At 45.3% G+C, this 144,179-nt stretch overlaps 1 protein-coding gene across 1 annotated transcript; it reads left to right on the top strand.

Moving 5' to 3' along the window:
* The first annotated feature begins 78,412 nt into the window (after positions 1–78,412).
* On the top strand, positions 78,413–137,095 carry LOC149360206 (tear acid lipase-like protein). Its single transcript, XM_089567804.1, has 11 exons — positions 78,413–78,490; positions 79,881–80,189; positions 103,931–104,047; positions 108,446–108,671; positions 109,493–109,607; positions 115,187–115,337; positions 118,881–118,973; positions 132,010–132,150; positions 134,322–134,393; positions 135,258–135,326; positions 136,832–137,095. The coding sequence occupies exons 1-11, from the start codon at positions 78,413–78,415 to the stop codon at positions 137,093–137,095; spliced, it is 1,635 nt and encodes a 544-aa protein (XP_089423930.1).
* Positions 137,096–144,179: the final 7,084 nt, after the last annotated feature.

Here is a 144,179-nt window from a genome sequence, read left to right as displayed (position 1 = left end):
CATGTGGCTTACAAAATCATGCGTCTGGGTAACTTGGATGCATTGCGTTTGCATGCGTTTCCGTGCCGTAAAACCGTAACTTGAAAGGGGTTTCTTCTTACCTCTTTCCTTACTCTCGAACGCGCGCTGGCATGCACGTGACACGATTACAGTAGCAAAACTCTACACAGCCGTAATCAAAAAGAGAAACTTCCCTTTTATTCTAGTCCCTCTACTCGACATCAACATGTGACGAAATCGCATGCAGTTCCTATAGGCCCTGAAAATCAGGAGCAGATCTCGGTCAACTGCCTCTTTCACAAAGCAGAACAGCGCAAGCTACACAATGACAAGAAAGTAAACGAGACACACACAGCGCTGTGTATGTCTCGTCTACTTTCTTGTCCTTGTGTAGCTTGCGCTGTTCTGCCTTGTGATCAACAAACTAGCCCGCGATGTGTTATTCAATGCGTCTTTCGAATGATGAAAAGTCTTGCGACAATTCTAAGCACCAGCATCAATCTCCCAGAGGGAAAACAGATGAACCAGTATACAGCAGCGCGACGCGGAGGGTTGTTTGATTAAATCGGGAGAGGCAGGAAGATTGTGTAACGCATTATTTTCACAATGTCGTAACGCCGGCGCTCCCACAGGATGAATGCCCCTGTGGCCTCGGCATCGGACGGCTTCGAAGAAATCGATACGGTTCTCGCGTTGACGCCTGGGGAAGAAAGAGAATCAGTTCTGAAAGACCGTCTTTGGAAGCGTTCCTCTCTTGCCGCTGTCTTGTACCTCGTTGCGCAGCTGAGCACGAAATGTTACCGACAACATCGATGTTCCCATTTAGTGTGCGCCCCGATTATTGTTGCTGAGCTTCCTGCCAACACTCTCTTGCGACAATGCGGACTTCTTGACGCGTCTACTCTCCGTCATGTCCTTCCTGACATTTCTGAGGAAATATCTCGAACAAATCTTGTCATTGAGGATGTCACGCTTCAAGTATTTCGGTGCACTTCCCTGCTCTCTAAAACAAAATTCACGTATTTTATTGCGCCGCGCGTTGAAGTAAATAGGCCCTTCTTTCTTCAATCCATAAAAACATAGACGCTTTTATGAGCCACCCTTCGGGTGCGGATACAGGTAGGTACTGTTTCTTTCTACGTCAGATTTGAAAAGCTTTTTCAGATTTGAAAAGGTTTCAGTTCGCAACTTTTGTGTGCAATCGATTACAGCCTCGAACCAGAGGTCAGGGTTCTGCCCATCATTAGTGTTTTGGAAAAACTGAATTAGTACATCTTTTCAGACCGCACTTGCAAACTTGAAAGCAGAAGAGCCATATCACATTTTCCGGTGGAATAAATTTCACGGAACAAGATGGAATAGGAACTGACATAGCTTTCGTGTCTCATTTTTTCATTTCAAATACCTGCTCGAGCAATGACTGAACACGATTTGACAGAACATTAACCAACATTATTTTTACCCTATCAAAAGGACATTAATTTCTACATTAATTTTCCTTCTGATCGTAAAGCTTGTACGACGTGAATACTTAGCGTTTTCTGCTATGCTCTCTTTTTGAGCACAATCCCTGTATATCTTAGATATTTCAACTTGAAATCCTCAAACACCAGTACTGATAAATATCTTTATTAATGGAATTAGTAGAAAAGAAATTACAAAGCGTGCAGCCTGCTTATGTATTATAAGCCATAATTCGAATGCAGTTCTATAATGATGAAAGAACAAGAACCAGCTCACTAGGGAAAGCATAGGTTCGGTGCAAATAACCCGGCCAGAAAAAATGTCGATACATTTCGAAAAGTGTCACTCGCGCGCAGCTATGGTAGCGTTATATTTTTCTGCGATTTCCTTAAGGGGGGTCGTTGCCTCCGTGAAAATATTACCAACAAATCAAGTATAATAAAAATCAAGATTTGATTGTTGCTCTTCTACAAGGAAGTCTGACCGCTAAATCGAGCGGTACATACTTCGGGCCCTGGATTGATAAGCAGCTGCCGAAGCTTTGCGTGGCCCCATTGGCGGACTGATTAGGACTGGTGATAGGACATAGAAGGGCCATTGAATGATGGCAAGAGAGTTGATATACGACTTAAAGCCTTAGCAGCCTTCTTCGGTGTTAGAAGTGCACACTATAACTGTTGGCTAGTAATCAACAAAGCCTCAAGTACCAACTACAATTGCGACTTTGATTTGATTTATTATTCCTCAAAGGTCCCTTTTGGGACATTACATGAGGGGTGGGGATAACACGGCAAAAAAAATATTATACATTAATAAGAAAATGAACAAAAATTACATTGATAAATGGGCTTCCTCGATAGTGGTCTTGAACAGCCGATGAACCATAATGGTGGCCACTTCAGCAGGCAGGTCATTCCAGTCACGGGCAGTCTTTAAGAAAAATGATTGCTGGAATGTGGTGGTATGTGCACGTTCAGGGTAAGCAGCGTTCAGGTGGCTATGGCGGGAAATGCGATGCACACGTGGAATGAATTGGTTGGCTTCTGTAAAGTTGTGGAAGAACTTGTGAAATAAGCAGAGACGTGCTGCGTTCCGACGGGTGATAGCGTAGGCAATTGCAATCGTGATTTCAGACCTCCTGGAACTGCAGGTGGGGTTCTAAGCTTAGGATGTGTCGCTCTCTCAGTTCGGAAGTTTTTGCGTCTAAATGGGTAGTGACTCCTCCTCCACCGAGAGAATGTGACGGGCTGCTTATCTGTTTTTTGATGCTGTATCCTGTCCTTATCGTATAATAAACAACTCAAATGCGCTTGTAGCATGGCAAAGCATTCTTTTTGCATTTTTCCTGTCACAGTGGCGATGATAGTAATAAAACGACAACGACACAAGCTTAAATTTATTCCCGCTGTTCAAGGCATGCACCATTGCTTGAACCGAAGTGCATATGGTATGCACTTTCAAGTTGCAAACAGAAGAGTAGCGATATGCCTGAAATTAATGCGGTAGAAAAGGGCAAGTGTTATATTCACTTCCTCGTCAAAGTGGAAGGATAAAAGTCTGCAGTTTCGCTTGAATGAAATGCTTTTCAAGCAGAATCATTACGCCGAACACTTTTATTGTTTTGCGCTGATGTTACCTGAGCGGAAAACATATTGCGAACAGCGAGTGGCCACACCTGACCAATGAAGACGATCAAGGCCTGTAATCCTCCCAATATGAATCTATAAAAGCGGCAGTCTTATATGGTCCTCTCAAAGTTAGCTATGGAGACCATGCAGTCAGCCTTCTACCATGGTACTGCGGTACAAATATCGCGATGCCATCTTTGCCCCAGAAAACGTCGAAACATGTGAAACCGTCCACCGTAAGTTCGCTTCCCTGCTGAAAAAAAGTTGTATGATGCAATAAACTCATACAGTTTGTCATACAAATATCATAGACTTATACATATCATAGGAATTTATCATTCAAATGTCACTCATTTCTGTAAAATTATGCAGTCATCGTAGAGATGTCATAGAATATCATACAAATTGTATTATATATCATAAAAATTGTGTGATATTCTATGATGAAGCCTCTATGAGTTTATTGCATCATAGAACTTTTTTTCAGTAGGGTTGAGTCGTACGAACGCAGCGGGCCAACTTTCACTCTTTCCACAGTACCTGCCTCTTGTTGAAGATGACTCAACCGGCCCAGGTAAGTGCTGCGAATTCGACGTAAATGGGCGGTCATTTTTGCGGGTGTATAATAAATATCATGTCCTGAAAAGAGGGATGAGCGCAGTTGAGCAGACTTTAGTAGGTCACCGTCAAGCATACAAGAAAGACGTATAAAGATATACCTCAGCTGGCCATATCCCAACAAGGGGAGCTTCTCCATCTATTTCCGACAAATAGTTCTTACTTCCTCTTTAGACGTTCAGACGGTCACTGGGAATGTATTTACCCTGATGCCACCGGAAAGGCCTAAGAATTTGATAGCAACGCCCAGTGTAGCGGGTGATACTCAAAGTGGATTCAATTTCCGAACAACGGTGCAATTCTGCTGCCCAGGAACGGCTTATAAATTATTAAATTTCTACATTCCGAAACGAAGCCTATGTGTGCCTACACGTGGCCACGTAAATGGAAACCTTCGCGGGGTGTTCTTACTTCCCTCTTTCCTGCGGCTGCGTGAGTAATCCGTTTTCCGTGAAACTTCGTCTCCACCGTTCCCATAACGAGTACTTATCGCAGGAACAAGGTGGCCTTGGAGCCGGAAGACACGATGTCGTGTGGTCCTTGCATAATTTCGCATCCACGCGCTCTTTCATAGAAGCTTTGAGGTGGCTTTCCCGCTGCCTTCGCTTCCTTTCATTAATGTGCAGAGCTCCCGAAAGGCGCTGTTTCGATCCCGGCCGCGGCGACCAAATTTCGGTGAAGGCGAAATTCTAGAGGCCCGTGTACTGTGCGATGTCAGTGCACGTTAAAGAACCCCAGGTGGTCGAAATTTCTGGAGCCCTTCACTACGGCGTCTCTCATAGCCTGAGTTGCTTTGGGACGTTAAAGCCCAGTAAACCAATCTGCACAGCCCGAATGGATCGCCGGATTTTCTTCCGTATTGGAAGCAGACACGGTTGGGGCTATCGCCTGCCCTTGAGTTGTCTTATCTGACAATCTCTGTTTCTGCAGGTATGTCTGGAAGAAGCAAGAGCAGCAACGCTGTTGCTGCAATGGCCGCCGCCTTATTATGTTGTCAAGTAGAGGTGACTGCAGTCCGGACAGCAGGAAGACGGCTGAAATGGCTTCTAAATAAACAGTTTATTTGGGCTGACTTTAGCTCGCAAATAACTGAATGAGATGGCGGCGGCGTAGCAACAAGCATGCTCGGTGGTCGTCGAACCGAATCGAATGCCCGCCGCTCTCGGCCGTGCTGAATTTAAAGCTGACAGAGAACTTTCCAGACAAAGCGTGCAAAGTTACTAGAACACTCTGGAACAACGTACAATCGGCTCCGCCTGGATGCGATCAGTCGATATAAATCTGGGCGCTTCTTGCATCACAAACAAAGTGATAAAGTGGCGTGCAGGCAGCTTTGAAGAATGTACAAAAAAACACTTCAAGGATTTGAGGCATTACTCCTCTATCAAAGAAGCATCGACCCGATGCTTTAAGACATAAAACGGCTACAAGCAAATAAAACGTGTAGTGCAAAAATACACGCCGAATGTGGAAACACAGCGTCCTTTAGCGCGCATAATAGGGCTTTAGACGGACGACATGGACAACTTCTGGTCGTACGCAGCGTCGCTAGGGTGCAGTCATTTGGTCAGGGACGACTTCATAGTCCAGCTCACCTAACCGACTAAGAATCTTGTACAGGCCGAAATAGCGACGGCAATGCTTTTCACTCAATCCGGGGCTGCGTATCGGCGTCCAAACCCAAAATCGGTTCCTGGCTTGTATTCCGCGTTGCGGCTTCCTAAGTTGTAGCGCCTGGCGTCGGTCCGCTGCTGGTCTTTGATCCTTAATTGGGCAAGTCTTCGGGCTTCTTCTGCACGTTGAAGGTAGGCGGCGACGTCGACGTTATCTCCCTCGGTAACGTTCGGCAGCATGACGTCCAGCGTGGTCGTGGCCTCCTTGCCATGGACGAGTCTAAAACGCGTCATCTGGGTACTCTCCTGCAGTACGGTGTTGTAGGCAAAGACTACGTAAGGAAGGATGACGTCCCAGCAAGGTCTTGTGTTTGGCATCGACATACGAGCCGAGCATATCGGCGATGGTTTTGTTCAGGCGCTCGGTCAGTCCGTTGGTCTGCGGGTGGTATACAGTTGTCCTCCGGTGGCTGGTTTGGCTGTAGCGCAGGATGGCTGGCGTCAGTTTATCCCTACACGTCACCACACAGCCGCAGCCTTTTGAGACAGAAGCCGTGGAATTCGACCCGGCTGAGACGACAGCGACGATCCAAGAACCCAATTCTATTTTACAAATGAGAAATACATACGTATGCAGCGCATAAAGTGCGAACTAAAAAAACTAACAAAAAAGTGCAAGAATCTCAGCTCTTGATTTGTTTTTTTTTTACTCTGCCCAAAGTTTCTAGTCCCTCAAAGATGCTGAGTGAAGCATCCGAAGTACTCGTATTTTAATACGTCATCGAAAAACAACCGCACTGCCATTACTTTTACAAGGTGGTAACAAATGACACCTTAAACAACCCCAGTTCACAAGTTTAAAACTGGGAGCTAATATCTCTTGCAGGACTTTGCAGCAGTAGTGCATTGGAATACCTGCTGCGATGGCTTAGCGGATAGGACTCACGACAGAAGAGGATAAAGTCGGATTCAGGCAGCACAACCACTTTTCGATGGAGTCGAAATCCAAGACACCCGAAGGCGCCGGAAATTATCGATTGCAGCGCCGTTTTTCTCCCAGAGTTTCGGTTTCCGAGGTCTGTGCAGAAATAACTATGTTCAACAGACACACGTCACTAAGTTGTAAAACAGGAACGTTTCGCTACCGCGTCGTTAACTACAAGAGAGGACGTCACTTTTGGCGATTCTGCGATACGCAGCAGACAACGCAGTAGCAGTCCCGTCGGTGCTGTGCGAACACTCTTTTGTAGATCCCTAGCCACGGTCCGTTGCAGAACCGGTTATCACCAGAAACCGGAAGCTCAAAATCTGGTGCTTACGCTTTCTTCAACCTGAGCTCACCACTTTACTTACATTAACTGACAATTTTCCTTGACCACTTTTCGATACTCTCATTTACAGCGCAGTGAACCTGTTCACCAAGAGTAAAACAGACTTTTAGCGCATTTCCTTTACTCATAACTCCCATTGCCCCTATACCCACAAGCTCTTTAAAACTAAATGCGAGGCTTTTCCAGTTTTTGATCTCTGGTGCCAAGTAACATTTAGATCAGAAACCTTCTTGCCTAGTCAATGCACTTTGCGCAGCTACAATACTTTACACCGAAGAGGTCAAATTAAGTTTCAATGCACAGCTTCTCCATGAAGCTCATTAGTCGAGAGTCCTTACAACACCGACGCCCAGCGGTATCTATCTGCCCCAGTAGAACATTCCGTTTTTTGGAATCCTACTGACGAGTGTGAAGTCCTCAATTTATTCCATGCTTTGAAGAGAAGCAAATGTTAGGATATAGATGGAGTAAAAATGCAGCCGATTGGCTTTGTGATTGGCCTTATTGTCCCATGCCTAACCCATATTTACAACCTAGTTTTGTATACCGGTGTATTTCCAGAGCAACTAAAGACTGCTAAAGTGACAGTAGTGTACAAAAGTGGAGAAAAAGATAACTTAGGAAATTATAGGCCAATATCAATATTACCAACATTTTTAAAAACACTCGAGAAAATCATGTTTTTAAGACTCATTGGTTTCTTTGATGCTAACTCTGTTATTGTATCATCGCAATATGGCTTCCGGACATGTAGATCTACTGAGACAGCTCTACTTCATCAAAAATCATTAATTTTAGATAATGTTGAAAGGAGGCAACTAACACTAGGTACCTTTTTGGATTTTTCCAAGGCGTTTGACAGAATCAATCATAATATCTTACAAGAGAAACTGTCTTGCTACGGTGTTCGTGGTATTTCTTTCAACTTGGTTCAAAGCTACTTGACAAATAGACATCAAGCAATATGTATTGGAAATGAAATATCCTCACTACAAAAAAAAATAAGCATGGCGTACCTCAGGGGAGCATTCTGGGACCACTGTTTCTCAATGCTTACATCAATGACCTTGTATCTCTAGATAACATCATAAATTAGGTTAAAATATGCTATGGGATTTTCACGCCGAAAACATACAAACTAAACTGTGCAAAGCATTAGGTATATTGAAAAAAGTACAGCATTTTTTACCTGTCCCCCAAAAACCAATGCTCTATAACACGCTTTTTGCACCTCATCTATTATATTGTCATCTGGTTTGGGGTAATGACACCCAGAAATCAGTGAATAGGTAGATTACTTTACAAAAAAAAATGCAGTTCGAGCCATTTCAAACTCTCCATATAATGGCTACGCTTCCGATCTATTCCTTAAATGCAATTACTAAACTTTCTAGCTTTATGAGCGCCAGTTGCTGGCATCCTTGAAATCCAAAATCCATAAAAATATAACAACATTACGAGTCGTTGCAAACTTGCAGATTAACATGTCATCTCGCTCCACCCGCCACCATGAATATTGGCACGTTCTGCGACCATGTATTAATTACGGCCTCCAGATGCTTCGAAACAGGTTGCCAAGTACACTAAACAAATATAAGCTAGCGAGCAGCTGCGGGTTCTAAGCAAGCAAAAATTATTCATTATTAACTAACCGTACAGTACGATTTGATTGTATTTTTAACTAATACTCTGATTCACTGTGTCTTGCACTTTTCTTGTTCTGTATATTTTTCTCAATATGAAATGATTGTTCCTTGTTATTCTTCTCATCGTATACATTTACTGTACTTCCGAACTGTCGTGCTTGCTGCCATGTCCGGGGAGACGGGGCCAGTCCAGCTGCACTTGACGCAGCTTTTACCCCGTCACCCTCGCCACACCTCGTAGATGCCCGGTACTTGTTGTGGGAAATAAACTGAAACTAAAATGTACGCCATCCTGTTCATGTCAACCGTGTAGCAAATGCATATACAGTGAAGATGCGCCGTTTAAGGCCTGAATGAGGTATCGCCTTTAGCTACGTAGCAGCGGAGGATGCTTTCTTTGGAAGTAACTGGGAGCGTTGCCGTAATTATCCGAAAGCCAAGATGAGGGACGAAAAACAGCCCAAACTTCTTTACAAGCTGACAAGCAGCATCAGTTAACACTATAGTTTCAATCACAGAAAAGCCTTTCCGCCATCTCTGCGCTACGAGCCGGCAAAGTCATTTTTCCGTTGGAGAAATGCCCAATTCCTACTTTTTGGCGCTCATTGCGGTTGCTTGCAGTTTATGACGACGCTATAAAAAGAGTCCTAACTCCGCACGCACAACAGCCACATATTTTGTCTCCTGACAAAATAACCCGGAATTGTACAATGGAAAGTCACACTCATAAATTTCTTTTACGGCGTCTCGTTGTATTGGTCACACTGTATGCCTCCCCTTCAAAAGGTTCGCTCTAGTGAGAATCGGCTGTAGCGGAGATATTGCCTTTAGAGAGCCAATGATCTGTTCCGTTCCGAGGGGTCTGTAACTGCCATCCATAAAAAACGACATCGTTTTATTCCGTCGCACCCATTGTTATTTATGATAAAGGCACCGCCGTTTCTTGCAGCTTCGGGACAATTTCGTGGCTTTTGAAAGTGCTTGCTGTGTGAGGCATTTGTGATTGAGGTATCATGCAGGATTGGCTGTTTTCTTTTTTAATGTTTACGAGTTCTTTGAAGCATGTATTTTAGAAGCGAAGAGCAGCGCCTGTGTAAAAACTGCCGTCGTCCTCGCAGGCTTTTTCTACAGATTGTATAAACATATACCGCACCATTCAAAATTCTTCTACAGAGAACAATTATGATCATAGAAGAGAGAGAACGTCGAGGCTTTAGCGTAAGTGGTGCGAAGTATCATTCAACCGAACAAAACTTCATGTCTAGGCGCATGCCTAAAAAAGCTTAGGCAGGACACCTGGCTTTCCTAGGGCGTCGGACAAGCGCAATGCAGCGATCCCTATGATAAGGCTTGCTAGCTTTCCTTTCAAGAATCCTTTTATTTTATATATATACGGTGCGCATGACTTCGCTTCTTATGCTCAGTTTGCACGCCTACTCTCGAGTCAAGGTTTGCAGTACATAATGTTTCGGCTTTTATATTTCCGGGCTTATTCTTTTTTTTCGTATTTAGCAACAATCAGTGTCTAGTGACATGCACTTAGTCCTAACTACTCACACAGCATTTTATTTTGCATTGCACCATGCGTAAAAAATGCGCTCGCGATCATACACTGGACCAGTCTTGGAGCAGCACAGGCCTAAGTTTCAGTTGAAGGCCAAACACAAAGACATTTAAAGCGCAGGTCACCCAGAATAAGTGAAATTTACTTCATTTCCGCCCCTGAGATATGCAAAGTGCTCATATGTTTCCGAGTATCTGGGAAATAAATTGACGAAAAGTCATACTGTGAGATGAGGCGTAGCTGCGGCAGCAGCGAATTTTGCCTTCCGATTTTGCTCTTTCGCTCTTGGTTCTTTCGCTTTACAAAAATTAGTGTTATAGTTTGCCTCCTCTCTGCTTAGGGCACCGATAACAGAAAACGACGATGTGGTGCGACAAATCTCCGTTAACAGTAGTTGTTCTATGTTTCGCTTTTGCAATCATTGCCTTCCCAATGCATCCATGAATGTAATTTTGCCTTGGGCTTCTTGTCGGTGGAGGCTTCAGAATTTTTTACGTGGGTGGGTGGGTGGGAAGTAGATGGAAGCTTATATGGGTGATATCTGTTTGCGCAGTCCCGGTTGGTGCCCAGAGGTGTGCCCACCGGATGATGTCCGGAACATACTTCAATCCAGTCCCATCCGCAGTGTGAGGCCGCCACGGCTGGGAAGTGGAGGTTTCACGCAGAGACACGGCTTTTTTGCCCAAAGAGGACTATACTGCTAGCGCAGAAAAAAAAAAAACTTACACTGTTAATGACCCTCAATGTTCCAGACGGCCGCAAGTAATAAGTTTCTTGGCTTGCAAGGCAGCCAAGAATGAATTTTGTGAACAGGGTTTCGCAGTTTTAAAACTAATTTCTTTAGAGTACGCAGGTGACGACAACATTTTTCAACATATCAATTTTATCGAAATAGGGCGCCGAGCCAAACAGTTTTTCCCGAACCGCGTATCTCATTCAGCGTTCTTTTCGTCGGGGCTGCTTGAATTACAAACTCAACCCTACAATCTGTATAAGCCTACTTGGCGTCGACATTTTCAAGCCCTTTAATTACTGTCCACAAAGGGATTAATGTTTCATTTTGCGTTGGTTCGCACCGTAGACCTGAACTATCTTCAAGAAATCCTGATGGACATAGTCTGGCATGCCCCTAAGCACAAATAGCATTTAAGGGCACTCTGAAGAGGTCACAAGGCTGAGAGGCATAAAACTGCAGCATTGTGAAACTTTTATGCCAAAGCAGAGGATGGAGCTAATTTGACGAGTGCAAATTGGTTTTGGACTTGGCTGATTGGGCTTTGCGGAGGAAATTGCCCGGAGCTTCTCGCTGTCCGCTAAAGTTGCTACATAACCTCTGAAACTTACGAGTGATTTCCGGACCACAGAGACAAAAAGCGAATACATTTAAATATCACCTATGATGCAGGAACTACGCGTTCAATTACTCAGTATGTAGCCTTAATATCAAGCTTCGACCAGTACCTTTGCGGGGGCAAGAACGCATTTCCAGTTCAAGTAAATCTTCTACATTAAGTCCATTTTCGACATCTTTTTCTTTTGTAGCGAAAGCTGCTTTGGCCACGAACTTGCGATTTCGCTGTGGCGGTGCTCCGAGGAGGCACAGAGACCGACCTTGAGCCGTTGCCTAGCAACTGCCGCAGCTGGTGTACGCCGCGCGCTCGCCGCGCCATCTGTCATGACGTCACACCACGCGCCTCACCGCGGAGCCGCCGCCGCAGTTTGGTATGACGTCAAACCGCTTGCCTCGTCGCTGCGCTCACTTTCGCTACGTATATCCTGGCACAGCCGAGCAAAGCCACTGCCAATTTTTTTCAAACCAGCGCACCTTTTCCTTTTTGCAGCGTCTGCTCGTCAACTTGTTCTGTGACTTCTTGCGGACTATCGCCTTCCATGTCTCCGCTACAAAAAAAAAAAACCATCGTTAACGCCTTTTCCGACTCTTAATTCGTCCTTGGTTTGTCTGCACCACTTCTATTGTTAAGGAAGGCTCATTCACCCACACTTGAACCGCTGCGGCCTTTTTTTCTTATCGCTCATCATCTTACTAAATGTAGACATGTAGATACTGATAACCACCGCACACCATCATTTAAGTGTTGAACGCAGAAAAAGAACGTTCTGATCACCTGACCATCAAAGTATCCGGATATACTATTTTCTCTCTCTGTGCCAGTCGGTGCCAGTTCGTGTCATTAAATAGCCTGCACATTACAATTGGGGGTGGCTGTAACATTAACCTATTGCAAAATAAAAATCAGTCACGAGAATTGCAAGTAATGTTGGATTCATTTCGCTGCAAAAACGTTTAAATGAGCCAACACGCATCAGCCACTCTTCTGAGAGCCTTTCTGAAAGCCTTTTGGATTTATTCATAACTAACAGCATTGAAAACACGGTACAATCGGCTGTTGTCTCAGCAGCCGTGAGTGACCACTTACCTATATATATATGTTTTGTAAACACGATGAAATTATGAAAAAAAGTGTGAATTATTCTGAGTCACTCATTGTTGTGTTCAAGAGATAAATGCGAGAACATTAAACACTGTTAGGGAATAAATCCACAAAATAAATTGGAACCCTCTCTTTGAATATGTAGGCGCTAACAAAGCCTACAACATTCTCATTTCTATCCTTACTGAAGCCTACAGAATCTGCTTTATGTTCAAAATGATAAAGAAATCTAGGAAAATACGTAAGCCCTGGCTTACAGATGAATGTTTCAGAAGGATAACAAAAAATATGCGTTGTATTCTGGATTTCGGCAGACAAAAAATTGTGCACACTTTCTTGCTTATAAAAAACACAAACTTCGTGAGAAAGTTTTTACGGAATGCTAAAAATAGCTGTTTTGAAAACCTCTTGGGAAAACCGGGAGCTCGTGGTAATGAAATCTGGCGCGAAATGAACAAACTATTACAAAGTGGTAGCCGCCAAAATAAAGAGCATGAAATAATAATTAATAATGAAGCATTTAAAGGACAAAATTTGGCGAAACAAGTTTAATGAATATTTCATAAATCTGTTTGATAGCGTCCACGATGAAATTGCAATGAGCTTCACGGACACGCAGACTACAGTGTTTTTTTGAGCCTGCATCTCCGGAGGAAATATTCTCACCAGTTTTATCACTAAAAAATAGCAAAGCACGTGATATAGAAGGACTTCAAATTGGACCTATTAAGTTTGTGCTCGATCTCCTGATACCAGTTTTCACCCATCTGTTTAATACTTGTTTGTCTACGGCTCTTTTTGCAGACAAAATGAAGCTTGTAAAGGTTTTGGTGTTGTACAAGTCTGGAGACAGAAATTATTTATTCAATTACCGACCAGCAGCAATATTACCTGTTATTTCAAAAGGTCTGTAAAAAGTTATTTGTAATAGAATGGCAACATTTTGCTCTAAGTTTTCTATTATAACGTCTCAGCAGTACGGTTTTCGAAAGCAGATGTCAACCGAAATGGCTCTACTGACGCAAAAAGAGTACATACTTAATGGATTCGAAGAAAGGAAGTTAACCCTTGGCAAATTTGTAGACTTTTCGAAGGCGTTCGACAGGATTAATCATACAAGATTATTATGCAAATTAGCACACTATGGATTTCGTGGAATACCTCTAGAATTACTAAAATAATATCTAGAACAAAGAAAACAGCGCGTCGCTATTAGACGTGAATATTCATATTTGCTTCCTGTGAAGGGAGGGGTTCCGCAGGGCAGTATACTGGGGCCGATCTTGTTCAGTCTCTGTGGTAATGATTGAATATGCATTAGTGTTCAAGCATATTTTGTTCTCTATGCAGATGACACCAGCATTTTCTTTCAGTCCAAGGAGATTAAGGAACTCGCAAGCTTAGCTAATACCACCCTTGATAGATTGTCTCAATGGAGCAGAGTAAATTTCTTAAATATAAACGCAGGGAAAACCATATGTATTTTATTTGCGCCGGTGCAAAAGTAAATAAATCATTCCTTGGATGTCTATTTTGACAATTCCAAAATAGAGCTTGCGAAGCAGGTGAAAACACTAACAGTCGTTTTTAGCGAAGATTTAACTTGCGATGCTCATGTTCACCTTGTAGCTAAAAAGTTGGCGAGGGCATGTGGAATGATTTGTAGATTGCGACAGGTGCTTCCACCGAAACTCAAGCTTCTTCTTAATAATGCCTTATTCCTTCCGCATATAAACTACTGTAACTCTATTTGTGGGACATCTCAAACAAACCTTCACAGATTACTTATAATACAGAAAAAAGCTATCCGCCATATTGCAAATGCCCCATATGATTCTCATACGCGGGATTTGTTACAATCATTTAAACTGCCAGGCATGCATACATATTTAACCTGTTCTTAAAATAAAAGAGCAGCTTAAAACACACAAATGAGCATTTTCTTCGAATGAGCCGCCTCAAATTGCAGCTGCCGTACAGCGTAAGGCAAAGAGAAATATGGGACAGTAGCTTGGTTTGGGCTAGTTGGTAACAGTTCTTAGAAAACATAGCGCAAAAAGGACACGGACGACACAGTAGTGGACAGGACAGGCGCTAGCGCCTGTCCTGTCCACTTCTGTGTCGTCCGTGTCCTTTTTGCGCTATGTTTTCTAAGAGAAATATGGGATTTGCCATTTTCCCGAAATAGTAATGGTTTTAACAGGTTGCACTATCGTCTACCATTCCTGCTAATAGCCTTGAAAAGAGACATATAGACCCGAGCACCATGACTAGAAAACAATGGAAAGAATTTCTAATGACGAACGACGGTCTCCTAATTTAAAAAAAAAATGTAAATGTTTTCTCTTAGTTTGCAGCATACTTGCTTTTGTATTAGGTTTGTATGATTCTTTTGTATGTCTGTACATCCGGAGTGAATGAGGTCAGTTGGACCAGAAATGCGTTCGTCTTTTTTTTTTGCTGTATATGTTTCCAAGCATGTTGGCCTGTACGTGGGATCCTATTGTACGCGAATACATTTGTCTCGCTTTTGTCTGTGGGATGCAACACATATGCAAACAAAATGTATTTACCGTCAGTCCACAACCTTCGCGCTGGCAATCAAAGAGGGGCGAGGGCCTCGTCAAGCTGCTTGTTGCAGGTTTTTTGCTCTTGTCCCAGCATTCCTTTGTTACACGCGGAAGAATGCTGAATAAAGATTTGATTCGATTTGATTTTATTTGATGCAGTGCGGTTTACTCTCATACTCAACACCAGCTTCAGCTTGCCGCACTTCACGTACCGGGTTTGGTACGGGGTGGACACACATCTACTCTATGGCCGAGGTGGAGGAGAGCTCTACATTTGCAGTCGTGGCCTGTACGCTCTGCAGCGGTATTCGCAGCCACGGCTGTAAATGTTACGGAGTACTCAAAGCCCTCTAAAAGTTACTTCAGGGTCTTGGTTTTGGCCATCATCCTGGCGTATAGGATACATGCGTCCCGAAAGCGCACATTTTCATTCATTTTTTTTTTTTCATTTATTTATTGGTCTTTGTTGCATTAAAAATGTACGCAAACACTGCCCGGACCCATCGCCAATGGCTAGTAACGGGTCCAATGGAAAAAAGGTATACAAACATGCAGGCAACAATATACCAAAATAAAGACAGTAAGTTAGTATAAAGAAGTCTAGACAACACTCTCAACACTTGTAAGAGCATCAACAAAAGAAATACATATATTACAGATTATATAAACTAAAAACTTACAGATCAAACAAAACGCGTAGAACTTATACAAAAATTAAGGCATCACAAAAAGCGAGGGGAAAATAGCTGTCATTGATTCCAGCGACGACTCAATTGTGCAAATTGTCTGGTATGGCACTGTATGAGGTAACTATACATATTGTTTGCCATCCAAACTTATGGATCGCTGCTTGCAGTCTGTTGGCCATTTCCAAAAGTGGCATGCTAACAAAAGTACGGTTCTGTTCCTTGCGTGTTTATAATTTGGGTTGGTGGCACTCATTGAATATCAGTTGTGCTGCGTACGCCATGGCCATGTTCTTCCCACACCGGGCTTCCACGTTGAGGCTGTCTCCGGGTCTGATGACTACTTTGTATTCTACGATCGGGAGGGGAGGCAGCGCAGGTCGTTTTCTGGGCCCCGTAGGTTTCGTGTAACGAACTTTCGGACGTTCTCCCTGGTTTCCCACTGCGTAGGTTTAGTTTTTTTTTTGTCGAAGTTTCTCTTTGAACCAGGCTCGTTTTACTACCTAGGTTAAGAGAATCTCACCCAGCTGGGTCCTGTGTTCCGGTGTGTGGGTTGGGAAGATCATTTCCAGCTTGCTTCCATTGCATGCCTCTGATTGCGGTTTAGGTGACTGCAACAGAGTCTATTTCGACCATTCAATGAAGGTTAGGTAGAACCTAGGCCACCGCTAGGCTTAGCCAGCGCCCGCTGTCAGGTCGATTGAGAAGCCTCAATAAATTAGGAAACACTAACTGTACCGGCAAAATCTTTTTGTCCACGGAAATCTCTATACAAGCTGCCGTACGACCCGCAGGTCCACTGCAGGGTACTGAGGAACACTGTGCCCAGAGAAGCCGCGTTCGATCGCACCTGCTACGTCAAGTTAAATTATCGGGCCTTGAGATAAACACGTAAGTGGAATTTTATCTCTTATATCTTGGTTGCCACATTCTGGTTGCACTCTGCGCTAAACAATAGGACGGCGCACCTTGCAGTCTGAGGAGTGTGGCCGAAATGCAACTTCTCCTTAACCGTCGCGGAAGCCAGACTATAACAATTTCAGGCCATTTATGCATGTCTTCGTGAGGACTCTTGCTTCTTACGGTTCCCAAGTTGTCCGTGTCCTTTGTTGCAGTGGAAAAACCTCTAAGCTTTTCTTAAGGAAGCTACGGCCTTAAGTTGGTGATAATTATGACAGAAGGCGCTACGCTAGTCGCTACCGCTTAACTAGGTGCACGGGGTAGCCTTACGATCCGCAACGACGTGTCTGATCTCTCGAGGATCAGTGCCGCATAACTCGCAATCACAGTCGTAAATTTCAATGGTACGTTTGTCCCAGTGTGTTTCTGCTTCCAACTCTTTCACAACATTTTCACAGCATGTTCACAGCATTTTGTGCTGTGTAATCAGCATTTTTTGCTGTGTATCAAGCTGTAATTGATACTGAATAGCCAATTTTTTCTCTTACATACCTGCCTGAAGTGCTGATGTTTTTCGGCAAAATGTAAATTTAAAAACTGAACTCGACGTTGTGTTTTACTTTTTTGTTGTTTTAAATGGAATATTCCAACCCATAATCATATCTCACGCCCTCTTGCTATTCTTGTGACGAATCAGAAGGAGGCGATGGCGGTTCATCTCTTGGCCACTAGGAGTGCTGCACACGTGACGTTGTGATACTGCATTTCCGTCCGTAGTACTGCGAATGAAAACGCGATGCACCATCTCCAGATCCCTCGGCGCCTGTACAACTGTGCTTCGGTGCGTGGTCGCGGAAGACGCATTCGCGCTCCGAGGAGCGCGGCCACACGTTCATGTGCGCACATTAAGAGTGGGGGGCCCAATTTAAATAGCTGCAACAAGGAAACGTATACAAGCCACAGATCTGCACGGTCATTATCAGTCTCAAAGAAGGCACTTTTCGTGTGTAGTATTGTTGATTTTAGCGGTATACACGCTGCAGTCACACAGGAAGTGCAATGTCGCAATTGCCTAAGATATACATTCCTCGTTCTGCAGCAACCTTCGACAGGATGAAACCTGTATTAGCGCAAGAGTGGCAAGCCTCTTGTTTAGCGGAGAGCCTGGCAGCACCGTTCATCCTTCCTGCGAGAAAATGCGTATGCGTCGAAAAGGTAGTCATGTCACCCGTGAGTACCTGTTTTGAAAAGTAATTAAATTACCACACAGGTAGTGACTGTAGTAATTAAAACACTACATGGATAGTGATTGTACGATCGCAACATGACCCTAACGTCACTAGAACGTGTAAAACTGCACTGAAAAGAAATTTCAGGTGAGATGAGAATCCAGCCCATATCCCTTAGATTCCGAGTATGACACGCTACTCCTATTTGAAGAGGTGATCAAAAAGGACGTGATCAAAAAGGAGGCATTGTGTGTGCTGGCCGACAGTGCCTATCTCCTTAATGATGCCCCCAGGGCTCTGAAGAGGTTCTTTAAAGCTATCGCGTTATGTCATTGATGCGGCGCTTGTGTCGCCCGAATATTTCTGTTGATGGCTGCAAAAAGGAATCCGGAAGAAAACAGTCATGCTGCCTATGCTGTGTGTACTCCTGAAGATGCACTACCATTAGCCATGTGTTGCTGGATAGGGTGAAGCTATCAACTGCTGTCATTCAACTGCTGTCATCAACTGCTATCATTCGTGTCACAGATAGAGCATTTGTCGTAATGCACAGTGGCGATGCAGCAACCGTGACCGCAAATCTAGGCAAGAAGACAACCCCTTCTAACTAGTCATGTATGCGATTTTGAGTGCATTCTGTAATTGTGCCTACCATTGTCGAAGATCTGTTCTGTATATCCTTTTGCTATGGCCAATTCACTTTTCCCTACCTTTGCTTTTATGCCATGTTTGCTGCCTTTGAATAATATGTTTATATTTGTTTTCTTTTTTGCACTGTACTAATTGCCCCTGCTATGGTATTGCAATAAGACCAGCAGTATTGTAAATAAATAAATAAAATTCGGCTTACCGCCGCTGTGAGCTGTGATCTGTTTATTTTTCTTAAGATAGCAATTATGGTCTAGCAGTCCTGAAGGCAAGATCCCGCCGGCCCCAAAGCTTGTAATGTCATGGTCTTTCTGCAAAAAAAGAAGAAATATAACAACTTCACTCACCGAGCACTAAGCAAATCTAAGTCCGCATCAACGTTTTAAAATCAATAGGCTTTATTTGCTACATAATAAGACGCTTCAATGCCTTCTGATCACGTTGACATCGCTAATGCAGGCATCAAACTCATCTACACACTTTGTCAGTACACGAAAAACCATCTACAATGTCCGCGAATGTGTTTTGCACATGACTTGTGTTCTTTTCGCGAATGAAAAATATGGTTTATGGTTTGCGGGGTTTAACCTCCCAAAGCGACTCAGGCTGTGAAGGACGCCGTAGCGAAGGACTCCGGAAATGTTGATCGCCTCGGGATCATTAACGGGCACTAACAGCGCACAGTTCACGAGCCTCTACAATTTCGCCTTCATTGAAATTCTACCGCCGGGACCGGGACCGAACGCGCATCTTTCCGGTCAGCAGCCGAGTCACCGCGGCCGCGCAGATGAAAAAAAAAAACATGTACAAGTAGTATCGTTTCTTGTCAACAAAAGGTAAGTTTTGCTGCATTCAGACTCTGTGATAAATACTAACGATGCGGCTAGCCCCTCAGGACAGCACTTTGCTTGATGTAAAAAAAAACCTACAGAGCCTCAAAAAGTGAATGCTATCTGCATCCATCCGCACTCACTGAATGCGTTCAGAAAAGCAAGGGCCAAGCATATTTATCTGGTTTTGTTTTTCTGTCCTCCCCAGGTTAGTTGAGAACACACGCTAGTCTCCAGGGCCACAAAACGGTAAGCGCACGGCCTGCGCAAACATGCTATGCGATGACTTATGGCACTACGCAGGCCCCGCGGCTCTGTCTGCAGTCACCAGCAGTAGCAATATAGACGCGGCGTTGCAAACCCGGAACTGCACTCGCCGGTGGTCCTCGGTGCCCGTAAATAACTACTGGCGAGGATAGCCCACGCCCCCGGCACGTGCGGGCTGCAAGGTGCAGGCGCTAGCAGCAGGCAGCCGTGGCTGGTCATACTAATGCCGCCATAAAGCAAACCTGGCAGCCCTAGCCCCTGAGGCCGGTGCTTCCGCTAGAGAATCTGGCGTGCGAAAGGAGCTTCACCATCGCAACGCGTAGGAATTAACGACAGGAGTGATGCCAGCCACGGCAAAAGACCGGGCTAGGTAAACATTGTCACACCTTATTCTCTGTAGCAATTGTCTTCACTTAACCGACGACGGCACGGCACTTACCCTCTTCCATTAGGAGACGATTCTACTATGAAATGCAATGCCTGGCAGCTTGCCTGAGGCTAATCGCTAGGATAGTTTTACTGTGTTCTTATCCCGTTGTTTGCAGAAGAATAAGCAACATGCAGGTGAAAGAGGTGTGGAAAAAAGCATGAATTGCACCACTGGTTGTCCCGGGGTTGAAGTGGGATCCCCAAAACAGATTAATCATTTTTTTGCGCCAATGCGGGAATTTAATTTGGGACCAAACAGCCCGCTGCGTTGAGAGACCTCCCGTTGAAGGGAATAATGACTATCCTTAACGCTTTACTTTCAGCACCTGCCTCAGAGCATTGCGGTAATAGTATCGCAAGCAAACTTGTGTGCAACCCGATTCTTACTTTATATTCTTAAGAAGGATTGATTGATTGATTGATTGATTGATTGATTGATTGATTGATTGATTGATTGATTGATTGATTGATTGATTGATTGATTGATTGATTGATTGATTGATTGATTGATTGATTGATTGATATCTAAGATTTCTAAGCGACTGTTTTAATGTTTATTGGTGCCAGTGTTTGGGCTAGCGCTGATTGGTATAGGTCCTAAGAACAAAAGGCTATGCTGTCGGTGGCACCGGAACACATTTAAAAGACCTCTGTGCTCTCCTGAAACTTGCAATACTCTACCAGCGCTCTAAAAGCGCTCCGTTATGCACTTTCACCTGGTAGACCACTAATACAATGTAGTCGCGAAGTGTGATTAAGTTCACAGGTCTTGAGGAGCACTGTAAACCAAAATCAAGCTCCTAACTCGTCGCATCGCATAAACCTAAGCTCAGTTTTCCATATCGGGTCTTCAGCGTGTTGCTGTGGTCATGCAGCAATCAACAGTCTTTCTCATTATCTACTGTACACTTTTCTAAGCATGAAAATCAACCAAACAGAACATTTACTTATTTTTCCAACCTTCAGTTTTCCACAACCGTACTTAATCGTAACTTGGCATGTGTTCTTTCAACATCATCGAAAATTTGGCATGAAAACGTTCTTCGCAAGGTCTGCAGGAATCATGTACTTTCGATGAGAAAGCTCCGCAACGTTCCGAGTACAAAGGGTATTTTGGTTTAAGGGGGACGTCCCAAAGCGGGTCAGGTTGTAATCAGCTTTTTTTTTTTCACAGGGGTACGGAGGGGGGCGGTGTAGGGAATTAACTAGCACAATCAGTACTCACTGTTTTGCGCGCGCTGTACAGATGACACCCTCGCCACTATTAGTTTGTCCCACTGTAACGTCTTTCGACTAACGAAGTGAAAAGGTGAAACCTCGAATCATTTTTGAGGGGACTTGGTGGGTGCCACGGGGCTGAACGAAGTCCCCTTTATATCAGTCTCCTTACCAATCTTTCAAATTTTAAAAGCCACTGTGCAGAAATTTATTGTCTTCAAATAAAACTTTTATTGACTCTTATGGTATCTGAAATGTATTCTGAAATTATATCTTTAAGTAAAAATGCTGTGAAAATACGTGTGAAAATGCTGGAAGATGTCTACAACCACTGCACAGATATCATAGTCTTCTATTAAGTCAGCAATAAAATACCAATAAGGAAGGGTGTCAGGCAGCGAGACACGATCTCGCCAACGCTATTCACTACCTGTTTACAGGAGGTATTCCGAGGCCTGAAATGGGAACAGTTGGGATACGAGTTTATGAGGAATACCTAAGTAATACGGAACAGTTTGGATAAGAGTTAAGGAAAAATACCTGAGTGATTGGGAACACCTGGGGTAAGAGATAATGAAGAATACCTAGTAATTGAGCACAGTTGGGATAAGTGTTAATGGAGAATACCTATGTAATCGATTCGCTAATGACATTCTCTTGCTGAGTGACTGAGGAGGTGAACTTGAAAGCATAATCAATGAGTCAGACTGGCAGAGGAGAACAGGGGTACAAAAATTAAGATGCAGAAAACAAAAGTAATGTTCAACAGTCCCGCAAGGGAACAGCAGTTCACAATTGGTAGCAAGGTGCTGGAAGTGGTAAGGGAATACGTCTATTTAGGGCAGGTAGTAACCGCTGATCCAGATCATAAGGAAATAACTAGCAAAATAAGAATGGGGTAGTGCGCATATGGCAGGTTCTCTCATATCATGAATGGCAGTTAACCAGTTTGTCTCAAGAGATAGGTATACAACAGTTGTATCTTGCCGGTACTTACCTATGGGGCAGAAACGTGAAGGCTAACGAAAAGAGTTCTGCTTAAGTTCAACGCAGCGAGCTATGGAAAGAAAAATGATAGGTTTAACGTTAAAAGACAGGAAGCGGGCACAGTGGGTGAGGGAACACTCGTGGGTTAATGACATCCTAGTTGAAATGAAGAGGACGAAATGGGCTTGGGTAGGGCATATCAAGCGAAAGCAAAACGACCGCTGGCCCTTAAAGGTAACTGAGTGAATTCCAAGTGAAGGCAAGCGCAGCAGGGGGCGGCAAGAAAGTTAGGTGGGCAGATGAGATTACGAAGTTTGCGTAGATACAATGACCACAACTGAAAAAGAACAGGGTTAATCAGAACGACATGGGAGAGGCATTTACCCTTCAGTGGGCGTAGTCAGGCTGATGATGATGATGGCATGGATATAGTGGACGTACTCGCTCAGGCACAATTAAATAACAATAACTGAAAGCACATCAACGCTAGACCGAAAAAAAAAAACTTCATCTCTGTTGCGAAATAAAATGGACAGCGCAATACTATGCTTTGTTTTTTCGACGTGGAAAACTTTAAAAATAAGAGAGAAAGGTTTAGTTTGGTTTGCTTTATTGGGGTTCAACGTCCCAAACCAACTCAGGCTATGAGTTGCCGACTTAGTAATTGTAATAGCAAAGTGCGAACTACTCCACTGAACAACCATCTCTAGCCATCGTGGCTAAAAGGAATGAAAGTCGAATGTAACTTGTAATTATTATGGGTCGCCGCCAACGCAATTTTGCTGTTATAAATGGCAACGGGAGGGTATGCCAGAAATAGAGAGAAAAAAAAACAAATGCTTCAAAATATGACTTCAGTACACAAAATTCTGGGCGTGAATTCAAATTTTGTAGTAAGCTTCAAAAGCTGAAAATTGCTTATAAGACTTGTTTACAGCAGAAATAATTAACTTCAATCGCGTGTTACCGTTTCCGCAGCAATACAACAGCCGCCGCGGTGGCTCAGCGGTTATGGTGCTCGGCTGCTGACCCGAAAGACGCGGGTTCGATCCCGGCCGCGGCGGCTAGAATTTCTTTGGAGGAGAAATTCTAGAGGCCCATGTACTGTGCGATGTCAGTGCACGTTAAAGAACCCCAGGTGGTCGAAATTTCCGGAGCCCTCCACTACGGCGTCTCTCATAGCCTTAGTCGCTTTGGGACGTTAAACCCCAATAAACCAAACCAAACCAAGCAATACAAGAGGTGATCGGCTCAAGCGTGACTTCTAAAGTAATAATCGAATTAAAACTGTAGGGGCATTTCAGCCACTCCTTAATGCCTTGACTCAATAGCGTTAATTGCTTATTGCCTATAAACATCATTCTCTACGTTACATTCACAAATCGCTGGAAGTCCTTACAGGATTCCTGGCGCAGTGTTACGGTGAATAAGCGGTGCGCCACTGCCTCGGAATATGATGTTTCAAACAAAGCCACCAATGGGACTTGCGAGGCAATATTTCCGCTTTTCGAGCAACCTCTCGCAGTAGCAACGAATCATTATTTTAGCTGTCGCATTTCCCGGTGGGCTCTTTGCTCACAATCCGGTCACCAAGTTACCACCTACCTACATTTTCTAGAGATGGCGACGACGACGCCTGGTTTTCAGCTGCACAGGAGCCTTAACTGCCATCTGCTACGGTGGGCAGTTCGTGTATAATCTGATGAGCATGTTGCCACTTGTCATGGTGGCGATATTGTGATGACGCCACAAGGTTACCTCTAGGAATCTTTCGCTCACGCCACTGCCATTGACGACGACGACGTCAGGATCTTCGCTAAACGGGAACCTTGAAGTTATCGCATTAATAAAATTTGTAAACTAGACGTTGAAGTTTTTATTACGTGATGTTCCTGCCGAAATTCATAGTCTGATTGTTTTGCAACAATACAGTGGTGGAAATAATAATATTTAGACTCCGCTTCACTCTCTCGTCTGTCCTAGCACTTTAAAATTTCAGCAATCTAAATTTTTGTTACCTTGAAGGAAGATCTGAGAGGCCGTGTTTTGTAGAGGATACTGTTGAAATTTATTTTTTTTTGTCGTATTTGCCTGCGTGTGGATTCGAGGGAACAACGGAGCCAGTGGCCGGCATTGCTGGATTGTTGTCACTCCTGAGATTAGATCCGTGTAGCCTTAGGGAAGAAAACTTAAAAGAAAAGAATAAGTCTATGTTAAAAAAATTTGCCACCAAATGTTTTCTTATCCCCACACTGATCCATCCCTGCGCCCTGTACTTTACCCCCTCACCCCCCCCCCCCCACTAAAAGAATAGGCGTAGGTAGGCCCTGTACAGGCCTAACGTAAGCTGTATAAATAGTACTTGCAAGGCAAGAATTGACGTGAAACGACGCGCAAAAGAAAACTGTATAAGAAGGTCTCGAATCTGAAAAACAAAAACTTGGTTGTTACAAATGACTAAGAAGGATAACAAAGATGCGAATCCACAAGCCGACGGAGAAACGACCTCCTTACATTCAGTTCATGCGCCCTCCTTGCTGCGAAAACCGTCAGCATATGGGAAGCGTAAGATTTTGACCTACAAACCTAAAGTCTTTCCCACTTTGTTTTCTCGTTTCAAAAGGCTGACCTCACGCACCACTGCTGATCTTTTATCAGAAACCAGACCTCCCTAAAACTCTTGTCTTGTTCAATTCATAATTTGTTTTCCATTGTTTCTTTCTCCCTCGTCGCAGCAGCCGCATTTCGCGGCCTTCAGAGTCGCACAAAGAACACTCCTGGAGAAGCTCCCGTTTCCTACGCTACTCTTTTTGCTGCCCCTAAAGTGGGGCTACCGCACTCTCGGTTCCGTAAGGAGCAAGCTTCTTGCCGGGAAGAGCACGTTTCCCATTATTCTCAGGTTTCCTTGATCCGCAAGGCTGCATCGTCCATTCTATTTTCTTGCAGTCTTTTCTTAGCCTCCACCTTGGGGCTCTTTCCTTAGCTGAATTCTTGTGCTTGCCTCCAGACAACTGGTAGCATTTCCCCTTTGACTTTTTGGACAATGATAAAATTTTTGAAATTGCGGCAGGCCGCAAAAAGGCGCTATAAGCACACATAGAATACATCCAGTACCGTAGTTAAACAATAAAAGTGCTATAAATGTATGGTTTACAAAGCTCAAATAAAATAAAAAACACACTACATAAGCCCTTTCTTGTCGAAGGAAAGGTCGTTTTGAATAAAAAAGCAGGTCGTTTACGCATCGATGCAAATACAAACAGAGCGTTCCATTTCGCTGTTGTCCGGAAAAAAAAAACAATACGTTACACACGTAGAAAAAATTGGAGTTTTCTGTTTACTCGGATTAAGGTGGTTAGTATGGACGACGATTGCCACAGGTATATTTCGAAAATAAGATTAAAATGGTATCCCCTGAAATAGGAAACAGTTTTATCCTTGCTAAATTTCGTGGCTTTCTTGTGCCGGCATGAAATATTTGATGATAAACTAATTTTTGGGCATGGCAGTATAATAAAGATCTCCGTTGAGCAGAAAACGAATAGGAAGTCTTCTAAATAGTTACACAATAACAACATCCTATTTGGTGAACAAGTCGTACGGGACAACAGAGTTCAACTCTAAGGCACTTTACCATACGACACCCCATGGCATCATTCCAACTTGCCCGCACTTGTCTCGTGTAAAATGCATTGCGTGACAGAAGCTATATCGGTGAGAGTGGGAAGTAAACCATTATGCAGCCAGAAATAGTTTAAGAGTGGAAGCAGCGGCAGCGTGATAGGCATGTTAAGACCAAATCAAGCAGCTTCTAATGGTCACACTTTATTACATGAAACTCGCAGCTGCATAGCAAAACAATTTTTCTTGATACTAATACGAATTTCACAAGGATTTGTCCTGATCAAGGTTCGTTTCCAAAATATTTCATATGCGAAACTTTTTGCAAGCCTGTTACTATCGGCTATATGAAAAAGTTTTGCAAGAGTGCCATTCTCTGCTATTTGGACATTCATACAATTACAACTGCTATAATTTTTGGTCGTTCGCAAATACTCTAGCATTCATGGTAGCCTTCTGTAACTCTAATCTTCGGCTAACTTCGGCTCGTGTTTCCTTCACAACTATGAGAAGGCTTTATGTAATTTGATGAAGGTGTTCAATTATTGCGGTGCGAGGGTGCATTCGGCCAAAAACTGGCAAGCACAAAATGACTTGACGAGGCGTAGGCTCCTACTCCTTGAAGCGCAGGCTACATCGAGTGAGGCGGGCGGGGAGGTCCTTCAAATTTCCAAGCTAGCACTGCGAGTGGTGACCGCAGCAACCTCGAACGACTCTCAGTAAAGGTAGGGGCTGAATTCTGTCGTATGCGAAATGATGGGGAGGCAGTTCTTCTCGGTCGCCGAATGGTTCGCCTTGGCCTTCGACTGGTAACGACAAAGCGTAAGCGATTGCAATATTCATCCGGTCCTTTATGAACGAACACGGCTCCAAAGCCTAGGTTTCTTGCGTCGGTATGATTTTCAGCGAGCTCGTTTTCGTTAATGTCCCAGCTGACCGGAGGAAACTGTGAACGTATCTGGAAGTTACTTGAACGCTCCCGCTTGCGGCGTTTCCCATTTGGACAGCACGTCTACCCTGTCAACTGGGTGGCAAGTTCGGTGATCCACGGAAAGTTCATACTAATCATCTGTAACACTCGGGCTGCCTAAGAAATCTGGGGCGCCTTTCTTATCGTCAGGCTGTGGAGAGTGGGCAAAAGCCCTGCCTTCTGATAATGAGGGCGTATGGCTTCCTTGATGATGTGGCATAGTAGGTGAAGCGACACTTCTTAGGCCTCAACGTAAGCCCCGAAAACTTTATTTCATACAGTACTGCAGCAAGCGTGTACAGATTTTCGTCGAAGCTGGTCGCTGAGAGTACTGCGTAGTCGAGATGCGCGAGAAAGGATTTACATTTCACGCCTGCTCACAATGTGTCCATAACTTGCTATAACATTGCTGGCGCAGTGCAAACAATGAAATCGCATGACCTTAAAGCTAAAAAACCCGCCCGCCGTAACGACGCCCGTTTTCTCTCGGTCTCTCTTGTCGAGGTTCTTCTTATTTTTATTTTTATTTATACAGAGTTTTGGCATAGCACGCCATTTCACAAAAACAACAAGCAATAGATAGCAAGGAGGAAAAACTAAAAGAACACGCAGAACAAAATGTATATATGCACAAAGCACATCTGATGCACCAACTGTTCTACTGTTCAGAGCCACTCGGGAAGGGTTAAGCCGCGATAGATATTAAGCTGATATTATCTGTTCACGCCTCATGTGGAAGTTGATCAAGACGACGATATGCAATGATAGCAGTAGTGTGTGTTGCAGGTTCAGACGAGGCGTGATCGGCGGCGGCAACGGCATAGTGCCCTGGTGCAGTGGCCACCGAAGCTGACCTGTTCGCGTCGTCGCGGGTTTGAATCCCAGTCGCGGCAATATTAGTTTTACATATTTATTTATCCGAGGACAAGGCCAAGGCTTCAGTGATGGCCCAGCTTTTACACATTTTGGCGCCAAGTAGAGCTCTCGCTCCAAAATGCAAGCCTGCAGAGGGAAGATCTGCTGATATATTGATAGCTATAGTGCAATTTACGATATAAGAAAAATTTGCGTTCATAAACAACTTCCCGTTGAAAAATGCGTCTGTCCAAAGTTTCTGAGTATGGAGATCTGAAACTCGAGTTCTTGAATGAACTGCGAATAAACAACATGGAGCAAAATATCATATAGCGAAGTAGCATTAGGAAAGTCTTAAATTTCGTGCACTACTAGTAGCACTTAAGCTCATTTCATCATCCCTACACAGCGCTGACCTCTATAGCTGGAAACTTTAAATGCGTTCATTACGAAGAGCGCCTCGCACGATCCACAATTTTAAAGGTTAGGAGGCTTAAAGTTTTAGCAACTGTTAGCTGACCAGAACCCGCTCGAGCAGGTTACTAAACTTTTTAATCCCTCGTGAACGTGAGGGTTAGACGAGACGCGACTGCCGCCTGCATCATCGATTACTCTCAGCTCGGTAGTCACGCGAAGACAGCCTACGAGACTCGGAATCGCCTCTTATTCTATGGGTAAAGAATAGGTTTTCCTGCCATTGATTATTTCATTTCGCTGAGGTCGTGCAGCACATCATTAATGCGCCCGCTGTTTATTTTGCAATTTCTTTTGGGCGAAGGAGAGCTTCAAAGGGAGAGGTCAGTGTTAATTTTGGTAAACATAAAACAGGCGGTTTGCAATACGAAGTTCCAAATTTCACAAACAGTTCGTTCTTATATTCTTCTTTGGATTGGTCACGAACATTTTTTTTTCTTTGTAGCTAAACAACGCGTGCCGGTGGCTGAGTCGTTGTGGCAGTAAGCTGCTGTTCGCAAGCCTGATGTTTCAATGCTGGCTGCAGCGGCTTCATTTCAATTTCGATTTCTTTTCCATACGCCTGCGCTGCGTTCCGTCGATCTTCTACTTTATATGTTTACGGTGCGCGTCAGAATTCCATTAAAATCGTGATAATCTCCACTTCATGCCCACAATCAGTCTTTGAATTTGTGCCTAGGTGGAGTTAGTGTTTTGAAACAGAAAATAACATTCCCTGGTGATGTTTCTACCTATGATGGCCTATCAGGAAAAACATTTCAACCAATCAAAGACCTCAACGTTTTAGTGTAGAGTACGAAGCAGTTGTTAAGGAAACTTATTTCCAACTTTTGAGGATGGCACTACAATAAATGCGTCGAAGACAAAAGCTCTGTTCTTCCGAGCAAAAACTTACAGAACACAGTTTCTGTGCACAAGCCTACTGTTGTGTCGCAATAAAGTTGATACAGTAAATGATGGAAAAGTGTAATGCGTTTATTTGAGTTAGCGCATATGCGCTCAAAAATGACATAAAATTATTGCGAACTAAATTGCAACAGCTGTGGGTCCAAATAAATGAACGAATAAGTAAAACTACAATAGAAATCTTTCTGTTAAAGACGAATTTGTCCCGTCTCGTGCTTTATTCGAATCACATGTGATATACAGCCATGCGCCTTTATAACGAACCTGAAAGTCATGCGGATTGCGTTTATTCTGTACAAAGTTCACAAGAAGCGGTCGCGCCCTATTTGAGACAAAACATAGTCAGCGAAAAGTGGTGGTCAATTTTGTTATGTTTGTTGTGGTCGTCTGTTCAAAGTAGGCAGTATCAAGCCGCTTTCTCAGCTCTCCAGCGCGCTCATGTGGTCCTCACAGAGATACCGATGGACTTGCCAAAAACCAGTAGTGATAGAGCCGTTCACAGCAAGTGCTGGCAAGTCGGCATCCTCGTCATCGATCCTTGACAAGGATACAGCACCGACACTACCCAAGCGTATGTGCGCACAGCACTTACAATTTGCATCAGACTTGTGCAAGAGTTGTAATAGCGCATCGGACTCCAAATAAAGTCACACGTCGCCTAAGCTACCAGGCTTTTCAAGCAAATCTTGCGCATAGTTAAACCCGCCTATACCGAAAGACCGGGTGGAAACAATCATTTTGCATGAGAACCATCGTTATTGTCTCATCTCCCGTTTCACTAATTTGTGTCCACTGACCGATCGCTAGTACAAAAGAGTGACGAAGGCTGTCTGCTGCTTGCGCGATGCCCACCCGCAGCAGCAGCGCGGAAGGCTGCTCAAATCACTCTCATTGGTTGATAACCTGCAGTGTCGAGTAGTTTTGTTTTAAACGCTGCCTTACCAACTCGCAAACTACGCTTGAGCTTCCAGCTTTGATACTTCACGCAACCAGCACACACGAACGCACTGACTGACCTCGTACCTGTCGGGGTGTGCTTGGTCAGCCGTTAACTGCACTGTATTGCAGATTTTGTATTTCTTGTGAGGTCGACAATTTTTTTCGGTATAGTCGGGATCGCGGGAGCTAGGAGGCAAAACGCAAGAGGCGCCCGTGTGCTGTGCGATGTCAGTGCACGATAAAGATCCCCATGTGGTCGAAGTTGTTGTTGTTGTTGTGACTGAGAGAAGGATGAAAGGAAAATGCACAGGCGTGCCTACCGGCTCAGCCGAGCCACCACCGCTGCCACGTGCAGATAGAAGAGAGTTAAAAGATCAGACGAAAGATAAAGAGAAAAGATAAGACGCACGTCGCAGCAACAACCGCGTTCGCCGGAGCGGACGGTGGCTGAAAAAACATAAGCGGCCGAAGCCGCGCTCGCTTCACCTCCTCGCCGGTCTTTTTTTTTTTGTCGAAACTGTTCAGGAGACCTCCACTACAGCACCTCTTTCTCTCTTTTTTCTTTCACTCCTTTCAGGTGTCCGCCGAGATATGTGAGACAGATACTGCGTCACTTCCTTTCCTCAAAAAACAATTTACCAATTTATACCTCTTTCTCCGGCAATCTGAAGGAAGGCAAAATCTCTAGCTTCTTTTCAATCAGTGTACTCCTCGCAGCGAGTGACAGAATTAAAAACCGGGAAGAACAAAACGACAAGATCCGACACAAAATTCAGGGGGCACTTTGACTGTCTAAAGTGGGTAGAGGCGGAAGCGTTTTCCGCACCACCTTCGCTGTTTCTGTGGCACTGGTGGCGTCACATATATTTGAGTACTAATTACTAAGTGATGACAAATCACTAATTAATTGTTAATTGCTGATTAATGCCTGAATACTAATTAACTGCTAATTAATGACGCTTAAGCTCCGCCTTTAGGAGTGGAACGCGGCAGCGCGTTGTGGCGCTGCCAGGGAGTCCACGGAACGCCAGCACCCGTTCGGTTCTACGCGTCGCTCGTCGGTAAATTGGTTTTTGAGGAAAGGAAATGTATCTGTCTCTCATTTGTCGGTGGACACCTAAACCTCGCCGGAAGGAAATGGAGGAGGATGAGAGTGAGTGAAGACACCGTATTCACTAGACGCGCCTTTGTTCATTCCAAGGGAACGCCGACTGCGCTCGGAGCGAGTGGACGCACCTTATATGCGGTCCGCGATTTTCCGACGATTTCATCATTTTCCGGCTATTTACAGCCACCAATTTTTCACAGGACGGCTCGCCACCCATCCGGCGTCACCTGTGGGACTTTTAACCACTTTCAGGCGAGTGCCTTCACCTTTACGGCCGATTTGCGGCCACGCCCGACCGCCGGAGCTAGGCCTAACGGCTCAGCACGCCTAGTGCGTGCTCTGCTCCCAGCTGCGGCGGCGACGCCCGCTTCGCCTCGACGGCGCTTCCCTGCATTTCAACATGCAGTACACAGTCACCGGCACGGATGTTACCGCCGCGGAGCTGGCCGATGGCACTTGGACGGCGCTCGAAATGCAACGCCGCTACAGACGCCCGCCACCACCGGCAACGCCGCCGGCCACCACCCAAACGCCCGCAGCCACCACTGGCCTGTCAGACCAACGACCCCGCGGCCGTCCACCTCCGCCGACTAAACGACGACCACTTCCTCGCCTGCCTTCAGAGGACTACAAAATCGTCTTCCGACCTCAAGGTACCGTCGACCTCAACGCAGTCGGCCCGGCCAAATTGGCGATGGCCATCTACAACGCCGCCAAGATCGACGGCCGCCTTACAATAACCGCCGACCAAGTCCGCGTCCATCCTACAAACAACACTGTTACCATCAGCACACCGGACAAAAAACGGGCGTTCCTGTATGTTAAAATACAAAGTTTAACCATTGACTCCAACGCCATCCTGGTAGCCACGTATGCTCCAGCCCCCGATGACTCCGTGCGAGGAATAATCTACAGAGCCTACAGTCACGAGACCGACGCTGAGATCCTCGCTGAGCTCCAAGCTCGAAACCCCGATCTCCCCGTAGTCGCCGCACGCCGCATGGGCCGCACACGACATTTCGTGGTGACTATCGCTAATGCCAAGCTACCCCGCTACGTGAGGTACCTCGGCTTCACTTTTGAGGTGTTCCCCTACAAAAGCCGTCCGGAGGCATGCTTCAACTGCCGGAAGCTAGGCCACAGGGCGGATGTGTGCCCCCACCCGCGACAACCAACCTGCCGACGCTGTGGCGCAGCCCATGACCCTCCTCCAGCTGGCCAACCGCCCACGTGCCAAGCCTCATGCATCGTCTGCAAAGGTGCCCACCCTACAGGCAGCAGAAGCTGCAAATACCGGTTCACGTCCTCCACTCGGCCCAAGTCTTCCCCATCGGCCACTGACGCCGATACCGGCTCCAACTCGACGAACCCCGGACGGCAGTCCCGGTCCCGAGACCGCAACCGCGGCGACCACAACCTACTGCGGGACGACTCCTTCCCCCCGCTCGGCAGCGACAGCCCTTCCAGCCGCACTCGCAGCCGTTCCACATCCGCCTCACGCAGCTCTCGGGCCAGCTCTCAAGGCCAGCCGGAGACCAAAGCAGTCAAACAAGTTGGATGGAAGACTCCTGCACAAGTCACCGCTTCTCCACCAGATTCACAGGTAAGGGAGCTGGCAGACATGGTCAAGGAACTACAGCTACAATTGGCCAAAGCAAATGCCAAAATTCTTAGCCTAGAATCAGCACAGGCAAACCCCAAATTGCAACCGCAGCAGGTGGCTCACGCTCCCACATCCGACCCCGTAGGTTATCCACGCATGGACACTGAACAGTCTAAACGCAACAAGCGCAAAGCACCTCCCCCCTCCTCACAAGCAGACATAGATGCCAAATTCGAGGCAGCTGATACGCGAATGGCCCAATTCGAGGGCGCCCTCCTTCGACTAGCCCCCACCATTGACCGTCTAGTAGAAAGCTGCGCCACAATGGCAGCCAACATCCAAACCCTTCATGCCAGGCTCGATACTCTCACGAATCCCCAGATATCCGCAACCCCTTTGAAGACGACGACCCCTCCTAACTACCCAGCACCCATTATTGTTGCCACATCGGAGAGTGCAACCGCGCGCTCACGTGCAGGCGGCATTCTTAAATCACCCGTCGCGCTATCACAGCGCCCCGAACCCTACGGGAAACGCGATGGCTAGCTCCCCCTTCACAGTTTGGCAATGGAACTGCAGGGGCTTCAAGGCGAAGCGGCGAGCCTTGGAGCACACCCTGCAGGCCCAGCCGCACACCCCCCACATCATCGCACTTCAGGAAACCTACATCGACACGAAACTTACCAGCTACGCCGCATATAACCAACAAACAACACCAGACCAACGGCCCAACACCGCCATCCTGGTCCACCGAAATTTAGCAGCTAATCATATAGACCTTAGTTACCCCGAGGTTCCGCACACTTTCGTACAGGTCCTACCGAACAGCCGCTCACAAGCCCCACTCCACATCCTCAACGTCTACAGTCCCCATAGCGACAAAAGTACAAGAGTGGCAACCCTCGTTCGTAAGGCCTGCGCGGCTGCACAAACAGGGATGCTACTCATCTTAGGTGACTTCAACGCGCCGCATACCGAGTGGGGCTACCCCCGCAAAGCATGCGGTCGTAAGGGAGCCAAAGTGTGGGAAACAGCCCAAACACTGGGCCTGACACTACTCCTAGACCCCGACAGGCCTACTCGCATTGGAAACAGTGTCACACAGGACAGCTGCCCCGATCTCACTTTCGCCCGCAACATCCCAGACGCACGCTGGGAAAACCTCGGCATGAACATAGGTAGCGACCACTATGTTCTCAGCACAACCTTCACGGCTACACACAGCAAAGCCCCCAACCGAACAATCAGGCACACTAACTGGGACGCCTTCAGATACGTGCGCGCCAAACGCACTTCGGCCCCCATAGACGACCTGAACACATGGACAAACTCGCTGCTCGAAGACACCGCCAATGCCACCTCCACGACTACCCAGGACGAGGATGGCCCCTCACCCGACGCCAAACTCATACACATGTGGGAGGCCCAGCGCAGTCTTAGCGCTCGCTGGCTGCGCCAAAAACACAATCGATCCCTCAAGCTCCGTCTCGTTCGCCTCGAGCGAGAGATCGAAGCTTACTCCATCAAACTGAGTCAGGAGCAATGGCATCAAACCTGCGACCGTCTTAACGGCCAGTTAGGATGCAAAACCTCGTGGTTCTTGCTCAGACATCTACTGGACCCAACTCACACCAAATCCACATCTCACAAGAACCTCACCCGTGTCATACACGCTTTTCAGGGCACAAATGAGGAACTCCTCGCTACCCTGAAAGACAAATACATCAATACTTCCACTGAAATTCCCATCCCTTCAGGGTACACGGGTGCTCAGAACACCAACATGGACGCCGACATCACGGCAGGAGAAGTCCGCGCCGCCCTCAACCAGATTAAAACCACCGCAGCCGCTGGCGACGACCACATAACCAACAAGATGCTTCGTAACCTCGAAGATCAGTCCGTCGAGGCACTCACGGACCTCTTCAACCAACACTGGCATGAGGGTCGCCTTCCAGACACTTGGAAGCATGCCAAAGTGATTTTCATACCTAAGCCAGGCAAACGACTCGAGCTGGGCAACCTTAGGCCCATCTCGCTCACGTCCTGCCTGGGAAAGGTCATGGAACACGTCATACTCAATAGACTACACACTCACGTAGACCAAGAGGACCTTTTTCCCCCCACTATGATCGGCTTCAGGACCGGCCTCTCCACTCAAGACATTATGTGGCAAATCCAACACGACATCCTCGATCCGAGACCCATCCGAGCTACACGAACTATCCTAAGCCTAGATGTCAGCAAGGCTTTCGACAACGTGTCACATGCTTCCATCCTGGCAAACCTCTCACAAATGAATGTAGGCACTCGCACTTACAACTACATCGCCAACTTTCTTCATAACCGTACAGCAGAACTTCACATTGCAGACCTCCACAGCGAGAAGATCACACTAGGCACCCGAGGAACACCACAAGGAGCAGTCCTATCTCCGTTCCTTTTCAACACTACAATGAGAGGCCTCCCTCCGCTCCTGGAAGAGATACCTCACATTAAACACTCAATATATGCCGACGACATTACCCTGTGGACCAACTCTGGCTCTGACGGGGAAATCCAAAACTCCCTCCAAACAGCAATCGATAAAGTACACTCCTTTGTACAGGCGAGCGGGCTCACATGCTCCTCCACGAAGTCAGAATTACTAGTCATCAGGGACAGACGAGTTCGCTTGCCAGTCCCCGACCCGCAAGAACCTATTGTGCTTGAAGTCGACACACATCCCATACCGCCGGTCCGCACCATCCGCGTTCTGGGTATGTTAATACAGAACAACACGCAAAACTCGGAGGCCATTCAGCGCCTCCGCACCACAGCCAATCAGATCAACGGCCTTATCCGCCGCATCAGCACCCGCCGCAGAGGTATGAAGGAGGATGACCTCTGTCGGCTCACGCAAGCTTTCCTCATTAGCAGGATAGTCTACTCCTACCCCTACTATCACCTCCGCCGGAAGGACGAGGAAGCTGTGAACAGCATTATACGTTCAGCGTACAAAGCGGCACTGGGGCTACCTCAGTACGCCAGCACACAGCACCTCCTCCAACTCGGCATCTACAACACGCTCACAGAACTCATAGAGGCACACAAGACCGCCCAAATCCACCGCCTCTCCCGCACTAAACACGGGCGGCTCATACTTGACCGTCTCAACATCAACCCCATAGGCGACGTCCACCCCACGACGCCCATTCCGATAGGGGTCTATAGCCGCCTAGTTATAAAACCAATCCCCAAAAACATGCTACCTGGCCGCCATGATACGCGCCGTCAGCTGAAAGCCCAAACACTAGATGCCACATACCTTGCCGACGAACACGCAATATATGTAGATGCTGCACGGCAAAGTGCAAACACATACGTGGCTTGTGCAACCACGCCGCAATCTACTCTCGTCACCGCCGCCACAGTAGTAGCTCACTCTCCGACAGCGGCAGAAGAAACCGCCATCGCGCTGGCCATCGCTGACCCACGTACGCGCACAGTCCTAAGCGACTCCAAAAGAGCGATACAAAATTACTCGGCAGGTTTTATCTGCCACCCCGCTGCACGCATCCTTCGCGGCTGCACTCTCGACCATAAAATCAACCTGGTCTGGGTACCCGCCCACGCGGGAAATTCTGGAAACGAAGGGGTCGACCGACTAGCCCGAGGACTAACCAACCGGGCGGCCGGCCCCACGGATCCAGACGCTCTTGCCGAGGCTCCCCAGACCTTTGCCGAAATTACCAACCTCTACAGAGAGATGAGACGCCAGTTCCCGCCTCCACACCCCGACTTGAATCGAGCGCAAGCCAGCTGGCTCCGCAGGTTGCAGACGCACTCCATCCTTAGCCATTCTAGACTTTCACTCATCACAGACGGGGAATATGACCCCGTCTGCCAAAATTGTTACCAGGGAGAAATCGCCACCCAGGCACACATCCTCTGGGGTTGCGCGGGAAATCCGCCCCCTCGAACCTTACTGCCAGCTCCCTCCGAAGAAGGATGGAACCAACTCCTCAAAAGGCCAGACAAGAGCATCCAACTGGCACTCATTTCGTGGGCCCAGGAAGTCGCCCCCACCTGGGGGCCACACCAAGCCCACCTGCCCTAAATCCCTCCAATCTATGGCAATAAAGTTGTTTCTCTCTCTCTCTCTCTCTCTGTTCATTCCAAACCATCGAGCTGGCATGGCGGAGTGGATAGCGTGCTCGTCTGTCACGCCGAAGACCGGGGTTCGATTCCTGAGCTCGACCAATTTCTTAATCGCTTTTAGTTATTTATATGGCCTGACTAGTAAAGCTAATTAGGCTAATTGGGTAATTAAGCAATTAACTAAGCTCAGTCCCACTTACTCGGAGCATCACTATACGATCCCTTCAATTGGTTGTATGGTTACTAGCCGAAGTGCAATTGGCCCCGTTTGAAATTCGCGCACTGTGACGTCACGACCGTTTCCACCAATTGAAAAGCGTGACATTTTCTGTCGACAACTGCTGCTTACAACGATGAGACATTAAAGGCTTCCGCCTTAAAATTGTGTGGGTACCGGGGCACACGGGGGTGGCAGGGAACCGAGAGGCCGACAGGATAGCTCGAGGATACATTACTTTCCGAGCTTCCGACGAGACCGCGGAACTCGCGCCAGCACCCAGAGAACACTCGGCCATACTACAAATCTATAGAGGCAGAAGAATGCGATATCCCCCACCGCACAAATCTCTCAGCAGAGAGGAAGCTGTCACTTGGAGACAATTACAAACAGGCTCTTTCCCAAACCTACATATACTAAACAAAATGCACCCTACGATATACACGAACAAATGTCCCTGGTGCGACGAAAAACCTACACTATACCACATCACATGGGCCTGCCAAAACATAGACGTGGTCCCCAAAATACAAAACCCGAGTGCGGAGCAGTGGGAGACTCTGCTGTCCAGCGACCGCTGCGAAGACCAACAAGGTCTGGTACAGCGAGCTCAACGGGTGGCAGTGGCCAGCGGAGCCCTGGACTGAGGGCAACCGACCACTGATTAGAGGCGGACGACTTCGACAGAGAAGGCTCCTGGGGGTAGAACCAAGACGTCTCTGAAGATGCCCCCAAACCGCAGGAAAAATCATTAGTGTAAATAAAGTTTTCCCTTCCTTCCTTCCTTCCTTCCTTCCTTCCTTCCTTCCTTCCTTCCTTCCTTCCTTCCTTCCTTCCTTCCTTCCTTCCTTCCTTCCTTCCTTCCTTCCTTCCTTTCAATCAGTGCGAACATCCGGTTTGAGAAAATCATCAGCCAATTCCTTACACATTGCACCGCATATGCATATATCCTCCTCTGACAGGAAGCACAATTTGAGCAAATTATTCTTACACGCTTAGGAGACGATAATTACTTTCCAGAACATGGCTGAAATATCCATTCCGGTGCTTCTAACTTAGGCTGCCAGCTCGGAAATGCCCAACGCACAAACAATTGCACATTTTCCCAAGGAGAGAACAAAATTTCAGCCCGCCTACACTCGAATACGGGCTTTGTGCGTCTGGAGCATTGTTGCGAGTGCTCATGAGTGCTTAGAAGTGCTCTTCCGCCGGTCGCAATGCACGTAAATTTGGTTAACATAGAATTTGGTTAGATTTCATTAAAGATAAACCGAAAAATACCGGAAGCCCGCCAGAGAGCAGCTCAGGCAGTCACCAATCTCATCACCCAAATGACGCTGCGCGAACCCATCCGGCCTCGCATCCTCTTTAGTGGGGGCTTGAAATGCAGGCTCTGTAATTTGACCCCATTCATGCGCACTGGGTCCTTCAAGCGTGAGAAAACGGGGACGTTTGTGGACGATTGCACGTCATTTTGATCTCGCCTAGCCTAATAATCTAACCCCGGTTCTCCTAATTACCGGGGCACAGTAGGCCTCCTGCGTTTAACGACACCACGAGGGGCAATTGTTGGCACTGCAGCGCTGGCGGCACGGCGAGAATAGCCGTCCTGAATGCGTATCGATCTTTTCACGAACTTCTTAGTGTTCTGGCTGCACTGCAATGGGGCTTCAACAAAACAATTTTCGCTTTGAAGTTGGCTGCACGTATGTATAAAGACATCTGTGTGGGCTCGTGTTAGCTGCAGAAAATTTATTGATCTCCGGCTTAGTTCTCTGGCTTGCTTTGGGGATATTCTGCAGGCTGAATTTGAAACCCGTGTTGTGTTCTTTCTCTGCGGAGCGCACAACCAACCGTGTTGGCCAGACGAAGAGAACCCTTCTTGTCGAAGCACTGGCTAGCGTACTGAGGCCCCCCTCATATTTGTTCCCTTTGTTTTATTTTTTTTTTATTAAGGAGCTGTTAGTGAGACATCTTTTCAACTTCGCTTTTTCACCTGCTTCAAACCACTCGCTCTGCGTTTCCGCATTAGTGCGATTCGGAAGACTTTTGCGACGCCGAGCTCAATATGGCGGAATCGTCGATTCTGCACTTCCTGGAGGTTCTAGGACTTTGCCAGGTTTGTTTTCCGTGCGGTCTGGTTTGCATATTTTGATATTCACTGGTACCCATCTCCGGCTGTGATTTGCAAACTTTCACTGCTACCCTTGCTCCGTAAATATTTTGGTGGCGGCTGACAAACTAAGCATTCTTGCCGAGCCATCTAAAGCATTAAGAAATGCGCGTAAAATGCAAGAAGAGAGCACATAGGTTCTTAGCAGATATATATGTGTGCTTTCTTGTTTTTCAGGTGTATTTTTCTTCTTCTAGAAATATTGTCGACACGAGACGCGTATAAGAGGCTCCTCGTCACTCTGCGGTCTTCCTTACTGAAGGAAGCCAATGTTTTTTCGCACTGGTTGTTCGAATGGGTTTTAAATTTAGTTCGCTCCCTTCAGTTCCCTCTTGAATTTAGGAAGAGGACAGTGTACATGCGGTCGGGAAACCGTATAAACTTAGCCGCGTTTTAAAACTTGTTCTTTTATGTTGAGTTTAACACTTAAACAAAAAAAAAAAACAAATTAAAGCCTAGCTTCTTAAAAATTAATCGTGTGTAGGAATTCCTCTTAACCATGCATGGATGCCTCAATTTCTCTCCTAATCGACAACGTGAATATACATCAATGCCGATGAAAATGTTTTTTTCCTCTATGACGTGAATATACAGCAATGCCGATGAAAATGTTGTTTTTTCTCTATGTAGATCTTTTCCTACTTGAAATAAAAACTTTCATTTCAAGTGATTCTCCTTGCTGAGGCAAATAAGCAGATGCAAGAGGAAACGGTACTTTCTGCAATAACAGAGGCAGCGCGCTGAGAAATGCGTAAAACTTAACAAAATTAATCGCTAGAAACTGAAACGTCATATCAAAAACACTGCCTGCTTTTTGATCACTTTCTGTTTCTCTGTTTCCACGCGAGTGCTGTCGGCGCAATGATTGTTAAATTCAAGGAACACGCTGGCGCTCCAATAACACAAAGTAATGAAGACGAAAAGAAGGGGAATTTAATTTCCGGGCTGTATCCGGACGTCGGCAATTATTCCAGCCGACCGTCAGCAAAAGAGCTTGTTTCTAATTTCAAAATATCGCAAATCCACGCGTGTTGGGTCGTGGAGAAAAGAATAAGTAATTAATGTGCAGAGTGGCAGAAAATATTAGAACAACAAAGAACTGAACGATATGGCTAGAAGGAAAATGAAAACCTCAAAGATAAAAACCGAAAACTTCCCTGAACTGAAGGCGTAGGGGGCGTATTGCAAATGGTAATAAGCACTTTTTGTGGGCTCCCAGATTACAATGTGTCACCAGAGAGTACAGTTCTTTCAATAGCTACAAGACGCAATCTTTCAGCGCAGAAAATTTACAGGACCTGGTATTTTTGTAATAACAGGTCTGAACACGACACGAGAAAAAACCACCTGCAAGCTGCCCGAATTTCACAGGCTCCATTATCCGACGATTTCATGCGGAAGTTTCTATAGATTTATGCTGCTTAGCTGAATGTACGTATCCGACTGTCGCTTCCTTGTACTTTCTATCCTCTCCCAAAGCAGAAATAGCGCCTAACCTCACCGTGTCATGCATTGCAGCGGTAGTAAAACAGGGCTCTTCTCTAGCGTAAGCGGCGCTAATGTACTTTTTTATCGTAACTGAATTTTCTCTTCATGCAACTGCTTTCGGAAGGCGACGTTGCCTTGATAGGTGAATCTGAGCCGTAACAGATATGTTCCCCGCGAGCGGGCGATTTTCATATGTGTGGCCTGTGGCTATGTCGTCCTGGTGCACGAAGGTCCATCTATGGCGTAGACTATGGATTGTTCCCGTACGGGTTTTAGTTTATTACTTTTATCCACATAAAAAGAGAGAGGTCTGGTAAACTTTTCGAGCGTGGTGATCGATATATCGTAGAATGGGCGGGATGGAAGCGCAGAAATTCTCCTGCGATGGGGCTTCAAATGAGAAGTGGCAGTTACAAATGATCGATGATTTGTCCATTGCAGCGCTTGAAGTGGTCATTGCTGCGATGGCTGAAAACAGTGGCGCGAAAGTCATTCCAAGTAACCGTCCTTGGACGGTTACACAAAATTGAAGAAAGATGCGCCGACCATTGAACGGACAGCTAGTATACGGTCTTGTCGTTAAAGGGACACTGAGGAGAAATTGAAGTTGACTTGCATCGACAGAATACCAGCTCCTGATTACAAAAACGCCATTCATACTGACAACAAAGCTCCTGTAACATAGAAAAGAGCAAGAACCAAAATACAGGTATCGCCGCCACAGGCCAAACTCGCAAGTACAAGCTTCATGGCGTCATAGAACAAAACAGTGTTGCTAGAACCAATAGTTCTAGCAACACTAGGACACGAGAAGTCGCGAATCACTGAGGCGCAGCAAATGCATGCGCAAATCTCCTTGACGTCGCCAGATGGCGCCACGTACCCGATAGCTACGCGCGCTCCTGCAGCGCCGGGACCAATCAGCGCTTGCTCTCAGCGGTATGGGGCTCCCGGTATTCCGCTAACGGTAACAAGGTACACGGTATGCTAAAGGCGTCTATTTGCGAGAACTTCGTTGATGACTTCGAGAACGGGATCCATTGTAACGCTGGCAAAACGCCGGTGCAAATGTAAACGAAGCGACGGCCGCAATAGCCGATAGATGCCTTCAACGTGCGGCCGGCGGTAGCTTTCTTTTCGGCTGCTGCTGGGCCGCACTGCTAGCCACCAGAAATCACGGAGTCTGCGTTACGTCATGTTAATGTCATGTTTCACGTCACTTAGTTCTGTGTCGTCATAGCATAATCCCAAGTTTGAATCAGAGCGGCGGGAAAAACTATTTCAACTTCGAATCCAAATTTCTTAGAAATAAATGCATCTTTCGCTGCCGGCCAAGTGGCAACAAAGGCATGAAATGCCGAACTATCGGATTTTGCTATAAAAAAAATATTAATAGAGCTCTCCTCAGTGTCCCTTTAAAGTCGGGTCAGAAAACTGATCTTAATAGAACAACAAACTCTTAACAAACAATCGCTACCTGCTAAAATGAAGGATTATTTCTCACCCTGCTGCACCGTGCTTTAAAGGATGTCTACGCCACCTACTCAACAAAAAGAAACCTCTTTTTCGTCGCGCCAATGCAACTGGCCTTCCTGAATGCTGGGCGGTATATCATCGCATTCACGGAGTGTAGAATTCCGCTGCAACGAATGCAAAGATAAAAAAATTCATAATTGCATTACCCTACTTTTGCAACCTGCCTCACGCAAGTTCTGCGATATCGTCGAGGGCAAGGAAAGCAAAAGAATAAAACTGGCCAGTCCTGAAAATGTTGAGATCTCTCTGAGCCACTGCTGTTGAGTTCAAAATAAACTTATGCTTACGTTTTTCACAAGTGTTCCTTCTCCACTAACGTCTGGTTCCAAATGCGTTTTTCTGAACTATGGATTCATTACCATAGATTGGGCTTGCATTCTAAAGTTGACTGAAAATCTGAAATGTCTTCTTCAGTAGTTCAATATTGATTAAATTACAAGACATGTACAATTACTAATACGCAATCCTCCAAAACGTGTTTTCGTTGTTTTTTTCCCAGTCTTTAGATTTCTTGATGCATGAAAGCAATTGCAAGGAAGGTAAGGCAATTCCAGTCCTCAAACCGTGTAACACTCATTCCCTTGAGAAATACCACACAATATCACTCGCAAGCATACAATGCGAGATACACTACCGTATCTTATTCTCATCTGATCCTTTCCTTGAGGCCCACACTTTTTTCTTGGCTAGGGGGTTTCAGGAAAATGTTTTCAGGAGAAACGCAAATTATATGTTTTACTAATGCCTCGTTTTCCCTCACTGACGAGTTCTTGGTAGACCGTGTTTTTGTAGACTCTGCGAAGGTATTAGATACTGTCTCATATGATCTCCTTATTCTTAAACTTAGCAAGATTGACTTGACCCCAATGTATTCAAATTAATTAAAAAATTTGTCTTATCTAGCATAGTACATTACTGCTAAAAACTGCTCATCCCCTTACTCCACCGTAGCATCGGATGTACCTAAGGGATCAAAACGGAGTCTTTTTCGCTTATATACATCATTGGTCCTCCGATGTCCAACTGACTTAGACAAAAATTTTGAATTTTGGAAAATTTCAGATACTCTAATCGAAATATTGAAGGCAATGTCTACTTCTTGCGGTGTGTAGCAAAATCTTTCTTTTAAACTTTGTCCATCGCTCGTATAGCGCAGTTAAGGGGTCCCTGAAAATTTTGCATGAGGTTGGGAATAATACTCTTGCATTATGCACAGTACAGTACACCCAGCATTTACGTCACGTACAAGACCTCAAAAGCGAGTCAGTGATTTCCAATACACTTTCTAAAAATTCGCGCTACCACGCCCCGCTGCGACCAGCGGTGCTGAGATTTCGCCCGAATCCACTCGCAACGTGTCATGCACCACTCAATACGTCAGCAGCGGAGAGCTATCATTGGTTTACCGTGCCAACTCTTTCTGACGTCACGCAGCTACCATGGCCGCGGCCGGAAGCTCTGCCCCCCCAAGGAATTCCCACGTGCTAGGCCAGCCGGCGTAAGCACGCCGATATTTCAGCATGCAAAAAAAGTGACAAGAGGAGAGGGAAATGTACGACGCGTAAGTTAAAATGTTGACTACAGATCACTCGGATTCCACAAAACGCATTAAAAAAATTTTTGCTGGAGGATATGCTGAAGCGGCGTCGTTTAACATCCTAAGAATTCTGTAACTTTACGAGAGCCCGTTTCTGAACACCTTTAAGAATGACGTAAAAAATCAATGGTGAACGCTTTTGACGATAGCAACGTTAATTGGGGAAAAATATAAACCTGTGCAACGGAGATCTTGGGATATATTGAGGGCATAGTGAAATTTTACAATATATGAAAAAATTGCGTTCATAAACTCTTTTCATTTCAAAAATGCTGTTGTCCATAATTGTTGGGTATGTAATTCCATAAGCTGTCCTCTATTAAGATCTTTCGCAAATTACTTTGTTTAACTGATTCTAGTGACTAAAAGGCAATAAAATATAAAAACATGCACGTATCACGTAGCGCTAACATCAGCCAGTAGCAACAAGCGTACTTACTTTCTTCTGAACACCACACTTTATTTCGTGAATTCGTACAAACACCTTAGTTCTTAGCTGTCACATCTCACGTAACATTTCATTACCCCTCAAGAGAAAAGTATACAACAGCTGTATCTTACTGGTATTCATCTACGGGGCCGAAGCGTGGAGGCTAACGAAAAGGGTTGAGCTTAAGCTAAGGACAACGCAGCGAGCTATGGAAAAAAAATGATAGGTGTAACGTTAAGAGATCGGAAGCGGGCCGAGTAGGTGAGAGAACAAACGTGGAATAATGACAGCGAAGTCGAAATCAAGAGGAAGAGATGGGCTTGGGCAGGTCATGCAATGCGAAGGCATGATAACCGCTGGCCCTTAAGGGTAACAGAGTGGTTTTGCAAGAGAAGGCAAGCGTAGCAGGGGATGGCAGAATGTTAGGTGCGCGGTTGAGATTAAGACGTTTGCGGTGAAAAGGTGGCCGCAACTGGCAAAGGATGACAGGGTTAATTGGACAGACCTGGGAGAGGCCTTTGCCCTGCAGTGGGCGTAGTCGGGCTGATGATCATGATGACGCCCACGGCATATGCAAGTTGAAGACGTCCCTAATAACTCTAATCGGGTTCTTAAGCAAACAAGGGAAGGGGAATGAGGGGCTTGTTATAAATATGACAGAAGCCAACCGCCACAGAAACCAAGGGGCACAGGGGATTTTTTAATTCCTTTATTTAATTTGTGCTGTTGATCAATTTATAATATTACTGAATATACTATCGTTTAAAGCTAATTGATTACAAAAGCAGAAGAAAAACCAACCACATGCCGCCGGTGGGATCCGAACCCACAACCTCCGAATTACGCGTCCGGTGCTCTACCATGAGCTACGGCGATGGCTGTCAGATCTTCTGCTTTCGGGGGTATTTATGTTTACAAGTAACCTAACCTAGAGAGTGTTCATCAGCGCCGCCCACGTTCATAAGCGGCGGACGTGGAACGTCCTGAGTTACCGCAGGTGTGACGTAGAACGTCATCGAACGAAGAGGGTGGAAGCTGCGTGAGAACCCTCTTATGCTTCCTATGGCGTCAAGGCTGCCAGAACCGAGGCCCTCGCTAAGCAATTAAGCAAACAAGGGAAGGGGAATGAGGGCCTCGTTATAAATATGACAGAAGCCAACAGCCACAGAAACCAAGGGGCACAAAGGATTTTTTAATTTATTTATTTGTGTTGTGATATTTGCGCCGAAACATTTCTGCTGCGCCTCTAATCTGATCTCTGCTTTCGAATCCATTCAAAGCAGAGCAGACTGTTTAATCCTATTTCACTAATATTTCTACGCCAATAATGTTTTTATGAAAAACACCTCTCCTCCTTTCTTCTCACTAAAATTTCCTTCTTTCTGTCTCTCATCGTCATGCTATCGGACCTTTCTTTCAAATGTTAATATTTTCGACTGTGTCTTTTTCACATAATTTATCTCCATAATCCTCTTCTAAAGGATCATCTTTTTCTGTCCCTTCGTTCATTTTATCCCGTTGTGATTACACGCTTAAAGTTGGTGTACCATTCGCGATAACTACATTGTACCGCTGTTCTTTAATTCCGAGAACTAGCCCTAACTTGAACCACCTTCCTCCCTTCATCGCTGTGGGTCTCCACCGTTACAAATCTCAAGACTGCTGTTTTATCTGCTGTTTTGTAAACATTGTTTTTTGTTTGTGCACCTGATTTTTATTTATTCATCACTCCTTTCTGTAATGCCTTCAAGCCGATACAGCGTGTGAAACAAACATAAATAAAATGGGCACAGAGTAGTGGTGTGCGGCTAAATTACCAAGGTTGCAATTGGATTCATAACAGAAATGATGGAATAGTTGGAGGCTCGCGACATTCGATAGATAGAGAAGTTTGAGGAGTTCGGCGTGCGCATAAAGTTGAATAATATTGTATGTACATATCGTAATGTCACCGACAAACGTAGCAAGAAACAGGACAGCACAGCCGTTTACTGGGGCGAGGACCGCCGAAAAACCGCGCTCATTCGAGACAAAGAAGGCGCTCGGCCACGCGCTAAGATATAAAGTTCGCCCACAAGGTGGCGCCGGTACCGGGTAAGCAGTGTGGCATTGCCCCATCCCTTCAAAGAGGCATGGACTCGATGCCGCACGTACGGGGTAAAGAATTGGTAAGACGGCAAACCCGCCACCGATATTTCAGGGCACGTGGGAAGGGCACAATGGCGCAAGGTTAGGTTAGAGCAGGCTGAAGGTGCCACTGGGTTTGCTGTATCTTCTGGCTACGTTCACGTGGCGTGCCAGCAGAATTAATAGAGGCTCAACGCACCAACCAATTAGTCCGCCTGAGTCGCACAGAAACAGGACAACGCCTACTGCGACAGCTACGTCTCAGTCCACCCATTCCCACCCCAACAAGTCCTACACCTTACATTATTTCTCTGCGCACTCAGGATCACATATATCAGAAGCCCCTACGCCGCAATATGAGCGCTAGTCTCCATCACGGTAGGCGGCAGGCACGAGCGAGCTATTACACGAAAACATACTGCAACCGCTCCGATATCCTTTATGTCGACGCGGCACAAAATTCTAAACCAGGATATTTCACGGCAGTCGCAGCCTATGAAGACGGCACAGTGGGGGCCGCCGCCACTATTCGAACTAATTCGCCTGCAGAGGCGGAAGGAGCCGCCATCGCACTTGCTCTGGCCCACTCCACCATTGACAAAAACGTAACCGAAATTTGCACAGATTCCCAGGCCGCGTACCGCCACTACCTAAAGTGCGTGGTGACGCCGGCAACACGTAGTATTCTTGCCACAGTCACCTCTCTCGACCGAATAGTTATTCTGTCGTGGGTCCCTGGGCATGCCTCGATCCCCGGTGATAAGCGCGTTCATGCGCTGGCCCGAGAACTCTCCTCCCGGACCCCGGATGATCAGGCACCCAACCCTGCTCAAGAGGCCCCATCGGTCCTCTCTACATATCATCAAATCACAACATTATACAAACTCAGCTGCATGGCACTGCCACCCGCGAACAGTACCTTGTCGCCCTCATCCAGCGCCACATGAGGACAATTACAGACGGGCTGTTTTATTTCTCCCCAACGTCTTTCATGCTTTCACCCCAACTTTCATATACAACAGTGTATGTCGACGCTGCCACATATGCCATGACTAGGGGACAAGGCACGAACAACGCAGTGGCAACTGTAGTCAACTCGGAATTACACGAGATTACCAGCGCCTCCCTGCAAGACTGCACGATAGCTGAGGCTGAAGAAACGGCCGTCGCTCTAGCGGCAGCGGAGGGCTATCGGACTGGGAGGTCACTGACATTTCTTACTGATTCACAAGCAGCCTGCCGCAACTATCTTTGCGGCAGAGTCGGTCACAGAGCGCTCCGCATACTCTGCTCTGTAGACTGCAAGACGCAACAAACACATGCAAAACCACACAAGCCGATCAAACATAAGATCATCTGGGTACCGGGGCACACGGGGGTGGCAGGAAACCAAGAGGCGGACAGGATAGCTCGAGGATATACTAACTACCGAGCATCCAACGTCAACGACCTTGAGGAATCCCTGCCACTACCTCAGGAATACTCGGCCATACTCAACAACTACAAAGGCAGCAGGATGCAGTACCCACCACCGCACAAATCTTTAAACAAAGAAGAGGCTGTCACATGGAGACAACTTCAAACGGGGTCGGTCATATCCAAATCTAAACACACTAAGTAAAATTCATCCCACACTTTACGCACACAATTGTCCGTGGTGCCATGAAAACCCTACACTGTATCACATCACATGGGCATGTCAAAAAGCCGACGTCGTCCCAGTTATACAAAACCCAAGTGTGGAGCAATGAGAGGGTCTGCTCTCCAGCGACTGCCGCGATGACCAGATCGGTTTGATACGGCGAGCTCAGCTGACCGCAGCATCCAGCGGAGCCCTGGAATAGGGGCAACCGACTGTTGCGGATGACTCATCTGACCACATAAAAAAACACTTGTGCTAGAGCCAAATAAAGTTATCCTATCCTATCCTGATTCTAACACCTGTGGCGTGCCCAGATTCACACTTTTCCACTACCTTTGGGAATGTCCTTCCCCAAAGGTAGTACCCCCCATCCCCAATACCACTCATTCTTCCTGGGAGGCTGCTTTACGGACCGCTCAGCCCACCGGCCAGAAACGGCAGGTGGATCGGGCCTTACGTGAAGCACAAGCCCGTGGACACCTGGAGCTGTAGGGGACCACCCTGGAAGATTTTTTTGTTGTGTGTGTAATAGAGTTGTTTCCATCTAACCCGCAACGGTTGCGTTTCTATGGTGGCGAAATCCAAAGGCGCCCGTGTGGTGTGCGATGTTATTGCACGTTAAACATCCCCAGGTGGTCGATATTATTTCTGAGACCTTCGATATAGCACCTCTTTCTTTTTTTCATTCACTCCCACTTTCCTCGCCTACCTCACGGCGCAGTTCGGGTGTCCACCTAAATGTGAGACAACTACTACGCCATTTCCTTTCCTCAAAAAACGAACCAGTTAGGATGGCAAGTGGTGGTGAAAATATGCTAATTAATTTGTTTAGGAGGTTGTAGCGGCGGTTGGAGCTCTCAGTCCGGAACTCCATTGGCTTAGGCTGCTTTCCGGGCTCTTTCGATGAGTTTCTTTTGACTCGTTTTGTCCGAGCTGGTCAGAGCTGCATCCCACCCCTGCTGCGTTGGCTGGTTATTAACAGTGATTGCCTGATTTCGTTGGCAGGCCCATACCATATGGTACAGGTCCGGGTTCTCCCCGCAGAATTTGCATTGTAAGTCAAATGGTTCCGGGTCTATTGCCTGGAGTTTTCGTGGGTTGTTGTAAGTGTTGGTCTGTTGCTTTCGGGGGTGTTTTTCCTCACGATCACTTATTTGCCGCTTATTTTGCCTGATCGCAGTGAAAATGAAAAGCATTTCTTCTATTTATTTTTTCACAAGAGCCAATTTGAACGCAATCTTTACTCTTAACTTTCTGCGCGCAGTGGCGGGAGAAGCACTAGTCATATAATGCACTGTGCAAAGGCTGGTACCATTGCATACACGCCAATGTAATGCCGCGTGCCGTCTGGGATTTAATCAGTGCAACCTAAATCGTGGAGGTATTTCTAAAGCAGTGGTCATTGCCAATGCGAGTGTGTTACAAGCACGTTTGATGAAAACGTAAATGGTGCTAATACTTCAGGACGCAATTCGCTGCGAGAAAACAAATGTAGGTTTCGTGCAGTGGCGAGTGCCACAATGGGGCCTGCCACACACGAGATCAGCGACCTGTGGTTGAATGGCTAGCGTTAGTTGTATAATTCATATGTTGTTTTCCATAATAGAGCATAATAATGTCTCTCTGAAAGGGCTAATGCATTCTTAAATATTTATCAACGCCACCTCTCCACGCTGTCGACTAAAATGGCAGTTTGGGCGTGTTGGTGGCACATGGCATCCAAAATAGCGCAACAGCAAGCAGGGGCAAGCAAGAACATACACGAGGGCTAACTTCCAACAGCGTATTTTGAACCGCGAGGTGGTAGATATACACAAAGTGGCGATACGTTGCGCAGGCACATGGGACCAACATATTAGTGGTTTCTTACATGCTGTAGTTCTTTGCGAAGTAGCCCAACCGATGATTTAGAGATGCACTTGACAGCTAAGCTATCTACGGTTTCTTACATGGTGTAGTTCTTTACAGAGTAGCCCAACCGATGCTTTAGAGATGCACTTCACAGCTAAGCTATCTAGGCTTCTGCTTCAATAATTTCGCGTGTATGATTCCAAGCATTCCTTGGGATGACACTGCAAGCTGCATAGATAGATTTTCACTTGGATTCATATTTCCTGCAATGCACATCAAGCAAACCACCTATTATCTTTGACATTGCAAAGATGCTCACGAAGGCTATCATTCAGGAAGCTTTCGCTTCGACCTATAAATTTTTTCCGCAAGCAAATCAAAGCTGGTTACTGCTCGTGTGTGTTCTTGCTTGTCCGTGTGCACTGTTGTTCTACTGTGTATGTCAGATACTCTAGAAGAAACGTTAAGTTCATTCTCTATTAAAAGTTTCGCTCTCGCGCGCACTCCAATCAGCCGACCAAGCGAAACTGCCAGCGGCGTGCTCCATTCCTAAAGGCTGAGCATTTTCGGCGCGAAAAAAAGAGAGAAAAGGTCAAGCCCACGCACGACAAGACCCCAATGCTCATTGTGTCAATGGAGGCGCAACTTCTATTTTTGCGGAGAACAAAGTGGCAGCAGTTGTGCGCTCCTTAGCAGGCATCGAATCCCGTCCGTACGTTTTCCTTCGGGTCTGATCCCCATCCCCGCTGTCTCTCCGACTTCAACTCGTAAACTTCGCTAATGAGTTCTAAACAGTTCGGAAACGCAGCCGAGCGTAATTTAATTAGGAACTAACTTTGAGTTTCACGCCAGCTTCCACTTTGATGGTGGGTTGGTCGATACATTTGATGGCTGTTTTGGTTTTCGCTCCCGAGCCGAACTGCCTGTGGTGGCCTAAATGTTTGCGTAGAAAAACGTGCGGTTCAGAGATCACTTTTGGAGGAACTATCAATGCGAGGACAAATTCGAGAAGAAAATGATTTAAGCGCGCTTCTCGTAGTCAATGACGAAGGTATTTAACTTTTTCTTAATTTTTCGAAAGGCAAAATGTCTTCTTCAACAAATAGGGTTCAGCTTAAGTTAAGGGCAACGCAGCCAGCTATGGAAAGAAAAATGATAGGTGTAACGTTAACAGATCGGAAGCGGGCGGAGTGGGTGAGAGAACAAACGCGCGTTAATGATATTCTAGTTGAAATCAAGAGTAAGAAGTGGGCTTGGGCAGGGCATGAATGCGCTCCACCCCATTCTTATTCTTCTTGTTATTTCCCTCTCATGATCCGGATCAGCTGTCACTACCTGCCCTAAATAGATAAATTCTCTTACTTCTTCCAGCACTTGGCTACCAATTGCGAACTGCTGTTCCCTAGCTTGGCTGTTGAACATTACTTTGGCTTTCTGCATGTTAATTTTTAGCTCCACCGTTCTGCTCTGCCTGTCTAATTCATTGATCATGCTTTTCAGTTCATGTCCTGAGTGACTTAGCAAGGCAATGTCATCAGCGAATCGCAAATTACTTAGGTATTCTCCATTAAGTCTTATCCCCAGCTGTTCCCATTTCAGGCTCAGGAGTACCTCCTGTAAACAGGCAGTGAATAGCATAGGCGAGATCGTGTCTCCCTGTCTGACACCTTTCCTTATTGGAATTTTATTGCTGACTTTATGGAGAACTATGGTAGCTGTGCAATCGTTATAAATATCTTCCAAAAATTCAGGGGGCACTTTGACTGTCTAAAGTGGGTAGAGGCGGAAGCGTTTTCCGCGCCACCTTCGCTGTTTCTGTGGCACTGGTGGCGTCACATATAATTGAGTACTAATTACTAAGTGATGACAAATCACTAATTAATGGTTAATTACTGATTAATTCCTGAATACTAATTAACTGCTAATTAATGACGCTTAAGCTTCGCCTTTAGGAGTGGAACGCGACAGCGCGTTGTAGCGCTGCCAGGGAGTCCACGGAACGCCACCACCCGTTCGGCGCGATGTCTTGCCCTTTGAACGCAACGCTTTTTGAGGAAAGGAAATTACGCAGTAACTGTCTCACAAAATTCAGGGGGGCACTTTTTTGACCTAAAGTGTGGTCACTGATGTGTGGTTAAGATGTTAAGCTTCGCCCCTAAGAGTGGAACGCGACAGCGTCTTGCAACGCTGCCAAGAAGTCCATAGAACGCCATCGCCCATTCGGTTCTACGCCTCGCTCGTCGGTAAATTGGTTTTTGAGGAAAGGAAATGTATCTGTCTCTCATTTGTCGGTGGACACCTAAACCTCGCCGGAAGGGAATGGAGGAGGATGAGGGTGAGTGAAGACACCGTATTCACTAGACGCGCCTTTGTTCATTCCAAACCATCGAGCTGGCATGGCGAAGTGGATAGCATGCTCGTCTCTCACGCCGAAGACCGGGGTTCGATTCCTGAGCTCGACCAATTTCTTAATCGGTTTTATTTATTTATATGGCCTGACAAGTAAAGCTAGTTAGGCTAATTGGATAATTAAGCAATTAACTAAGCTCAGTCCCACTTACTTGGAGCATCACTATACGATCCCTTCAATTGGTTGCAGGGTTACTAGCCAAAGTACAATTGGCCCCGTTTGAAATTCGCGCACTGTGACGTCACGACTGTTTCCACCAATTGAAAAGCGTGACATTATCTGTCGACAACTGCTGCTTACAACGATGAGACATTAAAGGCTTCCGCCTTAATATTTTCACATAACACTCTTCTACACGCTGATTCCGCAATGCCTGCATGACTGCTGAGGTTTCTACTGAGTCGAATGCTTTCTCGTAATCAATGAACGCTATACGAGGTCTGTTAGAAAAGTATCCGACCTTTGGCCGTAGAAAAAAAACTTGGATAACTGGAGCGTCGCAAACCTAGTCACCTTCAAAGTAGTCTACTTGGGACTCCACACATTTCTCCCAGCGGTGCTGCCATTGAGGGAAGTATTCCGAAAAGGCCCCTTTCGGAATGGAGTTTAGCTCAGCTGTCGTTGCAGCCATAATGTTCTTCCTTGTCTGAAATCGCGCTCCTTTCAATGGCCTTTTGATTTTGGGAACCAGCCAGAAATCGCAGGGGCCATATCAGGACAGTAAGGAGTCTGTTGAACTACAGGAGGCTGGTTTTTCGCCAAAAAATCTGAATCGAGTGCGAGGAATGTGCAGGAGCATTGTCGCGATGGGTGCGCCAATTTCCTGTTGACCTCAGCTCCGGGTTCTTGCGCCGCACAGCATCACGTAGGTAACGGAGGACATCCCTGTAGTACTCTTTGGTCATTGTTTTGCCCTGTAGAGTGCGTACTCGTGGTCTGCCACACAGAGGGTGTTAAAGAAAGCAGTCAGCATCACTTTCACATTGCTGCGCACTTGGCGGGCCTTCTTAAGTCTTCGCGACGTGGAATGCTTCCACTGTGACGACTGGGATCTGGTTTCCGGGTCGTACCTGTACACCCAAGACTCGTCACTAGTGATTATGATGTTGATGAAGTCGGGGTCACTGTTTGCGGAATCCAGCATGTCCTGTGAGACTTCAACAGGAAGCTGCTTTTGCTCCACCGTGAGCAGCTTCGGCACAAATTTCACCGCAACTCTCTCCATGGCCAAATCTTCGGTGATAATGGAATGTGCGGAGAAATTGCTCATGTCCACCTCTTCCTCAATTTCTCGGATAGTCACGGGACGGTCCCGCATCACCATAGCGTTCAGTTCGGTAATGACCTGGTTATTTTGGCATGTTGATGACCGATTGGAGCGTGGCTCGTTCTCCACCGATGTGCGGCCATCTTTAAACCAATTGTACCATTGCTTAATCTGTGTGCTGCTCATAGCATCGTCACCGAAAGCCGTCTGAATATTTCGAATGGTTTCCACTTGGCTGTCGCCCAGTTTATGGCAAAATTTGATGCAGTAGCGCTGCTCCTTTCACTCCGCCATTTTCCTTGCAATGAAAAACCGACGAGAGCACTGCGCACTGCCTCACTCAAATGCTGCGTCCCAGCGACTGACGCTATCGGCAGGCGGGAAAAAATTCGTGCATGCGCATGAAGGTTCAAGGTCGCCTGATGCAAGCGCTCTTGGTTCATATCCATCAGGTGTTCGCAAAAAAAAATAAAGTCGGATACTTTTCTAACAGACCTCATATATAGGGGCAGGTTATATTCTGCGCATTTCTCTATCACCTGATTGATTGCGTGAATATGGTTCATTGTCTAGTATTCTTTACGAAAGCATGCCTGGTCATTTGGTTGATTGAAGTCTAAGGTTGTCCTGACCCTATTAGCGATTACCTTAGTAAATACCTTGTAGGCAACAGACAGTAAGCTGATTGGTCTGTAATTCTTCAAGTCCTTGGCGTCTCCTTTCTTGTGAATTAAGATAATGTTAGCGTTTTTCCAAGTTCTAGGTACGCTCGAGGTCACAAAGTATTGCGTATATAGGGTGGCTACTTTTCGAGCACAATCTCTCCTCCATCCTTCAACAAATCTGCTGTTATCTGATCCTCACCAGCTGCTTTCCCCCTCTGCATTGCTCCCAAGGCTTTCTTTACTTCCTCCTTCGTTACTGGCGAGATGTCCCATTGCTGTGTTCCACTGCCTCTCTCAGTAACATAACACAGCGTTATCGTATCATATATACCATATCAGAGTTGCCGAGTTTCCTACCAGGCGCAAGTCTTTACGGTGCAACTAATCTGACGAGGTCTGTAAATGACAATTTTGTAAACAAATCAGTAAATTATTATAAACGATCGATTTCAACTACCTGTAATTTCTAAGAATAAGCCCAAGGCTGACTAAAAAATTTCCTCTCTTCGAAAATTCATAAAAATTCCTCCTCCGCTGCCAGCATCAAAGCCAGAACCGCAGCGGATAGGAGTTTTGAAGCAGACAAGCTGAAAATCATTGTATTTCTACAAGTCTGTCGGAAAAAACTAGAACACGACTTTCCTTTTCGCATTTTGGATGGAACGGGCGCAATTTTTTCGACATTTTTTTTCTGTAATGTATAGTGCGAAGTTTACCGTACAGAGAGCCTGTGCTGCTTCGGTTCACACGTCATTAAAAGGAGTACAGCTTTTAATTAAACATCGTTGAGCGTCCCAGTTGAGGAACAAAGCCAGTAAACAAATCACGAAACTTTCTGTCTGAGCAGAGGCCTCACAATTGTACTTAAATTAGCTAATTTGCTACTTAAATTTGTTGAAGTGTATAATGACTAGAAGTGTTGCGGAAATAATAAAAGCATACTGGTTCAGCAGGCATGGTCTATCATTTGCAATAGATTTGTAACAGTCATTCTCGAGATATATTATGCAAAAGATCTTCCTTTGGGGATAGTAGGGTCATTGCTAATTTTTTTTAGATGAATATTCGTGATTTTCTCTCAAGACAGCATATTTGATAACCTGCTTCTGAAAGCTATTTATTCTGATCAGACAAATGCTCGGAGTATCGCACTGGCTAAAGGTTTATAGATTTGTTAACAAAGTAAAGAGATGGAGTCCAGAAAACATGCTTTGCGATAAAAATCGTTTGTATCACATTGCTGCCTGTCTTGACCTCGGAAAAAAGGGGGTAGGTAACATTGGAAGTCAGAAAGCAGCTATATTCTCTAAGCACATGCCAAATAATGTGAAGCGCAAATGAAGTATAAGATATATTTGCCACTACTCTTCCACAATGAACCTGATCAAGTCCTAATAAAGTGAGATAAGTAAAATAGGACAAATCCTAAATAGTGTACATATCTATCATGGAATAAATCTCTTCAGAAATGTCTCCAGAGTTTCCCTTAAGGTGCCCTTTATTTAGGCTTTTCTATACAAAGATTTCTTTATTGGTTTATTGGGGTTTAACGTTCCAAGGCGACTCAGGCTATGAGGGACCGTGTATTAAAAAAAGAGAAAACTCATTGCCTCTCGCGATTTTTTCAGCCCCTCAGACGGCCTTCGTAGCGCTGCTTTTTGTAGCTGGTAAAAGAGGAGAATACGCTGCGCTTCTACTGCCGCTTCCTAACCAAAGAGCCGAAATCAAATTTCCCATAATGAAACGCGGCGGCGTTACTATGTGCACAGCCTTCCAAACTCTCTGCGACCGCCTTTATTGGTTTTGCTTACGCTTTTCTGTGCTGCTTTCTCACTTCCGGCACCCTCAGTACATAAAAAGCGCAGCCCGCTTACAAGGCGTATCGATTTTCTTGTGTAATGTCTACAGACACACTTAGGCGGCCATGCACGCTTCATACTAATGGACCACATGTGCCCGGCATAAGGAATCCTCCATGACATATTTTGATGGGATGTATCTCAGGTTCCTCCCAGGACATCCTCCCGTCCACATATGAACCGCAGCTGTAGCAAACAGAGTCGCTGCTGCTTTCTTGACTATATTTTGGTCGGAAAACACTTGGAGCATTACAATGTACCAAAACGAAGACAAGCCTCGATTTTGCTTGCCGCTTTTCGCTCTTCGCCTAACAACCTTCAGTTCCCCGTAGTCAGTATCTGGGTCAAACTTCTAGCTCCTATAAAAGCACTGACTTCATTTTGTATAGCGAACATCTCTCGATGTGGCCTCGTTAGAAAGTGACACCATTCATAATTGAGAAGATTTCTTTGACTTTAGGACCTACAAACAGTTTCAGTGATTATGTGTTTAATATATTTTATTTATTTATTTATTTATTTATCATCATACCCACAGCGCCATTGGCTGGCATTACAGTGGGGGGGTAGAAGAAAAAGTACACAAATGCCACCGCGTGCAGGTGGTTACAAAAAAAAAGATAACAATGAGATAGAAAGAACACGGAATTATTATACACAAAAAAAATGTCACAGCATGGAAGAAAATGAATCATTTGATAATATGGACACTACTTCCTCAGGCAGCTTGTTCCATTCAGAAACCGTTTTGGGGAAAAAAGACATTTTAAAAAGGTCAGTCCGGCACCTGTATTCTTTAACTTTAAGTGAATGATCTCTACGTAAAGACACGTAATCAGGGTTGGCTATATATTTGGTTCTGTCTATTCCAGTTCTAGAATGAAAAATATTATGAAATAATTTTAAACGCAGTACTTTCCTACGTTTTTGAAGTGAGTCCCAACCCAAAGATTTTTTCGCGCTCGTTACACTAAAATATCGCCCATAGTTATTGAAAACAAAACGAACGGCCAAATTCTGAACTCTTTCTAGCTTTTGAACGTCAAGCAAGGTTTTCGGATCCCAGACTGTGCAAGCATACTCAAGTATGCTTCTAACGTTTGTATTATACAGCAGTTCTTTAGTCTTTAAAGGGAAAAGTTTAGCGTTACGTCGCAGGAAACCTAAAACACGACAGGCTTTGGCAGTAACGAAATGCACGTGACGATGCCAAGACATTGAACTTGTTAAATATACACCAAGATATTTAAATTCCAACACTGAAAGCAGTCTGCTATTATTTATGTTATAAGTGAAAATATGGGGAACCTTCTTTTTAGTGAAACACATATGTACAGATTTTTGTAAGTTAATATGCATTCTCCAGTTCTCACACCACTGGGCCACTTTACACAAATCCTGTTGTAATGCATCGCAGTCACCTTGATCGTTAATAATTCTATACAATACACAATCGTCCGCAAAAAGACGCATGTATGAAGAAATACCTGAAAAGATGTCATTCATGTAAATTATGAACAGTAATGGGCCCAAGACGGATCCCTGAGGCACCCCTGATGTTACAGCCACCTCATGCGATTGTTTCCCGTTGACAACAACACATTGACGCCTAACGCTCAAATATTCCTTTATCCACCTAATAACTTTCTCATTTATGTTGTACCAGTATAATTTTTGTATTAATAAGGAATGTGATACAACGTCAAAGGCCTTCTTAAAATCTAGAAAAATACAGTCAACAGAATATCCCTTATCTAAAGCACTTGACAGGTCATGTACAAATTCGGTAAGCTGGGTGACACACGAGTAACCACTGCGAAAGCCATGTTGATTAGTATTTAATAATGAATGTATACTAAGATGATTCATAATACTAGTATAAAACACATGCTCTAAAACTTTGCATAATACACTGGTCAAGGACACTGGTCGATAATTTGAAACAACATTCCTAGGTCCCGATTTATGTATAGGTACAACATTAGCAAGCCTCCATTCATCAGGCAAGGAGCCTTCCTGTAATGACTTTGTGAAAAGAATTTGAAGGTACCTTGACAACGCAAAAGCGCAAGAAGAGAGCAGGATCGTGGGTAAGCCGTCCGGACCGGTGGCACTGTTATCTTTTAAGCGTTCTAAGAGCGACACAATTCCTCGCTGATCAAATTCAATGTTCTCCATGGGTTCCGTACAGTTCAAGGCAAGGCGAAAATCGGCATGGCTATTGCTGTCCTCAGCAGAAAAAACTGAGCTGAAAAACGTGTTAAAGCACTTGGCTTTCTCCAGATTATCATGAACGATACTTCCGTTGTGATCGAGTGGCGGGATAGACAATTCATCCTTTCTGTTTTTTTTTATGTACTGCCAAAATTCTTTAGGGCGATCCTGGATACGCATGTCGAAAGACTGAAAGTAGGTAAATTTAGCCTCTTTGACCGAAGCATTCATATCCTTTGTAATCTTTTTTAACTGATCCATGTTATCTTCCGACGGATTTCTTTTGAAGCGCGCATATAGTTGTTGCCTCTTTTCAACGACTCTGCGCAGCGCTTTTGTGAACCATGGCTTGCTTTTGCTGCGACGTTTCGTCATCACCCATGACGGCACATGCTGCTCACGCAAATCAAAAAGTTTGGCTGTCAGTGTGCGCCACAGCTCATCAACGCTGAGTGAATCAGACAATGTTTCGTACACATCGACATAGGATTCAAGTGCCCAGGCTATCTCGGGGAAATTTGCCTTTCGGTAACTGTAAATGCGCCGATTGCCACAGTCTTCAAGTTTAACATACTGAAAGTTCATTTCCGCTAAAACACAACTGTGATCACTGATACCGGGCACTACAAGGGTAGAACAAGCTGCCGATGGTTGGTTAGTGAATAATAAATCCAAAACATTGTTGCCACGGGTTGGCTGCAGCACTAATTGGGATAAGCTGAATGAATTGCACAGATTTAACAATTCTTTGCCTACTGCGGAATTGGCTCTAGACGGAAGACATCCTGAGCTCCAGTCTAATTCAGGAATGTTAAAGTCACCTCCAACAACTAAACAGTCAGTTTTAACAGTTTCAATCATATCAGTTAGGTCGCTGATGGGTTCAAGCTGATTTCCAGGTGGCCTGTAAAACGAGCAAACTGATAGTAATTTACCATTTAAAAGTCTAATTTGAGCCCATACTGCCTCACATGTCCCAACATCAATTTCCATCTTACGAGAACTAACTAAGACGTCCACCAGTATAAATACGCCTCCTCCGTGCCTGTCTCGATCTTTTCGATAGCTGATATAGTTACTCGGAAAAACTTCGCTATCGCTAACATCCCCATCCAGCCATGATTCACATCCGATCACAACGGAAGGTCTCGCCATGTCAATTAGACCATGTAGCTTGTCCACTTTATTCTTAACACTTCTGCAGTTTAGTACTAGAATCGACAAAACAGAGTGATCCGGCTTAACTTGTCAAGAGGCTCGAACTACCTGCCCCTGAGATTCGTCGTAAATGTACTTGACATTATTCAAGTAAAGGACATCGTATTTCAGATGTGCTTTGCCATTGGGTCCCTTGCGAGGTTTGGCGTAGTCCCATAGCATTTTCCTCTTGTTTCGTACTGGTTCAGAGAAGTCCTCTGAAATGCTAGTAGAACTTCCTTTCAATTTCTTCGCATTTGACAGAACAGCCTCTTTCTCTTTGAATGAACTAAAATTAACAATTATTGGGCGAGTTCCTTCTGAACGGAACCGTCCGAGGCGATGGGCTCTTTCGATTCTGGGGTCTATTCCCAGAGTAGATCTACACAAATCTAGGACAAGTTTTTCAGAAATTGGTTGTGACTCGCGTTCATCCTCGTCCTTAATTCCGTAAAAGAGCAGATTGCACCGTCGAGATCGATTTTCAAGATCGTCCACTTTCTTCATCAGAGTCTGCCACTCGGAACGCTGTCTTTCACTACTCGCCCTACAGTCCTCGACAGCGGCCCTCATTTCCTCAAGACCTGCAATCTTTGCTTCTAAATTGGCCATACGGGCATTCAGATCCGACATAGCTGTTTTGTTTTCATCCTGATAACTCTCGATAGTGGCAAGTTTTTCCTTAATTTCTGTCTGGCCTTGCAAAAGCTGCTGCAGGATTGCATCGCTAGGTCCTGGGTTAACTTCTATGTCGCCGCACAAAACCAGAAGCAAAAGGTAAAACGCAGCTCTTCGAAATAAAGAAAAACGACACCTTCTGCGTAACATGGGTCTGTGTGCTACAGAATGAGAAGAAACGCATGCATACAATACAGGGGGTGGAACCGGCAAAGCATACACTAAACATATATTGAAATATGTGTCACTAACCTGCGTGAAAAGCAGTAAATGCGTGAGCGGCAACGCCATTTCGGTATCGCCGGTTCCACGCCCCAACGATGAAGTGACGATTCCCGCCTTTTGTAGAGTGTAGTGGCACGGGCTGTAAAACCATGGTGGGTTGACTGGCACCGCACAATGTCCAAAATCGGCTGCGAGGCACACACAATCGTTGAAGTCGACCGTGGTTAGCACAGGTGAAAGCTTGGTGAAGGAACCAGTATCCAGCGTAGACGAATCATGCACAGCAGACAATTCCTCGGCATGAAAGCAGTGACTTGAATTACCAGCGATGAATACCTGCGTGAAAAGCAGTAAATGCGTGAGCGGCAACGCCATTTCGGTATCGCCGGTTCCACGCCCCAACGATGAAGTGACGATTCCCGCCTTTTGTAGAGTGTAGTGGCACGGGCTGTAAAACCATGGTGGGTTGACTGGCACCGCACAATGTCCAAAATCGGCTGCGAGGCACACACAATCGTTGAAGTCGACCGTGGTTAGCACAGGTGAAAGCTTGGTGAAGGAACCAGTATCCAGCGTAGACGAATCATGCACAGCAGACAATTCCTCGGCATGAAAGCAGTGACTTGAATTACCAGCGATGAATACCTGCGTGAAAAGCAGTAAATGCGTGAGCGGCAACGCCATTTCGGTATCGCCGGTTCCACGCCCCCCATGTACGTAGACTGTCAGTAAACACTGAGACACTACTGAGTATCAAAATGAGTTTTTGGGTCGGAATATATCATCTGTACCCGCCATCGAGGACGAAATTGTTGACGGGGAAACGGCAAGTGCAGTGCAGTCTTACACTGAGGTAAGTTTTCGTCGCCTCTCACTTACCAGAAATACACCTTCAAAACGGCAACCACGAACATTTATTATGTTTGCCTTCGTGGAAATGGCATGGCTGCGCATTAATTAGAGCCCAAGCGAAATATTGCTTTCAAATTAATGAAATATGTACAAGGTGCCGCAATTTTCATTAAAATAAGCGCTTTCAAATGTCGCCAGAAAGTTTAATCTTCACTATCGCTCTGCAACCGTGAAACGCTTCAGTGAAGGCATCGTTTTTCATCCGCATTAAACAGCGAGAACGCGGAGAATAGTTGTCACCAGTTCTGAAAGCTGTGACAATTTTTTATTGCCGCAAGCGCAGAACGAATGGTGAACAGGGACTGGCATATATTTAAAAAACAAAGAGTAAAAACATATACTGTTTTCAAGCCTGCCAAAGCCCTTTCCGTGTACAAACGTCCTCTATGCGCTGTCTCTTACAGAGCGGGTTCTTTGCAAGGGAAGTGATGCCCTGTCAAGTATCAATAAAACATGATCTGCATCTCTTAAAACTCTGAAGATAAGAACGCGAAAGACTGAGCTCTAGCAAAACGTTCAGTTGGGCGAGTTGGTAGATATTCATGATGTAAACAGCGCGAACTACAAGGGACAAGAAAAGAAGGGACACAGGACGAGCGCTGACTCGCAACTAAAAGGTTTATTCACTGAAACCTTCTTATATGAAGAAACAATCAAAGGGAAGAAACAACGCAAAAATTAAAAACCATGAAACGCAACATTCCTCAGGTGCTCCCGAGAAAATTCATCTCCCTATCGCAAAGGAAAACAGATGGTTTGCTGACGCAATTCAGTTGATCCCCTGCGATGTGAAAAGCCTCGACAACTTCTCGTGTCGTCTGATCACTGTGGGTGTATAGTACACATGTTTGATTAAATAATACGGTGCATTTTTTTCTTTTTCTTTTTCATGACTTTACATTCTAGACAATGTTTGACCAAATGTTTGCTGGAAGTATAACCCGAGGTCGTCAAAGACACTTCTTAATTCTCACTCCGGTCATTCCAAATTGGTAAAAAATAGCATAATCAGTTCCTGCTTGCGAAGTGCTTTGACCAAATCCTGTCATCACACCATTCAAGATAGCTTCCAGACCCAGTTGTCTAGGGTTAAGTTTGCTGGATATCAAGACCAGATGATAGCAGGGGCGTGTTCTCGGTTAATTCAGTCATTAAAGCGTCAGGCCACTCCGCTTACGACAGACGTCCAGTCTGAAAAGAAGAAATTTGCCGTTTTGCCATATGTACACCGCGTCTCCCACGGACTAAAGAACGTAGCAAGTAGGTACAAAGTTGGCGTGTTTCTTTCAGCCCCCGTCCAGCTCAAACAGATATGCCCTGCCATTGAAAGAAAGAAAGAGGCCAAGAAGAAAAAAGAAGGATGTGAGGTTGCGCACAGGGATAAGTTTGTGGCCTGTAAAACATGTGTTGTATACAGTGTACCCCTTTCCTGTGGAGCGCGTTACATTGGTCAGACCGGGCGTTGTCTTAACAAGCGCCTACAAGAGCACAGGAACAACTTAAACATTGGTGATGACCTTTCACATTTGGTCAAACATTGTCTAGAATGTAAAGTCATGAAAGAGAAAAAAAACAATGCACCGCATTATTTAATCAAACACGTGTACTATACACCCACAGTGATCAGACGACACGAGAAGTTGTCGAGGCTTTTCACATCGCAGGGGATCAACTGAATTGCGTAAGCAAACCATCTGTTTTCCTTTGCGATAGGGAGATGAATTTTCTCGGGAGCACCTGACGAATGTTGCGTTTCATGGTTTTTAATTTTTGTGTTGTTTCTTCCCTTTGATTGTTTCTTCATATAAGAAGGTTGCAGTGAATAAACCTTTTAGTTGCGAGTCAGCGCTCGTCCTGTGTCCCTTCTTTTCTTGTCCCTTGTAGTTCGCGCTGTTTACATCATGAAGACTGAGCTCTGTTTTCATCGCTGAGCGAAGGCAGCCGTAGATTTTTTCAAACTGTCCTTTATGAGCACGATGAATATGCTTGGAATAGATTCAAAATCCTTCTTTCTTGCTTCACTGGAACCCTGCTGCTTAAAGCGGTTCCTAATGGTAGTCAGGTTTACTTTGGGCTGAAGCACCTGGAGGGAGAGTAGGTTACTCCAACAAGTAACACTATCGCAACACAGAATTCTGCGTGACAACATTTAATTCTGCTAGGTTGTTGCACTTCACGGTGCTGACTAGAAAGAGGAAAATGCGGAATGGCGTGGAAAAGAAACTGAAAAGTTGTTCAATGCTATCTCGGCGCTCGGGCAATACGCACAATGCAGAGGAAGCTTGTGGCATAGTCACCACAGTGTTTCACGCAAACCTGCCCACCACAGGAAGCTGACAAGTGCTTGAGAAAATTCCATTCTCTAAAGAAACCGTCTTCAAAAAGCAGGCGGTTGGCAAGGAGGCCAGGTGCTGAAGTCAGCGCTTTTCACACAGCGCTGAAACCACATATTCGCGATCGTTTGGTCGCAGCTAATATCTTACCTTCCAAAACAACCCGCACTGAAATACATCTGTTGCAACATGTTTCTCTATGCACACCCAAATGCAGACCAAGAAGCTCGCTTTGTAGCTTCTGACTTCGACGGCCATATTTCAACGGAGGGCCGCCGCGGTGGCTAAGTGGTTATGGTGCTCGGCTGCTGACCCGAAAGACGCGGGTTCGATCCCGGCCGCGGCGGCTAAAATTTCTTTGGAGGAGAAACTCTAGAGGCCCGTGTACTGTGCGATGTCAGTGCACGTTAAAGAACCCCAGGTGGTCGAAATTTCCGGAGCCCTTCACTACGGCGTCTCTCATAGCCTTAGTCGCTTTGGGACGTTAAACCCCATAAACTAAAACTAAACTAAATTTCAACGGAGCGAAATGAAAAAAAAACGCTTGTCTGCTCGGCGGTGTTAGTTGTCGGTAAAAAAAAAGAAATGAAATTGACCGACCCTCAGATCGTCTGATGCGATGAACTCGGCAAGCAGACAGCTTTTATGCGTAGCATATTGCAATCACTCAGTTCAGCCCTTGGGCGCGGCCGGGTAGCCACCAAACCACGTGCCGTCACGTCACGTGGTTTGCTGACATGACGTCACCAAACCACGTAAAAAAATTAAAAACAAATAGAAAAAAAATAAAACAGAAAGAAAAAAAAAGACGGCTGAGCATGGTAGCGGTTGCCACCACCCCGCTTCAAAGGGGGCGCTCCTATCCATCCATCCATCCATCCATACGTCACGGAGGAAAAGCTGCTGAGAAAATCGAGTGCCGCCAAGCACCTCGCGCAAAAAGACCGCGCAATATGCAACGCATTCTTGGCTTAACCAAGCTAAGCCTGGGCATCTTTAGAAACATGATTTCAATTTGATCCTTTCATAATTTTCTTTTTGATGCTTTCCGACATGATGCGCTTCTACTCTGCTTGATCCCATTGCCTGAAATATGCGGCACGCCAATGACCCGCGCTTCTCGACGTATCCCCTGACCCGCGCTCACATTCGGCGTCGCTTTCCCTCTTCGTTTGGAGTGGTTGCGGCGCCCGCCTCTCCGCCGCCGCCGCTGCAGGTTTTCCATCACGCCTTTCATCGGATGGCTTTTCTCGCGCTCGGATCGCTACAGGCGCACCAGAGGCTTCACTCGGAGGCCACGCAGATACATCTCGGCATTTTCGCCTTACGACATTCATACGGATTACGCAGTAAAACCTCAGCGGTCAGAAACTGTCTGGAGCCTTCCGCTACGCCACCCTTATAGTCATTGTCATTTCACCACCGATGCAGCAGTTCCTTCCACAGTAGGAGAATGTAGCCGAATGCTGCCATAATCAGTAGCGTACTGGACTGCAGATTTTTCGCTGGATCGGAAGCGCGTATCCTCCAATGCTTCCTTGAAAATAGATTAATAAACAAACTTTGTGATGCGCTTACGTTTTCCTTCAAAAGAATAAAACTCATGTAATGCGCACTCAAAATTACACGGGTTTCAGTGGTGTCAAAAGCATAACCACAATGCGATATTACACGCAAAAGTGCCTGCTGACTATGTAAGTTTGGACATTTGAAGAAAACCGTGCTATAACTTTTTTTTTCTCATAATTTTGTCAGAAGTTAGAACTGAACCGCCAGTGGAAGCTCTGGCGCCATTTTTTGTTTCAGTTGATTGCTACAACAACCACAGCCTAAAAAGCGATGAGTAGTAATAGATTTGAACCAATAATCAGATAGTGAAATTGGAACCAGCAGGCCAGAGCCTAACGCACTCGAAAAAAGCAATACAACCTCATTTCAGTTAGGAGGCTCAAACTTCCCTTTTGTACAGAAAGTAGTCCGTTGCTACTACTGCTGGGCTCAGGAAAGAGCCTCAAGTAGATTTCTGCAAGGCTACCTCAACAACAATAGCGCCTCTGTGAGGTTATTGAGGCAAAAGTGAGCGAAAACGATGGTATCAAATGCAGCCCGCAGAAATGCAGCCCGTTATTCCGGTTATTCTTTTGTAATCTTCACTGGCGGTGCGGACTACAAAGGAATAACCTTCGCATTTACACGAGGTGCCGGCTATCAGCCGGTCGCACAGTATACACCACTTTCCTCCCTAATTTATGCACCCTTTCTAAGGCACTTGCTTTCGGGAGTTCAAGCGAGAAGCCTAATACGGAGTAGACAATTTTGCGAGCGGCTATGGAGAGTGTAAGCTGTAGATGTACATACAGGTGCGGCTAGAATAATAAAAGAATAAAAGAGGTAGATTTAAAAAAGAACGGCCAACATTCTCTCCCCGAGATCAACATATTCTTTAGCATAAACTGCCCATAAATATATTGCGTAAACAAGACAGCCTCCAGATGTGACCCTACCACACTCCTGCCAAGGGTTCTCCTTAAATACGACTATGAAAGTATAACTGAATAAGTATGAGGTTACCCATTGTTGCCTGGAAACAAGACGTCGAACACTGAGCAGAGAAGGACAATAGTAAGTACATAGGAATTGAGGAATGTTTTGTCTTCCTGGCCACAAAGTGCTTGATGTGAACTGCGAGCTGTTAACGAGGACTGAGATAAAATACGAAAAGGTAAAACTAAGCAACCATTGCTGTCGTCATAAATCATCATTAGCCGAACATCACCCACTGCAGGGCAAAGACCTCTCCCATATCCCTCCAATAAACCTGGTCGTCTGCCAGCTGCATTCATCTCTACCAACTTTCTAATCTCATCCTCCCACCTAAACTTCTGCCACCCACAGCTACGCTTTTCTTCCCTTGTAATCCAGCCAGTTAGCCCATCATAAATACCTTGCGTTCACTGGTCTCCACACCCGGCGATGCTGACCCCATTGCGAGCTGAACGTGCTCCCGTCGATGAAGATTACTTCGCCCCACTCGCTAATGCTCTCATCCGCATGAGCTCGCGAAAATTCCAGGCGTTGTCGTCGTTGTCTGTCCGTGAGATATAGCTTTTGAGCAGCCACACATGCCTGGAGGCCAGCTTCTTGTAGTCGCCACCGAATTTTTCTCACGTTGGCATCAATATCCAATGTGTCCCGAATTTCCTGGGAACTGAAAAACGGGTCCACGCCAGCTGCTGCTACGATTAGTCGATCTTCTTTAGATGCGCAACGGCTTCTGCGTTACTGTTTTCCTCCCGATAGGCTTGTTCACTGCTCTCATCTAACGCCCTGTTATTCAGAATATCTCTCGTTTAGAAGTTCCTCGTACCGACAAGGGAACTATTTGCCTCCGGACTGCTGACACTCGCGACGCCATCTTTTTTTCCCTGTCACTCCGAGATTTTCGCGTCTTTTATGCCTGCGCAACGTTCGAAGCGGCAAAAAAGTGGGCAATGGCTTTAGTATTCCCACATCGGCACCAATGATGACTCGATGCTTTTGGCTTTTATTAAAAACGTTACAAAAGTGGTCACTGGTCGTGCTCTGTCTTGGAATGACAGGGCGTTGCCGACTAAGCTGCAAAGCGGTGAACGCACGGCCTGAAGGGCCGAGATAACACGCGGGACGAAAACGGCTGTCTCGCGCCCGCTTCCAGCGCTAGCCGCTCCTCGATGCGAGGAAGGGAGCAATTAAGGGCAAGCTGCTGTCAGCAGGTAATCAGTCAAACTGTGATGCTAATGGGCCTGGGTAAAAAGTGCGTCCGTGCTGCCGGCGTCATCTCGCCGCGTCCAGATCAAAACAGTTTATACCGCCACTGCTAGGCAACGAGAATAAGCAGTTTTCTGCCCCTCCGCGGCCGTACCTGTGCTCTGTATTAATCTGGCCGCACCTGTACATATTTAGCTAATGAAATGTCACCCCTTGTTTTTTATAACAAGAAAATTCGGGGAACAGCCGATATGAGAATTTATAAATGTAGTAAAAAACATTCCGAAGCTTCATTGAACGGCATAAACTCAAAACAAAGTGTCATGAACAGCCTTTATGGCAGTGTTCAAGCATGTGTGGATCAGCCCACATTTTTGTGAGCTGGTACTTGCTGAAATGGCATACAAGGAAAAGTAAACATAACTTCAATTCGAATCTTTCTCAATTCATATGGAGGGAAGAATTCAGGGTTAGGGGTAGCACACTCTCAAAAAAGGCTGTGGCTTCGCAATGTACAAATTTTCGTACAAACCGCCTCGAACGATAAATTTTACGATAGAAGAAGTCAAGGAGCAAAGTCTGCGCCGTCATTCACATGATTTCCTTATCATTCCAAAAAGGCATTTCCAATACCGATTGACTTGAGAAACTGACCTTTCCAGTATTTTGCTTCCGGACATGGAACTTTAAAGCGACAGTGTTAAGGAGCTCGTGAGGAGCAAAAGCCGGCGTTGTCGTCGCCAGAGTTTAAGGCTGCCGCGGCTCCTTCATGTCATTAGTTGCCAAAAAATGTCAGGAGCACCAGAGGCGGAGGCCTTGCACCGTTTGAGAGAAGGGAAGATTTCTCACTTCTCGCGCAGGCCACCACGAGCGTCGTGAGTGAGTGTGACGTTATCCCTCGTCCTTGAGGATGCGTAGACATAAGTTTGCATTGCGCACAGGGGCCTCTAGGAGAAGAACAGGGGGATGCCGCCATGTGGGGATATAAAGAATCGGCGCTATTGCGTTTCACTCTGAAGGCGGAGCTTGAGTGTCTCCCAAGTTTCATCTTTTATGTTCTAGGTTTTGTACCACAGATCTCCGGATGTTGTTTTCTTACAAGTCGTCTTTCTTTTTCGCAGAGCTACACCTAACTCTTAGAGCCCTGAGAGCGCTTCTCGGCAAGTTGGCAGTGCTTCTTGTCCACTCCTAGTGAGAGTGGAAAGAGCACAGGAGGGGCTTCTTTCTAAATCGCTACTACGACATGTTCCGTTGTATGTCCTCGCGGCTCATGTAGAAGGCGCGTTATTGGTAAGTTCACTGAGAAGGGTCATCCTTTCGCCTCCGTCGTCTGGTTGTTGGGACCTTTTTTTTTCGTTTCACTTTTATTTGGCTTGCTTTTACGTCCGTCTATTCTTTTTTTTTTATCTCAGTCCTTCTTTCTACGATAATACGTTTTTGATCACTTCTGTTTTCATTTTGACTCACTCTTGTGGGAAAAAAATACATTCGCATGCGTCATCTGCACAAGGCTGCTTTGCTGTCATGCTCGTGGGTTTTAGTGTGTATTTTGGTCCCATTACACACTAAATGTTTCATGCCCGAGACAGTTCGCAGCATCGTTGGATGGGCAGGAGGTTGGTGGCAACGCCTCTTTCGAGTGAACTAATCTTATTCTAGGACTGCGAGCTCTCCACAAACGAATAGGCATTAAAAGAAGTGTAAGCAACTGCGCTGAACCGTAGCTGCTTCACTAACAGCGTCTGACATGTAAAGCGCGCAGACAGTCTTGTTACGTCCGTATAGTCACAAAACTGAATATGTCGGCCACGAGAGCTGTGTACCCTTTCGGACGTGCATAAACGACCATGCTGACTGCTGAATGCCACAGGGAACCCCACTAGGCCAGCCAGCAGAAGCGTGAAATCCCGCAGGCTTTAAGTATCAAAGGCTAATGAAGATTAACAGGTGAGATTACCGTCCCACGCGTCACTAGAACTCCGCGGGACGACGCTGCAGCTACAGTGGAGTCATCATCATCATCATCATCATCAGCCTGACTACACCCACTGCAGGGCAAAGGCCTCTCCCATGTCTCTCCAATTAACCCTGTCCTTTGCTAGTCGCCGCCACTGTATCCCCGCAAACTTCTTAATCTCATCCGCCCACCTAACTTTCTGCCGTCCCCTGCTACGTTTGCTTTCTCTTGGAATCCACTCCGTTACCCTTAAGGACCAGCGGTTATCTTGCCTTCGCATTACATGCCCTGACCAAGCCCACTTCTTCCTCTTGATTTCAAAAAGGATGTCATTAACCCGCGCTTGTTCCCTCACCCACTCCGCCCTCTTCCGATCTCTTAACGTTCCACCTATCATTTTCCTTTCCATAGCTCGCTGCGTTGTTCTTAACTTAAGCTGAACCCTCTTTGTTAGCCTCCACGTGTATGCACCATAGGTGAGTACCGGTAGGATACAGCTGTTATATACTTTTCTCTTCATGCATATTGGTAAGCTACCATTCATGACCTGAGAGAACCTGCCATACGCGCTCCACCCCATTCTTATTCTTCTAATTATTTCCCTCCCATGATCCGGATCTGCGGTCACTACCTGCCCTAAGTAGACATATTCTCTTACTACTTCTAGCACCTCGCTACCAACTGCGAACTGCTGCTCCCTTGCAAGGCTATTGAACATTACTTTGGTTTTCTGCATGTTAATTCTTAGCCCCACCGTTCTACTCTGCCTCTCTAGCTGATTGATCATGCTTTGCAGTTCTTGTCCTGAGTGGCTTAGCAAGGCAATGTCATCAGCGAATCGCAAATTACTCAGGTATTCGCCATTAACTTTTATCCCCAACTCTTCCCATTCCAGTCCCCGGAATACCTCCTGTAAGCAGGCAGTGAAGAGCATTGGCGAGATCGTGTCTCCCTGCCTGAGACCTTTCTGTATTGGAATTTTATTGCTGACTTTATGGAGAACTATAGTAGCTGTGCAATTGTTATAAATATCTTCCAATATGTTCACATAGCACTCTTCCACACCCTGATTCCGCAATGCCTGCATGGCAGCTGAGGTTTCCACTGAGTCGAATGCTTTCTCGTAACCAATGAAGGCTATATATAGGGGTTGGTTATATTCTGCGCATTTCTCTATCACCTGATTGATAGTGTGAATGTGGTCTATTGCCGAGTATCCGTTACGAAAGCCTGCCTGATCATTTGGTTGACTAAAGTCCAAGGTTGTCCTGATTCTATTAGCGATTACCTTAGTAAATACCTTGTAGGCAACGAACAATAAGCTGATCGGTCTGTAATTCTTCAAGTCCTTGACGTCTCCTTTGTTATGAATTAAGATAATGTTAGCGTTCTTCCAAGCTTCTGGTACTCTCGAGGTCACAAGGCATTGCGTATACAGGGTGGCTAGTTTTTGTAGCACAATCTCTCCTCCGTCCTTCAGCAAATCTGCTGTTACCTGATCCCCACCAGCTGCTTTCCCTCTTTGCATTGCTCCTAAGGCTTTCTTTACTTCCTCCTTCGCTACTGGCGGGATGTCCCATTGCTGTGCTCGACTGCCTCCCTCAGTAACTTGATGATTGCATTCGCTACTGTATAGATTTGTGTAGAACTCTTCGGCTAATTCAACTATCTTATCCATATTGCTGATGGCATTGCCCTGTTTGTCTTTTAGTGCATACATCTGGTTTTTACCTATGCCCAGTTTTCTCCTCACTGATTTTAGGCTACCTCCATTCCTTAGAGCATGCTCGATTTTCTCCATGTTAAACTTTCTTATGTCGGCTACCTTGCACTTATTTATTTAACTTAGATAGCTCTGCTAGTTCTATCCTGTCTGTGGAGTTAGACGTCCTCATGCTTTGACGTTTCTTAATCAGATCTTTAGTCTCCTGAGATAGCTTGTTGGTATCCTGTCGAACCATCCTACCACCTACTTCTGCGGCGCACTCTGTAACGATAGCTGTAAGATTATCATTCATTGTTTCAACACTACGGTCGTCTTCTTCAGTTAAAGCGGAAAATCTGTTTTGCAGCGACATTCTGAATTCCTCTACCTTCCCTCTTAATGGTAACTCGTTAATAGCCTTTCGAGTCACCAGTTTCCTCCGTTCCCTCTTCAAATCTAAGCTAATACGAGACCTTACCATTCTGTGGTCGCTGCAACGGACCTTACCGAGGACATCCACATCCTCTACGATGCCAGGGTGTGCACACAGTATGAAGTCTATTTCATTTTTAGTCTCACCATTGGGGCTCTTCCACGTCCACTTCCTGTTTGCTCGTTTGCGGAAGAAGGTATTCATAATCCGTAAATTATTTCTATCTGCGAACTCTACTAATAACTCTCCCCTACTGTTCTTAGAACCTATGCCATAGTCACCTACCGCCTTGTCTCCAGCCTGCTTTTTACCTACCTTTGCATTAAAGTCGCCCATCAGTACAGTGTACTGTGATTTTACTTTGGTCATTGCCGATTCCACATCCTCATAGAAGCTTTCAACTATCTGGTCATCATGGCTTGATGTAGGCGCGTAGGCCTGCACCACCTCCAGCTTGTACCTCTTATTAAGCCTAATTAGGATAGCTGCCGCTCTCTCGTTAATACTGTAAAACTCCTCGATGTTGCCAGCTATATCCTGATTTATGAGAAATCCCACACCTAGTTCTCGCCTATCTGCTAATCCACGATAGCACAGTACATGCCCGCCCTTTAGTACTGTATACGCCTCATCTGTCCTCCTAACCTCACTAAGCCCTATGACATCCCATTTAATACTGGCTAATTCCTCCAGCAGCACTGCTAAGCTAGCCTCACTTGATAAGGTTCTTGCGTTAAACGTTGCCAGGTTCAGGTTGAACCAGGTTAGGAATTATCATATTTTCTACCGCTCCAGTCGCAATCAATTCTATAGCGCTTATCAACTGCTACACTGCCCTGCAGCAAGGCTTATTCATTTTCTTTTAGTTTACGATGTGCAACCGGCTAATCTGCCGTATATCGCTATGTCACTCACTGGACGTCAACTATCCGATCTGCACAAAAGTACGCATATCCTTTCTCACTATTTATGGCATTATCAGGCTAGGACCCACGAAGAGAGCTCATAGTCAAGTCTCAACGCAATAAAAAGAACAACACGGATCATGAAATGAAACACAGATAAAGGGCGCACAAACTTCTCTTGTCACTGCTCGGTCGGCAACGAACTGTGGGCGCTGATGTACTACCTAAGGTAGTTATATCGCGCTGGCCTCAACAGCCTAGTGAATGACGCTCGTGATGGCTTCAGCTGTATCGACATGGGCTTGTTTTATCTCACTTTCGCGATCTGTGCCGCAATGCGACACGCTACCATGTTGGCCGGCCGACACTCGGACTACTATGGCCGGGTCTACGCTCCCAAGCTCTGATGCGTTGAAACGTAACTGGAAGCGAACGCTACCACGATTCTCCCGCTTCCGGATGCAATAAACGTGACAATAATATCTCACTACTTTGAGATTGCGAAAAAATATTTTGTGACAGTGCATTTTAGAAACAGCAAACATGATAATATGAGCAGAAATCGGCAACGCAACATTTTCCTTGATTCTTCCTAGGAGAATTCCTCCAGGATTTCTGTAGAATGACTCCATGGCCACTTGTCTGCCTTCCAAGATAAAAAAGATAAAACGGCGCAAAACAAGAAGAATGGTATCAGATTTTCTAAGCTTTTGTCGTTCCTAAGCGCTCACGAAATCAATGCCTTGAGTCTTCATCCTCCAAAAATGGAAGTACTGTTAAGGCAAGTACAAAAGAGCGCATCACAACATAATTTTGGAAGCTATAGGTGCTAGCGAAATATTGGAACCTTGACCTTCGTGCACAACAACGCTGTAGCCCTGTTTAGAAAAAAAAATTGTATTGTGAAATGAACCGTGCACTTATTTCGTTTCACGAGCCCCGAGTACATGGCAGACCGTTTCGAATGTACTACGGTCGCCTTTTTGAAATAGCTATATGCTCTTTTTCTTCCCCACCTTGGTGCAAACCGCTTCTCATGTATTTTACGAAAAACGTTTTACCTAGTCTACACTACCCGCCGCTGGCTCAGTGGTTAAGGCGCTCGTCTACTGAGCCGGAGTACACGGGTTCTAACCCGACCGCGGCGACCGCGTTTCGATGGAGGCGGAACGCAAAAAGCGCCCGTGCTGTGCGATGTCAGTGCACGTTAAACATCCCCAGGTGGTCGAAATTATTCCGGCGACCTGCCCTACGGCACCTCTTCCTTCTTTCACTCCCACCTTCCTTCCTTCCCTTACGGCGCGGTTCAGGCGTCCATCGAGATACATGAGACAGATACAGCGCCATTTCCTTTCCAAAAAAAAAAATGACCCGCCGCGGTGGCTCAGTGGTTACGGCGCTCGGCTGCTGACACGAAAGACGCGGGTTCGATCCCGGCCGCGGCGGCCGAATTTCGATGAAGGCGAAATTCTAGAGGCCCGTGTACTATGCGATGTCAGTGCACGTTAAAGAACCCCAGGTGGTCGAAATTTCCGGAGCCCTTCACTACGGCGTCCTTCATAGCCTCAACTGCTTCGGGACGTTAAACCCCAATAGACCTAAACCTTTCCTCAAAAACCAAATGACTAGTTCATACTGGGAGACGGAAATAATTTCAGAAGCATACCACAGTTGATGTTTTGCAATGCCAACTTTGAAAATTTTAAATTTATAGTTTTAATGGTGTTGATGGGATTTTAACGGCGCTATGGCATCTTGGCCAAACAGCACCTTGGCTAACGCTGGAAGTGATACCTAGATAGCTAGAAAAACTGGCTACATGTTGCCGATAACAAACAAGAGGGATGAGAATCAGTACTTTATGTAGGAAAAAGTAATGAAGAGAAAGTAATCATTATTCTCCACCTAGACGTGCTCATTTTTGTTATATTTAACCTTATTGTCAATAAATGTGCTACTCAGAATTAACTAAGCACGAGGAAAAAAAGAGCACCGAATAAAACATTATTAAGGCCATCTATTTTCATAAGTGCAGATTTCAAAAATTCTGCAGTTGCGTGATTTACAATTCTGTCCGTGTTCTGCATTTGAGAACTGCTACACGACGTGAAATTTTTCATCCTAACCTCAAATAAGGCTCCTCAAGCGAAGAAACGCTCTCCTTGAGTTTGAGTGTAGCATGAAAAGAAGCTTTCATGCTCATTACACTTCACCCGTGGAAAACCTGAAACAGCCGAAAAAAAAACCGTGTGTTCCCGGCATTCTAAATTCATTACTTGATCGTCGTTTGTTCATAATTTGTGTATGGCTATTGTACATATCTTTATCCTCTTTAAATGATAAAGCACACTGCGTAGTGCACCTAGCCGCGATCATGAGCAAGCGTTTGTGCCAAGTGTAGTACGTTCGAGAACACAGTGATTCAAATGCTAAACATGAACTCTTTCCCGCTGCGCTGCGACATCGTCCCCGAGATGTTACCGCATGTAATATGTAAATGCACAGCTCTTGTGCAGGTGTCTGAGAACTGCGCGCGCACACGCTGAGGAATCGGGATTTAACAGGGGGAAGGATAGCTTTGTGTACCCAGTAAACGGTAAGTACTGTAAGCCTAACAGGAGACTACCGAAAGTTAACTGAGTGGATGAGATTACGAAGTTTGCGGTGATGAGGTGACCGCGGCTGGAGCAGGACAGAGGTAAATGGCAAGATCTGGGAGATAACTTCGTCCTGCAGTGGGCGCTGTTGGGCTGATGGCGAAGATGAAGTAGAGTAAGTTAAACAATTCCGTTGAAATCGGTGCCTGATTCATTCATGACTAGAGACGACTTATTTAGAAGTTAGGGGTTTCTTGTACTAACTTCGTCACTCTCTGACAAATATTTCAGAATTCCGCAAGGTGTTTTCGAAGTGGACAGTGTACAGTCCAAAATGCGTAAAATGATACTCCCATATTCTTGTAGAACATCACCTAAGATGACAATAGAGAGGGAACAAAACTCGGTTTTCACCGCAGTTTATAAGCTAATGTGGCAAATGAAGACGTGCCAGAGACGACGGTTGCAGCGTGGTGGGGTAAGACTTCGCGGCCGTAAAATAGTCGGCCTGCGTCGGCCGGGATATACTTCACTTTATAAAGACGAATGAAGGCAATAGAGTGGCTTTTTTTGTTACTCAAATGCTCAGACACCGTAATTTTTCCTCTCTTCCAAACAGTCACCATTTCTCCCAAGGTGTAATGGTGCATTTTCATCATCCTTTAAGATGTCTTCAAGACGAAGATGGCTGCTGTCAAGACCACGTACAAGCACGCACGAACAAGAGCAAGAAAGATGAATAGATTCATTCATGAAAGAAAAGCACAAAATCACTCCCGCAGGCAAAACAAAAAAAAAGAGCGCTTGTGTTGTCTGCCTCTTTCTTGTCCTTTTTGGTGCACGCTCGTACGCGGTCTGCAATGAAGCACCATATCGCCCATCATTCAGTGCTTTTGTGCTCCTAATGTTCCCGCCCGCAATCGGCAGAACTGCTACTGGGAAAAAGCGGTTATCATTGTTTGCGACAGATATCAGCAGCCTTCCTTTACTGGTGATATTTTTAAAATCACTTTATTAGCCTGAGCTATGGTATAAAAAAAAGCGATGTATCTCTGCTGACATCACGATCATTACTGTCGCAGCACGCCACCTAGTTGGCGTAATGGCAATTGTATTCGTGATCTAAGTGTTCGCAGACGCTAACTACGAAGAGAAGGCAACATCCCTATATCAAAAAATTGTATTTAAAAGATCATGGTTTTGTTTCCATGAGGCGCTGGCGAGCAGCCGCAAAATCTTTATTCTTGATAAAAGTCAGTGCACTCTTCCTTTCTAACTTCACCAGATGTAAGGTTTTATGCTCAAGAACGGGTTCACCTTTTATTAATGAGCTCGGCGGAAGTTTTTTCAGTAAATTTTAACACCACACGCTGTAGTCGTTGACCTTTTATTTAGTTACAGAGAAGACAATCATGCTTCAGCGGCCTTGCGAAAAATATGTTTTAAGTCACGTTGTGAATACCATTCATGTCACATGGATGTATGGGCGCATTAGCATTTGTGCTGTAGCGAAAATACATACATCAGTAGAATTGTGGCGCCATCTTTTTAACGCCAATCGGAATGATGCTCAAAGGGCAGTGGGTGTGCGGTGTCACCTTCTCTGCAAAAATCAAAGTGATATCTATACATCCAACACCACTGAGCAAGACAAAAAGATGGAGAGACCGCCATAAAAGTCGGGAAGCGTGGTGAAGAAGTTTGTCATATATATGGGACATTCGATGAAAATCGCTATTTTTTGTGATAAACCCCTTCGCTATGCGTATGATTTCCCGCAACTGGACGTGTTGTATCCGATTAATTTGGCAAATGGCAGCAGAAATCTAAGTTCATTTTGATGTGAAGCTTGCAGCTATACAAAACCTTTGCTGCCAAGCAGAGGCTGTGCATAGATGAATTGTTAGATGGCAAAGAGTGGGCACATAGGTCTATTTATAGAAATTTTACAATGAAAGAACACTAAAAGAGCGCCCTTAGCGAAGCAGAAACACTTTATTACAAATTTTGATATTCTAAAGTTAATAATGCGATGACTTTAATGAAACGCAACAGAGCATACCGGTAGAGGGCGTACGTGACTGTCTGAAAAAAACATGACACAATCATTACTGAAGGAAAAACCCCAGAGCGGGCCTGCTACATGATGCCTGGTCATTCCAGCTGTGCATAGAGATGTAAAATTTCAAGAAATTTTGAATGGCATGAAAAAAACTATTCTTTTCAGGGTTTTTTTCATGAAAAATTGGAAATTTTGCAAAACGTGTCAAAAACAGATTTATTTGCAACAGCACGACGATCAATAATAATGCTCCGAAGTAAAGTCGAATATGCAGTTATAGATGACATATTGTGAAACGAACTTGTTCTATTGCACCGAGAAGATAAATAATGATTTGCACTTCAGGCGAATATGGAGATCTAAATATCATATTTGTGGAACGAACTTCTTGTTCTATTGCACCGAGAAAGCAAACATGAAAACTGATCTATAAGTCACTCCATATCGGACTCATAGTCACTGTCGCTGGATGCGGCACTACGCGCAGCAGCATGGATTGAAGTTGTGTCCACAGCTAGGTTCGACTGCACATACACGAGCTTTCGTACGCGTTCCCCTGAAAGCCTGTTGCGAGTCCTTGTTCGCACGTTTCCGAAACGTGACCAGTTTCGTTCGCAGCTGGCGGTTGATGGTGGCATCTGCAGCAGTCGGCAAGCCAATGAGTTAGCGGCTGGTTGGTGCAAAGGCCTTGCCACCAGGTAGATGGGGCCACGTGCTTCGCTGAGTCCCAGACCCCTGTCCTGGATCAAATTCCTGCGGATGTCCTGTACTCTGCTACGTTGGAAATCAAGAAGCTAGGCTTGTATTTGGCTAAAACCGCTTACGTGCACAGCAGCCTATGTTATTTATGCTGTGTGTGTCGCGCTGTAAAATTTGCAGCCATTTTGTTCTACTTCAGCCGTGAGTTCAAGTATTAGTGTGTTTTTAAATCAAGCCTGGATCTTACATGTGACCTGGCCTTCAACCCGCGTACTCGTAGCACGAACATTTTAAAAGCACTACCTGGCACCGGCGATGACGACTGCTCTCCAATCGTTCAACGATGCACACTGTAATGGTTATCAAAGGAAAAACAACAACCTAAACTGAAAGCAAGCAATCATAAGACCTTGAAATTGCATTGTGAAATTTTCGATGTTTCTTTCCATTTTTGCTCGTCTGAAAAAAACGAAAAAAACCGTTTTTTTTCCAAAATTGCAGTGTTTTTTTCAGGCCTTCACATCTCTAGCTGCGCATCATCAGTTCACTATTCCCTTAGAAACAGCAGTCCGCTGGACGTAAGCACCCGATTCCTAGAATTGTATTCCGTACAAAAGACACACGAGAAACACGCCCACTTCCCATTTCGCACGAAGTGCAGGCACAGCTTGTCTTGTTATCATCAAACCGGTTTTCTTGCCTGTACGAGGATCACATTGTGTTCCACGCAGCATTTTCCCTGTGTTCCAGCGCGGATCTCTAGAGGCAAGTACCTGCAGCAGTTCCGGAATGCAGCGCACTTCTCACGAGGACTTCCGCGTCCAGTCTGAAGAACGGCAGGTAGCAGTCTGTGGACGAGATAGGCAAGTGAGGCGAGTGGTTTGCATACAACTTGCGCTTTGAGTAATGGCGATCAGTTAACACCGACAGATGCGCGCCTGCTCAACATCTGCAAACAATCCGAGGAGGCAAACCAAAAAACTTTTGGGGCAATTAAGTTCACCGCTAGAGTATAAAAGGTCCCTTCGGTCGCTTGGGGATTCCCTGACGTACCCTTTTGCAGACATCGACACGATTGTCTGCGACACAACACATTCTCCTTTATTATTCATCATCGTCTATATTAATTGGTGACGCCAATTAGTGATCCTTCTTAACTAAATATTACAGCAATGTAATTCTCCTACTCTGCAATGTGAGGTACTTGTATAAGTTCTTCATTTATCCCACTAAATGAACGATTCTCCCTGGTGTACAGCTAGCATGCCCGTCTTCGTGACCAAAAGGATAGCGGTCCAATTTCTCCGATTTCATATGACTACACGCCGTTTTGCGTTTCAGCGAAAATGCTTTTCTAAGTCACTAGCCTCACGTCCAATCACGAATTTCCAGTCACGCCGACGGTGGGTTTTCTGCCGGAAGGGATCCTCAGCGCTATTGCCTTAACAATCCTTCCGGTATTCATATTCGTCAACCAATTGTTTTTTTTATTTCCCGCACAATATGGATGCTTTTTATTACATATATTTAAATGGCATAAAAGGTATATGCGTGAAAAAAGTGCTGGCACACGCGCTCTGTTAGTGCCAAGGGTTTTAGGATGGGGTTGTGTTGCGGACCACAAAAGCACAGGTCAGGTAATTGAAGCGGCAAATACTTCCAGAATGGGCACAAGTGAGAAGCGCATTGGAGGTAATTAAGAGGTATAAATTTAATGTATACAGGTTTCCGGCCACACAACGTGAAACACAGCAACAGATACAGACGTCCAAGGGGTCACGTTTAAGTAGGAGCTGTGTTTTCGAGTTATATAACATTAGCGCGCTCCTCACTTTCGCTCCGTCTGCCACTGTGTACGAGGACGTATCGCTCCTTCGTCATCGATGAACGCCCACGCACGAGACAAGGAAGAAAGTGAGGAAAGGTTTCGAGGAGAAAGAAAACCCTGTATCTTGCGCTTTGCTGAGTGTTTGTGATGCTCCACCAGCGCCCTTCAGCACTAGTGGTGGCCTGACGCTCTCTTAGGAAAGAGAAGGAAGAAGAAAAAAAGAAGAGAGACGCGGGGCGTGGCGCAAGCGGCGCGAGAAGACGAGCTCGGGCAACGGAGCAGGCGAGGTCACGGCTGAACGGCTTCTCTGAACCCGGGTGACCAGGCCTGGCGAAGCTGTCCTCGTCCCGTTCAGCGCAACCAGGAGCTGTATCCTGTCTTCCGCCTGCCTTTTGCTGCCTCGGAGTGCGGGCGCCGTGCTGGGCACAGGCAGGTGCTGCCCGCCCCGAGATCCTGCCGGCCCTGTTGGCGGTTCCTGCCTGCCGTCCCGTGGCTGGGACCTGCTGCCGTGAAAAGGTGCCCCCCGGGCCGTGCCCGGGTGTCCAGACCTGGGCGGCCGTCTCTTCCCTCTGGTGCGTCGTCAAGGCCACTGCTGCTAGTGCTTCGCGCCCGATTTCCGGCCGCAGGGAGAGCAGGCCTGCGGAGGTGCTTGGCCCCGGCGCCTTTCTTGCGACGGGCAGCGGATTCTCACGCCGGAACCACTCCTCGACCCTCAGCCGCGCAGTTACCTACCCATCAGTGACTGCTCGCTTTTTAAGTAAAACCATTCTTGTTCTCCATTCTGGCGTGCTTGGTCTGGGACAGTTTTCTGGATCCTCCGGGGTCCCACCTCGGAGGACGCTCGAACCTGCTTGCGGAACTTTTCCCCTCACAGTGTTCTCCCCTTTCTTGTCTGTCGTCGTTGCGAACTGTTCCGTAGCAAGGAATCTATACCAACGTGCCTAATTAGCCATTCTACCCTGTTTAGAACCCCTCATAATTGCTGATAAAATGTACAGGAGGCAACAAAACGTTCTGGCCCCTGAGCGATCCGGCGAGCTTGCTCAAACATTGATGCCATAAGTGCCGTGGAGACAGCAGTCTTAGCCTTGCGCTGTATATTCATCATGCAGAGCCAAATAGCCCGTCAACTCGCTCTTCAGCAAAACGAAGTAAGCAAGAACACACATCGGTGCGGGCTTCAGAAGAAGAACCACAGCGAAATAGACGCGAGGAGCCTATAGTTTGGGCGACAGAAGCAGAGGCATAGTGACACGGCCGTAAGTAGCCCTAGGTTCGAGCCACAAGATCACAAGGACGGGATCGCTGCATTTCAAAAATATAGCCACCAAAGCTCAAACGCTCAAACATTCCTGTTCCACATTGACGACTGTGCTCTCAGTCTTTTTTTTTATCCCCTGCTTTTCTAAATCATCTAAGAGGGCGAGCAGTGCGCAGCCTTGTTTAATCTGGAGTGTTGACCTTTCTACTGTGGGGTATTTATCACTTTAACAGTGAACAGAAAGGATCCAATCGCCGCGTGCGAGCCAGCACAATCTGGCACGATCTTGCACTTTCCGCACCACGAACGGCCGGTACGCGCTGACCATCTTTCACGCGTGCCTTGTACTCAGCTACGCTTGATGAGGACACCATCGCGATGAAAACCTTGCTGCTTCCACCTATAGCATCTGTTGCCACAAAAATGAAAGGCACGCCGCTCGGTGGACGATGTTTTAAACCTAATATTTCAGCCATCTAATAACTGGCGGTTCTATCGGCTGTAGCCGACATCTCCGGGCTAGTGCCGTAAGATGTCATAACGGCTTTTCTGGGGCCCTCATCGAGTCTTGAGCACTGCTTGTCACATACTTAACACATTACATGGCGTGGTTGTTGCGCCGGTAATAGGTTTCAAGTGCGAGTAGGTGAAACCTAATGGAAGGTCATTCCGATGACGTTGTAAGCTGTAATGCTATCCAGTGCTGGTGTATATACTTGTCCTAATAAATCATACCTGGATACGACAGCCTACTGCTCACTGTTAAGGCGTACAAGCAATGAGAATCGTTCCAACCCTCAGCAGTATAGAAGTTCCGAGGCATGAGTTATGGGTCGTAACCAAATTTAGGAGTTTGTTTTACCAACAGTAAGCATTTTCTCTTATGTAAGAGCAAAACTATGCTCTTTTAAAGTGTCCTGAGTAATTAAAGCGGCAGCATATTGCCGCGAATCTTTGTAGCGTAGTCCATGTCGTACGCCTAAAGCCCTATCATGCACGCTAAAGGACGCCGTGTTTCCACATTCGGTGTTTATTTTTGCACAATCTTTGCACAATTTTTGCACAATTTTTACAATTGCTCGATTCAAAAGAAAACATTCGACGGAAGTCTCTCTGGTTGGGAAATTTAATGTTAGGAGAAGGTAAGTGACGCCAACCAAGTAAAATCCATCCGCATCCGGACGGAGCCGATTCTAGTTTGCGCCAGAATGTTCTAGTAACTTCTAAAGCTTTATCTTGAAGGCTCGCTATCAGCTTTAAAAAGAGCACGGCCGACAGCGGCGCGCATTCAGTTAGACGACCGCCGAGCACGCTAGTTGCACGCCGCCGCCGAGTGATTCAGTTCTTTGCGGGCACAAGTCAGCCCGAATAAAAAGTTCCGTTTCGAAGACATCCTCGTTGTTTTACTGCTCTCCGAACTGCAGTCACCACTACGTGACAATATTTTAGGAGTGCTGGTGGAAACGTGTTCGCTTTTGAGAGTGAACGCTCTTGCGCTGTGCAAAGCACATCATCTTCATCAACTTCCACTTGCACCGCGAACAGATCAGATGAGCTTAACCTCAATAAGAGCTTAACTCAAGTTCAATATCGTCGCCAGACATACCAACGACCCAGCAAAGCAAAACCATAAGCCAACCAGGCTAAACACATGCTTTCACAGTTCTACCCGTTTTAACTAAGTTAAAACCCTACCACTTTCTTTCGGCACAGTTCATATCTGAATAGCGCAATCAATGGCCAAAAAGGGAGAATGGAATTATTGTGTTTTCATTGGGCACAAGGTCACCAAATTGTTCTGGTCGTGCTTCCATATTTGGTTTGCGGCTACTCCAGTGTGTGATGCGCGACTAGGAGGATTACAAAGCTATCATCCCAACCAGTTCCCTGCATCAGCTACCTCTTTATGAATGGCACGTTGGGTCAAGAAGGAAATTCAAGTGCCCTGAACTATTAAAAAATGTCTGTCTTCATTAAGGTTGTGCCTCCTCTCTTGCTCTCGAAAATAATTTGCGAAAGAAAGGCCAGACTTCAGAACATTGAGCATTCCACATAGTTATATCCATACGTCATAATTTATCCTGGTGACATACGTTTTACAATATTGGCTGAAGTTCCTTTGATACAGAGCCAAGCAAGCGCCCTTGATCTGCATTCACTGCATCGTTTGTATATAGACATTTCATGGGATCCCGTGATGCCGTCGCTGTGGAAGCAAATGCTCTCTTAATTGGAACAACAGAGAACATTAATCCATATTTTGTGCGATAGATAGCTATATTTAAGACAGTCGCAGTTTTTTGGGCATATATGCATATTGGTTAATTTTAAAAGCCCTTACCCCATCGCAATAAACCATGGTTTTAAAACTGCGCTCTGTGATGCAGATCTGATCAGAATGGACCAAAATGACCTCTACGGTGTAGGCAAAAGTGGTTTCGTTAGAGCCTTCATACAGAAGTGTACTTTGTTGGCAGTTTATTGCACCTGTAGCAGCTGTCACCTTAGAGCCGAGGGTAGCGACCTAGCTTCGCAGAGAAGGAAGTTCGCTGTTGTTGTTTTTTTTACCGACGCTGTTCACAGTCCGAAGTTCAGTTCACAGTTCACAGTGCGAAACTGGTTCTTACGGAAACTGCAACACCAGCAAATTACGAGCCTATCAGTGGCCCAAACAGAGCTTTTGGGCCTTCGACCTCCAATAAAGGCAGGTTTTAAGGCCGGACAACCTTTTGAACCGGGATGTATTTCAAGAGGCCGTGTTGGGGCATGCGATCAAGCACATTAAGCGCTCTCTCTAGCGACGGCCGTCATTTACAAGAGGCCAAATATGGCATCATCTGCAGTTAGTTACCGCAGCAAATAAGAAAGTCTCAGTTATGGACTACGTCATAACTGACCAAACATTCCGTTTGAGATTAATCCCAAGCGTACGGTTTCAAGGCATGCAGATTTATTCTATGTTCTGCTTTCCTAACCTACTCTTCGCAGTCACAAGGAAGTGAAAAATAGAAATCATGACTCGATAGCACTGAGCGTACATGTCAGCACAATAAGACAAGCACTGCAGGAAGAAAGATAACAGCAGGGGTACAATATAGCGCCTTTGTTTTCATTCTTCCTGCGCGTGTTGTCTTTTTGAGCTCACAATATTTACAAAAGCACGTAAGTCTACTTGCGAGCGGAAATTGCGAAAGCTGCGAGCGGTCCGCCGCCCCATCTGCTGGGCCAGCGTTGTATGTTGCAAGGGGGTTTTCAGTGGGCACCGCATGATGGAGCTACAACTGCACGCCAGGAACGGAAGAAATTTGCCATAAACGGAGGAAATTTGGTGCTCGCTTGATTGCAACCTGTGTAATTAGCACGCTCATAATTACTCATGTAGGCCTTACTGCATATTTCGAAGATTCGTTTTTCAGAACTGTGCATTCACTAGACGCGCGGATATTTAGCTTCAAATGTCGAGGTACCGTGGCGGAGTCTTATTTTTTTGACGCCGCATTCTGTACGACATCTCACTGCACTGCGATTTGTTGATGAACCCTTTAGATGCGTTATCTTAATTGGATTACACAGCCTGTGGAAAACCACATCGTGGACCGACATTGTGACTCTGTTGTTTATGGTAAATACCATATCAGTAGAATTATTGTACACCTAAAGGAATTATATGCCAAGACCGAGTTTGAACCGGAGTGGCACTCACTCTTAGTGCTGTCCTGTTCATTTCCTTTTTCTAGTTTTTTGTTGCTTACATATGTCGTATTATGATGTTATAGCTATGTGCTCTGCGTTGACTTGTCGTGCTTCATTGCTTAGGCGTATTCATTTGTCACTATTTTTCGTAATGTTTGTAAATCGCTCATATGCGTAAAATATTGTATCATTGTAATAATTCCGTATTGAGGAAAAAAAAGGAACAGCATCCCTGTCTCGCACACCGGCGGCCCGTGTTCTATTTCCACCTGAACCACGATTTTCTTTCTTTTATTTTTATTCTCATGTCTCATTACTTACATGTCTCCTGACGTGATCTGATCGATGACGTCACAGGGAACCGACTTCCGGCGACAAATTTTGCGTACACATAGCTGTCTATCCAATTCTTTCGCATTAATAAGTGCACATAGCTTATTTGTCTTTTCCGAGCGCGTCCGTGCAGCCGCCGTTGTGCTCTGAATTTTGCCTAAATATTCGTCCAGGTGCATAACTCTCTGCTTCAGCGCAAGTAACGGATAGTATTCCTTGCCAAGACGCCACACCTTTAACTTGGAAGCTTGCCCTTTGTCACATCGGTAAAGCGGAGTAAAAGTTGCTAACTGCCTCAGAGGCATACCTTTATGTGAAGGAAACTAGCTCTCTTCCCTGCGTTTTTCAAACTACCAAATACTTCCACATTTTCCGCCGCCGCGGTGGCTCAGTGGCTATGGTGCTTGGCTGCTGACCCAAAAGACGCGGGTTCGATCCCGGCCGCGGCGGCTAGAATTTCTTTGGAGGAGAAATTCTAGAGGCCCGTGTACTGTGCGATGTCATTGCACGTTAAAGAACCCCAGGTGGTCGAAATTTCCGGAGCCCTTCACTACGGCGTCTCTCATAGCCTTAGTCGCTTTGGGACGTTAAACCCCATAAACCAAACCATAAAACAAACTTCCACATTTTCAATCATGCCCCACACGGAAAAAGCCAAAACAAAAGCTCTTAATTGATTCTAAACATTACGATTCTCTCCTTGACCTAGCGCAAAAGAATAGTTAGCGCTAGCCGTATATCACGCTATCGATGTGTTTAGACCACTAGATATGAAACTGCTTTCAGTATTAGACTTAACGCTCGATAGCTTCCGGTTTACTGTTCCTCATTCGAAACTTGCTTTGAATCAAACGAAGAATGCATGTGCTTCGAACGCATGTCAGTGCGAGAAATAACGAACGTTAAAAAATGCAGTTTACATGCACCCGCTGTCAAAGGCTTATGGGAAGCAACTTCGGCGAATAAAAGGTACTTTCTTTGCATCGAAGGTGCACATTGCTTGAGATTCAATACATAAGAATGTAATTCGAAAAATGACAATACGGCTCCATATATCCATTCCACTATACATGGAGAGGCACCGACGGAAGTAGATTTTTTTTTTCGCCAGTACCATCTTCCACAAGCTTTCGGATACGGATGTAAAATGTCCATCTATATTAGAAAGCGTGGTTGCAAGGAAGAACACTGAAGCACATGCCTCGAAAGCAACACTCCTCACGATCACCGAGGCAGGCATCTAGGCTCACGAACTGCCAGTGGCAGACGTAAGTGCGACAGTCGAGAACTTCGAGTCCCGCATCAGTGACGGCTTTCCTCTCCAGCCCCCTTGCATCCTCTTCTCGTACGTGTGTGTTGAAACGGAATCGCTCAGCGAACGTCCTCCTCGGGTCCTGCGCAAACAACAATGCTTTCAGCGTTCGGCCAAGAATGCATTAAAGTGCATCGCCCGCGGCTTTTCCTCCTGTACATGTGCGTGTCCGTCCGTTCAAACGGAAGCGTCGAACCTACACCATTTGGATTTTTTTTTGTTTAACCGCTCACGAAAAGCCACAGCTCTCAGATACACTAAGGCAGACCAGAAAGACGCATGTTCCGAGCTTTCCGTTGCACTATATTTTCTCCTTTAACAGTCATCGGAGTCTGTAGTTAAAAGCTATTCAGTACTACCGAGTGTATGGACACATGAAAACGCTCCCCGAGAAGGAGTGCTGCACTAAAGTGATCACTCGATATTTTTTGCTTCAGAGGGGGTGACCCACACTTCGTGTAGTCATTTTTTTTTATTTGTAAGGTGCAATCACCCGATGAGTGGGTTCAGCGCCTATCTTGGTGTTGTGCGGCAACTCCACCGCTGTTTCACTGTCCAAAGACCACTATAATTAGCCCTTGATGCTTTCCTGACCGCTGTATATGATGACGCGTGTACCCTGTTTGCACCTAGAATACCCGCATATGCCTGTACCCTGTTTACACCTAGAATACGGCAGGTAAATTAATGAAGAAAAATCATCCCTAACAGAACGACAGACACCACAATCATCCCGCATGCTCCTAAGATGCCTTATCCTTAATGGTAAAAACGGCGCTAACAGGACTAGGCGCAAAAAAAAAGATGAAGGTGGAACCAAATTTGCTTATCACTTATGACCACAAAAACAGTGCAGAAGTTTACTTCAACAAAACTTCATGCGGGGCTTTTACGACGTGCACATTGTTACCTCGGCAAATAGCAGTCTGTGAAGGCCTCTGTGAAGAAGCAAAAGATAAGTATAGAAGGCAAACAGGAAGACGTCTGATGTAACATGGTTGTAGATTGTTTCTTCCTTACTAGCGAGAAGTCTTTTCTACAGCGCTTTTTTTGGGGGGCCGTTCATCTTTCCGGAGTTGAGTAGCAGGTGATTAGTGCGATGTTCCATTCCAAAACTTTCTCCACATCTTTTTACACAATTTTCGGAATTAGCAAGAAAACTTGCATAATTGTTGCGGGTAAATAAAATTTTGGATATTATAAAATTATAGCTTGGGCAATGCGCAAACCCGGCAGCAAGCGAATTTGTGATACCAGAATTTAATACCATAAGCCTGTATTGCGTGGTAGAGGTTCCAGATATTTTCAAATAGTTCAGCCAGCGCAGTGATGGCGACAATGAATAGGCGCGGGAATAAAACTGATCCTTGTGGAGTGCCGTGGTTGGGTAGTTATATGGTGGCTGATGTAAGGCAGCCAACGTCATAGTCGCCGGCGCTGGGAGGGGAATGCTTGTAGGTATTTCTACGTACGCGTGCCGTAGTTTGTTTCGCTAGTGTTGATAAAATATGGTCGTCGTTCACATTGTCGCAGGCTTTGTGTATGTCTAGTATTGCTCGAGTGGCGTGTTTGCGCCTGATTGTTTAGCACAGTTTCTTTGAGTTGGAGGAGTTTGTCGTGTGTTGAAATGTGAGGTCGAAAGCCGGACCTTATGTGTGAGAAAGAGTTACTGGTTTCCAAATGTGGGGGTAGCCTTCAAAGCAAGATATGCTCAAATAATTTACCTACGCAGCTAGTTAGGGATGTAGGACGGAGGTAGTCTAGTGATATCGGTTTTTCAGGTTTAGGTATAAAAATGACGTTGGCGTGTTTCCTCTGCTGCTGCATGGTACATGCTTTCCAGTATTAGTTGTAGTACCGCATGGGCTGCTCCTTAGACGTGTCATCAGCGCAGAAGTTGATGGGTTGTTTGGTCAGGTCCGGGGGTTGTGATGCTGGTAATGTGGGACAGGGAAGCCTTTACCTCGGCAACGGTGATATCTTGGTCAAGCTAAGGATGGGCTGGTGGTGGGGTTGCCGGTGTTGCCGTAGCTTGGAAGGAAGATGCTATGTATTTCTGTTGTAGGCATTGTAATGTATCTGTTCTTTGCTTGGTGGCAGTGTATATTAGTTTGGGAAGGCGGTCAGCCGTTTGTCGTTTGGTCGTTATGGGGTCGAGGACGCTGTGGAGGATGTTCATGTTTTTGCTTAATACGTTTTGTAGTGTGACCCAGAACCCTCTCCAGTTGGTATTGGTTAAAATTTCTACGTATGCAGCTGTTTGTGTTGTGACCTGTTCTATGCGCTTCCGCAGCTTTTTATTGTGTCGGTGACGTTTCCACACTTTGATTAAACTCTTTCTGGCTTCCTAGAGGCGCAGGAGGTCAGAGTCTACTTGTGGGGCTTGAGCTGTAGTTTGTACATGTTTAGAGTTGTGCTTTAGTGCACCGTGGGCTTGGTTAATCCACGCGTCCAGAGGGCACTCTTATGTGCTGGATGCGTTTTGGGCTAGGTGTTCTCGGAATGCGTCCCACTTGATGAGGTGTTGCTTTCTGGGTTTGTAGCGCTTTGTGTTATGTTGTATTGGTGCCTGTATGATGTACTGATCACTGCCGAGGGTGTCTGGTAAACTTCGTGGCAGATGAATTTGTGAGTGCTGGTAAATCCGAGATCCGGCGTGGTGTCTCTTATTACGCTATTGCCCATCCTCGTAGGCGCATCGGGTCAGCAGGAGTGTGAGAGACTGCTGCATGCATCCATCGTGTAAGCGAGTGCCTTTCGATGTGTTTTGGGGATACCCCCATGCAGTGTCCTGAATGGAAGTCTCCTACAAGTACGAGGTGGGCTCCCGCGGTGTGTTTGAAATCTGCGAGTACCTGTTGGAACCCGTGGCTGGTAGCTCTGGGGGGCGGTAAATATTAGCGATGAAGAGGCTGGGTGTGTGTGGTGTTAGGGGAACGATCTCTATGAATATGTGTTCGGTTGTTTGACCACTGAGCGTATGTTGAATAGTTGTAAGAGTATTTTTCACATGGATTGCCGTGCGTGTCGAGTGTGTGACTGTAGCGTAACCTGTTAGGGTAGGCGTAGTACCTGTGTCCTTTAGGGCAATAATGTGTGGTGGGATTGAGTGGTTGTGGATGAATGCTTACAAGGATGCTCTTTTTCATTTATAGCTATGGCTATACCACCACCATATTGTGATAGCTGGCGTATTTCTTTTCTGTTCTTAGCTCGGCCCATTGTGATTTTTGAGACCCGGTCGTGTTATTTGGGGGGGGGGGGGGGGGGGGTTATGGGTTACGGGCAGGCTCCGCGGGATCCCCTCGGCGTATCTGTAGTCACGATGGCTGGTGGAGCAGTGATTACGTTCGTGAGGCTACTCATTGTTTCAGCTATTTCTATTGGACTTGATATCTGTCGCTGCATTTCCCGCCTTCATTTTTGAAGTTCCTGCTGTGACTGTTCTTTGATTTTCTGAAGTGCTGCTTCTACGTGTTCTTACCTTATTAAGGATTTACGTTCGGAATTGTTCAAATTGGTTCTAAGTTTTCTCTGAAACTCCTCGAGGGTAAGAAATTCCTGTCCTTGAGGGTGTGTGTTGACCTCGTTTGTTTGGTGTTTCGTCTGTTTTTGTGGTGTGTTTTGAATTCGGGGTAATACTAGGAGGGGAAGATGGGTGTTGTGTTGGTAGACCGCAGAGTGATGGGCGGGGAAAATGTTGAGGGGAAGCCATGGGGCCTCCAGCTGTTTTCAGGTTGTCGTTAGCGGCCCTTGGTAATGCGCCGCCGGGAGTGATCCGTGGGGGGAGGGGGGGGGGGGGGGGGGGCTCCACACTGTTGGTTTAGCTGTTGGCAGTAGCGAGTCTTCGTGGTTGGAGGTGATGACTTATTATCGGTCGCTGAGCGATGGGCGGAGCTTGTTCTTGCGGCGACCGTAGTATCTTTTGTTTTATGGTTTGCGTTGTCGCATTAGGCATTTTTGGTGAGTCGTGGCGTGATCTCCTCCACATTGTCGGCATGCTGGCTCGCATGGGTGGTCGGTAGAAGGATTGAGGGTTCCGCAGTCTGTAGTACATCTCCGGAGCTGCGGTTGCGGGCAAACGTCTGCCCTGTGGCCCGATTCCACGCAGGTGGGGCATATCTGTTGCCGGGCATGGTAGGGGCGCCAACGGAGTTTAACCCTCGTAGTACACGTGAAATCCAACGTGTGCTCCTTCGTATGTCAGTAAAGCGTCGTTTGACTTGCCAAGCAAGAGGGCTTGAAGTACGACTGGACCGTTGGTTCGGATGTTGTCCATAAGCTGCTTTGGAGTTGGGGCCGGGTAGAGGCCGCTCACGACCCCCTTGCGGGAGAAATCTGGGCCTGCCGCGTAAGCAGCTATTTTTTTTTATTTCCCTTTGATGGTTATGGTTTCCAGTTTGCAGAGAGCTGAAGCAAGGTTTTCGCCGCAAGTGCTGCTTACTGCTATGTTTTCTTCGGCCTTGATACGGATGATGACCAGGTTACGGGCCGGTTGACAGCAGTCTGGATGGGCACTTGGATGTCAAGGGCTCGTATTTGATGAAGGACCAGGTGTTCTTTTGGTCTAAAGATGAACTTGTAGTCGTCGCGAGGGAGAGCGAAAGACGGGCAGCGGATGTGTTCCGTGCCGGTGTGAGTCTCGCTCGGGCTTGGTTCACTTGACCTTCACGGACCGCCGTCTCCCGTTTGTTGTTGATAATCACGAACCAGGGTCGTAATTCGTCTTTCAGATGCAGTGGCGGTGAATCTTGGCATTCATCGGCCCGTGTGCTGTCAATGTCAGTGCACGTTAAAGTTCCCCAGGAGGTCGAAATTATTCCGGAACTTTCCACTGTGGCACCTCGTTATACCTTTCTTCTTACAATCCCTCCTTTCTCCCGTATCTTACGGCACGCATCAGATGTCCACCAATATGTGAGACAGATACTGCGCCATTTCCTTTCCCCCAAAACCAATTTTCAACCAGCATCCACACATATAGAGTGCGATTTGGAAGGCTATTTACAATCGTGTGCTGCCATCTTGTGAGGAGCGTCAACACCTTGTTCCTCCTCGCTTTTATTACGAGCGGGAGTTTTCAAAGCGCTGACCCGCTCAAGAGGACCCGGATCAGCAAAGACTCATCAACCGTCAGGCGGAGACAGCTTGCTTCAAGACTCTCTCCGCGGTCTCCGGTGCTGAGAGGCGGCTGAGAGGCACCCCCTCCTAATTGCTGCACCTAGAACGTGACGCCCAATGATGACGAAAATAAAGTTCATTCTTTCAATCATTCATTCATTTATTCATTAATTCATTCATCAAAGGAACTACATTTGATAAAACGCACCAAGGACAACAGCGATACCATCTTTGCGCATATCTGTGGAAGCATAATAAGTGACTATATGTCCGCCGAGGTGGCTCATTTAATGTTGCTGCGCATTCACAGCGTATGGCGCACGAGAATAGATGTCAGACTTGAACACATTGTTGCACATCCTGGTCAACAGTATTTCCATGAGAGTGTCATCTATACATGTAGATAGGAGGTGTTCGGAGAGCAAGCTGCTCTACTTCAGTGGCTACCTCTCCTGTACAAATTGAAATGATTTAATCCATTTTACCACTGGGCACTGGCCAGAGAGTGACTAGGGGTTTGAGTTTCATGTCCCTGTATCTTTTTTGTGTTTTTGTTCATGATGCCAAGTCGGTAGTAAAGAAAAAAAAAGCTGCGCTAGAGATTAAAATATACAAAAAAGATATATTGAACAGACAAAGAATATACATAATCATCACCATCGTGAACAGCCCGGCTACGCCCACTGCGGGACAAAGGCCTCACCCATGTCACCCCAATTAACCATGTCCTTTGCCAGTTGCCGAACAGAATTTCTGATGGTAACTTGCGTTAGGCATCGGCCAAGAGCCGAACTCAAATACATAGCCGTCTATGGGAGCCGATCGGCCTTGAGTGTCGGCGACCTTTTCGCGAGCATGTTCGGGCACATAGGTGCCCAAGGCGCCCTTTCCGCTAGAATGCTATCATGTTCTCCACACGTGATGTAAATAAGTGGAGATTGTATTCCTGCTAGAAGTTACCATAAGCGAAAACACGACAGAAAAGGGATAGCTTTCACTGTTCCCCGAAACGTGATTTCGAATACTAGATTGTTCCACGGCAGCTTGAAGCCTGCTGTCAAATTGTTAGAATTAAAGTATACTTTGGACGAATTAATTTCGTATTTAAGAAAGCACACTTTAAGTTCTACATGGCCAACATGCAAACGCGATTTCCCGAAGCTCGATTTCTAGAGCTATACGGAGGCTTGCATGTGCTGCAAATATCTTTATGTGGACTGCCCATTTGTTAAAATGGAAACATACTTTGGATGAATTAATTTCGTATTTACGAAAGTACACTTTAAACACACTGCCAACATGAGAACGCAATTCTGAAGACTAGATTGTTCTACGGCAGCTTGAAGTTTGCTGCAGATATGTTTATGCGGACTGCCTATTTGTTAGAATTTAAGAATATTTTCGAAGAATTAATTTCGTTTCCAGAAAATGGTTGTAGCGCCGAAACAGACAACACACAGAAAGCTAGATGGGCCAGGCGCAACTTCCAACTGATTTATTCACCGCGAACGCGAATGAATATAAGACAAACAATCAAGAAGTATCGCAAGAACCACACATGCGCGGGAGGGTTGTACAAAAATTGAAAAAATTGAAACAAATTTTCAAACGAAGATAGCCGAGTTACACAGGTGTCTCAACCCCGTGTATATAAAAAAGCAGTTTAATTCTTTTATATTGCAATTGAGGGGGTACTAACACAGTCGCTACAGTTGCTTTTGATATAGAAAGCCTCTAACAGTTCACGGGCTCTCTGGTCCTGACTTCTGCTTAAAACCTTCGTTTCTTTCAGCCTTGCTGTACACTTAATCTTTCTTTCTTCACTGCAGGCTTTACAGTAATGGGGCAGATGTGAGACTGTGCCATTTTTAAATCCCGATTGTGCTCTGCTAATGCTGCAAAATGCTGCTGCAAAATGCTGCAGGTGTTTCTGTTGAGAATTTCATGGCAATGTTAGAGTTTTACCTGTCTTGCACTGTGGTATCATTTGCAGACTAACTGTTTGTTCAAAAAATGGGAATTTGTATTGGTTCCTGCGTCGCTCCTGTGCTGTGTAACATCTTTCTTGCGGAGCTGGACAGGTCATTGGTAGCTACTTTTGACGAAGCCAAAGTGCTGAAAACTTTTAGATATGTTGACGATTTTTTAATTATTTTTAAAAAAACAGGTTTCCTCATTTTACTCACAAACAGTGGAAAAATTTTATCTGCTTTTAAATTACTTGGAAAAGGTTTGGACTTCACCCATGAGTTGCCCAAGGCAATAGGTTGCAGTTTTTAGACAATAACATCACCCTTAACGACGAAAGCTTTTGCTGGATGTATTGCCCTCGCGCACGAAAGGAATTAATGCCCTATGATTCTGCCCATTCAAAGACTGTAAAGCGCGCCATTGCCCAGATGTGCCTGGAAGCATCGCTGAAGAAATCATGTTGCCATAAAGCGAGCGAAAGCTTCCAAACCCAGGTTCGGAAGTTGGAACAAGCAGGGTTTCCAACGTCGATTGTAAGCACAGTAGCAGAAACTTTGTTGAGAAAACTAAAGAAAGAATGTAGTAACGAAGGCAATGAACATGTGGTCACGAAAACCAAAATTATACCGGTTGTGATCCCGTACACCCATAAGGTGGCGCACAATTAGAAGCATGTGGCAACAAAATACAAGGTACCTGTGGTTTTTTCCGCCCCCAAGAAACTGGCTGCCCTGTGCGTTAAAACTGATACCAACAAGGCAAAGAAAACTGAATGTAAGAAAATACATGCAGCTCCGTTTGTTAAATGTGCCGTGGGAGTCGTCTACCAGATTCCTCTGACGTGCGGAAAGAAGTACGTCGGCCAAACCGCCGCTGTATTAACGACCGATTAGCAGAGCACAATCCGGATTTAAAAAATGGCACAGGCTCACATCTGCCACACCACTGTAAAGCCTGCAGTGAAGAAAGAAAGACTAACTGTACAGCAAGGCTGAAAGAAACGAAGGTTTTAAGCAGAAGTCAGGACCAGACAGCCCGTGAACTGTTAGAGGCTTTCTATATCAAAAGCAACTGTAGCGACTGTGTTAGTACCCCCTCAATTGCAATATATAAGGATGAAACTCCTTTTTTATATACACGGGGGTGAGACACCTGTGTGACTCGGCTATGTTCTTTTTTTCAAATTTCTTTCAATTTTTTCAAATTTTGTACAACCCTCCCGCGCATGTGTGGTTCTTGCGATCCTTCTTGATTGTTAGTCTTATATTCATCGCGTTCGCGGTGAATAAATCAGTTGGAAGTTGCGCCTGGCCCGTCTAGCTTTCTGTGTGTTGTCTGTTTCGGCGCAACAACCATTTTCTGGAAACATGCACCAACTAGCCCCCCCCCCCCCCCCCCAACAAGTATTACTATATTAATTTCGTATTTACGAAAGTACACTTTAAATAAATTGCCCACAGGCAAGAGCAATTTCCCGAAACACAATTTCGAGCACTAGACTGTTCTACGGCAGTTATAAGTGTGCTGGAGATATTCATACAGAGACTGCCAGACTGTTAAAATGGAAGTACACTTCCAACGAATTGGTTTCATATTTACGAAAGTAGACTTTTAATACACTGACAAGATGCTGCCAAATTCAGCACGGCCAAATGCAGAGGTGAGCCAAAGCCAGTCCGCTTTCACCAAAAAGTTCTAAAAGATAAACTGGAACGAATTCAAAGAATGGCTGCTCGGTTTATTTCGTCAAGATACAGAAGAAGGGACTCAGTGACGGAAATGCTGAACGCATGTGGGCTCGAGTCACTTCAAAATCGAAGAAAAAAATCAATACTAAAGCTTTTCTTTCAAATAATTCAATGGCACTTCAAGATAAAATCAGATAGGTATGTTCAGCCTCTGGGAAGACGCAGCGCGAGAACAAGCCACATTCGATCAATCAAGCCTTACGACTCACGTGTTGATGTTTTTAGGTACTCTTTTTTTCCTGATGTCATCGAAATGTGGAATGCTTTGCCAGTTGAAGTTGTTGAGCAATCGGACGTACACAAGTTCGAACGTTCTATCGATATTTTGTGTCGGGGCCACCAACTTGATGTTATGAGACATGAATTTTTTCTGTTGTACATTGCATTTGTATTCCCTCCCTGTAACGACCCTCAAGCGAGGGTCAACAGTATCAATAAAATAAATAAATAAATAAAAACAAACGTGAATAGTTTTACGTGTAGCCTCGATTCATATATGGATGGCAGTATAGCGTCTCCATTTGTTAGCCGAAAGATTTCATGTAATGCCTAGTGCAGTGGCGGATACGCTGTACGTAACAGGCTATAGGCCTGGAATCGACCAACGCTGCGAGGCGAAGCCGAACAAAGTCCGAGCATAACGCTAAAAGGGCGGAAATTAGTCCCACCGATAATGCGCACTAGGTTGAATCCCTGAATATGAACGCCAAGTTTGGGGACGCACAAGATTAATATATTCCAGCATAACAGAGTAAAGTTGTGCCAGGCCTGCGCACGATATTTCAAGAAAGTATTTCGATACCGATGCCCGATACCCTCAAAAATTGTATTTCCGGTACCGATAAAAGATACAAAACTGAAATTGATTTCAAATCAAATCGTCTTTATTTTCTTTCTCAAGGAGAAAAGGGGGTGACGAGTAAAAGCCGCATGACTGCGGCTTGACAAAGCCCGGCCCCCTCTATGTACAGTTCGGCAGTAGTGCTTGTACAGATTATACAGGATTCAATTTCACACTTCATCTCACAGAACTAAAATTTGCACCGTACAGAACAAAAACACTCCAAATGAAAGCACACGCAGTTTTAAATGCTTTCGAAACACACATTCTAGAAGACATCAGGTTTAAACATAAAAATTTCAAACACACTCAGATTAAAACACGTACAGTTTAATAATTTTCAATTTTTTAAAATTCTGGAAAAGACGTTGCCTTTAGTGGTAGCAGAAATTAAAAGACATTTTACAGCAAAAAAAGCACCAATAAAAAATAAAAGGCACCAAGAAAAACACAAAACGCAATCATACAAGAGAATCATGTGATGTTGGCTGCAAGGGAATGTGCATGTAGCGCTCGTAGTGACAATTTTTCCGGGAAGGTATCGATAAGAGCAAGGCTATTTAGAAGAAATAATCGATACTGTACCGTAGAGACTCGAATACATCACTGAAATCGGCAGTATTAATAAAGGTGGCAGTATGTTTAGCTGAGCTAAAAAATTTTCCTCAGTTTGTGGATCCCTTAATGTTTTTGCTACAGCGCGCTGTTCTTAGAAGGGTTTTACGAATCCGGCAGCAGGGATTTTTTAAAGCTCCAATTTGGTTAAGCTCGGCTGCCGGCGCAGCGGGTTTCGTTAGAACTTTATCAATGGACTGAAGCTATATATGGTGACGTGAAAAGATCAATTCGATAAGCAGCCTAACAAAATTTTTTTTGAGGTAACGTTCTACAAATAAAACATGCCTGTGAGCATTCGATTCCATACGAAAAAATTTTAAACTTTTCCTGATGCCTTTCTTTGTTTTAATGCAGTATTTACCGACTTGTCTGTGCCTTAATTTGCGCTGCGCTAAAAGGTGCAAGCACCGTGCGCTTGGGAAAACTGAACATTCATTTTCGCAGCGATGTTTGAATTTTAGAATTCAACACTTTGCGTTTAATGTTCGAAAGAAAATAAGAAAAAATTAAAGGGCTGCAAGCTTTTATTAGATAGAATATATCTTGCTAACCTCAGTTATTCAGATGTTACTTTTACTTAACAGCGTTAAGTGACAGCATTTGCCCAAACCACCGGTCCGAAAGACCTCCGCGATGCAGCCGGGCAATTCGCGAAGCAAATCGCATAACCTTCTCTACAGAAGCAGACGAGCACGTTGCTGTGTTGTATTTTATGAAGGTGCCTTTTATCAACGCATAAGAGCAAAACATGAAAAGAAGGATACTTGGGGTATAGTTAAGAAACCAAAGATTTACTAGCACCTCTTGAGAACTGTGGCTTGTTGTAGCACTTGTTTCTCAATACGAAAGGAATCCTCCCGCTGATGTTTTTGACGCTGTCGACACTGATAACCCATTGAGCCATGCAGGGCATTTATCGGGCAGACGAAGTAAACAACAAATGTTCTGTAAGCTCGTAAGTATCATAGAGAAAGTCCTTCATTTCTACTGGCAACACTGCAACCTGATATAGGGATGAAATGGTCGTGTTTCTCCCTCAACGATGAGCCTGTCTGCCTGGCCGTCTCTTCTGTCACGAAGCGTACAGAAGCGAAAGGTATGCGTCGTCTGTCTGCCAGATAACGAACGTAGGAAGAAACAAAAGAGGAGTATCCGGGCCAGTTGGTACTTGACGCGAAATTAGTATCCCAGCAGACAGAACATAGAAGATAGAAGAAAGAATAATGATCAGGCTAACAGTATAGGAATCGTCTCTTTGTAATAGCACTCCATCCCTTTTTTCAATGTGCTACAGCTTGCCTGATCGAGCAACGCTGGCCCTAAGTGTGACGGACAGCAGTCTCAAAATCTGCAGTACATTTTGTTTAGGTGCATCGAGTAACGTTAAAAGACACGACGCATTCAAATTCATCACTATTCGAATTTAGACTTCTGACCGCGGCAATAATCCCACTGGGTTATATCAGCAGCATTCTGAATGGCGAATTTTTCACATGCCGCTTACTGAGAATGAACGTTATAGTCCGGAAACTACTTGCCCAAAGACAAGTTGAAAGCAGCATGTGAACAGGCATAAAAATATAAACAAGCACCTTCAAAGGTGGCTTAAATTCATTTGGGACAGCAAATGCGGCCAGAGGTAGCTACACCCTTGTGGACTGAACGGGCTTTCCTATATTGCATTCCGAAGACAGCATACCTCATTTGGCGCCACGATGGACAATGAGCGGTACGTAGTGGGTTTATTAACCTGGAATGCAGGCGTCCCTGCCAGCGAGAGATGATAAATCAAAGTGTGTCCAGCGTAGTGTGCGTCACTTCGTTCAGAAAGCCCCTGGTGTGCTTGCAGCGTCGGGAGCGCTGGTAAAGCTGCATACACTTGCGATGGGCCTTGCTTACTGCTTCGCTGCCAGCAGCGTCATGTTTTTCATGCTGAAGATGCATTACTTTGTGTTAGCTCACGATGAAGCGGAACTTCAAGGCCACCAGACTGCCGTAAGCAAACTATAAAAAATTCTTTGCTGCGAATTTAGCTGCAACTCAAGCGGTTCTTTATGAAATTGTAAATACACAATACGTCCTAATATGCACGGATGAAGTTGTGACTACCGGCTCAGATCCGATGAGCTTCTTCTTCGTTTATTGTATATCGCATATTGCCGGCTACAGTTAACGCCGGTCAGCGGCACGTGGGTCATGCGGTTAGAGAAATAATAATTTCTGAAGCTGCACTAACATTGCCCAACATACGGGCGTTTTTGTGTTTTGCCCCAATTGACGTGGAGCTCTCGCGGCTGGGGTTCGACCTTGCGGGCTGCCATTCAGCGTTAGAACGCCTTAACCATTGCATCCCGGAACCAGTCCGTTGTTAAAAGGTAAGAAGTGCTAAATTTTTTTAAGTAGCTAAAGGGCCTTGAAAGCGTTAAAAAAGGCTGTTGTACAAACAAAAATTCCACAACTGCGGAGCAAGGCGAAGCAGTAATAACAATGAAACGGGGGCAGAATGAAGAGGTTATGATCGCAGGAAATTGTTTTCCCTGGCATGCAATACAATATAAAGTAATAGAAGGCAGATGATATAGACATGAGCGGCTTGCTAATTGCACCTCTTTTCAATCACGCATTGGAATGATGCTGCAAAAGCATTTTTGGCTCAGGAGTCGGGACTAATTCATACTTTTGGGAAGTTATTTATCGATATTCACAGATATTTTCGAACAGTTTTAGTTCGTCAGAACATTCACGAACGCACTAAAACTGAACAAAAGAATCCAAGAAATGTTCGTTACTTTTTGGGTTAAAAAAAAACAAACCTCAATACAACTGTTACGACTCTTTATGCAGCGACAGTTTTGAGGTATTCCCATTTGACGATATACTGACGTAAAAAATTCGCGAGCAATATATGCATGCTTGGTTTGGTTTGGTTTTATGGGGTTTAACGTCCCAAAGCGACTAAGGCTATGAGAGACGCCGTAGTGGAGGGCTCCGGAAATTTCGACCACCTGGGGTTCTTTAACGTGCACTGACATCGCACAGTACACGGGCCTCTAGAATTTCTCCTCCAAAGAAATTCTAGCCGCCGCGGCCCTGATCGAACCCGCGTCTTTCGAATATATGCATGTATGTATAGCTATACAACGCTCTTTTTAGTTTTCCACTAGCACTTGAACTTCAGCTAACACTCCTCTTCAGTCCGCCGCTCCAGGCACGCGTCGGCAACGCCGCTTAGCCTCCCCTAAGGTGGCGCGTCTCGCAGTGGCCATCGCCGACGGAGCGTGCCGGATTTCTCTGACTCTGCCATACTTCAGTTCCTCACCGATGGTAACTACCCTCTGGGATCTTTCCGCTGCAACCACTCTCCGCTTCCATATTCTTCCACCCTCGCCATAACCTCCGACGTCCATAGTAACCGCCATCCGGATATTTCCCGTCGTAGCCACCCTCCGGTTGCGAATTCCTTCTCTCTCGCCGTACGTTCCTCTCTACACGGTAATCGCTCTCCAGTCGCTCATTCGTCACCATATTAGACACCTTCAGCATACCGTGTACCGTGTTACCGTCACCGGTACCGGAGTACCGGGATCCTGCACGCAGGCAATGCGCATGTGCAAATTGCCTTGACGGCGCCAGATGGCGCCACGTACCCGGCAGCTGTGCTCGCGCCCGCAGCGTCGGAACCAATCAGCGCGTACACACCGCCGGTGGGCGGGCTCCCGGTACTCCGGTAACGGTAGCGGTAACACGGTACACGGTATGCTAAAGGTGTCTATTATCCTCCATACACGGAATCGCTCTCCGGTCGCTCATTCGTCAACTATTGCCGTATCATCCCCCTATATGGAGCGACCGCCCGGTTAAGAATTCCATCTCTCTCGCCATACCCGCCTCCTAACACGGTAATCGCTCTCCGGTCGCTATTTCGCCCACTCTCGCCACACCGTCCTCCTTGCATGGTTGCCACCTTCCTCTTGCGATTTCCTCCATTCCACTTCCTCCTCTGCTCTGTCGTAAACGCGCTCTGACATGTGGCCCACAAAACAGTTTAAATCCCGGCCACGGGCGCTTTTTCTTAGTCTATGCGACTTGTACGTTTGGTTTGGTATGCTCTAGGAACGCAACTAATGTGAGGACGTCATTTTTGGTTGTATTTTACTGCTGATGCCGATTGGATGATTCGTTCCTAAAGGGGTTGTTATGGGTTGCCTGTGGAGATATTAAACGAACAACCAACAAAGAGTAAGCGGCTGCGGTAAGCGGCTCCTGTAGCTTTATCCACCCGTGCTTTCCTTCCTACGTCGGAGGAAAACGAAGAATAATTGAGAGCACCCTACCACTTGCGCCTGTTTCACCAACGGATGAAATACAAACAGGAACATTATATATATTACCTATCTAATTATGTTCACTCCCGAATAAACAAGACTCCCATCTATCTGCACATAATCCTCTCCTGTGCCAGCTTTGGAAACCTTAGCTCCGCAAACCTTCTCATCTCATCTGTACACCGGACCCTCTCCCGCCCCCTGCTACACTTGCCCTCATTTTGTAAACAATTCGTTACCTTGAGGTACCATCGTTTACTTTGCCTTCGCATACAATCCCTGCCCATGGCCACTTCTTGATTTCGACTGGGTTATCATTAGCTCGATTTTGTTCTCTTACCCATTCCGCTCCCTTCTAGTCTCTTAACGTTAGCCTATCATTTTCCCTCCCACAACTCACTGGCTGTCTTCAATTTGCGCTCAACTCCTTTAATTTGCCTCCACGTTCCTGCCCCATACGTTACTGCCGCTGGCATATAGATGCTATATATTTTTCTCTTGAAGGATATTGTTAAACTCCCTACTGAAAGTTTCCATGTGCGAGTTCCCTAATTGCATACGTTTCAATAAGAAATTTCATGCAGTCAGTATGGAGCATGTGGGGTCGGTATGGGCAATAAGGAAGCACGTATGGAAACTTGGGAACTGCATATGACGGCACGTATACATACACTGTATAGAAATCGCACATAAGTTATGTGGAATGCTTATGGACTCCGTACAGACATTACATAGATTTCTATATACTTTTCATACCTTATGGACTCCATATTTCTATAATTTCATACGAGCGGCTCGTATGGATCGTTTCAATAGGGCTGTTATTCATCCCTTCAGAATTCCTTCGAAATGCAGACCACCTTAATTTAATTTGCTTAATACTTTATTCTCGCGCTTTGGATCTACCTCGCTGCCTATCGTAAACTGTTGCTCCTTTCTGAAACTGTTCGATATTGTTTTAGATTTCTTCATATTGATTTTTGGGCCAACCCTTCTGCTTTGCCGCTCTAGGTCCCTGATCATGTTTTGGTATGGCATCAATAATCAGGTGCTAAAGTGTTCTCCATTAACTCTTATCGCCAACTGTTCTGAATCTAGGCCTCCGAACAGCTGCTCTAAACACGCGGTAAATAGTATGGAAGAGATCTCTCCCTACCTGATAACTCTTTCGATTGGTATTGTATCACATTACCTGTGAATTACTACTTCTTGTGCAGCTGCTATAGATATTTTCCAGCACCCTTGAGAGGTGAGAATTCAGAGGTGAGAATTCAGCCGCGCCATTCAACAAGAAAGCCTGACCAGCAACGTACACTTCCTGTGTCAAGTGCCACTAAAGTCTGGTTGCAGATCTGGGTGCACTTCATGCTTTTGTTTGTTTGTTTGGCCGCCGCGGTGGCTCAGTGGTTATGGTGCTCAGCTGCTGACCCAAAAGACGCAGGTTCTATCCCGGCCGCGGCGGCTAGAATTTCTTTGGAGGAGAAATTCTAGAGGCCCGTGTACTGTGCGATGTCAGTGCACGTTAAAGAACCCCAGGTGGTCGAAATTTCCGGAGCCCTCCACTACGGCGTCTCCCATAGCCTTAGTCGCTTTGGGACGTTAAACCCCATAAACCAAACCAAACATTTAAGTTGACTGTAATTGGCGCATTTTTCCATCCTCCGCGTGATGGTGTGAATATGGTTACTGCCAAGTAGCCTTACCGAAAGCCAGCCTTGTACGTTGCTTGAGTGAAATCTAAGTTTTCTTTAATTCGATTACCAATTACCTAAGTAAGTATATTCAAAGATCTTCATGTCACACTTTCTACGGATCTAGTTGATAGCAGCGTTGCTTCTAGGTTCCGGTACTCTCGAGGTGGTGAAGCATTCTGTACAAAGGTTCTACAGTTATTCTGAAGCAACTTTCTCACCGCCGTTCCACAAATTTGCAGGTACGCGTACCCCACCAGCCGCTTTTAACCTTTGTACTTGCTTGTAAAGCTACCGTTACGTTAGGAACTCCTAAACCACAGCCTTTCATTCATCATCCATTGTAATAAAGCCGCTCCGCTGAAAATGGTTGCTATTTAAAAGACTCTTGTTCGGCTGAAATCGTTGTAATCATTGACCTCTTGAGAAGTTTTTTCAGTCAGATGCGTCTGTTTTAGAAATTCTGGGCAACCGCTTGAGCAATGTGGCAAAAAAATGTGACTGATGTTTCGTCCTATCAAAATAGATCCGCCACCAATGTTCTATCCACATCTCAAGCGTTCATATAACGCAGAAAAAAGAAAACCTTAATCCATAGAACAAGGCAAGAACGGTCCTGTTCACTAATTTGAACCGCGGTCTGAAAAAACAGTCATTCTTGAAAAGTTACTTCTGCCACGATAATCATGCAATTCAGAATAGTTTTGAAAAATTGTCACGCTAGCTTCAGCACAGTAATAAAGAAATTTAAAAAAAGCGATGCCATAATCACAGATCTCTAGAACATCCGAGATATAAAAGCAAATTTACATGGTGTTTTTAAGTCACGATATACGCAATTCCTACTTTTTTATAATGTTATATTTAACAGAAAGAGATTCTAATGACCATTAGAGAAACTTCAAATTTTCTCATTCCCGGCCCCTTTCTGCCACAGCGAACGCCTCCTAACGTCCGAGGTTCCTGATGCCTTATGTTTCGCCCTTTGTTTCCATACCCTTGGGGTCCGCTTTCGCATTAGATCCATTGCAATACTGTTATGAAAAATTAAGACGTTATCGTTATTGCAGATCGGTATGTAGCGATGCTTAATTACCGAACGCCTTTGGCTAAACATATCCCTGAGTAACTACACAGAATAGATACCTGCACAGGATTATAAATGCTTTCACAAAATTTAGAAGTCATTTTGAATTACAGTACATGTTGGAGTACAGTTGAAAACAGCGTAAGGGGTCAGCTGTAATTCGTTCAACGAAACCACGGTAACGTCATTGCAGCGGGTGCACCACTGGACTGCAGAGGTGTTGTTAGTCGGAAATTCCTCTTGCAGCGAATAGTGCAGACGTGCGATAATTCCTTGAGTTCGTTGCGGAGCCACTCAGGATCACTTACAGAGCAACTGTACAAGTCGTTTCAGAAGAAACGCCACTTGGGATACTAACCACGCGTCGCAGGACGTCCCTCTTCCACTCCGTCAAGCACGCGCCTGGCACGTGTACGAAGAAATGCAGTGCGCATGTGTCAAGCGCTTATCCCCACCCCTCTGGCCTTCGTCTTTGCAGGTGGCGACGATCCGATTAGGCATGAGCCCACTATTTGGACAAGCTACGATCACCAACATCACGGGCGAGGCGCCAACCTCGCGGAGCGGCAGTTTTTTCACATTACCCCTGGTTGCTGTGAGTCCCGGCTCAATGGTAGACAGTATGAACCCATCTTGGCCAAAAGGTCCCGGAATGGTCTTCGAAACATCGCCCTGGCTCCTCCGGCTTTTCCTTGGCTTCAACGCCTCGTTGTTCTACGTCTTTTATATTGTCCAAATTTATTCCATAAGATGGAAGTGTACTTAGAGGTTGGGGCACTCATCTGAGGGTGGTATCCCTAGCCCTAGTATCCCTTTGGTTCTTGCTGCCTCTTCGATCCGCTCAAGCAGCACCAGCTGTTCTCGCGGGTTGGAGTTGAACTGAGCCCCTCCCAGTGCTTTACTGGCGGATTCTGAATTTTCTGCTCGGGCGAGCACGCCCGACAGCCCCATGTGGAGGGCTAGAGGGTAGCTATATCACCGCACCACAAGCATTCTACAGTGCATTGCGTAGGCCCATGTCTTACTGTATATCTAGCCACTTGCCTATGAGTTTGCTGCTGTCTCCACGTTGTTGCTTGTGGTCGTGTGAGTATCAGGTTGGGAAGCGGGTATCTAGAGCGTCCTAACTTCCAAAACTTGGTGAGCTTTTTGTAGCTGTTCGCAGAAGTGTTGGCTTACCCATTGTCGTTGTCGTTCAGTTCGTGTGACCTCGATTTAGCGCGTCCATTCTAAAGTTTCCCGTTACTCCTTCGTGCTCGGTAGCCCATACCGCATTGCGCTTGTTTCTGTGTTTTGCCGCCTCCCTAAGGACAGTGTTGGCTTGCCTCCTTATACTTCCTTTTAAGAAGCCTCTGAAAGCGGCCAGTGAGTCTCTTACCATTCTATAACTGAAGCTATTGCCCCCTCTTCTGCCGTGTATATGTCCCCGGTCCTAATTTACATGGGATAATTCTTTCCACTGGTTTTTGACGATGGCAGCGACCGCCACCTTCTATATGCGTTGAAGCATCCACGTAGAGGACGTTGTGCCGGGGAAAAATGTTTTTTTTTTTGTAGAGGGCTAACCACGAATGTTTCCACAATCTTGTGGTGTGCCCTTCGAATTATCGATCTCCCTTATTGAGTCTTGAGGCCAAGACATGTAAGTGCTTGCCTTCCTACCTTGAACCGGCATAGCCAGACATTCTGAAAGAATGTAACTATTTCGCAGTGTTCGTTAACTGTTTTGAAAGCTCCTGGTTCTGATAGCTTTTGCTTCGATGTTCGGGGGAGGGTGGAACACTAGAGCGATCTTATGTGCTTCCGTAATTTGGTAGCCAATGTGGTATGTGTCCTCCCGATTCAGAATGTGGTACTACACGCTGTACATCAATATTGATACCACCAAGACAGTGACTATCCTACTTGCCTCAGCGTCCTTTAGCCTTCTCTTTTATTTGTTATCCTACGGATCATTCGGCATATTTGGTTCGTCGTTTTACTCAGTGTTTCAATGTCAGTGCCTCTGTGTGGCGAACACTCTGGGGTCTTGATACTGAAGCTCCCGACCTAAACTCCGGCGGCATGCATCACAGGTTCTTCATTCCGAATCCCTTTTTCTGAAGCATCGGCGGCCTGCACCGCTCTGCCTTGATGCCTATTGTCTTCCCTTTCGCTGGGTGATATTCGTGGGTGATATTCGTGGGTGATATTCGTGGGCTCACCGCCGTCTTTCCCAGTCTGAAGACCGTCGTACAGCTGGTGCTGTAGCATGATCTGCTATTGAAGGCGTCCCCGTTGTATCTGAGAGAAAGCTGCACAGCCGCACGGCCAGCAAGCTAGCACGCGCTGGCACGAGCGTTCCTCAACGTTAAAAGCGGGGACGCGCTGAGCCCATTTCAAGTGTGGGCCTTTTCTTCCAGCTCCGCGTTACGCGGTCATCGCCAAGTCTCGGATGTCGGAGTACGAAACACTCAAGTGCTCTCTGTAAAAAGGCTTATTTCCTTTAAGACGCCGTCCGCTACGTGGAAGCGTTCAAAGCTGCGTACATCCCTTCTTGACATCCAAGAAACCAGTCGACGAAATAACGTTCGAGAACAGAAACTGCGGTCGACTGCTGAAAAAAGCCGCGTTTACCTCTTGTTTACTCTTCCTCTCCGTATGCCGCACTTCATTTGCCGTGCTCCCACATGCCTGGTTTTACTGAATGAAATATTTGTTGCCGCAACTTCTATCTTGCGCTCCATCTTTTTTACGACCCTCACCTCTTTGAATGGTGACCTCTTCCAAGCGGTGTGCTCTGGGAAGTCGATGCACTATCCGTGTCCGCTGTTAACACCTCTTGTGCGTTGTTTTTGCGACTGAACAGCAATAGTGCACTAGAAGTGGAATAGATCAAGGACATTAGAACTTCAGCTTTCGAGTAATCTAATCTGGTGAAGGCTTTCAGAGCTATTCTGGGGACCTTCTTAAGCTGAGGTCGTGTAAAAACAGACAAAGCAGTGCTTGTTACACTACGGTGTCAACATATAACTGCGTTAGGGTTGCGCATGTATTAGCTGCGTAACTAATGAATCCGCTGATGAACACACTATTCAGCTGCGCTGCGTTCAAAGAGCAGCACTGTGGTTCATTCCCGCAAAAATTTGGAACGAGGCTTCAGCCTCTTCCGGTAGCATGATATTGTTAGCTCAGTACGCCTCTAAAGCATATCACTGCGAGATGTTGGCCTCTAAACTTTAACTGAAGATAGGCATCCAATGCGTAAATTTAATGAAATGGACTAAGAATAAGATGACCTCTATGGTTTTATATATCTGCCAAGGTAATTGAGGTCACTAAAGCCTACGGATTATTTTCGTTAATTCATAAATTCCCGAACGATAATTTTCCTCTTCCATGTGGTATATCGATCATGCCTTGTCTCTCATGTACTGCTCATCGTTTGTTTAAAAAATTACGATATAAATATTTGGAACACCCTGTGTGCGCTGCTGTTAACAAGAAGATTCCAAGTGGCAAGGGCAGCTGAGTTTCCAAATCGTACACCTAAGAAAATATTTCGCGGCATATGCTGGATGTGTAATGACACCAAATTCAACGTCGCTTCGTTATGACGATTGAGAGGTCCAAGAAAGATGAAGGTTTCTCAAGCCGTTAGGTGTTTCTCGTAAGTGCAGAAGCAATGTGAACAAAGTACACAACAAGAGGTAGAGAATGTTATGCCCTTCCAAGTTTTTGAGCTTTCAGGGCCACTAATCAAATTTAGAGCCCAGGTGCCAGTCTTCAATTCAGCACGAAAGTCTTACTGTTTTTTTCAGTAATTCGAACATTTAGCCGTTCATCAAGATATGCTTGCGCCCCTTCACCTGTACGACATAAACTGGCAGGCAGGAAATGAATACGGACTCTGCATACGCTTTGCTGTCGCCATCAACTGGCGCCAGTTCTTTCCTTGGACAACGTAGAAGAAAGAGAGCTTTTTTTTGTTTTCCTCTGATAAGATGGAACGGTCCAAGTAGCCCGCCCGTTAATCCTTTAAAATACATTCCTTCGGCAAAGCACAATTAGACGCACTCAAATTTGTCGCAAAGAATACTGACTCCATATAGAATTACTGGCACCTGGAAGCCCTAATAAACAATACATAGCGCGGTTGTATTTGAGTTACTTGTGACTGCTTGTGCCGTGTAAATATCTCTCCTTGCGTAGCCAGTATGTAAAGTCTTTTTAGAGGACTGTGGGAGTGTCCTCTATTGTGCTGTCGACGTAGTTGGGCTGATAATGCTGAAAAGTTTGTCCTAGGCAGACTCAAGTACAGACAAGTTTCCTTCCCAACATGAGCACTTCCAGCGACATAGAGCGATAGATAACTCGTTGATCTTTGTCGCCAAGTCAAGAACGCACAATATCGTCATAAACATGTGCTGGTCGTTAAAAACAGAGTGCATCAATCGGGACTACAAGACCAAAAAGTTGTCAAAAGAAACATTAGTAGGAACGTGGTTTTCAAAACACGTGCCTCGTAGACTTAGGTCTGAATTTCGCAATTTTTACCATTCCGGTCTGGTCCGAGTTTACCAGGGCCAGAGTTATGTTTCATGCTCTCTTCACAAAAAAAGAACTCTCGCTGCTTTCACCTAACACAGTGTGGCAGGACTTCGGTCACTTCGCGAACTCTTCGTCCGCTCCTGAAGCAGAAGCCGTTTCATTCCGAGCACGCGCAGTGCTGCTGAGCTTCCAGAGGCTTGACAAAGGCATCGACCATAACTGGTAGAACCCACTGCTTTCCCTGCCGAAAATCATTATAGAGCAATGTCCACAGCCTTGTAGAACTCTGAAGTCGGTAGTATTCTCGACCTCCCGAATAAGCTGTTTCACTTTCCTGTCCTGAAGCAGACATGCAGAAGAGGCGGGAAATGCTAAGGTATTCACAATTTCTAGATAGCGGACGAAATATGTTGCACGGCACAGCTAAGTCGCTGTAATTTATCGCCTGATTTTCTCAGCGCAGTGTGGACTGGTCACGCACTACGGCTACCACTGTGAGATCAGCTACGCGACGACTGACGACGGCTACGTGCTCGAAGTGGACAGGATTCCGCACGAATGTTGCCAGTGCGATTGTTCCCCGCAAGAAAGCCGAAGAGAGAAGCAGCGCCCTTATCCAGTGTTGCTGCTTCCTGGTATGCTAGGAGCCTCGAACATGTGGTTCCTCAACAAACCTTCGCAGAGCCCAGGCAAGCGACAGTATAACGTAGAGTAGATCGAGTATAACGTAACAATTCTTGAAGTGCAGGTGGCAAATAAATGTTTACATACCATGTCTTTCACTTAATAAATTCTGCAATTTTTAAAATAGGCTTTCTGAGTTATAAAAGCGTGTGAATTGCGTCAGAATACAGCTAAAGTGTGTTAACTGGTATCCTGGGCGAATGTTTATGAATTGAGAGGCGTGCTAATCACCGCTAATATTATCCATACCAGTTCTTACACTTTTGAATACTCACTTACTCTCGGCGCTGTGGCCTAGCACAATTTGGTTATTTCGACGGTTTACATGAACTAGATGGGTTTTTTTGCCTGCAAGAAGACATAATTAAAAATTAAATAATCTTTATTACTTAACCAGTCTACAAGGTGGCACGTATTCGCTGTATTCTGATGCGTTACAAAATATTATGCCAATGTGATGCCAGCAATATTGTCCGAAAAGAGAGCTCTTCTGCTTAAAAAGTCGATTTGTGAAAAATTGCACATCTCATGCGAAACACCGGATATAGTAAGACAGCAACTGGCATTGAAAGCATGTAACGTCCGTAGTTTTAAACTTATAGGATTCTTTAGTTCCACTGAAACTGGAATTCTTTTCACTAATAGTAAGTACTTCACGTCTTCAAGTATAGGTAGTGAATGGACTGTGTGTAAACCACCTTTCCAGATTTATTCTGGCCTTCCAATTTCTATTGTTACATTGAGGGGTACCAGTAAGCCGGAGCAAAAGATCAACATGAAGTGCTAAGACCTGATGGCACCATAAAACATCTGGCTTCCATCGCAGGATTTTTACTTGTTGACAGCGACTTCGACGTCTGGACCATGAACTCGAGAGAGTCGGAACATTACTCTCATCACAAGACGCTGGCGAAAGATGACCCCCAGTACTGGCAGTGGAGGCAAGCCATCCAATTACTTCTTGAGCTGGTGAAACTCCTTTAGCAATTCTGCCTGGCACTGCAGTGGTAGCAGGGTGAGCGACGCTGTTACCGTGATAGCTGAGCCGGCATCGCTGGCATAGGCCGTACCTGAAGGCTCCTGCCTGCTCAAGTGATCCATGCGAATCTATCTGGTTTTTGCATCCGGGTAAGCGTTCTCATGATGTGTGGAGAAATGGGTGCTCTTTTTATAACAGGACCGGTCAATCCAGGTAACCGATCCCGGCAATCGTCCATAAGGGGTGACCTGTAGTGCCGGGGTACTCCCCTGGATATGTCCTATATCATCGTGTACCCTCGGGGCAGAACAAGGTAACGGAGCTTATTCTAAAAGCCGCTCAACGTAGCAACGGGCGGCAAAGAGTACGCGACACTGCGAGGCAGCGGGGACACGCTAGCCAACACTGGTGCCGGACAAGATTAACCGGAGGTCAGTGGCAGATGCCTTTGTTCTGGAGTGGACATAAGTGACCTGGTAATATGATGGTTAGTAGAGGAGCTGCTGATAGATGACACCTTTGTAGGAGTTAGCGACTGCACTAGCTCATCAGAGTTATTTCGTTCTATTTTTGGCCACCTCAAGTCGTTTCTATGAGACACAAGCTCCTGCAGCACCAAGGGATTTGCCACTTTAGTGATTACGTAATTCTTGCTTAGTTCCGATACTATATAATAGAATGCGATTTCTGTGAATGAAGACATTTGTGTCTACTAGCGTTTTAATGCTGGACTGCACACCCTGTGCCCGTCATTAATAATATAGCGATGAATACCCTGCCGTTTTTCTGAAAACGCAACCAATGGATCATATTCGTAACACAAACGTGGCAACAACCCACCAAATCTAAATATTAATGAGAGGTTAAATCTACTTAAATAATATCACATATTAGATCGTTTAAAAAATTGAAGTTAAAGCAAAGCACCACTCCTAAATGCCGAAACATCTAAAGAAGTTATTTTGCTTGAAATACAGTCTGTATCTATCCTGAATTTGCACATAAAGTTGTAAACTTCACAATGAAATTCTAAAATACAATGAAAACAGGTGGAATGCTTTTTCATAAGCATATTAGATGGGACGCTCAAATAGAATAAGTTGGCAGATCATCTGTGGGGGTACGTTGGCATTTTTGCAAAATTCCAGTATTTTCTGTCTCCATCAATGAAGCAAATATATACGGTGCCCCTTTACCTCACCTAACCAAGTTTTTAGCATGCGTTCCCAAAGCAGGAACAAAGGTTCTTAAAATCTTTAAGCAGTACAAATGTTCTGATTACCGCTGCTTACTACCAAATTCCTACCAATGCCCAATAACAGATTATACTCGTTGATAGCTGATACTTAGCAACGAGATATCAAAATACTATGCAATATGATCATCCCTTTTGTAGGCGTACCTTATCTCACGCCACTGTTACCCACATTACTCTCCACCATACAGGAAAATGATGCAGTCATTTTTAGCCGTAGCTACCGAAATCGGATGCTGCAAGTTTCAATACGCCACATCTCTTAAACGATCGAGTCTATAAAAACATCAATGTCCAAAAAACAGTTTCCCAGCAATTTATACCGCTTCGCTGTGGGAACCGTTGAAAGATGAATGGCACCTACCGGTGCTTATATTATCCGTATGCGTAAAAGGTGCTGTGCGTATGAAAAATGTATGACATTATTTTTTATAGCATAAAAGATGCTCTGCGAGTGAAAAATGTTTTATTTGTTTATTGAGGTAATACAAAATTCTTGCCCTTAGGAGGGAGCATTTCCTCCTGACTAGGCCCCGGCCTCAGAGGGCGCTGACGGTGCAACAACAGTGACGCGTCAGCAGTCGCCCTCCGCAATAACAGCAACAGAATAACAAGTGTAGCTATTTCCAGAGCAATGTACTATAGCTAAAGGTATATATGAAAACATAATGTGCCCCGCCGCGGTGGCTCAGTGGTTACGGCGCTCAGCTGCTGGCCCGAAAGACGCGGGTTCGATCCCGGCCACGGCGGCCGAATTTTGATGAAGGCGAAATTCTAGAGGCCCGTGTACTGTGCGATGTCAGTGCACGATAAAGAACTCCAGGTGGTCGAAATTTCTGGAGCCCTTCACTACGGCGTCCCTCATAGCCTGAGTTGCTTTGGGACGTTAAACCCCAATAAACCAAACCAAACATAATGTAACAGTTCTGTGCGGGAAGCAAAGGAAAGTACAAAAAAGGTGGTCAATAAATTTAAAGGCAAGCACTGAAGAGAAGCAACACGAACATGCTCTGTTCAAGATGGGAGCAAGAAAAAGAGGGAGAAAAAAAAACAGAAATAAGGCCGCAAGGCCGCACGTACCAAAATCATAGACAGTGATATGAAATTCCAGGATTCATGCTTAAATTTGCGAGCCGTTTTACTTTTCTTTGCACTATCAATTAATTCAAGGTGAGCATTACAGATGAGCATGATTTCATATTCCAAAGTTTCCTTTCCATAATTGGTACGAGGACGCTGTACTGCAACTGAGGTTTTCCGCAAAAAAACTCATATCTCTGCTAAGGTATTGATTATAGAAGGTATTGTAGTTCTATGTTATTTCTGTGTGTACCAGAAGGCATAAATCGATGCTGTAGGAGCTTGCAACAAGTTGTATAGCGAGCTGCTTCATTAGTTCGCCTGCGCTGATCTAGCTTCTGGAGGGCATCAGTAATCGAACCGCGTTACGTTGGAGCGCTAGCAATTTGTCCACGTGAGTTCGACCACACTAGCCCCAAAGTAATAAAGAGTAACTGAAATATGAATGAACAAGTGAAAAATACATTTTTTATTGAATCAGGTGGGTAGAAGCTAACGAAGTCTATATATAATGCCAATATACTGTGCTGCTTTAACACGAACATTGTTTATGTGATCACACCAGCTTAAATTTCTGTGAAAATTAGCACGAAGAAATGGATGACTGTCCACTCGTTTTAGTGTAGCCAAAGCGTAGTGCAGAGTTATATCATAGTTAGTCGGCTTATTTTTGGCACAGAAAAAAAAAACAAATTTTGTTTTCATTGTATTTAGCTGAAGTTTGTTTAATACAACCAGGTACTCAGTTCTTGTAGCCAAGCGTTTGACTTCTATTTCTTTAAGCTTAGCGCCAAGGAAAAAAACATTAGACTCCTTGGTATATACCACAATTTGTTGAATCATTGTAATGTTAACTACGTCATTCATACACTGTATAAACAAGGAACCTGTTATTGATCCTTGTGGTAGCCCTATTTAATTAGCTGCATGTCAGATTGAGAACCATCTAATACACAAAACTGAAATATCGAGCTAAGGTAATTACGAATAAGGTCTTGGGCTACTCGCCTAATACCACAGACATCTAGCTCCTTCATCACTATGTGATGCTGAATAGAGTCGAACGCTTTACAGAACTGTAGGAAAATCTGAACTGTGTAAAGTTTCTATCCGATATTTTTATAATTTTATTTTTTGTTTCTAATAGCGCCTTTTCCGTCGATTTTGCTTTCTGAAACCCGTACTGTTGCTCTGAAATTACATGATTCAAGAGAAGGAAGTCATTTAAACGTTTGTATATGATTGGCTCCGCTACATTAGAGGGAAGTGGAAGTACCGAAATGGGCCTATAGTTGTTTTAGATCATTATATATACCTGCCTTGTGAACTAGAACTACACGAGCTATTTTCATCTTGTCAGGAAAGATACCGGATACAATCATCTGGTTGCAGATATATGTGAAGGGCTCAGATAAGATATCCGAAGTTTCCTTTACCGTTGCGGCTTTTATTCCATTATAGCCAGCTGCTGATATATTTTCAAGTAAGCATAGTATAGAATTTGCTTCTTCGGGAGATCTAGGGGCAAGAAAAATTGAATCAGGAATATGCACGCTCATATACTTTTCTAAAGCGCTACCGAGACACGAGAGAGGAGCAAAGGTTCCTGTGCCTGCTTCCACAAAATAAGTATTGAATATATTTGCTAATGGTTTAATGCAATAGCGTGTGCCCTCTATTGCTAACTCAGGTGGTATAGCTGTAGTATTATTTTTTGTCACCTCAGAGTATGTATGTCATTATTTTTTATAATTTGAATCTACTGGCTTGCTGTCTAATGCAATATGCAATATATTCTTATTCCGTGCTGTGTGCCTTGTAAACGTGGTGCGGGGTCCCTCAACTCACTTCTTTTCAAATTTACTCGGGCCAGCCGACCTCGATGATGTAAATAAACAGCCTGATACCTGAACATTCATGTGCCTCGAAGAAAGAGGACTTTAAAGTTTCATACTTGTTAACAAATTACTCACGATTAATAATGGCGCTTCTCAAAAGCTCATAAGAAAATATCGAAAAACCTTCATTCTTGACGTGCTCCTGTGAAAATAAACTCAGTTTAGCTACTTTGGACGTTGCTGAAAATGCACTTGAGCTACAATTGCTGATGGCTCAAAAATAAGCTCCTTGATAATACCTTTCATACGTCCTATTACTGTGGGGTCATATTTGAGTAGCTGGTAAGTGAAACTTCGGATAGCAAGCCGGCCTGGCTGGTAATTAGAATAGTGCCATAATTACTACCGTCGTATAACATGGACTAAGAAAGTACAGCGACATGACAAATGTTTTGTCATTCGTGAACTAATTATGCTTGCAATGGCTCTAGCACTCACAAACATGTCTCAATCGTAAATGAAATTCGCAAAAAAAAAGGAGAAGAGAACTTCCCGCGCATACAGTCCGCAGGCATGTCGCCTGCTTAGTTTGACCGCAGCATCTTTCACGCGTGCTTTCTATACCATTCGTAACTAAATTCGTGACCTTCGTTGCACGCGCAAATTTAAAGCCAACTCGATTTCAGGCCACCTGATGGCCTTGAAAGTTTTTTTTTTTTTTTAATTTTCAGCTTTTCAAGCATTTGACATTCCGACGAGGTGCCTGCAAAGTTGAAGCTGTTTCGTAATTCATTAAGCTTTTTCTCTTGAACAATGCCTAGAGATAAGGCTAAAATATATGATGAGAAAAATTTTACAGAACGCGCATATACTTAATTGGACTCGTAGCCTGAAGAAAATTCTTTCAGTGCAGTGCTATCTCATCATTTCAAAGATACAGCCGTTCATAATTTTCTGCAGGATCTCTTTTACGTAAATGAAAGCCATTTGCAAAAGCAATCATTTAGCGTTACTGTTGCGCCTCAAATCTATAATATCTACAGTGATGTTGGGGAACGTGAGCCAGTGATATATATAGCAATACTGCTCCTTTCGGTAGCATCTACGACATACTGCGTGATGCGTACTGAACTAGACTAACAGCTCGACTAAGGAGAAGTTAACGAGTCTTCAATTACAAGATACCAACTTAAAAGACATTTATGAACTAAAGTTTCAGACTTCTTGTAGTCTGAGAACTGTACCTCAAGTTAGAAAGAGGCGGTTTTTATGTAGATCCGTGGTTCGCCTCGAATTGGCGAAATCAACTCATTAACTCCTTTCTGATGGAGAGTGCTAGAGCTGATGCTGTCTCCCCTTCATACGCAGTTTCGACGAGATCGGGCGCTACGATGTCGCAGCTGGCATTGACCACGTGCTTAATGCCACTGGTGCACCAAGGCTGACGCTCTTTTCTGTGTCCCAGGGAGTAACCGCTGCTTTGGTGCTCCTCTCCACCAGGCCGGAATACAACGACAAAGTAAGTGAGGATGGCGGGATCTCTTTTAATTCTTAGGCCCGGAAACGAACATTTGACAATGATATCGTGTCTTTATATTCACTTATTTGTGTTGATTACCCTCATGACAACGCGGGAATTAGTGAGTTCATTGGAACAAAAAGTACAATAAAGGGAACACATGACGGGGGGGGGGGGGGGGGGGGGGGGGGGGGGGTGTTAAAGAGTAACGCATTACAACAGGACATTTGGCTTACTTTGGTGAAAAGAAGGCAGATTACATAAATTGTACATTGGCGCAGCAGAACTAGCAGAGAAAAAACAATAAAACGAACTATAAAAAATCCAAAAGGAAGCACTTATGTAAACGAGAAAAGGAACACAAGTCATCGACAAAAAATATAGACGCTTAGGTCTTTCTTAAACTTTCCGTACTCGTAGGTGTGTGCTTGATTTCATGGCAAATGATTCCACTCGCGTGATGTCGTTGGAATTAAGGAATTCTCACGAGCTGTAATCTAAGAAAATGGAACGCCCAGTTTGCATGGGTGTTTAGGGCGTGAATAAACATAATTTTCCGGACTGACCATTCCCATTTTCGAACAATTATTGAGACTGCGGATATTTAAAATTCGGCGGTGTGATAACGAAAGCGCGGTTAGTGAATGTATTTTTTATTACTGTGGCACTTCATGTGCTGTCGTAGATGTGAATAATAAGAGGAGCTACGCGGTTTTTAATAACTTCCGGAGCGGATATGAGCAACTTCGTTTTACCAATGTGTCCGTTTAAGCGCAGGGTTATTCTAGACGCTTCTTATAAACCGCACGACATAGATTGCGAGGCCAAATTGACCCGCGTAAACTCATGAAAGCTCTGCCTGGTAAAGTGAAGAATGAAAAAGGACCACAAGGTCAAAGGGAGTTCTCAAAGTCATGTAATAATGCACAGACACGCAATTCTTGACATGTGACTGCGCTTGAGTAGGAAGCATTGGACGCAGATCCCACGAACGGCTGAGGGGAGCTATCCCTACACTTTTTATATAAGGACGGTATGAATATAGCGAACGCATTGAATTTTAAATGCATGCAGATCAAGTTGGTATTGGCGAAGTACTGTGTGGAAGCTAGAATTGACAAAGCATTTACGAAGTGCACCACTCACTGCGCCCATACCGCCGCAAGAGTGTTATGCAAAAATATTATTTAAATACGAACTTAAGTCACTGCAGGAATGTAAAGGATAAATTAGGTAAGATTTGAAACCAGGAAGGAGCGGTAGCAAGAAATAGTAGTTTTGAGGATCGCTTACCAGCTAAGAATATTCAAAAATAACAAATACCATCTGAGCCTAGGAAGATAAGCATAGCAAAGTGGTAGTAAACGCCAACCTGACAAATTATTCACTGGTAAGGCAGAGAAATATGGCAACGACAAACAAACAAGCAAGAATTGCTGCGAAAAGAAAACAAAAATCTCCTTGTAAAAGACATTACATAAAGCTCTACAGCACCTAACACGGTGCATAACTAGCAGCATCACGAAGATTAGGAGATAAGCGCAACTTCCCATACACCCAAAAGAATGACACGGAGAAAACTTATACAGACAAGATGGCCGAAGCAAGCCGGAAACATGCAAAGAACTTAGTGGATTCTAGCAGACGCTAAAGGCGTCCGGTACGTGGAAGAAACGCATATATAGAATCATTTTTAGCAGTATAGAATGCTAAATGCACCATAGATATCTAATCTTGAAAATACTAGCATGTAAGGCATAGACGCTCCGTTCACAATTTACACTTGCGTTAATAGTATGGGGTACAAGGAGGACAACCCTGAATTAGTTGATATTGACCTCTCTGTTACTAACGATGCCGGCGGCGAGGTACCGTATTTTCCGGTGTATAAGACGCTGTTTTATTTTTTTCAAAAATCTTGCTGGTGCGTCTTATACAAGGGTGCGTCTTATATGCTAATTTTCCGGGTTTTTTTTTGCGAGTTCAGAAATTACTCAGGTTCATGTTCAAGCTATTTTCACCGAAAAAATATTACTACCAATAACGCGGTTGTAACATGGTTAATACTTCAATACGTGCGCAACTTTTTTAGGTGAACTTTATCATGAAACGGCGGGGTTGACCACTTCCGGGATCTTAAACACGCGGCCGTTTCGGAGGCCCCAAGCAAAGGTAATGTGAAATGCCAAAAGATGGCGACAGTCGAGCTTCTCGCCATTGTCAAGACAAGCCAAGAGAAGCCGATATTTTTTTTTTAGTCACCCTTTGCAAGTACGAAGTGCGAAGAGAATGCTTCAGACGTGTTGCCTTTTCGATAGCGCATCCGAAGATGAAGGCTTTGAAGGTTTTATGTAAAAATAAATTGTTATGGACATAAAGATAGTTATTTCGCTTTTTTTTCTTTTGTGCTAAAACGTGGGCTGGTATGGCGTGAGTATTGCCTTTTTCGATCACTTAGCGTTGCTTAAGAATTTCTCGCAGGTACGGTGCATTTTGCGACGGTCGCATAAGCATGCTTAATTAAGCCTCACTAGCCTAACTGGGTAAATTGGGGTTCGTTATACACGGGCGCGTCTTATATACCAATTTTTTCAATGACAGCCTGCATATATGGCGGGTGCGTCTTATACAAGGGTGCGTCTTGTACACCAGAAAATACGGTATGTAGCCAAAGAGCCATTTTGAAGAAGGCAGTGTAGAGATTGCGTTCAACGAGTATGTGTGAAAACCATCTTAGCCACGCTTGACCATACACAATGTTTTGTGAGTAGCTATAAAAACGCAGTCTGGAGTATTTAACGCGTTATTGCTGTGACCATGTGCGAAATGGATGCACGACGTGGTTTGGTTTTATTGAGTTCTTTTTACCGCTTGCGGTGCCAAATCGACATACGTTCGTTATCCATGGGCTGCTCTTATTTTCAAAATAGGTTTTTTGGGGGGAGGTACTGGGATCGATACCCAGCACCTCCACCAGATGTGACGTTGTAGTGACGGCAGTCCAGCGGTCAGGAAGACACCAACAAATCTTGTAAACGAAGCTCTTTATTTGGGCTGACTTGCGCCCGCAAAAGAACTTAATCACTCGGTGGCGGCGTAAGCAACAAACAAACGTTGAACTATAAATGCCCGCCACTCGCGGCATCGTTCAATTTAAAGCCGGCAAGGAAACTTCGAGATAACAGGTCGAGATCACTAGAGTAATCTGGAAACACGTAGATGCAGCTCCGCATGGCTGTGATCAATCGAGATTAGTCCGGTCGCTTCTCGCGTCACGAACACAAATGATAACACCCCTTTCCTGCGGCCTTGCGCGGACACTACAAGGATACGTGGCAATATAGGCATAATAGCCAAGTATGTCAGCTTCATAGGCTGATCTATTTATTGAGCCGGCTTCTTCGTCCAAGCATGCCCCTGACTATAACCCGTACTTCAACTAATCCGTTCGAACAAACTCTGCGTGCATGGAGTAAACGGCGCAACCTGTTTAATTTAGTCTAAGTGGACTTTCATTTTCATTACACCTACGTTTTTCTGCAGGTCGATCTTGTCGTGGCCTACGGCCCTGTCGCGAATGTGAGCAATGTGCAACATCCTTTGGATTTGTTGCTGCACGCATTTCAGAAGGCGATTGTAAGTTCATTTTGATTTCGTCTTTGAAAACACATCGGACCTATATGTCTTCACGGCGGTCTCAAAAACTACCAGTGCCACTTGGGCTTAACGGATGGGTCACTGTACCGCGGAATTGATGGTCAGGAGCAAAGATCTAAGTTAAAAAGATACACCCTTTTAACCTTCCACAGGTACATGAGTGTCAGGAAGGCAAAATGAAGCTCAGTGCACAGCACGTCAATTCTTCTGGTAACGTCGAAACCTACCTCAGAATTTGTGCAGAGAACCATGAACGTTATTATTATAGGGTGTCCCAGCTAAAAGTAACCAAGCTTTTAAAAAAGACGAAGTGTCATAGCCCCGTGAGACCAACTGAGGGTTGTTGCAAGTCGCGTGTCCTAGTCTGCGGTATTTTTTTTATTATGCAAACGTAATTAATTAACAGAGACTGATTAGCTAACTTTTTAATCATTGCCTTTAGGAAGAAAGTGTCAATGCAGGACTTGTAGATCCCATAGAAAAATAACCGGTAGCGGTGTTTCCAACCAAATACCACTGATACAGCTTCTTTTATTTGCATTAAAAGGAAGCCCGCGAAATACAAAAAGAACCACGTGATAGGGAAGCAGTTTCAGCGCCCCCAGACGACCGATCAAGCAACGACATTCGCTTGCAACGCTGTCCCGAACGGGGTTCGGCGTTTTGCGATGGTTGCGAGATATACGCCAGCAACTCTCGCATGGGCGCTACGGCGACCGCTCCTTCAGCGCGTGACGGTGCAAGTTCGGCGGCACGGCCACATGCTTATCACTCGAGGCGAGGCTTCACGTGAAAAAGCGCTCCATGCGAGCCGCGCTTCACTTCCTTGAAAAGCAGCGCCCGCTTACTTTTCATGACGCATATCTCGCCACCACCTCAAAACGCCAAACCCTGTTCGGGGCAGCGTTGCAAACATAAGCAGATGTCGTTGCTTGACCGGTCGTTTGGAAGCGCTGAAACAGCTTCCCTATCACGTGGTTCTTTTTGTATTTCGCGGGCTTTCTTTTAAGGCAAATAAAATAAGCTGTATCAGTGGTACTTCGTTGCAAACACGGCAACCGGTCATTTTTCTATAGGTTCTACAACTCTTCCATTGACACTTTCTTCCTGAAAGCAATAACTAAAAAGTTAGCTAATTCGTGTCTGCTAATTATTTAAATTTTTATAACGAAACATTTCCGCAGACTAGGACACGCGACTGTCAACAACTCTCAGTTGGTCTCACTGGGCTAGGGAACATCTTTTTTACAACCTTGGTTACATTTAGCTGGGACACCCTGTATATTTACACTCCCTGTAAAGTGCGTGAACGCAGTATTATAGGAGCATGTTGTTTGAAGTGCATTCACACATCTCACCGAAAATGGAGAAACATTGCCTCTCAACGTGTTACCTCAAAGCTGTCACTGCTAGCCTGCCCATGCTTGATCTCTTCATTTTATTAGGGAATGCGTAAGTACAGTTAGGAGAAAACAGTGGACTCGACTCCTGTGCGCAACGGCACGTTGAACCAATGTAGCACGCAATCTCTCCACAGGTCATACCCAAGTATGGTCGAACCGAAAAATAATGCAGGCAACCGGAGAAAAAAACCTAAAAGCTGCTGAGAACCTGGCAAGAAAAATTTTAAAATATGTTTGTGAGGAAAGGAAACGGAGCAGTAATTATCTCAAATCTCGGTGGACACCCGAACCGCGCCGTAAGGGAAGGGATAAAGGCTGTAGTGAAACAAGAAAGGAAGAAAGTGCCTTAGTGGTGGGCTCCGGAATAATTTCGACAACCTGGTTATCTTTAACGTGCACTGACATCACACAGCACACCGGGGCTTTTTGCGCATTCCCTCAAAGAACCTTACAAGGGCGCGATGCAAAGCTGAGGAAACGGATTATGGTAACAGGAAACAAATTAGCGTACTCAATGTCTAGGTACAAGACACAGGCCTACCTCGTAGCCGTAAGGGGGACGCATGAGCTTGAATACAGCAATCAGAAAAATACCAATGCGGAAGATGTAAAAAGTAAACGCAAAGATTACGTAATTAGATATTGCTATGATTAGTTTGAAAAGGGTAAAGCTTATAGATACGCACATAACTAGAACTGACAGGCAGATCAAAAACCAGTTGCATGCCTCAAGAGGAATGGCCTCAAGCGGATTTGCCGCCAGGTTGCACACGATAGCACGTATGCCTAAAGCCCGTTTTCATGTGCCACACCATAGACCCACCGCCATGGGTGGTATGGGGCGCGCCTGCCCATGAAGGCAGTCCTGCCGTTCCCAAGCAAACGCGCTGAAAGGCCTTGCAGCGCCGGCCCTTAGTTACTTTTCGACAACTCAAGGGGCCCGATAATCGGGTGCTAGTCATCGATGCTTCGGTAAAGAGAGAGAGAGAGAAAAACTTTACTGCAACAGGAATTCGGGGCACGCCCCAGGGTCTCCGCACGACCCCACTGCACTCAAGTGTTTATGTTCCTAAGGTCCTTAACACTGGCAGCCCCGCCGGTGGCGATCGTCCGCACGGTTGGGTCCTCCGAGCGCAGCAGGGTCTCCCAGTCCTCCCAGGCCTTGAGGTTCTCTAGGTCTCGCGGGAGAGGATCCGCCGGGCAGAGGGAAAGGATATGGAGGGAAGAGGCGAAGGGTTCTGGGCATAGGGCACAAGCAGGAGTGGGCAAGGAGAGATGATAGTGGGCTAGGGTAAGGGATGAAGGGAGAGTGTGTGTCTGTAGTCTGCTCCAAAGTGTTGCGTGTTTGTTATCTAGGGAGGAGGGGGGGGGGGGGGGGGGTTGAGCTGGCGTGAGGCTCTGTATGCCTGCGTCAGCACGCTGAATGAGTGCTTGTGAAGGTGCGTATTTCTTACGTTACATGCCTACGCCTGAGATCGGACCGAAAATCGCCGCTTTAGTAATCGCCGTATGTAGTGACCGGTTCACCGACTATATCCTGGTCGAGTGATGAGCGGTGCCTGACTTGCAGACATGTTCAGTGCGCGCGAGACAAGTCTCAAAACGTATGCAGTGTATGGCATCTGTCTTTTGGAGAAGCTTGTCCATTTGGCTTCCTCGCGAAGCGCTTAGATATGTGCCTTCGATGCGCAAACATACTCGGCGATGAAAGGTGTAGCCTTGTTCCCGATGCGATAGATGTTGTCGACCCTACTCCGGTGCCTGTACGTGCTTGGTAGCCCTGACCTTAGAGTTCTTTTCGCCGCCAGACGGGTGAACCGCAGAACCTGGCATGTCAAAGCAAAAGACTATGTTTAGGAGCCACCTTTTGAGGGCGGTGCCACAGAATTGCTATTGCCTAGACACACTTTAATCAAATCAAAATGGAGTATCACAGCTTCGTCCTACCACAACACATTCAACCACAGCAACGTTCCCTAAAAACAGTATTACACTTTAATGCTCGTTCTGCTCATGGAAAGCACGATGACATTATTTGTTTATTAAGTCAGTTTTCTTTTAAATTCAGCATAATCATGATGACTGAAACCTGGTACTATGAAGGCTGCGATATGCTTCATCTTGATCGGTATAATAATTTTTTCATGAATCGTGAAATTCGACGTGGTGGTGGTGTTGCGATTTATGTGCAGTTGTGTACAAAGTGCGAACTTCTTCCGGAATTTTACAAGGTTACGAATGAATATGAGTTTCTCACTGTAAAAAATAACTTGGAAATTAAAACTGTTATTTATCGTCCACCTGAAGGAAACTTGGTACCGTTTTTTGAATTTTTTGATCGGCTCCTGGAGTATGTTCGAAGCAATAATTTTCAGTTAACTTGTGGAGGAGACTTCAATATAAATACTTTGCTTAATACTCCAAATGTTGTTGACTTTACAACTCGTATTCATTCTCTGGGTTCCATAAGCGTGATTAATACACCAACCCGTGTCACTCTATCCACTTCATCTGCACTGGATTTGTTCATTGTCAACTCTGAAACCTCGATCCACAGTGCTGGCACAGTAACATCTGACATCAGTGATCATTGCCCTATTTTTATGTTTTGTGACCCTGTAATGAAAGTGAAAAGTACCTCTGAGGAGATAACTGTCCAGCATATGACTGATGATTCCCTGAGGGCGTTTCAGCATGACATTAGCCAACAAAACTGGTCCTCGGTGTATTGCAAAGCGAATGCCAGTGAGGCTTATTTAAGTTTTCTTGAAATTATTCCTCAAACCTATTCCAAACACTTCCCAATAAAAACCTTTAAGGTATCAAAAAAGATAAGAAAACCTTGGGTGACCCATAATCATTTAAAAGCTATAAAGCAGAAAAATGCTCTTTTTCATACATTTCTGAAAATGCGAAGTCCTGAGGCGTTAAAAAAATTCAAAACTGCCAGAAATAAATTAAATGCTGAACTCCGACGAGCAAAGGTTGCTTACTATGAAAAACTTTTTGTAAACATCTATAGACACCAACCAGCTGCAGCGTGGAGAGTAATAAATAGTGCACTAGGAAGAGATAAAAAAGATGCACTCCCTGATCAAATGATTTATAGAAACCACCCAGTTACCGGTCGTGCTCTTGCCGACTTTTTCAATGAACATTTCATCGGATCTTCTGCACACGCTAGCAGTTACATAACTAGTGAAGATATAGGACACTCACGGGCTGAAAGTATATTTCGTCAGCCAACAGATCAGACAGAAGTGTACAGAACGTTTATGTCCCTGAATAATAGTAAAGCGCTTGATGTTGAAAATATCCAAATTAAACCCATTAAGTATATTTTAGAGTACATAACTGCTCCACTTACATATATTTTCAACCTATCTATTGAATCGGGAGAATTTCCCGCTGCAATGAAGAAGTCTAGAGTGTCAGTTATATATAAAGGAGGCGATAAAAACTTACCAAAAAATTACCGTCCAATATCAATAATACCTACGTTTGCTAAAGGTTTCGAAAAGATATTGCACTATCATTTTAACCGATTCTTTGAGAAGAATCATCTCATTTCTGATGCACAATTCGGCTTCAGAAAAGGACGTTCAACTGAGCTAGCTTTATTGGGGTTAAAGGAACACGTGCTGCAAAATATACAAATGAAACTAATTACCCTTGGCCTCTTCATAGACTTTAGTAAGGCTTTTGATTCCCTTGATCATAGTATCCTAACTCATAAGCTCTCAGTCTATGGGATTCGTGGCAACCCTTTATCTTTAATAAAATCTTACTTAGCTGACAGGCAACAGTGTGTATGTATTCGAAACCACCAATCATCTCTACTACCTATAATCAGAGGCGTACCTCAGGGAAGTGTACTAGGCCCTCTGCTATTTAATGTCTACATAAACAGTATTGTGAACATTGACCAAGGTTTAAAATTCATTATTTACGCTGATGACTGCACGATTTTGTTCTCTGGTCCTGATGTGAATGAACTAGTCACCAAGTGCAATCAACTTCTTAATCGGCTTCATGAATGGTCTGATATTAATCTACTAAAAATGAATCCTGCAAAAACAAAAGTTATGTTATTTTGTGCAAGAAACAAAAATTTTCGTCTAGAAAAAAAGATCACTTGTGGTGGTGAAGAAATTGAAATTGTTCACGAACACACCATACTAGGTGTAACTTTTTCTTCACACCTTACATGGGATTCGCATGTTGAGAAGATAATAAAAAACCTCTCGTTGGTAACAGGTGCAATTGCTCGTTGCCGCGCGTTCCTTCCTGGTAAAATAAAGCTACAAATATATAATGCATTATTTGTCTCACAAATAAGCTATTGCTCATTAGTCTGGTTGACAACAACTAAGGCCAACCTAGAAAAAATTTACCTTCTGCAAAAGAAAGCTATACGTCACATTGCTAATCTTGATTACCTAAGCCACACACGGCAAGCTTTTGAAACATTCAGTGTGTTAAAAATTCAAAGCATGTATGAATTCCGAATATTGCTTTCATTTCATCTGTCGTCATCCTTTAGGTCTATGAAGGCACTGCGCTATTGAAACAGAACGATCACACAGTTAATACTCGCAACACAGACACTTGGTTTGTTCCCCATTTTCGCACTGACTATAAGTTCCAAGCATTACAGTACAATCTTCCAGTAATTTTAAATAGATATAAAGACATAAATAACCCTACTAAGAAAGCATTGCGTGAATTATTTCTTCAAAAATAATTCCTGACGTATAATTCGCGCCAAAGTACAGCTGCTCCCTTGTATCTTATGTAAATATGTTTTCTGTATTTCCCTATTGTAATTTATTGATGATTTTGTGCTTTCTGGATGTCCTGTTTTGTGAAAACTGTAACCTGACTATGTGTTCGTTTTTATTTTTTTTGTGTGTATGTCAATGTTCTCAACAATGTCTGCTCCTATGCCTTGTAACGGCTGCCTGGGCCTCGTCAAGCTGTATACCTACAGATTTTAGTCCAGGCAGCCGCCAGAATTTTCTGGAAAATAAATGAAATTGAATTGAATTGAATTGAATACGCACTTTTCCGAAGAGCTTGTGTCGTCTCGGGCTCATACTCCCTTTTTATGGTAATAAAAAGGTAGTACGTCCTCTAGTGCACTCTCCTTTATCAAAGGAAGTGCGCTGGAAGGCATCTTACTCCATTTTTACTCCTTTTTGTTTATAGTGCACGATGTAGCGCCGAATTTCAGTGCACAGCGTTCCCATTTGTAAGCGAGAGCTTCGCCCTGAAAAGAGACATTTGAGGGGCGAACTTCAGTGTTGGGTTCTGCCAGTGTTCGTGCTTCATGGAGAGTCCACGCAGCATGGAACATAGGTGGTCCATTCTGATGACTTCCCATTGGCAGGATGGGAATAACGCTGATGGCATCGCGGCTAAGCTCCGATAATTGTTTTGGCTTTATCCATGTAAGCACGCTCTGGTTCACGATATGAATAATGCAGGGCTTGAAGAGCGCCGTGACTAGTTCACGCGTTTCTTTCCCGTCAAAGTGCATGTTAGATGCGTGACTACAGTTCCTGCATATTGCAAAGTGCCTTGCTTCTCGAAGCTGCTTTCCTATCCCACGCACCGACTTCAGCGTCTTGATCAAGGTGCGTTCGCTTATTTTGTTACAACAAATAGAGAAAAACGCGACAAACGGACGTTTACACATCTCGCTGCGGACTACACGGCATTCCAGTGGCAACTGTTAGGAACTGTTAGATACCCTGTCTTCTTTGGCAGTACAGATACGCCTAACTATTCAAGGCATTTTCCATGGCATCTATAGCTTAGATGCAGAATCCGTGGTTTTTCTGCCTCTCGTGGTTTTTCGCCGTTGCCCAGGTTCCGAAGCCTTACTGTGTAGGAGGTTACGCAACCAGGAGATGATTTTAAGGAAACAGGACATCTTTGATTACTAGATACGCCGCCATGACTAAACACCCGCAGCAGGCACCTCCGGTATGGCTGCTTTCAGGAAAGTCATATCTCGCATATGGTTGTTCCCTTTGGTTTGAAATTTGTTTTCATTCATTAATTTATATCAGACAGAATCAGGCAAGGTATACGTAAATATTGTCGCGACAGCAGCTGGGTGAGGGTGTTACGTACAGGTTCTGGACTAAGCAGAAAAAGCCGCGCTTGAAACAAATGAAACAGAACCAGTAATATACAGGCCAAACAAACCAATTACCAATTAACCCACAACGCGCACACAAAACTACAAGCGGGAAGAAAGCGTTTACTAGTAAGCGCCTCTGGCGAAGCGGAGATGCATCTCGGTAGGATGCACGGCGGTGCGCCGCGGCTCGTCGTTGCAGCGTAGATGGCCACGCCGCCAAAGGGGCAGACGGAGCTAAGGTGGAACGAAGGGTGGCGCCAAAAACGTAGGAGACCCCACAATAACGGCCACGGGAGGTCGGCGGCTGGTGATGAAGCGTAGACTGACCTATTAGGAACACGAGCAGGGCGCGATCATGCAGGACGCAAGAGGCAAGGCATCGGCGATTAAAGGGAGGTCTCCGGCAGCACCTATTCGCGGTTCGTCACCTCCCATCTCGAGATTTGAATGCCATGACCCTATCTGTCTGTCTGTCTGTCTGTCTGTCTGTCTGTCTGTCTGTCTGTCTGTCCGTCCGTCCGTCCGTCCGTCTGTCTGTCTGTCTGTCTGTCTGTCTGTCTGTCTGTCTGTCTGTCTGTCCGTCCGTCCGTCCGTCCGTCCGTCTGTCTGTCTGTCTGTCTGTCTGTCTGTCTGTCCGTCCGTCCGTCCGTCCGTCTGTCTGTCTGTCTGTCTGTCTGTCTGTCTCTCTGTCTGTCCCTCTGTCTGTCTGTCTGTCTGTCTTTCTTTCTCTCTGTCTGTCTGTCTGTCTGTCTGTCTGTCTGTCTGTCTGTCTGTCTGTCTGTACCTCTGTCTGTCTGTCTGTCCGTCCGTCCGTCCGTCCGTCCGTCCGTCTGTCTGTCTGTCTGTCTGTCTGTCTGTCTGTCTGTCTGTCTGTCTGTCTGTCTGTCTGTCTGTCTGGCTGGCTGTCTGTCTGTCTGTCTGTCTCTCTGTCTGTTCCTCTGTCTGTCTGTCTGTCTGTATGTCTGTCTGTCTGTCTGTCTGTCCGTCCGTCCGTCCGTCCGTCCGTCCGTCCGTCCGTCCGTCTGTCTGTCTGTCTGTCTGTCTGTCTGTCTGTCTGTCTGTCTGTGTTTCTCTCTGTCTGTCTGTCTGTCTGTACCTCTGTCTGTCCGTCCGTCCGTCCGTCCGTCCGTCCGTCCGTCCGTCCGTCTGTCTGTCTGTCTGTCTGTCTGTCTGTCTGTACCTCTGTCTGTACCTCTGTCTGTACCTCTGTCTGTACCTCTGTCTGTCCGTCCGTCTGTCTGTCCGTCCGTCTGTCTGTCTGTCTGTCTGTCTGTCTGTCTGTCCGTCCGTCCGTCCGTCCGTCCGTCTGTCTGTCTGTCTGTCTGTCCGTCCGTCCGTCCGTCCGTCTGTCTGTCTGTCTGTCTGTCTGTCTGTCTGTCTGTCTGTCTGTCTGTCTGTCCGTCCGTCCGTCCGTCCGTCTGTCTGTCTGTCTGTCTGTCTGTCTGTCTGTCCGTCCGTCTGCCTTTCTGTCTGTCTTTCTGTCTGTCTGTTTGTCTGAAGCCGGTTTTGTGGCAGGCTGCTCACCTGCCCACCGGGTGGTAGGCAAGCTGCCCACCGTGTCAGGCGACAGCCCACTTAGTCGTGGGGCGCAACTCGGGAAGAGCAACCTGGGTCGCAGCCCAAGTGCCACCAGTGGCAACACCTTCCAACCCTGCCTTGTTTCACTGCGCCACTGCTCACCTGCCTACCGGGTGGCTTAGTTGCCAAGGTGTAGCCAGTGGTAACCAGGCAAAAACCGGGGGCGCTGCGCCATTGCCCACCCGCGCCAGTGCTGACCTGCCATGGTGCAATGGCACAAGGCAGGTGCTGTGACAGGTATTGCCATGTCCTCATTTCATCGCTGCATGAAAGAACACACCAACCACCACCTAACCTAGCAGAGCAGCTCAGCACCGAAACACATCATACTAGTGCACAAATATGTGGATTTGGACTAATTACCCAAATCGAGTGACATTTTTTACGACAAAAACTGTCGTCACTGCGCACATCATAACAGTTCACCCTGGGCACAGAAAAGATTAACGTCAAAATAGTCCCACCAATTTTACAACAGAAGCATTCGGCACTAGTGACACGTCGCATCGAGAGCAGCACACAAAGAAAATGTGAAGCCAGAATGTGCATAAGAGAATTGCCAAATAAACACCTTTCACCAGGACAAGCACCAATGAAGCGCAAACCTTAAACGTGGAGTACTACACATTACACCTATGACAGACCCTCTCAAACCAACAAGACTATATGCACAAAACCCTGTAACACAATCACCTAAATAAGCGGAAACAAAAACTATAGTGACAAAACAAATAATTCCTCAAAAAGTTGTGGGAAGAAATGCACGGCAGAAAAGAAACTACATTCCAGAGTGTGCTGTAATGATAGCGAACATACAACACTAATTCGAACATGCGTGTGTACGTCATCAAAGTTTATCCGTCTACAAGCAATTATTGAAATCAGTACATATTTTGGGTCGAACTACAAGCGACTACATACCCAGCATTCTGGAACAAAAAAAAGCGTTTTTCCATTGGAAAGAGCTGATGAACGCAATATGACTATAAATAAAATTTCATTATAAAAATTAGTATCCCCAAAGATCTCCCGTCTGCAACCTTCCATTCTTTGTACTATTAACGTTTTTGCTATCGTCAAAAACATTATCCAGTGCAACTGCTTCATGCGACCGATGGAAAAGCTTTAAAAGATAGATTTTGCTATGCATGAGAGGAATGCGCCATTACCTTCAATATCATCATATATGTCTAATACTCTTGGAGAAGAAGTTTGAATGATATATTATTTTAAGCTACGATTATGAAAATATGAAAGCAGCCTTTTTTTAAGGTTTTTCCATCACTCGCATCGAGCAGTTAAGACTTGCTATAAAAATACAGTGAAAAAAGTTTTTGACGATAGCAGAAATGCTATCCCGCCGACTGTAGGCCTCCTTATGCATTGATTTTTATAGTGAGATCTTACAACATATGCAAATATTGCGCTGATAAACTTTGCCGTTGAAAAACGCTTTTGTCCAGAATTGTTGGCTATCCAACAAAGTATACAACATCTGTGTCTTACCGGTACTCACCTATCAGGCTCCAACGTGGAGGCTAACAAAGAGGGTTCAGCTTAAGTTAAGGACAACGCAGCGAGCTATGGAAAGAAAAATGGTAGGTGTAACGTTAAGAGATCGGAAGCGGGCGGAGTGGGTGAGGGAACAAACAGGGGTTAATGAGATCCTAGTTGAAATCAAGAGGAACAAATGAGCTTGGGCAGGGCATGTAATGCGAAGGCAAGGTAACCGCTTGTCCTTAAGGGTAACGGAGTGGATTCCAAGAGAAGGTAAACGTAGCAGGGGGTGGCAGAAAGTTAGGTGGGTGGATAAGGCTAAGAAGTTTGCGGGGATACGGTGGCCGCAAGTGGCAAAAGTCAGGGTTAATTGGAGAGACATGGGAAGGCCTTTGCCCTGCAGTGGGCGTAGTCAGGCTGATGATGATGATGATGGTGGTGATGTATCTTACAATATTCCGATATTCCAAATTTTTGTTCAAGAATGTTGGACATCGTTTCTTGTAATGCAAAGCTCCAACTCAAAACTCTGCTACTGAGATGCTTTGGTGTCGTTAAATATTGTAAGGCTTGGTGGTCGGTCTAAATCACAAGTAACGTTCCGTACAAGAAAATGTGGAATTTTGCAATCACCCAAACTAGCGCCAAGCCCTCGCTGAGCAGCGGGATTCCAGTGAAAAAAGCTGTGGGCTAGCATGAGACAAAAGCTGGAGGATTTCATCAGGTTCCTGCACTAAGACGGCTCCTGCGCTAACCTGCGAAGCAACTGAACGAAACGCAGACTGTTTACTGAGATATGGATATAACAACACAGGTTAGATATTAGTCCCTTCTTCAGCTTTTCAGCACACCTCAACCAAACCAGACAAAACTCCACGAAGTTCTGAATATAGGTGACAAAACTGTGTAACAGACGGTTACCAGAGCCTAAAACGTTAAACCACTCAACCGAGAACCAATAATACTTCGTGTTATGACATCATACATTCACTCTAGTATAAGCCACACTCGCACATGTCATAACAGCGGCGCAGCATGCTCACGAAATACAACGCAACGACGATCAAAGATTTCAGCCAATAAAAAGTTTTAAACCATCATAATGAACAGGAGTAAAGTTTGCACACGTAGAATCACACATGGGGCGCACACTTACTGATACACAGGTTGGCAGCTAGACTAAGTGATCAGCGCATTAAATAGAGCGAAGACATACGAGGATTACATTGTTCATTTACATTAAATGACTCGATTTCCGGAAAGAATATCTTCACTGCACATTTTGCTCAGCGTATACTTGCGCCCCTCTCGTCACAAAAGCAAAAACATTTCAGGCATACGTGAGGACAACTGCGCGTAAAGAGAACTGTCCAGACAATAGTCTCAAGTAGCTGTTAGCAACGTTATATGAATCATGAGTACAGAAATGGCGTGCTCAGCGTTATCGACATGATTATCAACGAAGTGTTTGATTTCATGTTCGCGAATGGTGTCATGATTACTCTGCAGGGCGATGCACTCCGGAAGATTGTTCTACAGGCGGACGGCGCACATGAGTGACGAGAACTTAAAAGCATGTGTACTGCCATAAATGCGGGCGTGGCTGTAGTTATTATGTAATCTGTGTGACAAGTAGGAAGGCCGTTATAGATGTGCTCGCGGTGAATGTCTCGAAGAAATTTCAACAGATGGACTGAATGTTCAAACTTTAATTGCGTTACACTGGACTGGTAAGTATAATTTCGCGAAATGAAATTACGATATCTGTTCTGGATAGCTCCACGCTTGTCAATTAAGTATTTCTGCTGAGGTGACCAGATAGATGAAGATATACTCGCTGCGGTCTGACAAATGGTATGTAGGCTTGTTTACGCAAGTGAGGGGTAGTGCTTTGCAAGTTGCGGCGAAGGAATCATAATGACCTGGAAGCCTTAGCAAAAACTATGGTTATATATTCAACCAAAGGGTTTGGTGTGAGCTGGACGCCTAAGTGGGAGGCCGATGACCATGTGCAGCTTGCCCACCGTGTCAGGCGGCAGCTCAGTTAATCGCGAGAGGCTGCTGCGAATCGCAACGTCGATCGCCACGCAACCCAAGCAACTCAAGTCCTCCCAATTGCAACACCTGCCATTAGAAGGGCAGTGGCACATGGCTTGACCGCTTCACTAATGTGTTGGAGTGCTAGGAAGACTCCCAGGGATCTATGAATGCAGATAATGACCAATTCTACATTATGGACAATAATCCATTATGGTTATCCGAGCAACTGCGATCCGTGAACACTGGATCGGAACACCCGAACCGAAGTGAAAACCGAAATGCTAGCGCACCTCATTCGCAGTTGACTTAACTACGAAAATCGACCATAGTTTTTTTTTTTTACTTTCAGCTGGATATAGACCCTGAGAACAAGGGAGGGTACATGGACGGGCATTCCCTCCTGAAGGCTTCATGTCAAGCATTCCAGGGATTTTTTCACAGATCCATTATCAAATCACTTTCACTGATGAGTCCTGACCAGTTTAACGAGGTAAGAAGGCATTTACTCACCAACCGTGGCCACCGTAAAGTTTCACTATGCGTAGCAGCTTTTCCGCATCGCCTAATTCTTGTGATTCTGCCTTACTTTTTCTACTCCGCACTGATCAATTCCCACCCACTTTGGAGCTTAATATTCCTCTTCCAAGAAAACAAGTGACAAAGGTCGAAATACTTTTCACCCTACACAAGACGCCAAAGTGCCTGTGATAGCTGTACCGTATTATTTACACCCATCGCGTGATGGGGAAGGGTGGGGGGGGGGGGGGGGGGTTGTGAACATTTTGGTATAAAATGATACGCAGTCTCCAAACAAGCATTCATGATATGAGGAAGCAAGTCCAAGCTCGCCTCAGATCTACATGCCCGCCAAACACTGCATCAATGACTGCCTTAACATGGGCAGCCGTTAACCATGCAGTAATTCACTCGTTTTTTTGTCAGCAGATTTTACCTATGTTTTAAGAGTTCACGGAAGGCTACTTTGCTTCACTCCTTGTATGCTGCACACAAAGCAGCCATATTAATGCAATACCATTAGGAGGGCAATGAGGCGAAAACGGTTCGGCGGCGTAGGCTCCGGTGTCTGTGTGAAGCCCTCACCTGCCAGATGGAGTTCAGAAGTTTCGCCTCTCTCCACCTGCCACTAGTCAACCGACCCCCTCCCTCTCCCCACTTGTAGGGAAGATGAGGGATCCGCCGGACCAAGAAGACTCAGGCAACTATGGGCCTCCGTGCGAAATATTCAGCCTCCTAAAGGACTATCTGTGCAAAAATAAGGCTTGCGGCAGCTATTTCTTCTCGAACTGCTCGGAAAGGGAAACCTTGGTCTTAGAAGCTCCACAGGTCTCTGCGTTTAAAAAAGCCACCTGCCGGTGCAGTGGCGCATCGCTTAACCGCCGCGCCGTTAGTTCTACGAGGAGCCGCGATCTAACAATGTGGCACATTTTCGAAATTGGAATAGAATCAGAATAAGAATAGACTGAGGAATGATAGACAATGGACTCAGAACTAGAACGGAATTACAACTGGAATCGATCGGCGAGTGAAAGAAGAACGCTGTCGCATATCGTCCGCATCAATCCGATTGATGGTCGTTATGTTCTTGTTTTTTCACAGCTATACATGTATGCAGACAATAAAAAAGAAAACGGCTTCGTCGTAGTAAGAAGCCCTGTCTACGATCGAGGATGACGCCATGACGTCATAGCTGTGACTTCGTGGTATCATTTGCTCACGGGCATGGTCGCCTGTTCTTCCTTTCGTACCATTATGGGGATAACCTTCTACTCCGTTATTACCCCCTGTATGCAACTTTGTTCACGTGCTAACCGCGTAGGGGTCCACGCTCGAGGGAACAACCAGGGACAAGGCGTATGCACTCGAATGCTGTTTACTGATCTTGTAAATTATACACAGAAAGTGCGAGCTAGCTATAAAACATCAACGAGGCGCTTCTCGGAAGTAGACGCTGCGTAAGAAGGGCCTCCGTTTTACCAGCTTAGTCAGGGGTGCGCTACGGATGGCATCGGTGGCGACCGTTTGCACGCGCCGACAGCTGTTGCACTGCACAATGTGTCTTCGTGTGCGCGCCACATTCTTGGTGTAAAGACTTCCACGGGCATTTCGGGGGAAGCGGCGAAAGCCTCCGCTTGCTCCGCTCGCTTCGCTGCCCGTAACTAGAAGTCCGGCGATAGGCGACATGCTGTCGCTGAACCTCGCGTTAAACTGTGGTAACCATGCCGTTATTTCTTTTTTTGTTACCTGAACAAGAAGGCAATCTCAAGACAAAATTATATGCTCAGGAATTTTGATGTCTCTAGCTTGTTCGACGGAGTCAAACATTAAAAAGCCCATTTTGTTTACTGTCTTGATTGATACGCGGAGCCACACATGACGCAATGAACCGCAGGCCATTGTCAGCAGCTGCTGTTTCTTTAAGCTCTGTTTACTATAGACAGTAATAGAAAGAAATTTTCGAACGTTTGAGCTTTGCAAGTTACTGAAGAACTAAATCTCAAATCATTTATCAACTTATTTTGAGCACTAGTCTGTTCTACTGATATAATGGGTGCCATGTCTTCAACAGTAAATTTTAGTCGCCAACAACAGCTTCGCATTTTTCATTCTAAGTTCACCAGTTCAATGTTCTCTTAATTTCAGTCACGGGTTTGTCTGTACATGGACCACTATCCCCTGGGCACTACCAGCAAAAACTTGCAGCATTATTACCAGGTGCCAGTGCCATTTCTTCACTTGGCTTCTGTCCCTCTTTACCACGTATGCACAGAGTTTACGCGATGGAGGTGCAGTTGCGCAACTAGAATGCTTTGGCTGATACAGATGTAACTTGGCGAGCAGACGCACTCAAAGAGAAGAATTACTCATATACTCTATTATGCCATATTATCGAGATGAAGGAATATTGATCGCGTGTTAATTACAAAAGAAATCGTCGTGCGTCTTTACGGTTAATTCAGCTATACACCTATAAAAACACGGATTTGAGCAAGCGCTGAGGAAGACGCATTTGTACGAGGGAGAAAGCATGAATGCTTTACAGATACGGTCGCTTTCTTCATTTGTATGCCGTAAATTATTGCCAAAAGAAACACCGCCTTATGCACTGCCTTGATGAAGACATGTTTTCTACGTGTGCAGATGTCGGGTCTCAAGAAACATTGTTTGAATTAGCTCGCCGTGACTCCCCTAATAAGATGAAAAGCATGTGAAGGAACAAGAAACAGCTACAATAATTTCCGGAGCAACTGGAACCCAAATAAATAAATAAATAAGATGTGGCCCACCGCTATCTTTTTGTCACAGGAGGGCTTTCGTATTTTGATATAAATAACTTATCCATAAGAAGCAAACATAAAAAGCTAATTTCCACTATCAACGACAATCCAGATATATGCAATCAATTTATCATGTTAGAATAATTTTTGTCATTATTTTGACACTTTTAAAAGCTAGTAGCTCTTCGATATTGCACCACCTCATCGCCGATGCTGCGTCGCGAATCGTTCTCTTATATAGCCATTCTATTTCCTTGATCGATGTGATGCTAACAAACAATGTAAAACAAAAATTTTCCAGGTGTACCACGCCAAAGATTTCGTCATGTACGACTATGGTACAGAAGAAAACCTTCTGCGGTATTCTCAGGTGAAGTTTCTTATTTAGGTTTGTTTTGCAAGTTTGCTTTTAAAATCATTAACAAAGAAACTTTGAGCGGGTCCTAAACGCACCATAAGAGGGGAATGCCATAGCATTACAGATCCCAATTGTTGCTACTTTTGTTTTTCAGTGTGTGGTTTCTGGTTCGAACCGCATTTTTCCGCCATTTTTGCTTCTCTTCTCTTTCCTGTCCTTTCTTCCTTCTCTTTCTTGCTTCGCTTTCTTCTTTCTCCCATAGGCCCGTTACGATGACGTCACCAGGTCACGCGATCTCTCTCTACCAAACATTTACTTCCACCTCTTACGATGGCCAGGTTGTGATGACGTTGCAAGGTCGCGGGACATCTCAATCACGTGGGCCGGTTACCACCTGGTTACCAAGGGCGCAAACTACCGAGAAGCCGCCATTTTTGCTGAATGTGGACTCTGATGCTGTCGCATTAAAACACTTGCAGCCTCCGATTACTCCAATTCCTTCTTTAACTGTAGCTTCTGACTGAATAGTTAAACCGGGTGTATATCACATTTTAGCACCAGAAATCACTTTTCAAGGCAAAAACCTTGCGCGTTTTGGTCCTCCATGGCTGCCCATCAACGGCAACCGAAACGTGAGCACGAAGCAACTGACCTAAATGTTCGCGCTAGATGGCACTCCCATAGGAGAGCACGGTATTTAATGGCTTACAACGGAGACGGCACCACTAAGTCGGGCAAGCTAAGGCGTATACGCGTGTTCCGCAAAGTTACTCGCGCCTTAGAATGCTCCTCTCAACTAAATAGTTGAATAGTTCGAGCTCAAATTTCACACGGAAGTGGCGTTCAGTCGGCAGTTCAATTTTATGCCACATTTGGTAGGGGCACTTATCTGATCCGATCAGAACTAGGATATTTGCATGATTCACCGTATGCGGCGATGGTGAAGCAAAGCGAGCCGCAGTCCCAGCGCTGACACCGTGGCGCCATCTCGTTCCCTCCCCTTTCACTGCCACATCCTTCATGGCAGAGTTGTAACAAACAAAAATAGAGGACACCATCGGTGCCATCGCCGAGGCAGCGGCTTATCTCTTTCCGTCGTCACGCGTAAAATTTCGGAACGCGCCGTAGTTTCTGTGGGGCATAACTTCCGAAATTTTGCCTATAGTGCAAAGGAATGTTACGAAGAATTGTATTAGATATTATGCACGGTATGAGGCAATTTTCTGTAGATTTACAAGCTGGCGTAAAAAAAATTCTGTACGATTCCGACTGCGGATGCGTAAGTCAGTAAGAAATGGTATGAGACGCTTGTAAAGTGCATCCTTTTATAGAAAGGGACTGTTGTGTCAATATAGTAAAAGCTCTAAAACGCAAATAAAGAAATAATAATTGTATTATGGTCATTCCGTGCATGGCGGAAGCAAAACTTTGTCATCGTTATTTGCAGTCTCTCTTTCAAGGAATCAGCGTGCACTTTTGTATCATTTCTTCAATATTTCCCCGCTTCATGACCGCAGGCACTGCCTCCGATCTACCCTGCGGAGCGCATCCGTTCTCCCTTTGCTTTCTTCTCGTCAGAGGGAGACCGCTTGGCAAACACCCGGGATGTGGCTGACCTGGTTTCCAGACTGCGGCCCAGAGTTGCAGTTCACCACGTTGTTCCGCAAAAGGACTTCCGTCACTTAGATTTTGTTGCAGGCTGGAACTCAACCGCTTTCTTGCACCAATGGGCAGTGCACGTCATCCGTGCACACGCCACGCTAAGTGAAAACAATAAATAGGAATATATATTTCCCCTTTTTACACATCTGCCTAAACTCAAGGCAAAGCTCCTGGTTCAGGGACTTCGCCAGTAAGGAGCAACTGACCAACCTCTATATGTCAAGTTACAATGGGGCAGGAAAGTGCAGAGTTTCACCTTTAGAACAGAGGGTTGTGATTGTCGGGCTATAGGGGAATTTATGGGGAAGTAACTACTTATTGTGAGTGTAATTTTATAGACGTGAGATAAAACGTGGACTCCGCGTCGCCCTCGCCGTCTTTATCTTTTCCAAACAGGCTTTGACAGGAATCTGCTATCAGAAGAAACAATTGGATAGCTTCGTGCGTGCCGCTGGCGGCGCCACCCGTGCCGCGAAAGGTTCAACCAGAGCCGTATATTCCCTTCGGGAGAGTTTGGCGGAGGGGCGGGGCCAACAGCCATCCAAATTTAGCGGCGGCGCGGTCAGCCATTTTGTGCCGAGGCGCCCGAAGCTCTCCTTGGCGGGCGTGCTAGCGCTGCGCCTCTGGCGAACTTTTATCGAAGAAAATAACCACAAATGACGTGCGTATTTGAATGTAGCCTTACAGAAGCCGAGTTTAACATGCTTCAAAAGCAGGATTGCCTGGGCGTGCGCCAATACGCTCTGTGTTGCGGTTCTGGTTCGCGGCAGATCTGCAGTTGTGTGCCAGCTTTGTGGGCTGCGAGAGTTTATTTCATTTTAACCGCATAAACCAAATGAACATTGTTTTTTAGGCGCTTAGGTGTCGTACGTGCGGCATTTCGTTATGTCGGACGCTTATGTCGGACGCGGCGCCGTGCTCGATTCTTGTCGCCTTGCGGGAAACGGTAAAGTGCGAACCCTTTTTTCTACGAGTTCGAGCAGCCCACTGCGCTGCAGGCTCCCATTGCGATCTCCGTGCTGGTCCGCGAAAGGTTACACGGCCGATAAGTGCACCAATAAACAGCAAAGATGCAGCAGGGCGGTCACAAGGGAAGCGCAACTGCTGACAGCACCACCGCCTGCACAGCGTCGCGAGCAGCCTCGGCACAAAATGGCGTTGGCGGGGCGGAGGTGATGGGTTGCCAGACACGAGTGCAGCAGTTGCCAGACTGGCGGCGAGATCAAAAAACCGCCGAACTCTCCCGAAGGGAATATACGGCTCTGGGTTCAACGATACTGACGGCGAGGAGCTCGCGGAGAAATGTCTCCGCAAGTTAGATTTAAAGTGGTAACGTAGTTTTCATACACGGCGGGTTCTGGTGCGGGGTAAACGCCACCTCCGTAGTGGACAGCTAAACAGCGGAATTGTAAATTCAAAAAAGCGTGACGTCATAGTGTACGTTGTATTAGGTGGGAAAAGTAAATGGTCGAACGTTTCCACATATACCGCATCTCGCGAGTCAAGGAGGAAGAAAAAGGCAGAATGAGAGCTGACTACCAACACCATTTTCTGATAACGCTCCTTGTGTCAATTTCCTTCCACTTCGCCTCTTATACCACGCTGAATTTCAAGGTAGTAATATACAGTACGATCCACTGCTAAAGGGAACTCTGCGATACCGTAGACGCCACCGAGAGCCGGTGACAATCGGAAGCACAGGGCGCATGATTAGGCTTGAAAAAAGCAGCCAATCGGGCGTCGTCTGTTACGGCGCGCCGCTGCCACTCTTCCTGCAGACAAAGAAACTCTCGGATGCGAATGCGCAATGAAAATTTAAAAGCCCGATTTTCCTTGTAGCTGCATAATAAGCTTGCATTTCTGGGATTTTTTTTTGTTTCAAATTGTTCTGAGTCAATGGCAAGACTCAAGTTGGTACAGTGGAGCCATCATCATCTTTCATCCGTCGCCAAAGGTGCGTGCCCAACACAAGTTACAATATTCGTACCCAAAAAGACTCATGTTACATGTGTACTCTAACAGACTGTTATACCATAAATAGCGACATATATGGAAAAGAAAGAATTGTCGTGCTGATCCTCCTTCAGTGAAGCGTACCATATTTCGAGAACGAGAAGCCTTAGAAACTTAAGTGCTTATCTCGTAAAAACTTGTGGTGGCGCATATAGGCGAAACCTACTCTCAAAATCATGGTTTCCAAGGTGTTTCTTGGACTTAATTCAGAAAAAAATCCGACTTGGCGAGCAATTCGCATTACGTCATTCACAGTCAATGATTGCGCTCATACGCGCTGAAATTGATCGCTGCAGCGCCTGTGATGGGTTGCGCTTCAGCCGCTCTCATTCGCCCTGAATCGTAGCCTACAGGCAATAGCACATGTAGACTGTGGCACTCAAGAGTTACCTTCATCATCACCGAAATGCTTTAGATCACGTTAAGATCGGGTCTCAGGAGCGGCCAAGGAAGGAAAACCATGCCATGTTGCTGCAGTCGTCATTGCAGTGTGCGTAGGCGTGCGGTCTTGCTGAAATACCACGTCTACGCCCGGAGACGGGCTGCCTGCGCGATAGGATACCACTGCGCTTTTCAGAATGCCGTAGTACCGCTCAGCTGTAAGCTTTCCTTGGAATCGCCATAGCGGGCCTAGACCTGAACCCGACACGCTCACAACAGTACGACCAGTGGCCGCTACTCTTTGTATGAACTGTGACTAAACTAGAGAAATAATACGGCGGTCTTAGTAGAACCGCAATATGAATGATGTTGCGTGAAAGGAACAAAAGTTCGAGCTTAGGTTGTTCTACCCATTGCGCGCATTCTTGCCTTATAAATGCCCTTTAGTAAAGGCAAGTTAGTGCTGATAAGATGTCTAGTCGCGTTTATTACATGCGACATTGAAGACGTAATCCAAATGAAAAGTGTAGTAGCCCTAGACACTGCAAGGATAGTTATTCCAGCAATGAAAAAGAGTAATCAGGAAAAAAAGAAAAAAATATTTAGCAAAAGCAATTACCTAAACATGACTTTACATTCACGGAACTGGAAGTGTATAGAGTTAAGGAATTTACCGGGTGTTGTCGGGCCGACATACACAAGCCTTTTGGTCTCAACAGGTTGTGAAAGTGCACTCATCTTTAATACGGCCTTCTTCCCATTGTCTAGTATACAAGACTGGTACTACGGGCAAACGCAAAGCTCATCGCTTTGTTGCAAACGCGCAGAAGTAGCTTCTGAGCAGCAAATCTGCTTTTCATGCAAGTGTCATAAAAGCGCCGCTTGATTGTGGGGTTTAAAACTTGATGACTGAGCGTCTCCCGTATCATGCGCCTTGTTTCACGGCTTTTAAGGCGATGATATTAAGATCTTCTTTACAATTATCATATTCTTCGTGATTTGTAGAACGAGGCAGCGACTTCGGAGGTACATCTTTAATTAAGCGCTCTTTCGCATAGCCTTCAGTTAACGGGTTCACACCTTTTACTGACCCTCTTGACAGTTGCGACATCATAGTTCCGAGCACCGTTCACTGCCGCCCAAATTATTAAAAATGAAAAAAAAACTCAATTGTGCTCTCTTGAGTGGCACAATCGAAATTCGTGAGCAGTCGCCGTTATGAAATACGCTCATTGACCACAGGCCAATTTCTTTTATTTCGTTTTATTTTTCGTTCTCAGCGTCTTCGTTCACGCGTCATCTTCTTTTAAAACAGCGACATCGGTCATTCTCTACTTTACATTAATAGATCCCTGGGAGCCCTCATACCACTCTTGGGGCAGTGGTGCGGTGGCTAAGCTTTGCGCCAGTGTCCCGCGATGGCAGGTTCTGCCGTCGGTGGGGCTTGCGCCGTCCAAGTTGTTCTTCCCGGGCAATCTCTCGCGACGTTTAACTATTTATCTGCCACCTGCCACAGTGGATAGGGCGCTCACAATCCGGGGGGCAGGGCTTCATGTTTAGGTCTTCATCTCGTCACGCCACTCTCACCGCGACATGACCCCTCTGGTGCTCACGCATTGAAAAAGACGACATATCGGGGCCTGAACTGGTCCCTCTTTCAAACTGATAGCGGGTCAACAAAGATGGTGTCTTATATACGGTACAGGCCGTGTAATGAGCATGTGTATATCTGATGGAGATCGCCTGGCGTCCGCTTTAAAACATGTGCGTCATTTTAAAGCGCATTTATTCAAGAAGTAGTCGTTATGATAAATACTTCGGATAAGCGAAATGTTTTAGTCGATGTAATCTGTGTGACTGCGTTGAGCCAAAGCGTTCTCTTTCAAGTTGTTTTTGACGACGCGATTCTGATGTTCCTTCCGCCGTCTGATTAAATTGCCTGATTTGCCGAAGTACATAGCTTCGCAGTAATTGCGTGGAATTTTATTAAAAACTCCGGAATGTCTGCTTTGCTCGACAAGGTCTTTCATGCTAACAATTTTCTGCTTTGCTTGAGGTCACGTAGCCTAAACGGACGTTTAGGTCTTGGAAACCCCGGCAGCGGCCTCGGTAACTCTTGGATCGTACGGGATACTTACCCGTTTGATTGTATTGGTGACCATTTTTTGTAGTTACGTAATGATCAGCGGCGTTCTAAGGTATCTCACAGCTGTGGCGGATACAATCTTCTGTACAGATTTTTCACCATAATTCCTAGTTCCGCGCTGAGTTTCTTCGTAGTATGCTGTGTGCAGCATCCTAATATTTTGAAAATGCATTTCGTAACGTAGCTGACGCGCGCCTTTAAACTGTCGAGCCTAAATGTGCTTTCCTTCTTCTGGACTGGATTCAGCGTTCCTAGCTGGTTGCTATCAATTCGTTCATGCTAACTCTCACCCTTATCGCTTTTCCTTGTTTTGTCTTGCGTTGCCGACAAAATGACCTGCACTTTAACACAAGGTCTAATGCAAGAGTGGATAGGCAGCCGTTTTTCTTATTTCCTGTATTGGCCACCGTAACGAATGTATGCTGCTGACTGCGTTATTTACCGCCTCATCAATAATCCGTCTACATCACCATCCTTCCAGAAGACCTCTTTTTATGCTCCCAAGAGTACTGTAGCACATGGCTCATACCGCTTAATTCTACTAAAACTTGCCTTCCTTTTTTTTCCATCGCCGGCGGAACCTTGAAGACAGCACTTATGTTGTTCGCATTATCTCTATTATGTCAAGTGACTCTTACAGCTACCTTGGTATGCAATAAAGTAAATTTAAATTGGGCTGATCACATTCAACGCGCCACAAATTCTATGATGAAGCTTTTGGATATTTATATCGTAACGTCTTTTTGTCGCCCCCTCCCAATAAAACTTCTTGCTTACTTAACATTATTGTTTGAAACCTAAGTTCTCGTCAGCCCTATATGATTACTACTAGGCTAACCTCATCAGGAATCCCGAATGGATGTACGACCGCTCTGGCAGATTCATTTCTTCTGAATATTTTTATCACAGTAGCTTATGACATTAAAACTCGGCTCTGTCTATCTACATTCACCTGTGGTCGTAAAATCACCCGTCGTTTTTTGTATCAGAAATTCTATCATAGCCTTTCTTGTTAAGGTACCCGCGCCAATAGGAAAGGAATTTCTTGCAATATTCACCCTGCTGCTGTCTACTCCCAGCAAGCTCGGCCCGAAGCATGTCACAGCCCTTTTTCCGCATAACACTGTTTGTCTAAAGTTAGCTTTAATTCAAACTGGTGACCATCAATCTCAGTCGCTTCGAAATCACCATCGAACACCATCTGCACTCATGTTAATGACTTTTATTCTTGACAGTCTCAAGCAGTGTCGCTTGTACACCTTTGTGCAATAAATATATAAATAAATAAATGTTCCCCTCGAGCTGTTCTCTATTTTAAGGTGGTAACCTACTCTCGATATAGGACGGCTAAAGCCCGTATGAGAATCTAGATCATCCCAGAAACGATTTCGCACAGCTGGAATCATTGAAATAAAATCTGGTCCCCTCTCGCGTTGCAAGCATTCAAGGACGCTCACCTTCTGTAATAAACAACGAACACACACAAACAACAAAAAGAAAACGTTTTGCGGCCATAAAATAAACCTATTCAGCAAAAAAATAACTAGTGCGTAGTTTTCTGCTTTTGGGTGCAGTAGCTTTGAATCTCTGGGCTGATAATGGTACAAAGCATTAGTGTTCTATTTTTTTGTCTAAAGACATCAAAAATTAAAGGTAACATTTTTAGATATATGAGCTGAAAGCAAAAAACACGTAATTACGTCTTTCTTTTTTTTTTGGGGGGGGGGGGGACAAATAACGTGCTCTGGAACATTGCTCCGTCATACGGCTCTTGTGTACACGCCATAGCAAGTGCTCCTGTCAGCATCCAACATATCCAAATACGTTGCTCGAAGAGCCTTACACTGGTCTTTCTAATTTAAAACCAAACTCAAAACAAACAATATTGAAATAAACACACTGGTGAAGAATTGGCAAGCCTGACACTTTGTAGGAGAGCGCGATGTAACGTACAAGGGTTCTCTAAAACATGCCTTTAACATTTTGCTTTGCAGTAGTATTCTTAACAATTCAGCCCAGCTTTAAAACATTTCCAGTAGTGCTTTATTATTCTTTTTTTTCGACCAGATTTTTTTGTGAAGCGATGCTACAATGAAAAAAGCGTACCCACTCGCCACACAGCATTGCAAAGCCGCTCTTCACGCACTACTGAAGCGCAGAAAAGTATGTGAGCCATTTTGTATCCTTTGGAAGGCTGCGGTATTCACGATTGATTTAAAAGCAAAAATAGACACATTTTCAATTTTTGCCTGCGTTGTATAATTAAATGCAACCCTCAATTAAATCAGGAGCCCTTCATAATTCCCCCTACATTAAACACACACGTATGTGTTCAGGAGCACAACTCATCAAAATTATGGGGTTTGGAAACTTCCTCGCTAGGAACCCTGTTCGAGCGAACATTGTTTTGGCAGCGCAAGCATTCATAAAAAAAAAGGAGAGACGTCGAAAAGTAGGCAGCGAGACTGTGTTCCAGCGTCTTGTGGTAGACGCAGAAAGGAGCGCTCACGCGACATTTTACCTCGGTCATGTTGTGCCGTCCGCCACTTCGTGCAGGTGTGGTGTGGTCATCAGCTCCTGTTTTGAATAAAATCGAGGAAAGCACTTCAAGTGCTATGCGATACATATTGCATTATATAGTCTGCACACAGTAGACGCGTATC

The sequence above is a fragment of the Amblyomma mixtum genome, chromosome 2, assembly GCF_055824585.1.
Source record: "Amblyomma mixtum isolate Tamu chromosome 2, ASM5582458v1, whole genome shotgun sequence".
NCBI classification, from domain to species: Eukaryota; Metazoa; Arthropoda; class Arachnida; order Ixodida; family Ixodidae; genus Amblyomma; species Amblyomma mixtum.
The sequence above is the reverse complement of the archived record's forward strand: the minus strand, read 5'-3'. Positions and strand labels throughout refer to the sequence as shown.

Coding starts and splice junctions, on each gene's coding strand:
- LOC149360206 (XM_089567804.1), top strand. CDS start 78,413: ATGCAGCGCACTTCTCACGAGGACTTCCGCGTCCAGTCTGAAGAACGG. Junction 108,672..109,492: donor CAAACCTTCGCAGAGCCCAG/GCAAGCGACAGT, acceptor CTTCCATCGCAG/GATTTTTACTTGTTGACAGC. Junction 118,974..132,009: donor ACGCATTTCAGAAGGCGATT/GTAAGTTCATTT, acceptor TTTTACTTTCAG/CTGGATATAGACCCTGAGAA.